The sequence below is a fragment of the Panthera tigris genome, chromosome C1 (assembly GCF_018350195.1).
Source record: "Panthera tigris isolate Pti1 chromosome C1, P.tigris_Pti1_mat1.1, whole genome shotgun sequence".
NCBI classification, from domain to species: domain Eukaryota; kingdom Metazoa; phylum Chordata; class Mammalia; order Carnivora; family Felidae; genus Panthera; species Panthera tigris.
In genome coordinates this window covers 80,078,702-80,193,708 of record NC_056667.1, presented here as the reverse complement: position 1 = coordinate 80,193,708, position 115,007 = coordinate 80,078,702, and the positions used below count along the sequence as shown (strand labels likewise).

Sequence of the window (115,007 nt, the reverse complement as noted above, 5' to 3'; positions counted from 1 at the left end):
AAAATTAAAATCCAGTTCCTCAATTGTACTAACCACATTTCAAGTGCTCAGTAGGTGCATGTAGATAGTGGACAACATGGACGTAAAACCTTTCCATGAAAGCAGAAAGTTCTATTGCGCAGGTCTGACCTATACTCCCTCCCTAGGTGATCTCACTCATTCCCATGGCTTTCAGCACCATGTTTATGCTGAGTTCTAAATTTATACCTCTAGCTCTGACCCAAGCTTCAGATTTGTACATGAAACTACCTATTTGACATAACCACTTGGATGCCTAACAGGTTATTCAAAGTAACATCCAAACCAGAACACTTCATTTTCATCCTCTCCTCCCCTTTCTCTACCCACAAAAGCTTGTTTCTCTTCCTGTCTATCTATTCTTAGCAAATGACACCATCCAACCAGTTTTGAGGTGAAAACTCTAGAAGCCATCTTGATCCCCAATATCTAATCCATCAACAAGTCTTAATGACTCTATCCATAAAATATATCTCAAATCTATCCTCTTCTATTTCCGCTGTCATCTTTCTAATCTAAGTTTCTTGTCTGGGCTATTGTCCTGTCCTATTCATATGAGATCCTCTGTAACTAAATCTAGCACATAGCAGGTTCTGAGTATTCAGTATAATCCTACTGAATAGTGCAAAATAATCCTAACTTTTAAAATATTCATGAATTATAGATATTTGCCAAAGAAACTTAAGAAAATAGAGTTAAGAAGATAATAAAAATCACTTCCCACAGACTTTACTTAAAATTAGTTATGGCTCAAAATTATTATTCATTTCGTCAATTATTAATACATTTTTCGTGCTTTCACAGCATACAATTTACTTTCATCTATCTGTAATTTGCATTGTCAGTGCAACTTACCTGCCCAAGAGAAATTTTAGTTACTGCCTCTTGCCACTAAGCCTTGCCTTTCCTGATTAATCCAGGACAGCTCCTTGACCTTGTGATTATCTATACATTTTGTGCCTGTCACAGCCCAATAGACATTGATTTTGCTCAGGAGTTCCCAACTTTGTTCCTGTCCCTGCCTGCCACCTAGCTCCTCTCTGCATTCCTCAGCTTTCTTGTCAGGAACACTGAACAGTTTGACCCTAGCCTTAATTCAGAATAACTCAACCAATAACTCTAAACAATGTCTGCTACTCTACCTCCATTCGCTCCATTTATTGGCAGCCCCTAAATGCTTGATCATCTCCATTCATTCCAGCTGCATGCCAATGTGGTCAAGCTGATATTTCCTACAGATACAGGTAACTACACAAGTGAGGAGATGGGGTAAAGGAGAATGCATGGATGTCTTCTGAGACCTGCAGTCTAGTAATTATTAATATGCTTGACATCTACGTTGCCTGTGTCGGGTTACAAAGCTGTCTGGGACACAACAGTCTCACAGCAATCCAAACACTATTATTTGCCTAACCAACAATCATCTCTCCTCTACCCTCTTCCAACTTCTTCTCTCCAAGAGAATGACCATTGTGTTCAGTACCCACCCTCCATCAAATAGCCAGATACAACAGGTAACTGTACGCCATCCTCCACCCGACCCCAGCCAGCTCTGAGGTGTCATTCCTTTTATGAATAATCAAGTGATATAAACACGGCCAGACAGAGTGAAAGAAAGTCTGCTGTGAGGGGTTCCAGAAAAGGTTTCCTCGCCCTTAAAAAAGAGACCCAATGACAAGATAACCTCTTTTTTTTTTTTGGCTCCAGAGATTTCCCCATCTGGATGTAATTTCTAAGACCTTAACATCTTCTTTTAAGTATGAGGGGAGAGTCTTAGGTTGAAACGCTTGTTGGGAATAGTAGAGTGGGCAGATGAAAGAAAACTATATCCTTTGTAATATACTTAAGTTGTTTTTTATACCGTGCCAGAGGTCCTACCTCTGGACTTTGAACTATGTATTTATAAGCCCAAGGGATTCTGAATTCATCAAAATTTGATGCACTGAATTCTAAGCCCACAATTATTACTAGCTGAGAAATCTTAGGCAAACTATTTAACTTTTTTTAATGTTTATTTATTAATTTACTTTGAGAGAGAGAAAGCACGAGTTGGGGAGGGGAAGAGAGAGAGGGAGAGAGAGAATCCCAAGAGCACAGAGCCTGACGCAGGTCTCAATGTCAGGAATCATGAGATCATGACCTGAGCCGAAATCAAAAGCAAGACACTTGGCCGACTGAGCCACCCACGTGCCCCAAACTATTTAATTGTTATAGAATGCGCGTCTTTATCTGTAAAGAGGGAAATAATAATCACTTTTTGGTCTTATTGTAAGGATGTAGGGTTAAGACGATTTGATGGAAGACTGAATATTCCGTGCTGTGAGGTCCATTAGCCAGAAAATGATGCTTTCACATCCCTAAATGTTTTCCACACTTGCCTAAGGGAAATTGACACACTGGTTAAATAACCTGATCCCAGGCCTCTCTTAAAAGACTGCATTTTAGAAGACACATTCTAGGGGCACCTGAGCGGCTCAGTTGGTTGAGTGTCTGACTTCAGCTCAGATCATGATCTCATGGTTGACGAGTTCAAGCCCCACATGAGGCTCTGTGCTGAGAGTTCAGAGCCTGGAGCCTGCTTCAGATTCTGTGTCTCCCTCTCTCTCTGCCCCTTCTCTGCTCATGCTCCATCTCCCTCTGTCTCAAAAATAACTAAACATTAAAAGACACATTTTAGGGGTGCCTGAGTGGCTCAGTTGGTTATGCATCCGACTCTTGATTTTGGCTCACGTTATGATCTCATGGTTCCTATGATCGAGTGCCGACAGCACGGAAGCTGCTAAGGATTCTCTCTCTCTGCCCTTCCCCCATTTGCTCATTTGCTCTCGCTCTCAAAATAAGTAAATAAACATTTTTTAAAAATTTTTAAAAAGGGAAGACACATGCTAGGCTCTAGGCAAATGTGATAATCGAGCAAGTCTGAGCTTAGCAAAGGAATACACAATGTAACACTCCTATGAAGCAGGAGTTAGGATTTCTGGTTTCTAAACCTAGATTTGCCACTATTTCACTTGAGCAGTCTGTTTCATCTTTCAGGACCTGTTTATCTGTACACTTGTCCTATCTAACCTATAGGTCTGTACTGGACTGAAGGCAAATTACACTTGGGGTGAAGGGACTTCTGTAATCTCCATATTTTTATATTGCTGCCATGTGGATTAAATAGACAACAAAAATGAGCAAAATTGGAGCTGGGGGAAGTTTTGGCTTTGTAGTAACTGAATACTAATTGTAGGACGCTGCCTTCTCTATTCTGCTACCTTGAGCCACTGAGCTTCCACTCCTCTCAGGACCATGGCATAACTGGAGGTGATCACCCTCTGCCACTCTGATCACACTGAGATCTGAGAAAATGCCTAGAAAAAGTTAAATACACGAGTGTTCGGAAAGAGATTCAGATGAGGGCCCTCAATTCAACTTTTTGTACCAAGGTACCTTTTATAGGCAAGCACAGTAATGTCTGCATGTGCAACAGAAACATTTTCCTTGGCAGAGAGAGAGAGAGAGAGAGAGAGAGAGCAAGGAAGACAAAAAAAAAAAAAAAAAAAAAAAAAGAGGAAGAAGGAAAGGGGAGAGGAGAGAAAAGAGAAGAAAAAAAGGCTGTATGTGCTATTGGCCTCAGGTGGAATTCAGAGTTAGTGGCGCTGGAACACCTCCTAACTTGGGAGCTCTGGGGCCTTTAGGGCGCACAGGCGGCCTGACTTCGTCACGGGGGGAAATCACACTTTTGCGCTTTACTTGCCGAATTTCACTTTGTGCTTGGACGGCAGCAGCGCAGAATCCGGGAGGCAAGCCATCAAAGTCCTCGGGGCTGGGGCTTCCGCGTCTCGCCCCGAACTCCTCCCAGCGTAGACAAGCCCCGCCCATCAAGAGGGTCGCCACGCCCCGGTTGAGTCTCCACAGCGCCCGTACTTGTTGAACTTTGACCTTGTCTCAGAGGCCGCACGGGTGGGGGCTGTACGCATGTGTCGTAGCTACGCATGGTTAGCGTCCTTATTCTAGCCGCGGCGGGAGCTGCGGTGGCCGTGCTTCTTCTGGCCCTGCGGCTGTGGGTAGTGCTCCATTCTCGGGTCCTTGTGCCCCGTCAGTCTCTCAGTCTCTTGGTGGTGGCTGGGTCCGGTAAGTAGTGGGGCGTGGGTCGGTGACTACAAACCCCAGAGTGCACCGCGACGCTCTTCTCTGGTCTCCTTAGCACTTTTGGAGCATTGCATGCTGCAGTTTGTAGTTTCCCTGCGTTACCGGAACCGGTCAGCCCAGCCAGGGCGAAATGCTGGTTTGCTGACGCGGCCCAGGCATCTTTTAATGACAAATGAGTAACTTACGCTTGTCTATAATTGAGCTTCCCTGTAGCGTATATTTTTCTAACAAATTATTATATTACTATATTATGTATATTGAACGGAGGGGACGCAGCAGCTTTATGATGCCAGCTTGCAATTTTCCTGAGCAGTAAAAGCTGTTTTGCGTTGTTAATCTAGGCATGTTGTGTTTAGTTTAGAAATCACGAACACTGCATGATAAATGAAGCAAAGTGAATTGCCACATTTATAAATACACAAAATCCATGAGGATAGAAACAACTATCTCCTGACCATAGAACAATACACGTTTCAGAATATTGTGTCACAGTATGAACAACAAGCTGTCCTATCGGGTAATACAGTCAAAACAGAGATTACCAGCTCTGTAGGCGCTTACAATTTGATGGTCTAGTTCTGACAGAGACACATATATTGTGTATATTTAGAAATGCTAGGAGATTGCATCCAGACACAATAATAATTTTAGTATGAGCAAATGTTGTAAACTTATGTTCAAGTATAATTCATTACTTTATTCACTTAATCATGTGGAGATTTAGGAGAGACCAGGCATTATGCTAAACTCTGGAAATAACAGAACTAATACTACTACTTACAGTGGAGTAGTGACTGTGTCCCAAGCAGTGTGAAAGGTGCAAGGGTACGGCAGTGAAGGGAATGGAGATTAGATAAAACTAAAACAAAAAAACAAAAAAGGTAATTGCTGTAATCTGGGACGTACAGACTGCTATGGAAGTCTTCAGGAAGGGCACCGCTTTATCTGAATGTGAGACCGGAAAATTCTGGGAAGAAGTGCTGTCTAAACTGAGACTTGAAAGATGACCAGGAAAGGGGAGCTGGGGCTTTGAGAACTGGAAGGGTGTCAAAAGAAGTTGATAGCACTTGTAAGGGCTGGCGGTGGGAGGGCACTGTTGCTTTGAGTTCAACATGGAGAGGTAAACGAGGCACAGATCCTTAAGAGCATTGTAAACCATGCTCTATAAAGCTATTGGCACTACTCCACTGCTTCCTTCCATGTAGGGGTTAGGAACACAGGTTCTAGATTGACATAATCCTGGGGTGGAGTCACATCTTTGCCACTTACTGACTTGGTGATCTTGGGCAAATTATTTAACCTCACTGAGCCTTCTGTTTCCACCTTAAAAAATATGGGATGAGAAGAGGTGAAGAGAGATTAAGTATGGAAGTATTAGAAGGGTTTAGCAAAGTGCTTGGCATATAATAAGCATTTAAAAAAAAATTTAGAGAGAGAGCAAGTGTGCATGTCAGGGCAGGGCAGAGGGAGAAGGAGAATCTCAAGCAGCCTCCATGCTCAGCGCAGGGCCCAAATCAGAGCTCAATCTCAGGACTGTGAGATCATGACCTGAGCCCAAATCAAGAGTCAGATGCTTAACCGACTGAGCCACCTAGGCACCCCATTTAGTAAATGGTGACTGTTGTTAATCCTGGTAGCAAAGGATCTTTTAAAACACTTTTGAGTGGAGAGTGACCCAATTAAATCTAAGCTTTTACGTAGATCATTCAGCCTGCATTGTCAAGGGAATGTTTTGACAAAGATTGAAGTAGGGAGACAAGTAGGAACATTTTGAATAATTCAGATGACAAATGGTGACAGCCTAACTAGGGTGATGGGTTTGGGGATGGAGAGAAGTATATGCATTTAAATAAGATTTAGGAGATAAAAAAATCACAGATCTTGTGGTTTGAAAGTAGGAAGTAAGGAAAGGAAAGGTTCAGGAATGATGTCCAGGTGTCTGTCTTGAATGAATGGATGTTACAGCCATTCATTTGACAGTATTAGATTTGGTGGACTGAGAACCAGAATTAAGACTGATAATTACTCTGGCAAATGCTCCTTGTCATTCAAACCATTCAGGGTAGGGAGAGGTCAAGGCCCTCAAAGAATCATCCAAGTCAAAGAAAGACTTATATTCAGATGAACAGTTTAACACTACATGCCCAAAATGTTGGAGGAGGGGGAAGGCATTTTCAGTGTTTACCTTGACTACCAAAAAAGTAGTCTTTAGATACCATAAAACGATATTAATCAACCACTTACATTCAAAGAACATCAATCGAAATTACTACTTTTCCTTGAAACAACATATGATCTCCAAATTTTAGATTTAATATCAAATGCTCATCTACCCATTCATCGATAATAGGAGTGCCTACTGTTTTCTAAGCACTGGAGATACAGTAGTAATAAAATGAACAGAAGTCCCTGCCGTCATGTCATGGTTGAGCAAGGGTAGGGGGAGACAAAAACAAAAGAAATAAATAGATTTCATATTAAATTATATGGTGATAAATACTAGGGGGTAGGGAGGGGGATTGCGTTTTAGAATTGTAAGGGAAAGCCTCCTTGGGGGAATGACAGGATGTCCAACAGCAGGGAGGCCACAGTGGCTGGAGTAGACTTAAAACTGGGTAGAAGCAGATGAGGCCCATAAGGTAACAAATTAAGGGGTTAGATTACAAGATGACTTTTATTCCATGTGAGAAGGGAAGCCACAGGAGGGTTTTGAGCAGAGGTAAATCATTTTATCAACTCTTTCTAATAGGGTCACAGTGGATGCTGTGTTGAGAATAGATGGACGTAGACACTTGAATAGACAAATGGAGCTGGGGGAGCAGACCAGGAAGCTATGGTCATAATCAATGTGAGTAATATGGCTTGGAGCTGGGTAGGAGCAAAGGAGATGGAGAGAAGAGATTGGGTTCTGGGTGTATTTTTTTAAATACAATTTATTGTCAAATTGGCTGACATACAACACCCAGTGCTCATCCCAACGAGTGCCCTCCTCAATGCCCGTCACTCATTTTCCCCTCTCTCCCACCCCCGTGTCCACCCTCAGTTTGTTCTCTGTATTTCAGAGTCTCTTGTGGTTTGCCTTCCTCCCTCTCTGTAACTATTTTCTCCCCTTCCCTTCCCCCATGGCCTTCTGTTAAGTTTCTTAAGATCCACATATGAGTGAAAACATATGATACCTGTCCTTCTCTGACTTATTTCACTCAGCATAATACCTTCTAGTGTCATCCACATTGCTGCAAATGGCCAGATTTCATTCTTTCTCATTGCCAGGTAGTATTCCATTATATATATAAACCACATCTTCTTTATCCATTCGTCAATTGATGGACATTTGGGCTCTTTCCATAATTTGGCTATTGTTGAAAGTGCTGCTATAAACATTGGAGTACATGTGCCCCTATGCATCAGCACTCCTGTACCCTTTGGGTAAATTCCTAGTAGTGCTATTGCTGGGTCACAGGGTAGATCTATTTTTAATTTTTTTGAGGAACCTCCACACTGTTTTCCAGAGTGGCCTCACCAGTTTGCATTCCCACCAACACTGCAAGGGGGTTCCCGTTTCTCCACATCCTTACCAGCATCTGTAGTTTCCTGATTTGTTCATTTTAGCCATTCTGACCAGTGTGAGCTGGTATCTCAGTGTGGCTTTGATTTTTATTTCCCTGATGATGAGTGACATTGAGCATTATGTAAGGTAGAACTGAGAAGATTTTGTTCCCAAAGAATATATCTTAATAAAAGAGTAAAATGGAAGACAAGACCCATCATTGTAATGACTTCAGTTGGTGGCAAGGTTAAATCTTCAAAGAATGTATTCAGTAAGTGTTTCCTTTTAAGAAAAGAAAAGACTGTTAAAGCAGGTATAATGAAGTTTTAATTGCAGTGGAAAATGTGGAAATTATCCTTTTTATCCTTAATTGGTCCAGCTGTGAAAGCAAGTACCTACTTTGCAAACCACCACACTTTCTCAAGGCTAAAAACAAAAATACAAAAATGAGCATAAATCAGATGTGTAAATTACATGCCCCAGACACAAAGATGGGTGACAAGTTACAAAGCTAAAGTATGATTCTAATTCCTGAAACTCACACATAATCTATGCCAATTTTATTTCTACATCTAGTCCCTTCTGCAATGTAGAGAGTAATCCTTCCCTTTCTACTATAATAAAATATGTGTATGGGGAGAAACCACATGCTTAATTTGTTCTATATGTTCACTGTTTCACTATCGAAAGCACTTTCTTGCAACAGTAGCAGTGGAGGAGAGTTTAGTAGGTGGGGGGAACAGTGTGACCAGAGACAAGGAGGAGATAACAAGATGAATAGAGAGAATGTTAAGGACATCAACCTGGCTGAGGCTGAGAGATTGTGAAATGAAACTAAATGGGTATGATAGGGCTCGTTGAGAAGGAGTTTGATTGCTTTGCTTAAAAATGCTGCATAGTTAATGCGATAGATTGATGTGCTTTTGTGGTTTTTTTTCCATGAAGGAAACCTCAATGTACACAGTCGATTTTTGAATTCATGGTTTTGAAATTAAAGCATTAAAATGTTGGAGATTGTACAGTTTCAAACTTTGAACCATTGTTTGGTGAAACTGGTAAATATTTGATGGCCTGCAGTGTGCTGAGACTTCTCTTAGGAGCTGGGGTTACAGTGATGAACAAAAGTCTTCCTTAAGAATCCCCGAGCCCTGCGGGTCAGTGCTCATGCCCCCCTGACATTACTTCGCAGCCCAGAAACCTTCAGTGACAGTTTTTCCATTTTTCAACCTACTTTCCTGATCTGCTTTCACTCTCGTCCTTCTTCCCAGTATTTCCCCCATTCCTTGAGCCCACATCTCAGATTTTGCCATCTCATGTCCTAATAATCCCACCCAGTGGCCTCCCTACTGCTCTGTGTCCATTAGCTTCGGCTTCAGCTTTATCAGGGATCTCCCCTACTCTTACAAGGTTGTTTTCATAACCATTTGCTTGCCTCCCCTCTGCCCTCATTTAAATTTTTTATGCTGTCTTGCATCACTCTTTACATGTCTGTGTGCATTCTTTCCCCTCGTACCAGGCTTCTTGGTAACAGGAATTGTGTCTTCTACTTCTTTGTGCCTCCTTAGCACCTACTGCTAGTGCCAATTTTATTGTTTTACTTTTATTATCCTCTTCCCCCATATAAAAGTAGTATTTATACAAGGGCATCGATTATTGTTTCCAGATGTTGCTTTTGTCTTTTGAGGAATACATAAAACATACCATTAGTATAGCAGAGCCAAATGGATATGTCCGTTGGGCATTTCTTTTTTCTTTTCAGTGTTTATTTCAATTCCAGTTAGTTAACACAGCGTAATATCAGTTTCAGGTGTAAAGTACAATGCACATTCAACACTTCCAGTGCTCATCCAGTGCTCATCACAACAAGTACACTGCTTAATCCCCATCACCTAATTAATTCATCCCCCCACCTGCCTCCCCTCTAATAACCACATTGTGGCATTTTTAATTTTTAAAAAAATTTTTTAAATTTATTTTTGAAAGAGAGAGAGAGACACAGAGAGACAGAGTGCAAGCAGGGGAGGGGTAGAGAGAAGGGGAGACACAGAATCTGAAGTAGGCTCCAGGCTCTGAGCTGTCAACACAGAGCCCGATGCGGGGCTGGAACCCATGAACGGGGAGATCATGACCTGAGCCAAAGTCAGACGCTTAACTAACTGAGCCACCCAGGTGCCCCCACATTGTGGGATTTTTAATCTTAGGCCTTTCAATATTTTTTCCAGGTGGGCACACCACTGAGATCCTGAGGCTGCTTGAGCACCTGTCCAATGCTTACTCTCCCAGACATTATATCATTGCTGATACTGATGAAATGAGTGCCCATAAAATAAATTCTTTTGAACGAAATCGAGCTGATAGAGACCCCAGTACTATGGTAAGTGATCATTTCTATTTCTAAGAAAGTTAAAAGTCATATATTGAGTTTAATTATCTCTAGAAACAATCTTGTGGCACCTCAGTGCCCTGCCCTTACAGGGCAGTCAAATGTTTATTGCTGATGAAATGTATTTCCTCTACTACCGAAAGATAAGACTTCCTTTAAAGTGTATCTTCGAGTGGTAGCTTAATTTGTTACATTCTTTTTTATTCTTGTAAAGGAAGGAAATTATTTTTCAGTTAAGTCCAACTGTGAAAATTGTTTTATTTAAACTTACATAAGACATCCAGTTGATGTGCTTATTGGCTCTTCACTAAAAGTTCTTTATCAAGGTCCTGCATTTCTCGATGATTTATCTATGACAACTTCTTTGTCTTCAAATTGTCTTTGTATCTGCCTTTATAATTACTTCTGTACCTCTCGCTGCTCGCTTTAGCATTTTAGTGAGAATTTGGGGTAAAAGAACCCATGTGAAACTGTGCTTTATCATGAAGGGAACCGGAGCTAGTGCTTGTGTAGATTGTCTCCATCCATCCCTCCTCTGGTGCCTTCCCAGCCATGGGGTGGCAGCAGGTGGGTCAGGAGTGGAAGCTGACCCCGCTCAGGCCCCTCAAAGTGTTTCACTGGGCATTTTGGACTTGGGGACCCAGAAAATGGAGACAGTCTTTCTTTGGGGGCAAACTCTGTGAAAGCTAAGACTTGGGAGCTGCTGGCAGTCATGTTTTCATGTGGTGGGTAAAGACAGACTACAGTTGGAGAAAAGAAGGAAATTAATGCACAGGAAGAATAAAATAAGAAACCAGATGGTGAGTCCTGCCTTTAGTAACTCCAGACGCCCAGCTGCATCTGCATGGGAAAATCAGGATCCACTAATATCACCCCTCTGTCACTCCCCCTCAATTCCCTCTCTCACCTCCCCACCCCACTCCACTCCATTCCCAGGCCTTTTAAACTCCAGTTGAGTTTTAGTCACTTGTAAACATGATCCCTAACTAAAACACTATGGAAATGTGTTCTTGGAGAGTCCATGTCAAACAACATTAGAATCTGCCTGCCGTGAATTGAGCCCTAACAAAATGTATGGTATGTTTTTTCTATGTGGGAGATGAGCCAAATGCTTCATTTCTGTTTTAGGCATCAATGCTGTATTTGTTTCTTGTGGTCTGCTATAACAGAGTACCATATTCTGAGTGTTCAGGCTACAAGTCTGCAGTCAAGGAGTCTGCTGGGCCGTGTTCTCTCTGAAGGGGAGAGAATCTTCCTCACTTCTCATGGTTGCCAGCAGTCCTTGGTGTTCCTTGGCTTGTAGCAGCATCATTTTAATCTCTGCCTCCATTGTCACAGGGCCATTTCTGTGTCTCTGTCTTCACATTCCCTTCTCATAAAGACACCAGTCATTGGATGTATGGCCCACCCCAATTCGCTATGACCTCATCTTAACTTGATCCATCTACAAGACCTGTTTCCAAATAAGGTCACGTTGACAGATCCCAGCTGGACAGGAATTTGAGGGGGGACACTACTCATCCCTGTGTGCTAGTTATTGGCCCTCTTAATAATGTGTGAGACAGATAACGATATCCTTATTTCACAAATGAGAAAATTGAGACCGAGAAGTATAAGTAAGGTCCTGCTTAATACGTGTCGCTTACTTAAACGTGTCTTCTCTGAAACTTTTTCTTCATAGGCCTCTTTTGTGTACTCTTTTCCAACCCAAAAAACTAAGTTAGAAAAGAATGCTTCAGGGTTTATTCGCGGCATCAGAGACTTAAAAATGTCATTGAATCATAGTGTATGTTAGAATTGGTAGAGAATTTGGAGAATATGATGGTGATTTTTTGCACAAGAGGAATATAGTATTATGTTACAGCAGTGATAAAGTTTACTTAAAAATATAAAATTTAAAAAATTACAAATTCTTGTTTTCAACATAAGGAACAGGTAGCTTTTTACTCAATTATTAGCGTATATATTATTTTCTTCTTTCTAAAGTTGCATCCAATCGGAGGCTCCAGTTTTAATTCAGTATATATACTGAATATTTCCCTCCAGGTCCATCAGCATATGGATTGTTTATTTGCTGAATTTCATGGTTTAATGAAACATTTGGAACGTTGTTGTCGACACTTTAGAGCCCAATAAGTTGGGTGTCATTCACTTTATTTATTTTTTAATTGAAGTCTAGTTGGCACACAGTGTTAACGTTAGTTTCAGGTGTAAACATAGTGATTTGATAACTCTACATGTTATGCTGTGCTCACCACAAGTATAGCTACCATCTGTCACCATGCAAAACTGTCACAGTACCACTGACTCTATTCCCTATGCTGCGCCTTTCATCCCTGTGACTTACTCATTCCATAACTGGAAGCCTGTACTTCCCATTCTCCTTCATGCATTTTGCCCATTCCCTCGCCCTTTCACCTCTGGCAGCCACCAGTTTGTTCTCTGTTTATATGGGTCTGTTTCTGCTTTGTTTCTTTTGCTTTTTAGATTCCATTCTAAGTGAAATCGTATGGCACTTGTCTCTCTCTGTCTGACTTATTTTACTTAACATAATATCATCTAGGTCCAAACAAGATTTGATTCACCTTAATACAAAAGCCAAAGATTTTGAATTTTTAAGTGCCGTTATTTTTTCTTACTATCAAAGTGGTACCACCACTGTAGGACTAAGCATTTCTGTTAGACTACTTCCTTCCATCAGTTAATTTACTGCTGGGGCAATGTAAGTCTCCTTAGAAAAGAAATACTGTCTCATTCCTAAAAGGTTTTATACTTATGAATCTGAAGCTGGGAAGAGTTTCTGCAAAAATGCAGAGGAGAGCCACTGAGGGTGATAGCATGAACATGCCTGTTGTCCTTTCTGCTGGCCACCCCATGTGCCACACTTAGAGGAGAGGGCAGGTGGAGAGACACCTTCCCACCAAGACTTGATAAGGGGAGGAATCCACTTCCTCTTCTCTTGTTTTCACTACAGATTAAGGGGGGGATATACCTGCAACCCCCACCTCCCCCACAGACAGCTATCCATTGTGTATCTTCCATGGGGCTCACAAGACTGGGAAGAGGGAGTCTTGGTGACGAAATCAGTAGTGATCAATACATTTGCTGGCAGAGCCCTTATTAGCCAAGAATACTGAACAGTCTAGATCTGCACTGTCTAGTACAGTAGTTGTGAGTACTGGCTCAGCACCATTTACTGAATGCTCCTTTTTTCACTAATGTGCAGTGCTACCCCTGTTATATCAAGTTTCTGCGTATGTATAGATCTGTGTATGAGTTTTCTTCTTTGTTAACAGGTTTGTCTGCTGCTAATATCAAGCTCCCATAGTCTTACTCTTCAGGAGCATTTTAGGTGTTCTTTCTTTTTCACATGAGTTTTTGAGTTAGCTTTGGCAAGTTCACAAAGAAACATACTAAAAGTTTTGTATGAATTGAATTGAATCCATGCATCAGTTTGAAGAGAACTTAAATCTACGTGATGGTATCTTCCTGTCCCAGGACATCATCCATCTCTCCATTATTTAGGTTTCCTTTAATGCTTTTCAGTAACGTTTTTAATTTTCGTCACAAGAGTTTTGCATATTTTTTGTTGTTTTTATTTCTACGTACCTTGTATTGTGTCCTTATCATTGTAAGTGATATACCTTTTAATGATCTTTCCTGTGTTTCAGTATATAGAAATATAATTGATTGGAGTATAGTGATCTTGTAAGAACCACCTTGCTACACTCTAATTAATTCCAATAATTTGTACACTTTTATGTTATCAAGATATCATATTATGTTATGTACACTTTTATGTTATCAAAATAATATCATCTGCAAATAGTAACAATTGTGATTCTTTCTAATCTTTACACCTTTTCTTTCTTTTTCTCATTTTGTTGTCAGACTCTCCAGAACAATAACTAATAGAAGCAATGTACTGGTCATCCTTATATTCTTTCTGATTTTAAAAATTTTCCAAGAGTTTACTTTTAAATCATATTTAGTTGATTTTTATCAAATGTCTTTTCTTCGTCTCAGATAATCATATTGTTTTTCCCATTTTATCTGTTTTCATGGGCAGTTACATGGTATAAACTATTGTGGTATTCTTGGAATAAACCCAGTTTGTTCATAGCGAGTTATATTTTAACACATTGCTGGATTTTGTTTACAAATATATTTGTAGGGTTTTTTCATTAATGTTCATGAATAGGATTCCCCTGTACTTGTCCTTTCTTGTGCTGTTCCTAAGTATCAAGGTTAAACTAATCTCATTATGTGAGTATACAGCTTTTTGTTCTGTGAAGAAATTTGGGTAAATATCAGTTGCTCTTTTTTTTTTTTTTTTTTTTTTTTGAACAGAGTCAATCTTTTATATATTTGCTTATTTTAAGTGAGCAAAGATCTTTTTTTTTTAATGTTTTTATTTATTTTTGAGACAGAGACAGAGCATGAGTGGGGAGGGGGCAGAGAGAGAGGGAGACACAGAATCTGAAGCAGGCTCCAGGCTCTGAGCTGTCAGCACAGAGCCCGACACGGGGCTCGAACTCACAGACTGTAAGATCGTGACCTGAGCTGAAGTCGGATGCTTAACCAACTGAGCCACCCAGGCGCCCCGAGTAAAGATCTTTATAGCATTGAACAAAAAAGAAATTCAGTTCTTTACTAGAATGGCACTACAAACTCATTTTTGCATCATAATAATCAAAGCGCAGTTGCTTTTTAAATTTTGTAGAACTTGTCTATAAAAATACCTAGCCCTGATGTGTTGTTTTTGTTGTAGCTATAGACTCTTCAGACTTTCTGTTTGTTCTTAAGACAATGTTGCTAAGATATTTTTCTAGGAATATGTCCATTTTTTATGAGTTTACAAATGTGTTAACATAATTATTTTCATAATATTCTCCTGCCACTTTTGTAATCTGTGCTACAGTGTTCACATGGTATATCTTTATCCATCTCTTTATTTTTACTTTTTGATATGTTGTGTTTTAGGTGTGTCTTTTATAAAAGACATATAACACTTTTTAAAAGTAAAAGACAATGATTTTTGGTTTTGAAGTAGCTTGTTTGGTACCTGTACATTTATTGTGATTATTAATGTATTAAATTTATTTCTACTATTTTATTTGATTCTTTCTACTTACCGAAAGATTTTTGACTCTTTTCATCCTCCCTTCCTATCTTCTGTTTGGATTAATTAGCTTTCTTTATATTCCCTTTTTTCCTTCCCCTAGAATGGAAATTATTCTATTCTCCCAAGACATTATTCTTAAATGTCTACATGGATACCTAACTCAAAGTCAAAAACTGAATATCTCCATCCTCCTCCTGAAAAACAAGGCTTTTAGAATTAAAACAAATTTTTTTTAATGTTTATTTTTGAGAGAGAGAGAGAGAGAGAGAGAGAGACAGAGTGTGAGCGGGGGAGTTGCAGAGAGAGAGAGAGGGAGACACAGAATCCAAAGCAGACCCCAGGCTCTGAGCTGTCAGCACAGAGCCTGACGTGGGTCTCGAACTCACAGATAGCAAGATCATGACCTGAGCCGAAATCAGACGCTTAACTGACTGAGGCGCCCCTAGAATGTTTTAAGTGTGAGCACCCCTTCCCATCTTACATACTATTGTTTAGTGTTTTGGTTCTACCTTGTTTTTATACCGCCCAAATTACTTATTACTATTATTTTATACAGTCAGTGCTTATTTAGATTTATATAGCATTTTCTTTGCTTATTCTTTCTACGCCTTCCTTTTGGATCAAATGTCTTTTTTCCAGAGTATGTCTTTTATTAGTTCTTTCAATGGAAGGTCTGTTAAGTGATTTATTCTTTCCGTGTTTTTTGTTTTCCTGAGAATATGTTTTGGTTTTGATCTTCCTTTGATTGCATACTGCATTTGGAATTCTAGGTTGAATTTTTTCCTTCATAAATATATATTTAGCATTCATTCATTTATTTAACAGATTCTTATTGAACACCTACTGCGTGCTAGTGATATAGTAGTAAATAAAACATGCAAGAATCTCTGCCCTCATGGTGGCTGCATTCCAATGGGGAAACAATAAACAAGATAATCAAGTAAAATTTGTAATGTGTTAGTGATAAATGCTAAGGAGAAAAATAAAGCAAGGCAAAGAAATAGGGAATATTGGGGGGTTAAAGGGAGGTTGCAATTTTAGGTTAGAGTGGCCATGAAAGGTGGCATTTGAACAAAGACCTGAGGGAGGTGAAGTATAAAGCCATCTGGGGAAAGAGAATTCTTGGAGAAAACAATAACTGCAAAGAAGATCTTGAGGTGGGGTTATGCCTGGCATGTTCTTGAAATAACGAAGAGGTCAAATTGGCCAAAGCAAAGTAAGTGAGGAAGAGCTGAACAGATTATGAGCCCATAGACATCAAGGTGGGCATGTTGGGATCAGATTGTTTTAAGGCCATGTTGTCTGTTTTTAGTCTTAGAAGTTTTTTCCCTGTGTGTGAAATGGGGAGCAATTGGGAAGCTTTAGGTAGAGGAGCGATGTGATCTTTTAATTTTATTTTTATTGTTATTATTTTTACTTTTTCTTTAATTGAAGTGTAGTTGACACACAATGTTACATTACTTTCAGGTGTACAGCATAGTTATTTGACAAGGTTGTATGTTATGCTGCATTCACCACAAGTGTAGCTGCCATCTGTTACAATAAAACGTTTTTATAGTACTATTGACTATATTCCCTGTACTGTACCTTTTATTCCAGTGACTTATTCATTCCATAACTGAAAGCCTGTATCTCCCACTGGCTTTCACCTATTTTGCCCATCCTCCCAGCTGTGTTCCCTCCCTCTGGCAACCGTCAGTTTGTTCTCTGTTTATTGGTCTGTTTCTGTTTTTGTTTATTCGTTTGTTTTTAGATTCCACATGTAAGGGAAATCATAGCCCCACACACCAGGGCTAGGTATTTTTATAGACAAGTTCTACAAAATTTAATTTTTTTTTAACGTTTATTTATTTTTGAGACAGAGAGAGACAGAGAATGAACGGGGGAGGGTTAGAGAGAGGGAGACACAGAATCTGAAACAGGCTCCAGGCTCTGAGCTGTCAGCACAGAGCCCGACGCGGGGCTCGAACTCACGGACTGTGAGATCATGACCTGAGCCAAAGTCGGCCGCTTAACCGACTGAGCCACCCAGGCGCCCCATGTTCTACAAAATTTAAAAAGCAACCGCACTTTGGGGTGCCTGGGTGGCTCAGTCGGTTGAGTGTCCGACTTCATCTCGGGTCATGATCTCACGGTCTGTGAGTTCGAGCCCCGCGTCAGGCTCTGTGCTGACAGCTCGGAGCCTAGAGCCTGCTTCGGATTCTGTGTCTCCCTCTCTCTCTGCCCCTCCGCCGCTCATGCTCTGTCTCTCTCTCTGTCAAAAATAAATAAACATTAAAATTAAAAAAAAAAAGCAACTGTTCTTTGATTATTATGATGCAAAAGGGAGTTTGTAGTGCCATTCTAGTAAAGAACTGAATTTCCTTTTTGTCCAATGCTATAAAGATCTTTGCTCACTTAAAATTAAACAAATATATAAAAGATTGACTCTCTTCAAAAAAAAGAAAAAGAAAAAGAAACTCATTTCACTTAGCATAATACTCTCTAGGTCCGTGCATGTTGCCACAAATGGCAAGATCTCCTCCTTTTTATAGTTGATAATCCATGTGTATAAATCTTCTTTACCCATTAATCTGTCAGTGGACACTGGGTTACTTCCATATCTTGGTTATTGTAAATAATGCTGCGATAAACATAGGGGTGCATATATCTTTTTGAATTAGTGTTTTTGTTTTCTTTGGGCAAATTCCCAAGAGTGGAATCATTGAATCATATGGTATTTCTATTTATAATATTTTGAGGAATCGTCATATAGTTTTCCACAGTTGCTGCGCCAATTTACATTCCCACCAACAGTGCACAAGAGTTCCCTTTTCTCCACATCTTCACCAACCATTGTTATTCCTTACCTTTTTGATTCAAGGCATTCTGACAGGGATAAGGAGATATTTCATTGTGGCTTTGATTTGCATTTCTCTGATAATTAGTGATGTTGAACATCTTTTCATGTATATATTGGCTATCTGCATGTCTTATTTGGAAAAACGTCTGTTCAGGTCTTTTGTCCATTTTTAATCAGGTTATTTGTTTTTTTGGTGTTGAGTTGTATAAGCTCTTTATATATGTGGAATATTAACCTTCCATTGAATATATCATTTACATATATCTTCTCCCATTCATTTGGTTGCCTTTTGTTTTGTTGATGGTTTCCTTTGCTGTGCAAAAACTTGTTATTTTTATGTAATCCCAATATTTTATTTTTGCTTTCGTTTCCCTTGCCTTAGGAAGCATATCTAGAAAAATGTTTCTATGGCAGATATCCAAGAAATTATTGCCGGTGCTTTATTCTAGGAGTATTATGGTTTCCTGTCTCACCTTTAATTCATTTTAAGTTTTTTGGTTTTGTTTTTTTTTTTTTTTAAGGTATGGTGTTAGAAAGTGGTCTAGTTTCGTTGTTTTGCATATAGCTGTTCAATTTTTCCAGCACCATTTTCCAGCACCTCACTGTATATTCTTTCCTCCCTTGTCAATAGATTAACTGACCGTATAAGCATAAGTTTATTTCTGGATTCTCTATTCCATTACATTAATCTATGAGTCTGTTTTTGTGCCAGTAGCATACTTTTTTTATACTATAGCTTTGTAGTATATCTTGAAATCTGAAACGGTGATGTTTCCAGCTTTGTTCTTCTTTCTCAAGATTGCTTTGACTGTTCAGGGTCTTCTGTGGTTTCGTACAAATTTTAGGATCATTTGTTACAGTTCTGTCAACAGTGCCTGGTATTTTGATAGGAGTTGCAGTGAATGTATAGATTACTTTGAATGTTATTCCAATCCATGATTGTGGCATGTCTTTCCATTTGTTTGTGTTGTCTTCAGTTTATTTTATCAGTGTTTTATAATTTTCAGAGATCAGATCTTTCACCTGTTTGGCTAAGTTTATTCATAGGCATTTTATTTCCTTTGGTGCAGTTGTAAATGAATTGTTTTCTTAATTTCTCTTTCTACTACTTTGTTAAGTGTATAGGAATGCAACCAATCTCTGTATATTAATTCTATCCCCTGCAACTTTACTGAATCCAATTATTATGATAGTTTTTTGGTGGAGTCTATAAAGTCTTCTATGCATATAGTATCATGTCATCTGTAAATAATGACAGTTTAACTTCTTTCTGACCAATTTGTATGCCTTTTATTTCTTTTTCTTGTCTGATTGCTGTGACTAGGTCTTCCAGTACTATGTTACAAGAAGTGGTAAGAGTGGATATGCTTGTCTTGCTCCTGATATAAGGGGAAAAGCTCTCAGTCTTTTACCATTGAGTATGGTGTCAGCTGTGTGTTTTCATATATGGCCTTTATTATATTGAGATATGTTTTCTCTAACCTCACTTTGTTGAGAGTTTTTATCACGAATGGATGTTGAATTTTGTCAAATGCTTTCTCTGCATCTGAAATGATCATGATTTTTATCCTTCATTTTGTTTGATATAGTGTATTACATTGATTGATTTGTGAATATTGAACCATTCTTGCACCCCTGGAATAAATCCCACTTGGTGGTGGTGAATAATCCTTTTAACATGTTGAGTGTGGTTTGCTGATATTTTGTTGAGGATTTTCGCATCTATGTTCATCAGGGATATTGGCTTGTGGGTTTTTTATTTTCTTGTGGTGTCTTTGTCTGGTTTTGGTATCAGGGTAATGCTGGCCTTATAGAATGTATGTGAAAGCTTTCCTTCCTCTTCTATATTTTGGAATAGTTTAAGAGGAATTCTGTATATCTGTCTGGTCCTGGACTTTTGCTTTGGGGGAGTTTTTTGGATTACTGACTTAATTTTGTTACTAGTAATCATTCTGTTCAGATCTTGTCCTGATTCAATTTTGGAAGATTATCTTTTTTTAAGAATTTAACCATTTCTTCTAGGTTGTCTAATTTGTTGGTATATAATTTTTCAGAGAAGTCTCTTACAATCCTTTATATTTCTGTGGTGTTGGTTGTTATTTCTCTTTCATTTCTGATTTATTTACTTGGGTCCTTTCTCTTTTTTTTCTTGATGAGTCTGGCTACAATTTTATCAATTTGGCTTATCTTTGCCAAGAACCAGCTCTTGGTTTCATTGATCTTTTCTATTGCTTTTTTAAAGTCTCTGTTTCACTTATGTCCACTCAGATCTTTATTATTTCCTACCTTTTTATTAACTTTGGGTTTTGTTTGTTTTTTTTTCTAATTCCTTTAGGTGTAAGGTTTGCTTGCTTGAGATTTTTCTTGTTTCTTGTGGTAGGCCTGTATTGCTATGAGTTTTTCTCACAGAGCTGCTTTTGCTGTGTCCCAAAGATTTCTGGACCATTATGTTTCCAGTTTCATTTGTCTCCATGTATTGATTCATTTATTTCTTTGATTTCTTTGTTGACTCATTGGTGGTTTGTAGCATGTTGTTTAGGCGCCCCTGATTTATATTTTAGTAGGATCATTTTGGCTGCTGACTAAACTAAAGAGGAGAAGGGCAGAAGCAAGGAAAGGAGTTTGGAGGCCTTAGCAGCGATCCTGTGAGAGAGCAGTGTGGTGTGGACAAGAATGGCAAAAATGGATGTGATGCGAAGTGGTCAGATTCTGGATGAATTTTGAAGGTAGAGATAAATTTTGTCTATAGGCAGATACGATGTGTGTGGGTGTGGGAAAGAGATGAGTAGAGGATGACATCTAGATTATTGGCCCAAGCTATCAGAAAAAAGCAAAGAGGATTACATGAGGGAGCAGGAGGACCAAGTGTGCTATGTCTTTAAGTATACATGCAAAGATGTTGACTATGCAGTTTGATCTGTGAACGCAAAGTTCAGGAGAGAGCTCCGGTCTGACTGAATGTGAATTTTGGACTCTTCGGTGTTTACATGATGGTACTTAAAAGAAGAAACTGAATGAGATCACCAAGGGATTGAGTATAGTTAGAAATTAGTGGAAGACTAAGAACTGAGCCCCAGGGTACTCTAACTTTCAAATATAGGAAGCTGTTATTATCATACAAGTATCAGCTCTCCGTTTGTTGTTCCTTTGTGGCCTCTCCCCCCAAACACACAGGACAGGGGTCCTCAGAACCCAACCCAGGGTCACTGGCATAGTTATGTCTTCCTCCCAGGCCTCTGTGTCAAAGGCTGCCTCTCCTTTCTCATTTTTTTCTTATGTCTGGCAGGTAGGGATTTCCCTTCTTTCTACTTCAGATAAAACCATATTTTGTTACATTTATTATAGCATTTTAATCTGCTTACAGAAGGAGGGTTTTCAGGTTAGTTTATATTGCCGTCTTGCCAGAACCAAAGCCACATTAATTTTCTAATCAAAGTTGGAGTTTTATTGCGTTCTCTGTGTTGATGTCTGCTCTGGACTGTTTGTATAAATAGCAACCCCCGCTCACTCAATTTGCCTTTTTTTTTTTTTCCTGATATAACTGTACCAACTGCAATTTCCTAGCTACAGATAATATTCTTGTGGTTAAAGACTTTGACTCTCCCTTTATAGCTTGATTTTCAGCCTTTTTAAGTGAAGCAGAAAATCTGCACCATTTGAAAGCATTAACAGTAATTGCACTCTGTGCCTGGGCAAGGTGTCTCATTCACATCGCTCAGAGCTCTTTAGGAATAAAAGTGCATCGATTCACACTTGGTTCTGGTGAGAAGCCAAAGCCCACATTTGCAACACAAGACTGCTCTTCCAAAAACAGATAGACCTTCCTTCTCAGATATCAGGAGATACAGATTACCAGTTGGTAATCATCCAGCAAATTTTTAAGCTAAATTTTAAATTAATGTAATTTTGCTAATGAAATGGTAGGGATGACCTATTTTTGTTGCAGAAACTTCATTCAAATTTCTCCTGATTCCTTTGATTGAGTGTAATTTTTAAAATGGTATTTAAAATCTTAAGGCGTGCAATTCACTGTATTTATAATTACACAGGAGTAAAGAGAAATAATTACTTGTGGTGTACTTTTTTTTTAAAAAAAATTTTTTTTTCAACGTTTTTTATTTATTTTTGGGACAGAGAGAGACAGAGCATGAACGGGGGAGGGGCAGAGAGAGAGGGAGACACAGAATCAGAAACAGGCTCCAGGCTCCGAGCCATCAGCCCAGAGCCTGACGCGGGGCTCGAACTCACAGACCGCGAGATCGTGACCTGGCTGAAGTCGGACGCTTAACCAACTGCGCCACCCAGGCGCCCCTTGTGGTGTACTTTTTAACTCTACTCGTAGCTTATGTTTCTCTGCATGGTTGGCATTTAAAGAGAAACGGGGTTTCCTTGGGAGAAACATCTCAATCCTACTGGAATGAAGCAACTGAGATTAGAAAGATGAGCAAAAGCTAAGCCAAAACAAACAAGGAAACAAATGTTTAGCTGTGAAATGACTTCTATGAAAAAAATATCTCAAAAAGCCTTCTAAAGGAAATGTAATTTCCACTGGGATTAGTTCTAAAGTAAAGTGTAGCTAAAGTAATATCTTTCAGAAAGATTGGATGGTAACTTTCCCAAGTAGAACCTATTACTAGAGCTGTGTTATATGAAGGGAGGTGAAAAATCAAACCAGAGCTTTCCTCCTGGAGAGCAACAGTGTCCCCACACTGGCCTTTGTTTCACCAGGGATGCCCACCCCTGGGAGATGTGGAAGGAAACGAGGCTCAGGGCATTGCACGGTGGATTTTGGTTCATCCTTCCGTTTGCTTCTATGTCTGAGCCTTATCTATTAACTGCCTTTCTTGACAACCATTACTCAGAGCAACTTCTATTAGAGCATGAGTTAGCCCTTTTAGATCATATCATTAAAGAAAAAAGCTCAGCAACACTTGAATAAAACATTTTCAAAACTACATGTAAAAATTACAGAGTAGGCATTTTTCTTACATAAAATAACAGAAGGTGCTGAAAACTGATTTGAAGCCAGCTTTACTTTGGGGTCATTTAACAAGATTTCCCACTGCTCTATAAATAAGCTTATACTGTTTTACCAAGAAAGATTATTTGTTCATTTATTCAAAAAATATTAAATGAGTGCCCATTCAGTATAAGACACTATACTTATGTGTATATTTCAGCAAATCCTTATTAAATTTGCCCCACAATCAACCGAGGCAGGATTGTAAGTGATTATTTTCTGTTTCTTTACTCTTTTCTCTCCAAATTTTCTTTCCTATAGTTTTCTTTTTTTTTAATGTTTATTTATTTTTGAGACAGAGAGAAGGGGGAGAGAGTGCGAGCGGGGGAGGGGCAGAGAGAGAGGGAGACACACAATCCACAATCTGATGTAGGCTCCAGGCTCTGAGCTGTCAGCACAGAGCCTGATGCAGGGCTCGAGCTCACCAATGGTGAGATAATGACCTGAGCCGAAGTCGGATGCTTAACCCACTGAGCCACCCAGGCACCGCCTCCCCCCCATTTTTTAATTTCTTAATTTAAAAACTTTGGATGGTAAAGAACTTCTTTACTTAACTTTATGTAAAATAAAAAGTAGGAGCTCCCTGTTCCTGCCCCAGTCCCACTCTCTAGAAATAAACACTGCAAGCTCGAGTTATACCTGCTGGTATGACTTTTTCCCTCTTGTACATTTACTCTAAGAAAATACTATGAATTACATGCACACATACACACATAACTATATAAATGGGTTGGGGGCAGGGGATGGCTAGTTCATAAATCAAACCTATCTATTGTTTTCAGTGTTTTTGCATTTAACTCTATACCTTGATGGCTGTCCATGTTGGTACATATAGGTCTACCTTACACTTTTTAATGATTGCATAGTGGTTTGTAGTATTGATGTACCATTTCCCTGTTGCAGTTTTCAGCAGTTTTTCAAGTTTTCACTGAATACTGCAGTAAACATTTTTGTACTTACACACACAAGTATTCTTTTAACTTTCCAAATTGTCTTTAGTATGTAAATGTGGGTTTCTATAGTATTCTAAATGTGGGTTTTACCTTGATTAGGGAAAAAGTTAACAAAAAAGCCCAAATTAAGTAACTTGCTGACATTGAAGGGCACGTCAACCCTTTCGCACTTCGCATTCTGCTAGGTTGTTGATTGAACTCTTGTTTTAGAGTAAATGTAATAAACATATTAAAGAGTATAAATATCATGTGGGGCAGAGACAAATAGAAGAGATATCCCAAACAGTTGTTGTTCTGGTCACTAAGTAAAACCTGTTATGCCCTCTATTCATATTCATAGATATTAAATATGACAGGAATAAATACAGAAACGGGTTTCTGATGTTTAATCTTTTACAAAGATGTTCACTTTTCCAGGTCCCTTGGTTGGCTCAGTAGGTACAGCATGCGACTCTTGATCTCGGGGTTGTGGGTTTGAGCCCCAATTTGGGTGTAGAGATTACTTAAAATCTTTTTTTTAAGGAAAGATTTTCAGTTTTACCAAATTCATAATGCAATAGTAGTCAGAATTCTAATGTTTTCCTTCTTTTTTTAAACTTTGTTTATTCAACAATAAATATTTGCTTTCCATTGACCAGGCATTATTATAGGCATTTGGGATACACCCATGAACAAAACATACCAAAAAAATTCCTGCCATCATGGAGCTTACTGAACGTGAGCTGGATCAGAAAGACAGTAACACTGGACATAGTAAATAAAAAAATCTTAAAGCTTGTTAGAAGGCGGTCAGTGCTGTGGGAAGATTGCACAGGGGTAGTGGGATTGGGAATTCTGACAGGGAAGAAAAAAATTGCAGTTGCTTGTAGGTCCTTAAAGACGATGGGGATGTCTGGGAAAAAAGTGTTTTGGGCAGAAGGGATAGTCTCTGGAAAAGCCATAGAGTGGGGCATTCCTGGATGTTGGGGAAACAGCAGAGAATCCTGGTAGCTGGAGAGAAGTCAGAGGAGGGAGGCTCTAGAGAGGAGATGGGAGGGGTTGGTGCAGGGGCCAGAGGATATAGGGCCTCATCAGCCACCGTAAGGACTCCCTGTCTTACTTTGAGGGAAATGGGGAGCGGTTTTAAACAGATAACTCTGTACGGATAGGCTAAGGGCAAAGGATGAAAGCAAGGAGACCACTGAGGAGGCGGTTGAATCAGTGCACAAAAAACGTGGTGTGGCTTGCACCAAAAGGGGTAGGAATGGGGGAAATGGTTGGACTCTGGATATTTTTTTAAAAATAGAGTTAATAGAATTTCCTGACAGATTGGATATGAAGAAAAGAGAGAAATGTGGAGAAAAGAGAGAAATCAAGCAGAACTACAAAGCTTTGGGTCTGAGCAATTTTAAGAATGAAGTTGTCATCACTGACCTGGGGAACTCTGTAGGTGGAGCGTCCCTGAGTGTCAGTGTCTTTGTAAACAACATTTCGCACCACCTAAAAGAGTCAACAGCCTCTGCCTTGAGGAACTTACAGGCACCCTGGGAGTCAGAGGGACTGCACGGCCCCTCCTTGCAGTGATTCAAAACCATTTCCTGAGTCCTGCGCCCTTGCGCTCTGTCCCTTTTTTTCTCTTTCCTCTCCCTCTCTCCCAACCGAAAAGGTCCTTCAGGCTTTAGAAATGGTCCCCAAGAGCCCTTCCAGGTGTTGAAAAACTTGCATCGTTGTACTGTGCGGCCTCCTCAGCCGTGTCACTGTTATCCCCTCCTGCTCCCACCAGGTGGCAGTGCACTGCTGAACATGGAGTGGTGGCACCCTGCATTACCGCTCCTTGGAGGCCAGAGGGCCGATCTTCAGAATGGCTGCCAGAGGGGACATTTCTAGTATATGTTACAGACTAATCCGTGTGGGGAGGGTGACGAGAAGCGATCTCATTTCTTGTTTAGAAACATAGATCCTTGCTAAGGATAATTTTCCTCTCCTGACTTGAGAAGGCTTTATATGGCTTGAGAGCAGTGTTTCCACCTGGAGAGTATTTTTATTTAAAGATTTGATTCACCAAGCACCTTGCTGAGGCTGCAGTACTGGCATTTGTGTAATAGACGCTTCTTTGTTTGAGATGGGCAGAACAGCTCCTAGAAGTTGCGGCTTCCCCAAGGTAAAATCCTTCTTGAAAATCGAAAGTGGATGTTTGTTGATTAGCTTCTATGTGCAAAATTTGGACCAAGTTTTACAAAGAACTCAAATAAGGAAAGGAAGTGCCCTTTTGCCTCAAATGTTTTGTGCAGTTGGAGAGGCGTAAGCACAAATACTGGCAACCTTCAGAATTAATTAACAAGTGAAGTGTCATTGGGTAGTGCTAGTTAATTAATCAAAGTACCACTGAGCAGTGCTACCTCTGGAGGCCGGAGTACAAATTGGGGCTGAAACGAGGCCTCTTGGTTGAAATCTGCCTATAGACCAGGTAGACCCTCTACCCTATCATGGTAGAAAACCCAACATTTACCCCTGGAGAGGTTGAACTAAAAAGGTTTTGGCTCTGGGAACACCCAACCATATTTTGGATAGACACTGCCCTGTGAACAGAAGATGTAAGGAGAGTGAACAGCTGACTACTCCTTGTCCCCCCAATACGCGCCCCTTAGATCTCCTTTCCAATAAGCTCCCAGAATGCTGCATTTATTTCCCCCAGGCACAAGATTGAAGATTAGCTTTCGGAAAACTGATTTGCTCAGGAGAATAGAAGTATAGATTCTGATATTTAGGATTTCCCCCAGTGAAATGGCTATTTCACTATGACTATTTTTATCTTCCCCTTGACAACCCTACCCAGGGCATAGAGCTTCGAGTCTGCCTTTTAATGCCTCATTCTTTAGTATGAACCAGGGTTTCCAAGCCTCGACACTATGGACATTTGAGGTCAGGTAAATCGTGTGAGGAGGCATTGTGGGATGTTAATTAAGCAGCATCTCTGGCCTCCACCACTAGATGCCAGTAGAATCCCTGCCTTCCTAGCCCCTCACCACCCCCCCCCCCACCCTGCCCCCGCCAGTCTTGAAGACCAGACCTTGCTTCAATGTCCCTGGGGGAGAAATCCACCCCCATCCTGAGAATCACTGGCTTGAACCGACATCCACAGTTACAGACATTGGAGGGAAGCCTCAACATAAGAAAAAGCAAAACTATTTGAGGAAGCAACTTTGAGAAAAGGAATCAGAGGAAAGGGCAAATCATGAGCCAGGGCATAGGGGAAGGGCTTAAAGGAAAACAGTATCTTCGGGGAAATGAAAGGACATTGTGTCTTTAAATAAAGAATGATATCCATTTTTTTTAAAAAAACTCATATAGCTAGAAAGGTCCTTGCCTATTAAAATTTTGATGTAGGAATAAAAAAAATGAAAATATTGGAAGATCATGTTGAAGGATTCTGGTATAAAGCGGAACAAAAAGATAAAACCAACAGAGAAAAGATAATAAAATTAGATAATCAAACTGGATGTTGGAAGGCTACTATCCAGAAAGAATAAGAACACAGGCAGGTGTCATTAAAAAAAAAAAAATCACCCAAGAAAAATGCCTACATCTAAAGGATGTGACCTTCAAACTAAAGGAGTATCCCCAGCCCAGTAAAACTATAGTCACAGAAGATATATCATCATGCAATTTCAGAACTAATGATAAAATTTCCAAAAAGCAAAGGAAAATGAGTCACGTTTGGAGTCCAAGTGGCATTCAGAATAATGATTAGAGCAATCCTCACACCAGTTCCCATACGACGTTTCATAGAGGATGTGCTTCACCAAAACAAGGAGGACCTAAGAAGGAGGAAGACTGTGGTCCTGGAATCTAGGTTCCAGCCCAGAAGAGAAATGAAGGAAATTTTCAGGATGGCAGTGAAGGGAGTTTCCATATGAAGACCACCACATACAGCAGGCCTAGAGAACAACTGGTTGGGAGTTGGAAGTTGAGCAGGGGGACAGAGAACTCCAAAAAGGATGCTTCCAAGAAGCCAGTAACGATGATGAATTACCTCAGGTGTCTAACCAAACTGAGAGTCTCATAGGAAACTTCAAAACCGTGCGTGTGTGCACACATGCATACATACAAATATATGTGTGTGTGTGTGTGTGTGTGTGTGTGTGTACATATATTTATTTATATAGCTTTGATTAAAAAAAAAAAAAGTAAGTGCTTTGAATACAGGGGAAGGAGAGATCTCAGGGCTAGGAAATTGGAAAACACAGGACACATTTGGACAAATGGTGGGTGTTTTTGAACCATGACAGGAGATTGGGAAAGAAGTTGGTGAAATTAAAAGATAAAAAATTATTTCAGTTTTAGAAACCTGAGGTCATCTTAGAATGCTTTCAGTTACAGAAAGGATTTAAGTGACCCAATATTTTTTTAAGTTTGTGCAGAGGGTAGAGGGATCATCTCTTGGTTGTGAATAATGGTTGATGTTTGCTTTTGTCTTTGAACATTTTTCTGTATTTTCTAAGTTACAATTAGAAAACAATTAAAGTTATGTTTTGAAACAAACTAAGAAGTGGTAAAAGCACCTGTGGAAATAGTAATCTATGCATAGGAAATATTTATTTTCTAAATAACCCAAACACATATCATAAGGACCAGTCTTTTGGGACGGGTATACTTGTATCTTGGAAACACATTACTTTTCTGCTACTTTAATAAATAGAAATATTTTGGTTTGTATCTTTTATTCTACGTATGTGTATAACTCAGTGGCAATTTGGTGGTTGCAGGATTTATCAAGCATGGCCTCTGAAATTAACATGGCGTGCTTCCATTCAACAACACCTACTATTTTCCACAAGGTGGGGTGCTAACTTCACAGAGTGGGCTGAAGTTGGCTATAACTTACTGAAACTTCTAAATCTAAGGCATCTGCTCATTCTCTTTCACAATTCCCAAGCAATCCTGAAAGAAATACTTTTGTAAATTATATAGTTGCAATCGTGGGTTTCGTTTCAGTTTGTGAATTCTGTTAAACTCGTGGCATTCATTTTTAGAGTGTGATTAGTCTATATAAACACTTTTCCTCTTTATAGTGGATCTTGACTGCATTCAATTATAGGTATAAAGAATACGTCTAATTTGGTGAAGGCCATTATAAATGAGTGAAATACCAAACTAAAATGTTGGTAGTTTATTGCAAACAGAGATCCTGGTGTGGCTGTTTCAGTGAATAGATGAGTATTTTCAAAACGCTGTTATCAGGTAGATGTATACATGGTTCTGAAGTATTTTAAATAGCTGAGTCTCTTAAATTCTTTCCTAAATCTTAATTATCCCATTCTCCATCTCTACAACAAAGGCAAGTCAGATTTCTCTGCATCAGATTCTGAATTGATGGAATTGAAGAAACTATGAATAACATTGCAGTTGTTGGACTTTCTAATCACGTGTCCAGAATGCCTGTGCCAGTTTAATATATGTGGGGTTCTTACAACATGCAGAGCCAGTAGCAGTGTAGAATACAGTGCTGCTACTTCTCCATTTTGAAGTGAATTAGAGACATTCTAATAACCGATGTTTACATGTAAACATTTACATAAAGCATATTTTTTTAATGTATACTTATATTATGGTCCCGAGCATACAGTAACTTGTCATCGTAGTTGTCATAAAATCAGGATGTGGCCTCTTTCCCTTTGTCCTTCCTTTTGCATAAACGAAGGTTCTTTCGTGCCTTTTAGCCATTAGGCACCAGGAAGTAATTATGGAGCTGGTAGTTAGAATCATGCCAGGCATAACATAATTCCAAGCCACGCAACTAATGAGGTTGACTATTGTACTTTCAGTTTCAGGATTGACCAAAGGGCAGATCATGGTCGGGAAGTGAAAGTGGTGAGTGCAGAGGCATGTCTACTTGTCTGTCAAGGACCTGATAGATGCTCAGTTCATGGCAGCTGATGAGGAAGTGCCACCGAGTGACCTGTGGGTGGAGGAGCCATGGGTTCCAGACTGGGTCCTGCTGATAACCAGGGGAGGTAGCTTCTCCAGACCTCATTCTCTTACTGTGAAGTAGAGGCCTGGACGAGATCAGGGGGTCCTCAGAAAGCCACCGTGATCCCCACAACTGGCTCTCAAGCCTGACTTACGAAAGACAAATGAGGCTGCTGCTCCAGTAGGGCCCTCTGGTGCCTGCCTAGAACCTGCATTTCTGAGCGCTCCCTTTTCCTGGATTCCTAGGTTATCTTATTCTGTGTACCTCCCAGGTCAACCCATTGCCCCATTTTAGGTACAAACCATCTGCCCCATTTCAACCTAAAAATTATCTGTAATATCTTCTAACATTGATATATTTTATACTTACTGTTTTACTGACTCATAAAATTATGCTGAAAACCAGACCATAATGAATAATGATATGCTCTCAGCCTGTTTCCCCTTTCACCATTCACCCCACCTAAAAACCTGAGAGTCACCCCAAACTCTCCAGCCTCCCTAAGTCCCTCCTTCCCACCATTGGCCCTCTCCATTCCTTCATCTCAGTGCTGCAAGTATCCTTTAGGCCTTGGACATCGTTCTCCTGATACATTTCAGGGATCTGATTCTGGGGGAGCCCCACCCCTTCTGCCAGAGTAGTGGTTCCTGAATGCAGATGTGGTCACATTGCTCTCATCATCCTCCAAGGATTCCTCATTGCCTTTAGCTTCATGTACATTCTCCTCAGCATGGCTTTGAAGGCCCTGCCTCCCTAGCTCCATTTTCTGCTGTTCTCTCCTGTGCTCCTTGTATACCAAACAGTTCCCCCCAAATTTCATGCAATTTCATGTGTCACTGCTCTGAACATGTCTGGAAGACCCTTTTTCCCCCTCTGCTATGCCTGGTAAATTTCACATCCTGCCAAGAAGTGAGATCAAGTATCTCTTCCATAAAGCCCGATTTAGCTTCTCAAAGTATAGTGCATCATTTCTTACTTGGTGCTAACATTATATTTAATACTTATATCTCCTTTTGTATTACGCTCTTTGATTGCAATTGCTAGTTTTTCTGTGTTGCTCTGCTACTCTCTACTGAATTCCTTATGAATGCCTTCCTCACCGTTGTGTTTCTAGCCCCGTTCCTGTCACCTGGTAGGTATTTAATGAATGAAATGAAAAACACAGCACTGCAATTTAGTGTTCATCTATGATATTGATATATTTTCTTTTGTAAAAAAGGGAAATAGTCTTACATTTATTTATTTATTTATTTATTTATTTTAAATGTTTATTTATTTTTTAGAGAGAAACAGAGTGTGAACAGGGGAGGGGCAGAGAGCAAGAGAGACACAGAATCTGAAGCAGGTTCCAGGCTCTGAGCTGTTAGCACAGAGCCCAATGCAGGGCTTGAACTCACGAACTGTGAGATCGGATGAATCATGAGCCGATGATGAATCATGAATCATGAGCCAAAGTTGGATGCTTAACTGACTGAGCCACCCAGGCGCCCCCCCCCCTTTTTTTTAATTTTTTAAACATTCATATCATTTTAAAGCTAAAAGGAAGGGTGTTTAAGTTGCAAGTGACATAAAACTAAACTCAAAATTGGCTTGAACACTAAGGGGAATTTGTTTACTTGCAAAGGGGAAAAATTCAGTCTTATTTCTGGGTGAGACTTGGTCCAGGTGCCCAGCAGTTTCACTAGCGATGGTCAATGGCTGTCTGCTCTATCTTCTGCAGCGTCACCTCCATCAGGCTCCCCACAGTGCTGGCTCCAGCAGCTATGCTGTCCCCTCAGGGTGGCAAAACCCAGTAGTACCTCCTGGCTTTCTATCTTTGCACTAGCCTGTGCAGGGAAAAAGGTCTCTTACAACGTGTAGAAGATAGAGAGAGAGAAACTTCTTTTTCCCAGAAACTCCAGCAAATTCCTAATGTCTCCAGTCTCATGGTCTTCAGCTGAGTTATAGCCCTGTCTTTCAGCCAGTCATTGTGGCCAGGCATGAGGGTTATTCCCATGTTGCTTAAGCCATTCCAGGCCTCCTCATGGTACTAGAGGTTTGGAAGTGAAGGAGACAGGGGCTAACATCCCACCAAAACTGTGCCTGAGAGTGTGAGAGGAGTGAGTTACCCAAAAGAAAATTGGTTATTGTTGGCAAAAGAAGGGGGCAGTAAGAGGCTGAGAAGAGGACAACTAAATATTCATTACAAAGGACATTAAAAATTTGCATGGCCAGAGTCCCATAATTGTTTTAAGAACCAATGACTTTTTTATTTCCCTGCTGCCCTGACCTCCAGGAGTGGAATGCTTCTAAAGGTAAAGTGAGGAGTGGCTTGAAAGCCATGGGACAAGCAGGGAGCATCAGCCTTGCTTGTCTTTGACGGGTTAGACTTGAGGGCCAGTTGTAGAATCATGGTGGCTAGTTGAGGATCCTGATCTTGCAAGGCCTCCTTATGAAAGACTGAGGTCTAGAGAAGTTGACTTACCCAAGGTGACAGAACTGGTTATCAGCAAGACCCAGTCTGGGACCCTTGGCCCCTTCGCTCCTTCATCAGCTACCATGAAGTGAGCACCTACCAAGTACTTAAAGGACATGCACATAAGGACATTTTTGTGTGTACAGTGAATTATGGTCATCTTGATTTCAGAATGATAGAAACATCCAACATAGTTTTCTTCTAGTATGTACATTATACTTTGCATTATTAAGAAAACAGTTATAAAAGAAAGCTGAAACCCTTTTTGGTTGAATGAAATTTTACCGTTTTAGTTTTGTCTTGTTTCCAAGATTCTGCAACAGTGTGGCATTCATTAAATAATAAACATATTGTACATTTCAATGTGTGGTAACAGCAGAGAATGACTTCATAGACCACTTAATCTGCTCTGTTGTGGTTTATGATGCCATCTGGATTCCTTGGTGGAATTATTTCCATCTAAATCACTATAAACTTCTATTTAGGTTGTCACAGATCTAAAGCCAGATATGTTTGTGGGTTTTAGCAGTGATGTAATTCTGGAAGATACTTTGAAAGTTACAAGTTGTCATATACTATTAGCATTTAACTGAGTGTTTCACATAATTTCAGACAAACTAGAGACTGAGGGAAAAAAATCCATTTCTCTACTTTATTATTATTATTTTTTTTTTAGTAAACATTCTCCCTTTCTTGGCTGTCTTGCCACTCTATGTCTAGTTAGGCGTCAGTCAAGCTTGTGTAGGAAACACTGGGAGGCTCTGTGGGTATACATACAATACTATAGCACATGGCCTCTGCCTCTTCTTAATTAGGACGTTTAGATAGATGGATGAAAAGGAGGTTTCACTAACTAGTATGTGTCTTTTTCTAAGATATGGTGCAGAGAGAATAAGGGAGAGAGAGAATCTCACTTCTTTGTCTTTTATATTACTGCCAGTTGCGTGAAAGAGACCGAATCATGTTGCAAGAAATGCACACACTGCAGGATATACACATAGAACTGCACAGAAAGAAAGGACTCAGGGGGTGCCTGGGTCAGTTAAGCATCCGATTCTGGATTTTGGCCCAGATCATGATCTAGCAGTTTGTGAGATCATGCCCCACACTGGGCTCTGAGCTTGACAGTGCTTGAAGACTGTTTGGGATTCTCTCTCTCCGTCTCTGTCTGCCCCTCCCCTGCTCACGTTCTCTCTCTGTCTCTCTCTCTCTCAAAATAAATAAACATTAAAAAAAAAAAAAAAAAAGGACTCAAGTAGAATATACTTTCTATGTAACCCAGTTGGCTACCAGGCAGGAGCAATAGCAAAACAACAGGACTTGCTAAGGTTCAACAAAAACTCTGAGGATTTCTGAGTCCCTGTATTTTTACTCTGTTTTTTTGTTTGTTTGTTTGTTTCCTTGGGGTTTTTTTGTTTGTTTTTACCAAAAAGGCTTGGAGGCTGGGAAGGACACCTTGGTAACAGTGGTAGTTGGGGCTGGTATGCCAAACCTACAGCACAGAACAGGGTATGAAGGAGAAGGTGACCGGAGGCCGCAGGGAGCTCAGTCCCCACAGAGCCAGGGAAGCAGGCAAGCTCTGTGGGTTGGAGGCTGTAGATATAGAGGGTAGGTGAGTTGAAGAACAGAGAAGGAAAAGAAAATGGGTCAGAATGGGTAGCTGGCTATATATAGAAGCAACAGAAGGCAGAGAACACGGCTCCATGGGAAATTGGTTCAGCTCATTTATGTATTCCTCAGAACTGAGGTGCAGAGATCAAAGAAGGGCCTTTAGAAGGGTGAGTCAGGAGCATATTTCAGGACACATGGAAGACCTGTTCTACCACTTGCTGGCGGTGTCACCTTGGGAGAATTCAGATTTCTCATCCGTGAAGTGGAGAGGTTGGATTAGTTGGTCTCTTACAATCCTGAGATGTTACAAGGTAAAGAGTCAGCATCCTATCCAGCATAGACCACAGACTGAACTTCTAGAAACTATAGTGACAGTCATTTATCTGTTCAGCAGGTATTGACTGAGCACCCATGATGTATGAAACACCGTTCTGCACAGTGGGGTTACACAGTGAGCAAGATGAAATCCTTTCCTCTCATGGAGCTTGTGTTCTGAAGAGAGAGGCAGACACCAGTCAAACACACAAACAAACAAGTTAATTGGAAGTATGAGTAATTGCTGTGAAGATGGCAAAATAAGACAGTGTGGTGGAAGGTGACCGTGTATCGGGGGAGGGGCATGTGGGGAGCCTGCCTCCTCTCTGAGGAGGTAATGTTCAAGCAAGACCTGGATTGATCCAATCTAGGGAGCACGGTAGACCACTCAGAATGAATCGAAAAGGCCCTCAGGAAGGAATGTATTTGACGTATTCACACAACAGAAAGAAGGCTGATGTGGTTGGTGAGTGAACAAGGAATCATTAGAGAGATAAGGCAGCCCAGGTTACACAGGACCTCAGAGACAGTTGTCAGAAATTTGGATTTTATCCCAAGTGCATTGGTAAGCCTTTGGAGGGTTTTAAGCAGGAGAATGAAAGGAAAGATCTGCTATACATTATAATCTCTGGTGATTCTGTAGAGAATAAAGTGTAGGGGAGCCAGAGGAGAGTTAGAGATGAGTTGAGAGGTTATTGTAGTCATGGTGAGAGATGGTCATAGTTTGGACCAAGAATAGCAGGGATGTTGGGAATAAGTAGCTAGATATGGAATGTGTGTAGAGGTTTTAGAAGAAGGAGCCACAGGAGCAGGTGCCCCACCCTCCATCCCTGCCAATGCCAATGTATATTTTCATGATCTTCATATATAACCAGGAAATTTATTTATGATATATTCTGCCATTCGTTTGTCGATTCCTGGCTTGGGAATGCGGAATAGCATGTTTTGGTGGCAAATATGATAGTACTTTTGAGTCATTATAGAAAGGCCTAGTGAATAGAGGAACACTAAAGTATGCATTTCATGGCCCCAGTGGAATGGATTCAGAGCCAGTTTAACATCCAACAGTGTCTTTCAAAGGAATTACTTTTCTTGGGTCCAGGATCCAGGGAAGACTGACCCTGCTTGGGTTGTGTGGCCTCTCCTAAACTAAATATTGGGTCTAGGGGTGAGGGGTAGGGGTGGTAAAATGATGGATGAGGCTTCCTTTGTGTCCTGCATCCCATTAGTAGGACATAAAAGAGGGTTAGGGACATTTCCCTCAAGGCAAAGGTACAGACTAACAAAAATAGTTATGTCTGTGAAGATGCCTTCATTTGGATTTCTCCAGATGCCCCAATCCCTGAGAATGTCTGGCCAAAGGTCATAGCCAGGCCTGAACTGTAGCTCTCTGAAACTCCATCCCATTCTTTTGTCTTCAAAGGAACTTTTGTTAAAACCAAAATACAACCTTTCTATTAATAATTTTTCCTTGTTGACTTCTTCATGTATTTGATTATTTTATATGTAAAAAAAAAAAAAAAAAAAAAACCTCTCAAGATTTTTCCATGGCCTGACCCTTAGTATTTCCTTTAGGCAATATGGGACATCAAATACCCTAGCACCAGTTTCTGTGTGTCAAGCATAGTTAATCTGAGAGCCCTGTTCTTACCAAAATGGCCCAGGTTCCCATCCACTTCAATACACACCCGTGTAGAAGGCATAATACCGAAACTGAAGGCATAGAATTTTTCTAGTGTCAGGTGCAGAATGGGTTGCTGTTCTTGTCTAGCCTAACAGGCTCCCTTCCCTTATATGCTCAGACCTCAAAGCTTTGGGGACACTCTTCTCTCATGGATCTGTTTTCTAGGGAGAGGACCCACAAAGGTTGAGACATTTCTTGAGGCCCTTGTGAGTGGTCAGTTTCATAGAGAGCAGTCTAGGCTCTCTACCTGGGACACATTGTTAGGGAAGAGGGCATTGGTCTTTGGTTCATTCTCATTCTCCCTCCTGTTTCCCCAAGCCCTTAGAACTTGGTGCCTCCTGGCTCTGGCTCTTTATAAACTTCCAGTCCCCCGCTTTGCTCAGGTTTTTTCTCTAGCCCCAAGAATTCCATTCATTTTAATCTGTTTACTGAGTGGCCCCTACAAATAAGGCCCTAAAGGTGCACTCTGAAATCACTATCTTTGTGCCCTTTTATATCGTCCGTCTAAATACACCTCAGCTAGGTGACAAGAAGATTGGATTAATATCTATTAACATGCAATAAATAACATTGAATCACTCATTCAATAAATACTGAGCATCAATTGTAAACCAGGTACTCTTCACAAGCACTGAGATTGCAGTGATTAAATTTCCTGGCATCCTCAGGTAAGTTATATTCTAATGGGGCAGACAGGTAGTAAATAAATAAGTATATAGTATGCCAGTAGAGTGGCATGGGTGACTCATTTGGTTAAGCACCCGACTCTTGATTTTGGCTCAGGTCATGATCTCATGGTTCATGAGATGGAGCCCTGTGTCAGGCTCCATGCTGATAGTGGAGCCTGCTTAAGATTCTCTCTCCTCCTCCCTGCCCCTCCCCCCCCCAAAAAAAAGCCCAAAATACAAAAATAAAAACGTAGAGCAAGCCTGTCGATGGGGGAAGGAAGAGTACGGGTACACGTGGGGTGGGGGTATCTTAGAAAGGTTAGTCGGGAAGGTGTGTCTAAGGAGAACTGACCTGCTGTATTGGGGGAATGGGTGGTGAGAGACTTGGATTTAGAGAGAAATCTTTTGGGTAGGATTTCCAATTATCTGAACTTCTTATCAAAAAAATGATAATGTAGGCAAGATTTGGATGGGATCTGGAGCTGGAGGGCCTCTCCAGTATAGAGCTGTGGACTCTGTGGACTGTCCTGTCCCTGCCAGGCAGGGTCATGGTTCTGATCCCTTGTCTAGCTCCTCATCACTGCCCTTCCCCGAGTTCATCATCACCTGACTGTTTTCCTGTTTATCTCATTGACAGAACTTTCAGCTTGGCTTTCTTCCCAGCTACCACTTACACTCTTATCCTTAATGGTAATGCAGATTCTCCCATCATGTTGCCTCCTGCTGTTCTGAATAAATTTCTTTCCCTGTGACTTGGAAGAACCTACTCATTGTCCTGCCCTGTGGGTCACTATATAGTTTATCATTTCAACTGGGACATTTCTGAGAGCAGAAGGGGCACTGTTAATAATTATACTGGGATTCTCCTCTGCAAACTGGGTGATTGGCCACTGTAGGTGTGTGATCATTGGCCCAGTTAGCTCCAGCCACAAGTGGAACTGGGACTCCGCTCCTCAGCCTGGCATCTTATCTGGAGGCTGAGGTCAGGCTTCTTGCATGCACGTCCAGAAGCAGAGGCCATCACGCTGACTAGCCTTGTTTTTCACCCTCAGGCCTGTTTTCTAGTTTCCGTCTTGGAAGTCCCTCAGTCTCCACCCCAGAACATCCCACTACTAGTTTCTGTTCCTCCTCTGAGAATGGACAAGACTTCCTAAACCCATCTTCTCTGCTTCTTCAAGCTGCTTCCTGGGATGAGATGTAGTCTCTTCTTCCATGTCCTAGTCTGAGACTGCCGTCTTCAGACCCAGACAGACGCCCTTGAAAAACCCCTCCCTGCCAGGCCTGTGTGTTTGCCCCTCTGGAGCGCAGATGGAATCTGAGGAGTTGGGCTACTAGAGCCTTAGTCAAACTGCTTCCAGCCCCTCAAGACACTAAAAATATCCAGAAATATTGCGCATTGCTTCTTTATAAAGTTATATGCTTGCAGCTTTAAGAGATTCAAGGGACATTATAAACACCCATGCATTTTTGAAGAAATTTTTTTTTTTTCAACGTTTTTTATTTATTTTTGGGACAGAGAGAGACAGAGCATGAACGGGGGAGGGGCAGAGAGAGAGGGAGACACAGAATCGGAAACAGGCTCCAGGCTCCGAGCCATCAGCCCGGAGCCCGACGCGGGGCTCGAACTCACGGACCGCGAGATGGTGACCTGGCTGAAGTCGGACGCTTAACCGACTGCGCCACCCAGGCGCCCCGAAGAAATTTTTATAGATACGGAGATCAGGCCTCAAAACTGGGAAGTAACATCCAAAAAACCTTTAGAATGAGACCCTACTGGGTTATTTTTGCTGTAATAATAGCAATGACATCTTATTGGATTCAAATGTGTTTTGCAGTACAAGTTCCACAATCCCATATCTAAATTACCAAAAAGTTCTGAAAACTGGGGGATGGAGGGGATCTGAAGTTTGTCACACCTTTGGCAGCAAAACCTGATTTGAATTGGCCTAAGGCTTATAGTCTTTATTTATCCTTGTTAGTGTGAATATTCATGTTTTGCTGCAGAGATATTAATATGTTTGGTTACTTCCCCCAAACTTCCAAGGATGCCCCATAATACCTGTTAAAAATACTTCTGACCCAAAAGCTTTCTGTTAAGGGATTTTGGCTCATAGTACTGTTTTGCCAGTTATGTGTTTTCCAATTAATAATCATAAATTAGGCAAGCACAGACCTCAAAGAAAATACCTCACAGGTTTGTCCCCGCTTGGTTATTTACTGCTCCCTGTTTGCTCTGTAGTTTGGGAACTATTCGGTATTATTTTCTAGTTCAACATTTAGTACTTTAATCCTTTGGAAGGAAAAACAATGTTGGTTTAATAAATGATGAATAAATAGAAATAGTGAATAATATATTGAATCCAGATCTCTCCTTCTCCACTGGTGTAACATGAAAGGAGGAGGAAATAGTCTTCACAGTCACATGTGAAACAAAGTAGTCACATGTGCAGTACATTTGCATTTTATGCAGTATATATAAGAACTATACTCATGCCTTCCTGGAGTATGAGGAAGGCTCATACTGGAGGCTCAACAAAAGCCTCCAGACACAATTTCATATCTTTTTCTAAACACACAATCTCAGGACCAATAATTGTATGTCTTCCACTAGTTTAGGAAAAGACTTTTCTATTTTCTCAAGGAGTATATTGTACCTCTAAGCCAATAGGGGGATGGGGAGAAGAGTGTATTAAATACTTAGTCCTTTACTGTCTGACTTAACCTGTGTGGTAGCCAAGCTCCAAGAAACCCCCAGGGTTTCAAGCCCCCTGTGTAGTCTCTTTCATATTAAATAGGGTTGACCTTTGTAACCAGTAGGACTTTGTGCAAATGACAAAGTGTGACTTCTGAGGTTAGGTCATAAAAGACATTGTGGTGTCTGCGTTTCCCTCTCTCGAATCACTTGCTTTTGGAAAGCTAGTTGCTGTGTAATGAGAATACCCAAGTAGCCCTATGGAAAAGTCCATGTAGCAAAGAAGTAAGATCTTCTGCTAAAAACCAGCACTAAATTGCCAGCCATGTGAGTGAGCCCCTTAGAAGTGGATCCTCCAGCCCCAGTCAAGCTGTCAGATGACTGCAGCCCCAGCCAACAACTTGACTTCAATTTCATGAGAGATTCCAAACCATAATAACCCTGCTAAACCGCTTCTGGATTCCTGACCCCCCAGAAAGTTAGAAACAAAAATATTTGTTGTTTCAAGCTACTGGGTTTGGAAGTAATCTGTTACATAGCAAAAGATAACAAGTATACCAAGAACTTTGATTCAAGGCGAAATGTTCATTTCTTTTATTATGAAAGTAATAATACATGCTTGTTGCAAATTTTAAGTGTGGACATACATGACCTGGAAAATAAAAATATCCCCTCTTTGCAGTTTATGGTGAATAGTTCCAGATTTTCTCTGAGCAGATACTAATATGTGTATATCTGTGTATACCAACACACATGTGTTGTGATTTGTTAATACACCCTGGACTGTATTAAACATACTGTCCTGCCACTTGCATATTCTTTTTAACAATTTAGCTTGGCACATCTTCCATGTAAGCTCATATAAATCTGTCATTTGTTAATTTATCTTCATATATTTTGTTGTGTGAACATCTCCATTTCCTATTGGAGGATATTTGGGCTGTCCCTGATTTCCACAAATACAATGCATGATACAGTGAATAAGCATGTAGGTGAATCTGTGGGATATATTTCTGGAAACAGAAATGTGGATCAAAAGTAGACACACTTAAAATTCTGAGAGATATTTTTGGATTGCCCTCACAAAAAGCTGTAAGCAAAAGTTGTACCAGGGAATGTAAGTGTCTATTTCCCAGCACCCTCAAAAAACACTGGGTAACCATGGTCTTTGACAATTGGGTAAGTAAAAAATGACTTATTGCTTTCTTTTATGTTTAATTATTAACCATCGTTTTGTGTTTATTGGCTGTTTGAGTTTCTTCTGTTTGGGATTCTCTGTCCATCTCCTTTGGCCATCTTGGTATTAGATTATTTGCCTTACATGTTGGTTTGTAAGAACAATTTGTGTATCAGCATGTTAACCTCTTTGCCTAAAACATATTTTGTAGAAAATTTATCCCAACTTATTGTCAACACCAACTTTAACATTTTTAATCATATTTAGGAACTTTTCTGTCATAACCTGATGATGTGTGTCATATAAAGCATGGAAAGGGCTTTGTAACTTAATTTACAAGTAGTTAGAATGAAAATTTTAAACAAAGCATGACCTGTGTCTACAAGCATTAACTGTTGCTGTGTTTACCTTGGTTATCAATGGCCCGGTTGACTTGGATTGTTACTATTTTCCTTCTAGTTTCCCGAATACTTTATTCACCGCATTCCCAGAAGCCGTGAGGTTCAGCAGTCCTGGCTGTCCACAATGCTCACCACTTTGTACTCTATGTGGCTCTCCTTTCCCCTGACTCACCGAGTGAAGCCAGATTTGGTATGTATGACCATCACTAAGGAGAGGGACAGTCAGTCTCCTGTGGGTCCTTCATTAGTAATGGAACATAGTGTTTTCTTACACAGCTACCCTTTATCAGTATGCCAGATTCTATACTGGACCTTTTTATGATCATATGCTAAAATTTATCATGCAATGCGCTTTGCTGAAAGAGGTGAGAAATTTGTCTTCCCTTTCTAGCTGTAACTTAAACTCTAAATTTGCCCTCTTCTCCCCCCTCCTCTTGTGATAAGCCCTAACAGAGCAGTGTCTTTAACCAATTTGTCTTCCTACTCACCTATGGTTCCTGAGCCAACATCATGTGCTTATCAGCCAGAGGAGAGCCAATTTTTTATTCCTTTTCAGTACTCTTCTTGTTTTTTGTCAAGACTGTGTTACCAGATATGGAATGCAGTGGGCAGAATGTTACACACACCCAAGTTTTTATAGGAGAATAATACAGAAAATAGAAATCTAATAACGTAATTACTGCGCTGTGTTCAAGCTTACTTTCCTTATCATCTTAAGTTCTCTGTGGTCTTTAGGATGAAGTTCTGTTATTAAATTCTAAATGCATTTTAGTAGACCATGGAGAGTGGTGGATATGTTATAGGAGTGTACACAGTTCTTAAATAACACTTTCTTTCCTATTTTAAGACAGAATCCATTCATCAGCCATATCCTGAAAGGAAGCTCTTCACTTGCCCTCCACATACACAAGTTCTGGTCTAGTGGGTATTATTCTCATGAGTAGTTGGAACAGAAATGTGTAGCTTGACTTTGAACGATCTCTGAGTTTGGTCATTGCCTTTCATCAGCTGAACTGCGGTTCAAGTCCCTTCTTTGGATGAGAATTTTAAAATCTGAATTTTCTGCATGAGTAGTTTAGATTGTTTTTAAGAGATACAGCTTACAAACAGTGAGATGCACAGATCTTGTGTATAGTCTGACTGTGTCCTTCTCAAGATAGAGGACATCTCTATCACCCCAGAAAGTTTTCTCCTGCTTCTTCCCAGTCATTCCCTGGCCCTGAGCAACCACTTTCTGATTTTTATCACCATAGATTACTTTTGCTTATATTTATTTTTAAATTTTAGACAGAGTGAGTTTATTTCACAGTCTCCAGCCACATTTTCAGTGTGTAGAATTTAGATATTTCCCTACAAAAATTATTACTGCCCAGAAAAGTTTATTTATTTCTAAAATTCAAAAGGCAGAATGGAAGGGAGAAAAAGGTCTTGATATTTTAAGCAGGAAATCTGGTGTTTATATTTACTAGATCACTAGAGGCGTGGCCACCATCACTGGCAGCAGCTAGCTTGAGTGTGGTTTAGGACTCCAAAGGGTTAAGGCTCAGAAGGAAGTAGTGACATGATGGATGATGGCTGTCATAGACACAGAGGAGCTCTGGTGACTGCCTGGCCCGGCATTTGATACCCTTGTAGTGAGAAGAGTAACCCGTGGGGCATTAGGACACTTGGTCCCAGGCCACTTTGGCTTTCATTTCATTTTCGTCAGTTCCCTTCTGGGCCTCATTCTTTACCTTAAAATGAAAGAATATATTAGATATCCTCTCAGTTTCCTTCTGACTTAGTCTAAAATTTTATGAATGCTATAAATTTGCTTGTAAAAGAATGGAAGGAAAAAACTATTATGACGTTTCTAAAGGAATAAGAGTGAAAAGGGGTCGGGGGATGTGAAGTACTTATTTCCATTCTTAGCTGAGTTAGTGAAAATCATTTCAAACCTGAGCGTTACCCGATCAGCTGTTCCCATACAGTTGGCTTCACGAGATGAATTTGCACTTAATGTATTTCCCTTCACTTTACAGAGAAAAGTTAAGGGTCGAGGCCTTTTTTACAACATGCAGATCTCTCTGCATTCATCCTTGACTTTCTTATGACTTTTGTCACAAAGCACTATTCCTTTTTTACTTCTTTAAAAAAAAAGTGAAAGAAAAACCCACTCTTAGAAGGGACAGCAGCATCATACCTTAAATCACTGGAGTTGCCTGAATGGCCAGGTGCCTGTCTGCTCTACTTTAACTGTGTGCACCTGAGTGTACTGCTCCATTCAACTGTCTCTGTACCTCACTTTGCCATCTATAAAATATAAACACAGACACTTCCCTTGTTGTTCCAGAATGAGTGTGGAATAATAGAACATTTTAATGTTTTTTAAATGGAAATTCCGTCTGGAACATAATAGGTAATGTTTATTGAGCAATTATATATGCCAGATGTGGTACTAAGTGATTGCCATACAAGATAGGTGGTACTGTTATTCTCGTTTAATGGCTGAGGAAACTGAGGCACTAAGCCGCAGGAGGTTATATGGCACCTTTATATTAAAAATCTGGGTCAAGGAGCATCAATAATAGCAAAAATGAGATTTCATCAAATGAACTGAGATCTCTGGTCCTTTCAGTCACTTATTCTTTTCTGTTTATCTTTGTTATCTTGGAAGCAGCAAATAGAGTTAGCCAAATTTGGAATGCTGTATTATATGTTTGATTTGTAGATGAGTCTATCCCGAAAGTGGTAGTTTTTAAAAGTATGCAGCAAGTGCCTGCTGTGTGCTACTTTTCCAGTTGGTTATCTAATAGACATCTGAAACTTTCTTAGTCCAGCATAGTAGATATTTCCTCTTCTTTCCCCGTTTTAGTAAATTTGCTCGAGTCAGATCCCCAGGAGACATCTTTGATTCTTCTTTCCCACACCCTACTTCCCGTGTTCAGTAGCAAGTCCTGCCAGCCATGTCTTTGAAATTTATCACCCATCTGTCTATTTCAGTCCATCTTGACTGCCTCCATGCTGTCCGCCCCCCCCCACTGCATAGTCTCCTAACTTGTCTGCCTGTGGAAGGAAGTTCATGATCCCCCGCAATTTTTCTTTACCATTTAACAACCAATGTAATTTTTTTAATGTAAACTAGATTCTGTTACTTCATGCTTAAAATCCTCCAGTGGTGCTCTTAGAATAGAGTTTAAACTTAGGATAGCCTGCATGCTCCAGCCCTGACCTGCTTCTTTGACCTTTTCTCCTCTCTTCCCTTAGTTTACTATGTGCCAGCCACACCTGCCTTTTTTTTTTTAAACAAACCCAACTGATTCCTATCTCAGAGCCTTTGTACTTGCTGTTCCCTGTACTTGAGACTCTTTACTCCTGACCTAAACATGACCGGCTCCATTTTGTTCTGAGCTCAAGTATCATCTCCTTACAAAGGCCTGACTACTAGTACTTCTCCTTATTCCTCTGTCGCATTGTTATGCTTTATTGTCTTCATAGTATTAGTCCCAATAAAAATTATCCTTTTTATTATCCTTTATTGTCATTCCATAAGAAACTGTGACTGCCTTGTCCACTGTTGGAAAACGATACCTGGCCCATGGTAGCCTCTCAGTACATATCTTTGATAAATGTTCCACTCACTGTGCTAGTTACTGAGGGTGCAAACATGAGTGAGACATGGGCCCTGGCCTCAAAAAGGTTACACTCTAATGGAGGAGACAAATGGGAAAATAATTATAATTCAATATACCAAGTTCCTTAATGGTAGCAAGTAAAAATTGCCATGGGAATATGTCAGTGGTTGGTTCATTCACAAATATTTGTTGAGGACCTACTCTGTGCCAGGATTTATACTGTGTGCAAGAGATTATAAAAGTTAGCACAGTAGAGCAGTCTTGCCTATAGCTAGATGGTTGTAGTGTGATACATCCTCTCTGGGAAGTGGGGTAAGGCTTCTGAGTAGAGATGACATTTAAGCAAAGGTGGGTAAGAGAGAATACAAAACTGTCATTTAAGAAGAGTCAAGATTAGGGGCACTTGGGTGGCTCAGTCAGTTAAGCAGTCCAACTTTGGCTCAGGTCATGATTTCACGGTTTGTGAGTTCAAGCCCTGCATCAGGCTCACTGCTGTCAGCACAGAGCCCACTTTGGATCCTCTGTCCCCTTCCTCTCTGTATCTCCCCTGCTCTCTCTCTCTCTGTCTCAAAAATAAATTAAAAAAAAAAAGAGTGAAGATTAATAAGTCAGCTAGGTAAGAGAGTCACATAATGTACATAAAGTCGAAATCTTTAGACTAAACCTTTATTAATTGAAATTTTACATATAATATTTTATTGTTATTAGAAACTATTAGGACCTGGAACTTAACTCAGTACAAGTAATAAGTAGTCATTTTTAAAAGGCTAAATATCATAGGTACTTTTAAGATGGTATATTGGGCTTTTTTCTTTAAAATCCCCACAAACAGGGACGCCTGGGTGGCTTAGTCAGCTAAGCATCCAACTCTTGGTTTTGGCTCAGGTCATGATCTCATGGTTTGTGAGTTTGAGCCCCATGTTGGGCTCCATGCTGACAGTGCAAAGCCTGCTTGGGATTCTCTGCCCCCTCTCTCTGCTTCTCTCCTCTTTGTGCTCAATTGCTCACTCTCTCTCTCAAAATAAATAAACTTAAAAAAATTTAAAATCCCCACAGACTTTTTTCATTGAAACCTAATAGTTAAAGGAAATAACCACTTAACCATTTTATTATCATTTTGATTCATCAGAATGGATCCACCTAAAAGTCGTATTTTTAAAATCTTTTAGAAAAATAACATTGAGCTATTCTGATTTGTCTGGCACTCTTCTAAGTACTTTACATACATTAACTCACTTAATTTTCCTGACAGTCTTCTCACATAATACTCATTATATTCATTCCATAGATGAGGAGCCCAAAGTTCAGAGAGGTGTAAGTAACCAAGGTCGCAAAACTAGTCAGTGTAACTTAACTCTAGTTCTCTTTATAAATGTATCGGATTCTGCCAGAATTAGCTAACTTGCTCAATTCAAAACTAGTATTTTATTTTTAACATCTGTATTGCAGTAGGCACTGAAAGGGGTTACTAGAATAGAGCCTATGTCCTTGAGAAGCTTTTATTTAGTTAGCTTCAAGAAAAATAGAGTAAAGAAATGATAGGTAGACATGCAATAGAGAGTAATTCTGTTGGCAAAAAACGAAATCAGAAATTATTCTTCCATTTCTGCAGCAACAGCTTGTTCTGCTACTCAAGATTCTTTTTAAAAAGCATTTGAACACATCATTTTTTTAGCTTTTTAAAAAATTTGAAACAATTATCACAAGAAGTTGCAGAAATAATACATAGATGTTCCTATATTCTTCACCCAGCTTTCCTTAAAGGTGACATCATATATAACTGTAGTACAGTGTCAAAGCCAGAAGATTTGTATTAGTATGATACTGTGCTGTTAACCAGACTACAGACCTTACTCAGTTTTCACTGTTTTTCTATATGTATTCGTGTGCAGTTGTATGTGTGCATATGTATAGTTCTATGCTATTTTAATCGTGTATTTGTGTAACCACCATGAAAATCAAGATACAAAACTGTTCCATCACTGCAAAGGAGCTTCCCTGTGCTCCCCCCATCCCTGTCTCCTGGCAGCCACTAATTAGTTTTACCTCTATACAGTTTGTCATTTCAAAATGTTCTGGAGAAGGTTAAGATGTCAGAAGTGTAGGGCAACCCTAAGCTTGCCTCCTGCCTCAAGCACAGCTAGAGAAATATCAAATCATTCTGAACACACAAGAAATCGATCAGATGTCTTGGAGAACAAAGCTGCACATCTACAAGCAGAAAAAATGACCCGTGGAAGGGAGGAAATGCTGAGAGTTGATTTGGGGAGAAAAGAGCCACGATTGCAGCAGTGGGGAAGGAGCCCTGATCACAGAGAGAGGAGCGAGAGAGAACAAGAGAGTAAGAGTGGGAAAAAAAGGGTGAAAACATTCACAGGGGACTGCACAAAAAAATTTTTCCCCAAAACCATTGACTGGAAAAAGGAGAGGATTTCTTTTTTTTTTTCTTTTTTTTTTTTTAATATATGAAATTTATTGTCAAATTGGTTTCCATCCAACACCCAGTGCTCATCCCAAAAGATGCCCTCTTCAATACCCATCACCTATCCTCCTCTCCCTCCCACCCCCCATCAACCCTCAGTTTGTTCTCAGTTTTTAAGAGTCTCTTATGCTTTGTCTCAAGGAGAGGATTTCAATACCGCTAGTTTTTTATAAACAGCAGAGTGCAGTGTCTGAAGTTTTGGAGGTCAAGAGCATTACCAGGATTGCGCATGGCTGTGCTTAGTGGGGGACGAGGCAGGAGCCCCAGGAGTGGGCAGTGCAGTCTGAGGATTCCCTGTGGTTCACGGGGAGAAGTGGTTCCCCTGCTTGAAGAGCATTTGGTAGAGGTGATACAGCAGCTCCATAGGCAAGGGATCCTGCGGGCACCATTGAGGTACCCCATTCACCAGCATAGGAACAAAGATGCTAGCTGAGGACAGCAACCCTGGTGCTGGCTATGTATTACAATTTACCATAAACTCTGAACCTCTGTGCAGTCATGTAACTATTTTCTGGGACAAGCCAGCGTCCAACACAGCGCAGTGAGACCCTCCCCCAGAGGATCAGCATGGGTCTCTGCCACAAGGGTCTCTGATGTGTGGGGTTTGAAACCTAGCTGTGCCTAAGATAAAACACAGGTGTTCTGTGCTGTCTGGCAGGCAGACAGCTCAAAGACAGGGACCCCCTGGAGAGGCAATTGTTTGTCTGTGAGGGCTTCCTGAGGAGTGGTGGGCATGAGCTCCCTGTTCCAGAGAGGAGAGAGCAGGGTGGAACCATTTTTACCCCTTGCCCACCAGCAGTGACCGACCTCATTGAGAGAAAAAGAGTGCCACCAAATGAAGACCTGAGCAACTTACACCTAGCCCTGCCCCCACTGTACCCTACAGGTGTATTTCCACTAGAGTAAGTCCACCTGAGAATCAGAGCAGTAGACCCCTCTCTCAGACCAGCATAACCCCCTTGCACGCACCAAGTCTACTGATCATAGAGTGCTGCAAAGCTTCAGCTCTGGGGGAAACAGGATCTAGCTTCCTTTGGGTTTGTTTGTTTTGGTTTTGTTTTTTTGGTTTTTTTTTATACAGAAAGAGCAGTTTCTTTACTTTTTGAATTATTTTTAAGTTTTTATATATATTTTTTTTCTATCAAGCTTCTCTTAACAATCAACCCAAAACACATCTAGGACCTTCCTTCCTTCCTTCCTTCCTTCCTTCCTTCCTTCCTTCCTTCCTTCATTTTTCACCTCCAAAATGACAAGATGGAAGAATCCAACCCAAAAAAACAGGAAGAAATGTTGGCCAGGGATTTAATCAATACAGATATAATAAGACATCTGAACTAGAATTTAAAACAACAGTTATAAAGATACTAGCTGGGCTTGACAAAAGTATAAAAGACATTAGAGAATCCTTACAGCAGAGATAAAAGAACTAAAATCTAGTCAGGCCGAAATTAAAAATGCTATAACCAAGATGCGAATCCAAATGTATGCCATAAAAACAAGGATAGATGAAGCAGAGGAACAAATCACTGATAAAGAAGATAAAATTATGGAAAATAATGAAGCTGAAAGGAAGAGAGAAGCAAAACTAATGAATCACAAAAGTAGATTTATGGAACTCAATGACTTATTAAAATGTAATAACATTTATATCATAGGAGACTTAGAAGATGAAGAGAGAGAAAGGAGCAGAAGGTGTATTTGAGCAAATTATAGCTAAAAGTTACCTAATTTAGGGGAGAACACAGACATCAAAATCCAAGGTGAACAGAGAGCTCTCATTAAATTCAACAAAAGCCAGCCATTACCAAGGCATATCATACTCAAATTCACAAAATACACAGACAAGGAAAGAATCCTGAAAGCAGCAAGGGAAAAAAGTCCTTAACCTACAAGGGAAGACAAAGCAGGTTCACAGCATATTTGTCCACAGAAACTTGGCAGGCCATAAGGGAATGACAGGATATATTCAACATGCTGAATGGGAAGAATATGCAGCCAACAATACTTTATCCATCAAGGCTGTCAACCAGAATAGAAGGAGAGATAAAGTGTTTCCCAGACAAACAAAAACTAAAGGAGTTTGTGACCACTAAACTAGCCCCACAAGAAATTTTAAGGGGGACTCTTTTGAGTGGAGGGGGAAAAAAAAAAAAGACCAAAGCAACAAAGAATACAAAGGACCAGAGAACATCACCAGAAACACCAACTCTACAGGTAACACAATGGCACTAAATTCATATCTTTCAATAATCACTCTGAATGTAAATGGACTAATTGCTCCAATCAAAGACATATATAGGGTTTTAGAATGGATAATAAAAACAAGATCCATCTATATGCTGCCTATAAGAGATTCTTTTTAAACCTAAAGACACCTGCAGATTGAAAGTGAAGGGATGGAGAACCATCTATCATACTGATGGACATCAAAAGAAAGCCAGAGCAGCCATACTTATATCAGACAAACTAGATTTTAAAACAAAGACTGTATCAAGAGATGAAGAAGGGCATTATATCAAAATTAAGGGGTCTGTCCACCAAGAAGATCTAAGAGTTGTAAATATTTATACCCCCAACTTGGAAGTACCCATATATATAAATCAATAACAAATACAAACTATCTCATTGATAATAATACAGTAATAGTAGGGAACTTTAATCCCCTGCTTAAGCATTGGGGAGATCATATAAGAGAAAATCAATAAGGAAACAGTAGCTATAACACAGTCTGGATGAACTTAACGTATATTCAGAACATTTCATCCGAAAGCAGCAGAATATACATTCTTTCAAGTGCACACGGAACATTTTCCAGAATAGATCACATACTGGGTCACAAATCAGCCCTCAACAGGTACCAAAAGACTCAGATCATACCATGTATATTTTCATACCATAATGCTATGAAACTTGAAATCAAGCACAAGAAAATATTTGGAAAGATCCAAAATACATGGAGGTAACAGAACATCCTACTAAAAAATGAATGGGTTAACCAGGAAATTAAAGAGGAAATTAAAAAGTACATAGAAGCAAATGAAAATGAAACACAGCAGTCCCAAACCTTTGGGATGCAGCAAAGGCAGTCCTAAGAAGGAAGTATATTGCAATACAGGCCTACCTCAAGAAGCAAGAAAACTCTCAAATACACAACCTAACCTTACACGTAAAGGAGCTAGAAAAGGAACATCAAATAAAGCCAAAAGCCAGTATAAGAATGGACATAATAGAGATTGGAGCAGATATAAATGATATAGAAACAAACAAACCAACAAAACAGTAGAACAGATCAACAAAGTAAGAGCTGGTACTTTGAAAGAACTAATAAAAGTGATAAATTCCTATCTAGACTAATCAAAGAGAAAGGACCCAAATAAAATCATGAACAAAAGAGGAGAGATCACAATGAACACCACAGAAAGGCAAACAATTATAAGAAAATATTATGAAAAATTATATGCCAACACACTGAACAATCTGGAAGAAATTAACAAATTCCTAGGAACATACAAAGTACCAAAACTGAAACAGGAAGAAATAGAAAATTTGAACAGAACCATGACCAACAAAGAAATTGAATCAGTAATAGAAAATCTCCCAACAAACAAAAGTTCAGGGTCAGAAGGCTTCCCAGGGGAATTTACCAGACATTTAAAGAAGAATTAATACCTATTTTTTCAAACCATTCCAAAAAAATAGAAATGGAAGGAAAACTTCCAAACTCATTTTATGAGGCCAACATTACCTTGATTCCAAAAGCAGACAAAGACCTCACTAAAAAGGAGAATTAAAGGTTAGTATTCTTGATGAACAGGGATGCACAACTTCTCAACAAGATACCAGCAAATCGAATTCAACAGTACATTAAAAGAATTATTCACCATGATCAAGCAGGATTAATTGCTGGACTGCAGGGCTGGTTCAGTATTCAGAAACCAATCAATATGACATACCACATTAATAAAAGAAAGAATAAGAACCATATGATCCTGCCAATAGATACAGAAAAAGCATTTGACAAAGTACAGCATCTATTGTTGATTAAAAAAAAAAAAAAACCTCAACAAAGTAGGGGTAGATGGAACATACTTCAATATCATAAAGGCCGTATACAAAGAACCCACAACTACTATCATCCTTATTGGAAAAAAAACTGAGAGCCTTTCCCCTATAGTCAGCAACAAGACAAGGATGTCCACTCTCACTATTACTATTTAACATAGTACTGGAAGTCTTAGCCTCCACAATCAGACAACAAAAAGAAGTAAAAAGCATCCAGATCAGCAAGGAAGAAGTCAAAGTTGGACTATTTGCAGACAACATGATACACTATGTAGAAAACCCAAAACACTCTACAAAAAACTGCTAGCACTAACTCATGAATTCAGCAACCTACAAGATATAAAATCAATGTACAGAAGTCTGTTGTATTTCTATACACCAGCATTGAAGCAGCAGAAAAATCAAAGAATCAGTCCCATGTATAATTGCACTGAAAACCATGATACCTAGGAATAAACCTAACCAAAGATGTAAAAGATCTGTACTCTGAAACTTTATAACACTTATGAAAGAAATTGAAGAGAACACAAAGAAATGGAAAAGCATCCCATGCTCATGGATTAAAAAAACAAGCATTGTTAAAATGTCTATACTACCCAAAGCAATCTATACATTTAATGCAATCCCATCCAAAATAACACGAGCATCTTTCATAGAGCTAGAAGAAACAACCCTAAAATTTGTGTGTAACCTCAAAAGATCCCAAATAGCCAAAGCAATCCTGAAAAAGAAAAACAAAGCTGGAGGCATCACAATGCTGGATTTCAGGCTATATTACAAAACTGTAGTCATCAAGACAGTTTTATGTACTGGCATAAAAAACAGTCTCTTCAACAAACGGTGGGAAAACTGGATAGCAACACACAGAACAATGAAAGTGGACCACTTTCTTACACCATACACAAAAATAAAATCAAAATGGATTAAAGACATAAATGTGTGACAGGAAACCATCCAAATCCTAGAGGAGAACACAGGCAACAACCTCTTTGACCTTGGCCATAGCAATTTTTTACTAGACATGTCACCAGAGACAAAGGAAACAAAAGAAAAAATGAACTATTGGGACTTGATCAAGATAAAAAACCTGCACAGTAAAGGAAACAGTCAACAAAACTAAAAGTCAGCCTTTGGAATGGGAGAAGATATTTGCAAATGACATATGTGATAAAGGGTTACTATCCAAAATATATAAAGAACTTGTAAAACTCAACACCCAAAAAAATAATCCAGTTTAAAAACTGGGCAGAAGACATGAATAGACATTTCTCCAAAGAAGACATCCAGATGGCCAACACTCATGAAAAAATGCTCAACATCAGTCATCATCATGGAAATACAAATAAAAACTATAATGAGATATCACCTCACACCTGTCAGAATGGCTAAAATCAACAACACAAGAAATAGGAGGTGTTGAGGAGGATGTGGAGAAATGGGAACCCTCTTGCATTATTGCTGCATTATTGGTAGAAATGCAAACTGGTGCAGTCTCTCTTGAGAACAGTATGGAGGTTCCTCAAAAAGTTAAAAATAGAACTACCTTACAATCCAGCAGTTGCACTACTAGGTATTAACCCAAAGGATACAAAAATACAGACTCGAAGGAGCACATGCACCTGTATGTTTATAGCAGCATTATCAACAATAGCCAAACTGTAGAGAGGAGCCCAAATGTCCATTGACCAATGAATAAAGAAGAGGTGGCATATGTATACAATGGAATATTATTCAGCTATCAAACACAATGAGATCTTGCCATTTGCAATGGTGTGGATGGAGCTAGAGTGTATTATGCTAAACCGAATAAGTCAGAGAAAGACAAATATCATATGATTTCACTCATATGTGGAATTTAAGAAACAAAACAGACGAACATACAGGAAGAATGGAAAAAAGAGAGGGAAATAAGCCATAAGACTCTTAATGATAGAGAACAAACAGGGTTGATGGAGGGAGATGGGTGGGAGATGGGCTAGATGGGAGATGGGTATTAAGGAGGGCACTTTTTGTGATGAGCACTGGGTGTTGTATGTAAATGATGAATCACTGAATTCTACTTCTGAAACCAGTATGGCACAGTATGTTACCTAACTAGAATTTAAATAAAAAATTTTTAATGTTCTGTAAATAGAATCAAAGAGTTGGAAACCTTCTGAGATTGACCTTTTTTTACTGAGTATAATGCCCTTGAGATCTCTTCAGTTTTTTGCATGTATCAGTAATTCCTTTTTATTGATGAATAGAATTCTGTTGTATAGATGTACCACAGTTTGCTTAGCCATTCATGCATTGAAGGACATTTGAATTGTTTTCAGATTTTTGCTGCTATAAATAAAGCTACTGTGAACATTTATGTACAGGTTTTTCTATGGGTGTTAAGTTTTCATTTCTGTAGGTAAATGCCTACAAATGAGATTGCTGGGTCTGATAGAAGATTCCAGTTAAGTTTGGTAAGAAACTGCCAACTATTTTCCATAGTGGCCAAATCACTTTACATCTTACTAGCAATGTATGCGAGATCCAGTTTCTCTCCATTCTCTCCAGCATTTGATGTTATCTCTCTTTCTTAGGTGTGTAGTGATATGCCATCATGATTTTATTTTGTATTTCCTTAGTTGCTAATGATGGTAAGTATCTTTTTGTGTGCTTGTCATAGTATCCCTTCTTCATTGAGGGGTTTCTTGATGTCTTTTTGCCCATTTTCTAACTGAATTGTTTGTTTTACTTTTGGGTTTTGAGAGTTCTTATTCTAGATATGAGGCTTTTGTCCAGTATTATGGTTTACAAATATTTTCTTCCAGGTCATAACTTCTCTTTTCATCTAACAGGTTTTTTCACAGGCAAAATTTTTTATTTTGATGAAATCTAATTTATCAATTGTTTATTTTGGTTGTCACATCTAAGAACTCAGGTGAAGAGTTCTAGATTCCAGGTGGTCCTAGATTCCAAAGACTTCCTCATGTTTTCTTCTAAAAGTTTTATAGTTTTGTTTTACTTTTGAATCCATAGATCATTTTGAAAAATTTTTTTAGTGTTTATTTATTTTTGAGAGAGAGACAGAGTGTGAGTGGGGGAGGGGCGGAGAGTCAGGGAGGCACAGAATCCGAAGCAGGCTCCAGGCTCTGAGCTGTCAGCACAGAGCCAGATGCGGGGCTCAAACCCATGAACCGTGAGATCATGACCTGAGCCAAAGTCAGATGCTTAACTGATGGAGTCACCCGGGTGCCCATGAATCCATAGATCATTTTGAATCAATTTTTTGTGTAAAATATAGTGTTTAGATTAAGCCTCATTTTTCCTATAGATGTCGAGTACAATTTGTTTTAAACCTTCCTGGGGTGCCTGGGTGGCTTAATCAGTTAAGCGTCTGACTCTTGATCTCAGCTCAGGTCATGATCTCATGGTTCATGAGACACAACACTGACATAACACTGACAGCGCAGAACCTGCTTGGGAATCTCTCTCTTCCTCTTTCTCTCTCTGCCCCTTCACCACTTGTGCACACATGCACACTGTCTCTCTCCCTCTCTCTCAAATTAAATGAACATTTAAAAAAAATTTTTTTTTACATTTATTTATTTCTGAGACAGAGACAGAGCATGAGCAGGGGAGGGACAGAGAGAGAGCGAGACACAGAATCCGAAGCAGGCTCCAGGCTCCAAGCCATCAGCACAGAGCCCAACTCGGGGCTCGAACTCACAAACCGTGAGATCATGACCTGAGCCAAAGTCGGTCGCTCAACCGACTGAGCCACCCAGGCGCCCCAATAAACATTTTTTTTTAAACTGTCATTTCTCCATGGAATTGTTTTTGCCTCTTTGTCAAAAATCTGATGGAAATTTTTTTAAAAAATCAGTTTGGTTGGTGTGTTTGTGTTGTCTATTCCTGGATTCTTTGTTTCATTGATCTCTGTGTCTGTCCCTCTGCCAGTTCGCTATTATGAATGCTATAGCTGTATAGGAAGTGTTAACAGCGTGATTTCTCCCACTTTATTCTTTTTCAAAATCGTTTTAGCTATTCCAGTTCCTTTGCCTTTCTATCAGATTTTAGAATAAGCTTGTGTACGTATACAATAAAATTTTGTCAGGATTTTGTTAGGAATTACATTACATGTATAAATCATTTTTTGGGAAATCAGCATTTCTACTATATTGAGTCTTCCAATCCATGGCCATGGATGTGTCTGCACTTATTTAGGTCTTCTTTTATTTCTTTCATTATCATTTTGTAATTTTCAGCATACACACACACAACATACATGCTTTTTTTTTAATTGATATGTTGGTATTTTACTTTTTTTGGAATGATTGTAAATTTTAAATGGTATTGCATTTTTAATTTTGGTTTTGGTATGTTTGTTGCTAACATAGAGAAATACCATGGACCTTTTTTTTTTTAAATCTCATATCCTGTGATCTTGCTGAACTCACTTATTAAATTCTAGGAGTATTTATTTTTTATTTAAAAAAAAACATTTTTTTAATGCCCATTTATTTTTGAGGTGGGGGGAGGGGCAGAGAGAGGGAGACACAGAATCCAAAGCAGGCTCCAGGCTCTGAGCTCTCAGCACAGAGCCCATTGTGGGGCTCAAACTCACGAGCTGTGAGATCATGACCTGGGCCAAAGTTGGACACTTAACCAACTGAGCCACCCAGGCGCCCCTATTTATTCCTATTTTTTTAAACATAATTTGTCAGGTTAGCTAACATATGGTGTATACAGTATGCTCTTGGTTTCAGGAGTAGATTCCCGTGATTCATTGCTTACATACAACACCCAATGTTCATCCCAACAAGTGCCCTCCTCAGTGCCCATCACCCTTTTTCTCCTCCCCTCCGTGCCCCCATCAACCCTCAATTTGTTCTCTGTATTTAAGAGTCTCTTATGACTTGCCTCCCTCTCTGTTTGAAACTATTTTTTTTCCCTTTCCTTCCCCCATGGTCTTCTGTTAAGTTTCTCAACTTCCACATATGCATGAAACAAGTGATGTCTGTCTTTCTCTGACTAACTTATTTCACTTAGCATAATACCCTCCAGTTCCATCCACGTTGTTACAAATGGCAAGATTTCATTTTTTAATTGCCAAGTAGTATTCCATTGTATATATAAGCCACATTTTCTTTATCCATTCATCAGTTGATAGACATTTGGGCTCTTTCCATAATTTGGCTATTATTGATAGCTCTGCTGTAAACATTGGGGTACATGTGCCCCTATGAATCAGCACAAATCCTAGGAGTTTTAAAATAGATTTCCTGGGACTTTCTAGATAATCATGTATTCTGCAAAAAGGGAAAGTTTTATTTTTTCCCTTCCGACCAGTATATCATTTATTTCCTTTTCTTGCCTTATTACACTGACTAGTACTTCTAGTACTATATTGAATAAGCATGTATCTTTCTCTTGTTCCAAATTTTAGGGCAGTGCATTCAGTCTTTCACCACTAAGGATGATGTCAGCTGTGGGTTTTTTATAGTTGCTCTTTGTCAAGTTGGGAAAGTTTCCATTATGTATTAGTTAGCATTCTCCAGAAAAACTGAACCAGAGCCAATAAGATAGGATATTACTCAGGCTTTTTGTTCTAGTCAGGTCTTCAATTGATTGGATGAGGACCATCCACATTAGTAGGGAGAACAATCTGCTTTACTCATTCTACCAATTCAGTTATTAATTTCACCCCAAAATACCCTCACAGACATACCCAGCATGAAGTTTGACCAAATGTCTGGGCACCCCATTGCCAAACTTGACACATAATATTAATCATCACAACTTCTGTTCATGATTTGCTGCAAATGAAAAAAAAATAATATCATTAATGACACAATGAGTTTTGTCACTTTTTTTTTTTTTTTTTTTTTTTTTTTTTTGAGAGAGCAGGACAGAGAGGCAGAAGGAAAGAGAGAGTTTTAATCACTGTGGAGCCTGATGCAGGGCTCAGTCCCCCGACCCTGAGATAATGACCTGAGCCAAAACCAAGAGTTGGATGCTTAACCTACTGAACCAGCCAGGTGCCCCTTCTCATTTATTTTTGTTGCATCAGTTAATACATGGGATCATGGGATCTTTCTTTAGCCTATTAATATGGTGCATTACATTGATTGATTTTCAGATATTGAAACATACTTTCATTCCTGGAATAAATCTCACCTGATCATGGTATATAATTCTTTTTTTTTTTTTTTTTTTTTTTTTTTTATTTATTTTTGGGACAGAGAGAGACAGAGCATGAACGGGAGAGGGGCAGAGAGAGAGGGAGACACAGAATCGGAAACAGGCTCCAGGCTCCGAGCCATCAGCCCAGAGCCTGACGCGGGGCTCGAACTCACGGACCGCGAGATCGTGACCTGGCTGAAGTCGGACGCTTAACCGACTGCGCCACCCAGGCGCCCCTATAATTCTTTTTATATATACATGGATTTGATTTGCCAGTAACTTGTTGAGAATTTTTATGATGATAGTTGTGAGGGATGTTGGTCTTTAGCTTTGTGTTTTGAACTGCGTTTGTCTGCTTTTGGTCATGAAATTATATTGGCCTTATAAAATGATTAGGAAGTGTTTCACCCTCTTTGTTTCCTGGAAGAGATTGTTTAGAATTGATGTTAATTTTCCTTTAATGTTTGGTAAAATACCCCAGTTAAGCCATCGGGCCCTGAAGATTTCTTTTTCAGAAGCTTTTTAGCAGTCATAAGAATATTCAGATTATGTCTCATTTTGGGTGAATTTTGGTAGTTTGTGATTTTCAAGGAATTGTTCCATTTCATCTGTATTATCACATTCACATGCATAGAGTTGTTTGTGTTATTTCCTTATTGTCCTTTTGTTGTCTTGTTGTTGTTGTTTTTACAGCTTTAGGATCTGTAATTATACCCTCTGTTTCTTGATATTGGCAAAGTCTGTCTTCCCTTTTTTCTCTTTTTATGTTTGTCAGTCTTGACAATAGTGATCTTTGTAAAGAATCAGCTTTTTGTTTCATTTCTTTTCTCTGTTCTTTATTATTTTTTTTCTCCTGTTTGCTTTAGGATAATTTTGCTCTTCATTTTGGGGGGATTGTTTTCTGTTTTTTAAGTAGGCTCCATGCACAGCACGGAGCCCAACATGGGGCTTAAGCCCAGAACCCTGAGATCAAGACCTGAACTGAGATTAAGAGTCAGACACTTACCCGACTGAACCACCCAGGTATCACTTTTTTTGGTTTCTTAAGGTAGAAGCTTAGGTTATTGATTTAGGACCTTTCCTCTTTTCTAATGTAAGCATTTAGTGCCACAGATTTCTCTTTCAGCACTGCTTTAGCTTCATCCTGCTAATGTAGATATGTTGCATTTTTATTTGGTTCTGAGTATTTTTTTATGTCTTTTGAGACTTCCTCTTTGACCGATGGATTATTTAGAGTGCTTTGCTTAATTTTTGACTATTTAGAGTTTTTTTTCCTATTACACTTCTGTTACTGATTTCACGTTTGATTCCATTGTGATCAGGAAACATGCTTTGGGTTTTTTTTGTTTTTTTTTTTAATTTTTTACATTTCTTCATTTTTGAGAGACAGAGAGAGACAGAGCACAAGCGGAGGAGGGGCAGAGAGAGAGAGGGAGACATAGAATCTGAAGCAGGCTCCAGGCTCCGAGCTAGAGCCCGACGCAGGGCTCGAACTCACAAACTGCGAGATCATGACCTGAGCCGAAGTCAGACGCTCAACCGACTGAGCCACCCAGGCGCCCCTCATGCTTTGTTTTTAAATATGTGGAGGTCTGTTTTATGAGCCAGGATACAATCTATCTTGGTGAATATTCCACGGGTGCTTGAAAAGAATGTGTATTCTGCTGTTGTGTGGAGTGTTCTGGAATTTCCTGTTAAATGGCGTTGGTGGACAGTGTTGTTGAGTTCTTCTGTGTCTTTGCTGATGTTTTATTTAACAGGTCTACTGATAGCCACAAGAGACATGGAACACGTTTTTGTTAGCCCTTCTAAAACCATGGCTAAAATAGTCCCTTTGATCTTGGCCCTTCATAATCTGTTCTAAGCCCTTTCCCCCCTAGTGTAATAGACATGTTGATATCACAGTAATATGAATTTTCAGTATTCCTTGTAGTTCATTGTTTCCATCTTAAAACCCAAATATTTCTTCACTATTGTGTCTTCTTTAGTTTCTCCTGAAGGTAGGCCTCTTTGAGTCAGTCTTTGAGTGAGTAGACTGATCTCCTACTCTCTTGAAAACATACTCCTGAGGAAAAATTAGTTTGTTTCAAGGAGAAGAAGAGAAAGTTGAATTTGTGAGGTTGCTAATCATTAAACTACAGTAAAAGGACTGCTTATGTTGGGGGGAAAATCTGTACAGTTCTTTAGGGCAAGGGCTGTGTGTTTTTGTGTTTCCCATGGTCCCTTCCTAGAAAAGTGCCTTCCACATATTTGTGGAATGACTTCAAAATAAATGAATGAATACTGGATGATGTGAGTCATCACAAAAACAAAGACGCCCACTCCCTAAACTGGTACTCTTCTCAGGCTTTATTGAGAGTTTGGAAAACCAGAAGGGTTTCCCAAGTCTGCAGTGTTTGATTACTGGCTTCATTCCAGCCTGGCTATTGTTAAATGAAATATGCAAAGAAAGCACTCTGCATACAAAAATGAAACCTGATTTAATTTTTAAATCAAGTAAACAATAAATTTCAGATTCTACATGTATAACAAATTGGAAAGAATTGGTCCATTTCAGCCTAATACTCTGCCTCTTTGCCTGAAGCTGAAGCTGGTTTAATTCACCATGACAAATTTAGATGTATTTATTACATGTACGATCATGCTTTGTATGAAAGAAGGCCATTATTTTACTTAGTTAGTTTTTCCCATGTTCCATACCCAGTTGGAGGAGTGAAATTTCTAAGTTCAGTAGCAAGTTGATGACATGGAGAGTGGGTTATTGTCCATATCATGATTTTTTTTTTCATTAGATAGTTTCTGTGGTGAGCCACAAACTGTAATTACCACTGTTTGCATAGTATATAAAAATTTTATTGGCCTGTTGATTGACATGTGTTTGAAACATTAAGAAGTCAATTAACTTCTTGTTGATAAGCCAGAATCCTTACAGTAAATTTCTTTTCCCGCTGGATTGCTGTTAGTTTCATTCTCTTTGTATAATGACCTTCATCTGGTATTATATTTTTTGGTGATCAAAAACCTTTATAACGTGTTCAAAGGAAACTTAGCTAGACAAAGAAAGGGTCAGCTGACCCAAGATGCCTATCTATAAATGGAGTAAAGTGAGAATAAGACTTTTCCAGCCAAGTCAAATAAGAAGCGATTAGACCACAATTGTCTACGATTAATGAAATCATACTTGGGAGACATTTGTTTAAATTCATTCAGTTCCTGTACCTCTGTTAACCAGTCCTCTGTACCACCTTAAAGTGATGCCAGTGTTCCTTTTTCCCAGCTTGTGTTTCTCCTCAGTACACGCATTGTAAACTTCACAACTTTCATAAAGGTATGGAAGAACAAACTGAGTATCGTGATACGTGCATTTAGCAAGTCTGACGATGGTCAGAGTCCACTGTGAGAAGTGATTTTATGTGAAAATCCTCCCACGTATCTGGTTTCTTATGACTGACAGACTGCCTTTCCCAGCTGCATGGTGAAATTACCAGCTGTGCCACTGACACATTGGCTGGGTGACAACCCGTAGCTGCTTCCATCCACAAATGAGGTATTTAATTTAAACGTTATGACTTCTGTTTCACATTTTGAGTGACCTCAGAACAAAATCTGGGTCAAAATTAGGCTGTATATCATCAGAGATTGCTTTGAGTTGTTTTTCTTTTTCTTCATTTTGGGGGACTCTCCAAAGCTTGAAAATGATTTTTCTTTCCTTTCTAAATTGATCCTTTTTCCACTTGGCAAACGTGACGTTTTTCCTCTCTGCAGAAGCCAGCGTGGCTTTGCCTACCGGTTTTCTCTCCCGTTTCACTCTGCCTGCGTCACTCTCTGACTTGTCACTGTGCCAGTCCATCACAGGCACTTGTGAGCTCCGGGGCCTGGTGGGGCCTCTTCCTTTCAGGGTGAAAGCTAGCATGTTTTCCTAAGGATAACAATGTGGCTACAGTGAAAACAAAAATGAACGCCGAAGGAAAAGGAATTCAGTGGCGAGAGGATGAGAAAGGGAAGCGCGATGAAAACAAAGCTGTTTCCAAAGAAAGGGCTCACGTGTGGTCAGAGGCAGGGAACTGGGAGAGCTCTGGCCTTGCGGGAGAGAATGGTGGGAGGCACTGGTTGGCTAAGCGAGAACAGAGGGTGGTGGGATGAAGAGAAAGAAAATCTTTGAAACAATCTTCAGTTAAATATGTGATTCCTAGAATCAGTCTTAGTTTCACAGCCTCTGAAAGGCCTTCTTTAAAGTTTCAAATGAATGGGGATACCTCTATTTTTATAGCATCTGAAAATCAATAAACGCCCGTTTTAGCTTAGCATTTTAAAAACCTCCATCTGGTGTGAGGGAAAAAGGATAAGAAGGGAACGCAGAAAACACAAATAATTGAGTATGGGATGGGAGCGGTCCTAGTCAAGTGCCCTCATTAAAGATTTGGAGATGTCTAGAACCAGAGCTCCTATGGAAGCAGGCTGGAGAGTTGAGAAATTAAATGCAGTCTCTGAACTTGAGGAAAGGTGGGATGTGTTACTCATCTTGGCAATCCCAGCACCTGTTAAAGAGAAGTTGGGGAGGGAAGGATATAGGAAGGAAAGAGTCAAAGCACTGCATAACTGCTCCTTGGTTAACTTTTGCCCCCACTAAATTAATCCCTGGAATTCATCTAAGGATTTTTTGATAACATTTAAATATTGCCTTTGTCAAAGAAAGCAAAAGGAAGTGGCAAGTTTCACATTCATCTTAAGCAGAATACTGTTGTTTTACTTTATTTTCTTCATTGAGGTGAAATTCACACAGCATAAAATTAACCATTTTAAAGTGTACGATTCAGTGGCAGTGAGTACATGCACAGTGTTGTACAGCCACCGCCTGTATTAGGCTCCAAGTGTCCTGGAACAACTTAGGGCTTTACCTTATTTTAAAAAATACATAGATACAGATATATAGATGTCCATGTATAGATATGTGTGTATATCGATAGAGATTTATCTAGATATATATCTATAGAGATAGAGATACACACACACACACACACACACACACACACACACACACCCTAAGTATACATGCATACAGTGTATACATGCAAACACTAGTCAGTGTTTTGTAACAGTCTCTGAGGACTAAATGCCATCTTCTTCATAGTCTGTCTTTTGGATTTCTTATTTCCCTCCCCACAAGTCATTGGGTGAAACCATACCTTTTTAGGCTAGCATTTCCTCTTTGGTAGCTGCTTTTTGGTGATTTTTCTCCTGGTCTCCTGGTATAATCCTTATTTTTTGTAGCATGAATACAGTGAAGCTTCCTGGTCATGAATTTCTTTTTCTAGTGTTAGACATGTATGAAGTTAAATCAGCTGTGGAAAAGTTACTACTTCTCTACATGGAGTATGGGTGTTAAGATTCTCTTACACCAGGGCAGCATTTTATTAGATGTCAGCCACATGCTTCTCACCTTCCATGGAGCCATTTCCACAGGGTCAAAAGGACAAACTCTGATTTTCTCTAAGGCACATTGGCAAATAATTATAAAAATATTCTTCAAAAAGACTTTCCAGTCAGTGTTGATAACTATGATTATCCTTGGTTTACTAAGGGGAACGAGTAAACACCTTGCAAATTTCAAACACTATTGTGGCTTACACAAAAAGATACTTTAGCATTCTTGTTTAAAGGAGTGGAAGGGTTGGATTAGAAATAGGCCAGAGAACTTGAGCTGGTATTGCACACTCTTAAAAACAGTAGGAAGTCGGGTGCCTGGGTGGCTCAATTGGTTAAGCATCCGACCTTGATCAGGTCATGATCTCACAGTTCGTGAGTTTGAGCCCCACATTGGGCACTGTCAGTGCAGGGCCTACTTGGGATTCTGTCTCTCCTTCTCTCTGTCCCTTCCCTGCTTGCACTTTCTTTCTCTCTCTCTCAAAACAAATTAATAAACTTAACAAACAGCAAGAAGTTCCTTGCTGAGAAGACCTTTGAATTATAGGAAGAACATGTGGATCATTCCTTTTGAGAAGTGTGAATACTAGGTTTATAAGTTTCATATGTCATGATGTCACAAATTCCATATTCTATCATAAAGAATGAAATCTGTGGCAGGATCAGCTGTAGAGTTGCAAAGGGCAGCAAATTCCATTTGTTACCAGAATACCGTTTTGCATTCTTGGTCTTCCTGATCTCACCTTTAAGCCATTTATACAGATCTTTCACAAAGCAATTTTTTACAAGTGTTTATAGCTGACAGTTTGTGAAAACACATTTGCTCTTATGGGCTAAATAATTGCTTTTCTCTAAAGACAGGTGTCACATGCTCAGATCAATTGTGTCCACATCTTCAAAGCTCCAGATGCTGTTTTTCTAAAGATTTGCTTACACGATACCGGATTTTGCAGATAAGTCTTGTTAGTGGAGGCAGCACCCGAAGCTCAAGGGACTTGATCTGTTGCTGTTTTTATTATTCCTAAGCCAACTGTCCTGTTTCAGCTTTTCAAGGAGCTGTGATTCACCTGTGTGCAGTCACATGGGGAGAAAAAAGTTCCTCACTGTTCACTGCCAAAGGAGGCCAGAAGTGGGGCAGGGTGGGGGCTGGGAGTCTGTGGAGGTGTGGATTTCCCTTCTCTCTCTGGGAACTGGGTGAGGCTTCTGTGTGGCACACTTCCAATCTTCGGGTCATAGGAGAATTCCCCCTTTTTATTTTACAGTCTTCATGAAAAATTCCCCCTGAGTATTTGCTTCACATTTTTTCTTTAAATTTCCATAGTATTGTTTGCTCTGGTTTGCATCCATGTGCTATATCTTAGTTGTGGTACGGGAGAAAAAGTGCCATACTGGGAATCAGGAGGTTTGGGTTTTACTATCAGCTTTGTCGATAATTAGGTGTGTGACTTGAAACTAATCATCTGGCCTCTCTGAGCTTAGTTTCTCCTCCCTATCAAATGGGAATGATAAAAGGCCACAGTCGAAGAAGCACAAATGTCAGATCCACTTGCTTTTAAACAGGCCACTCTCTCTGCTGAGAAGGTGATTGCCTACCACTCAAAACTGCTAACTCCTCACCTCCTGCTGGAATGACTTCATGCTCCTTGAACGTACTGGACCTCATAGTGTCATAGATAGAGTGGAAGCCCAAAATGTGTTCTTGAAATTGTGATGGTGACTTAGCTCTTAGATTCTTTCTGGGGTTCCTCACGGTTTATTCAAGGAACACCTGTCACTCACATACATGCATTCAAAAGCTTGGTTATGCGCCTGCCGTCTTGCCTATCCAATAGCCTTCTCTCTTGTGTCTCTTTTCATGCTTTGACCATTCTTTCTTTCTGCCTCTCTCTCATTCACACCTCTGACCTCCCAGAGGGATCCACGTTGAAGCCCCAGTTTTCATCTTCCCCTTGACATCCTCTCCTACCTTACTTTCTTTACAAAGACCCTGGGGTTTAGCCTGTTAACCTCCAATCTTGGTCAGCTGCCTTGATCAGTTTCTGCTACAGAAATTATACTGTTACCTCAGGTCTATTGAGAATTAGAACTTAGTTTTAATTTTTAACAGTTCTGTCCCTTTTTTCTGTCCCTGAACCCAGCGCACTCACCTTTGTTTGAAAGGTTTTGTTGCTGTTGGCTGTAGGAAGCAGATAGGTGTTGACAAAAACTCGAAGCATTATGAGATAGATGTGTAACAGCTTATGGGTCACTGATGGACTTCATCCAGATGTGAATTGGATAAGGTTTTTCCCAGTGCCTACTCTTCGTCTACTTCAGTAAGCTCTTTTTTTTTCATTTCTAAGATAAGCACTCCTCAGGCCTCCTGACTCTTCTTTTTTATCAGCTAATTCTAAAGCAGACTGATGCTCTTTGGGCCACATACAGATACAGACATGTTTTGTCTTATTCATATAGTTGGTCAGTAGTTGGACCATGTAGTTGATCAGCGTATTTCACATTGCACAAAACCCACATTTCTGGCTCTTTTTGAAAAATTGGAAGGGCACGTGACCGCAGTGCAAAAATTAGCCAGAGCTCACTAGTGACTTCCCCATGCAGGATATGTGGTCTGTGTGGTCTCTTACCTCTATTTCACTTATGTGTGGGCTCCCTGAGTGGACCGTGTTGCTTTCTAGCCTTCACACTCTGTCTTGAGGACCATAAAGGGTGGTAGCAGTATAAAGGGGTGACTGGTAGGTCTCATACACATCATGAAGGACTAGATGCAGGTCATGTTAGTGAGGGCAGTAGGCTTATTATGCATAGTATCAAGACAAATCTGCTGTCCCTGAACCCTTCCTCTTTAGAGTCCTAGAGCCTGTGACGGAAGAGTTAATACTTGTAAGATTGCTTATTATTATTATCTTGGTGGATTTCTAGATACAAAGATCAATGTGTTTCTTCATATTTCCCTTCTTTTTGTTAGAATAGTCACAGTAAGTTATTCCCTGGTGGGGATACTTGTACACATAGAATCATAAACTTATACAGTTAATACCTTAGCAATGATTTAATCTCACACTCTCTTTTTAAAGCTTAGATAATAGAGTTAAGAGGGGGGATTCCTTGTCCAGAGTCTTAGGACTAATAGCAAAGCATGAATAAGAAAAACCAGTTCTTCTCACTCCCAGCTCCAGGTTCAGCTCTAGGCTACACTACAAATGAAACATAGATTTCTCTCCTCTCTAAGGGTAACCAAGTATATATATTCTTTACATGGAAAAGAGGAAATGGGCTTGGGCCACACACATACTGGGGTTCAGAATCTAGGTCTGCCATTCTGATATTTAGGCAAGCTTAAGTGACCTGTTTAATGTCCATAAACTTCCTTTTCTTCATCTTTACAACAGGGACCATAACACCTACTTCACAGTCTTATGTGAACAAAACTAGTATGTACATAAGGGTCCTCCGTGATAATTCCTAGGTCCTCCTCCGCCCCCTTGGTCACTAGGTTAAATGTTTTCTTCCAAAAACCGAGAGGCTAACAAGGAGTTAATTTTTTTTTTTTTTTAACTTAAGCCAAGGAATGTCTGCACAGTGCCCAGCTTGGATGATGTGGTATGCCTAACTGTTTTCATGTTGATTTTCATGCCACAGTGAGCCCCTTCAGGCATGAAAACAACCAAGGATTATTTGCTTCTCTGTTCTTTCTTTTTTGGCTCTCTTGTTGTATTTTCATCACAGTCTCCAGCCCTTCCAAAAGCAGTCTGTCAGGATTTACCAGTGAATCTCAGCTTTCTTCTGCTGGGCCACCATTCAAGGACATCTTTCTGAATCAAGGAGGAGCTCATCAACATGACCGATTCTCAGTTACATAATTCATTCCCTCATTTCTGGAAGCTTCTTCTGAGCTTTGCCTTATGCTGTCATTCTATCCAGATCTGTCCCTTCTGTGAACTCCTCTTGAACTTATAAGTTAGCATGTAATTGTTTTCTAGTCATCTTAACCTCCGTTAATTTTCTCCTTCCCTAGATTAGATTGTGAGCACTTCAAGGTTCAAAAACTAAGTCTTCTGGGTTTGTCGTTATCCCCTACGGAGTTTAGTGATGTGTCAGGTGCTTAGAGAGGTCTTTCATTAATAACTCACATGGAGGGAACTGGAACACACTGTGATAGAAATTAGCCACTCCTGATCTCAGCTCCCACCAAAGCACTGTCTTCCTTCTTGGTCGGTCAGCTAAATATCTCCGCTTCTACTACCCCCCTTTTGTCCCTCTTGATTCCACTGAGAAGTGAATTGTGATCCACTGCTTCCTGGGACATCTTTATTACTGGGACTCTCTCCGTCCCCACTAGCCAGGTGTGCCGTGTCCTCCTACTTACCAAAAAGCATGGGATCTTGGACCTCACCTCTCCTCAGAGTGCCACGGCAAGTTTAAAATGGCTGAGCTCTCTTCATATTGAAAAGGGTTAGGAAACATAACCAAGCCTTAGGAACTCAGGTCTTCCTTTATTGCCATTCTGCCAAAATGCTGCTTGATTCTTAAGGAAAATGTTATTCATTGAATTATTTTTTATTTTTGAAAAGGACCTGCAACTATCAATGTAGACTTGTTTTCTTTTTCTTTTTTCTTTTTTTTTTTTAATGCTTATTTATTTATTTTGAGAGAGTGTGAGAGAGAGAATTCCAAGCAGGTTCTGCTCTGTGAGGGCTCAGTCTCACAAACTATGAGATCACGACCTGAGCCAACATTAAGACTTGGACACTTAAACAACTGAGCTACCCAGGCACCCTGATGTAGAATTGCTTTCTGATGCCATTGTTAAGACCTAGGTATCAGAGCAAGATTTTACTGATTATAATCTGAACGTCTATCCTTTGAAGTTCTTTATTTCTGAATTACTATTTTATAAGCTTGCTATTATTTACAGCAGGTTATAATTATTTGCAAATAAATTATTCACAAATGTGTTACTATTTTTCATCAAATAACTGCTGTGAGCTGGGCACTGTGGATGACCGAGATGACAATGAGACATGGAGGGCATTTATGCTCAGAGGGGTATAGAATGTAGGAGGCAGGCATGGCCCCAAGAGCAAGGCTAGGAAGGAGGGATCATGCGGACTAGGGACTGAACTGGCTGACTTCGTCAGGGTTCTAGACAGAAACATCATTGCGATTATTCGGAGGTGTTTTAAATCCCAAGCCCTCTTTTGGAGGTGAGAGCGGGTTTATGAGCCATTATCCCATTTTTCCCGACTGCACAAACTACATAGTGAAGAATATGGCATGAGGCTTCAGCATGTCTGTCAGAATAGTTCCAGAAGGCAGGAGCAGCAAATGTACTTCAAAGAACTAGAACAAATAGCCATTTAAGACAGTTTTTAAATCCATAGCAGATCGGGCACTACAAGAAGAAGCCTGTTTCCCAGCCAAACAGTGAACAATCCTAAAAGTCCAGGCTCCCTGGACTTTGGGGAGTAATTAGAACTTGTTCAGTAATCAGCCAATTTGGATTTCTGAGAATGATTTTAAACACAAAAAGATAAAAGTTGGGTAAAGTAAACTAACCATTGCTTCATAATTGAATCGCATAATTCAATTAGAGAATCATAAAGTTAGAAATGCTGGAGGGTCTTTTATTTGGTTTTTGGGTTTTGGGGGTTTTTTTAAGGAAAAGTTATTTAAAAGCAGTGCTATTAAAATAAAAATAACTCCTGGCTAAAAATACATGCTAAAACATTTATCTCACTAGGGACCTGAAAACAGTTGAGTGTCCAAGTTGGAGTCTAGCCCTCATTAGACCAATAAATTGGTTTTGGAACTCTGAAGTAATTATTTGATTTCTTTTGTCTACATAGCCAGTTCAGATTTGGGGTATTGTTTGCTTTAGTTGTTGGCAAAACACTGTAAACATCCAGGTTCTGGTTGCTGTGTTTTTATTATAAAGCACAGGAAAATTACTTCCATCAGAAGAAATGAAGGGTTAGGATAAATTGTGAATAAACAATAGGTTTTGGTCAAGTTCCGATACAGGCTGCTTTTGATCCTGCACTGGAAAAATGAGACAATTCTATATTTACACATAAAGCAACCCTGATATCTGTAATAAAAGGGGAAGATTCTTCTGGATTGTTTTGTTTTGTTTTGTTTTCTTGTTTAATCAACAGGGTAGACACAAGAAAGGGTTGAACGGCATCTTACCAGATTATACTTTTTCCTGTGATATCATTTTTGATCTTTAAGTTTCCTCCCAGCATGGGGCGCCTGGGTGGCTCAGTCGGTTAAGCGGCTTCAGCTCAGGTCATGATCTCGCGGTCCGTGAGTTCGAGCCCCGCGTAGGGCTCTGTGCTGACTGCTCAGAGCCTGGAGCCTGTTTCAGATTCTGTGTCTCCCTCTCTCTCTGACCCTACCCCGTTCATGCTCTGTCTCTCTGTCTCAAAAATAAATAAACGTTAAAAAAAATAAATAAATAAGTTTCCTCCCAGCTTTAAGAGTCTTTGATTCTTGATTCTAAAATGATGTACTAGGAAAGTCCACCAAAGCAGGGCTATTTGGAACAGGCCCAGTTGGCTCTGAAGCATAGATGTTCTCAAGAGGGGAAGCCAGTATGTGAAGATGTGGTATGTGACTAACTTGTAGAATATTGTCTGATTAGAGGTACCTCAGAACTTTCCCTAACTCTACTAACACACCCTTGGGGACCACCATATCTGGCATTTGTATGTCTTAGTAACCAATATGGAGAACTAATTATTAACTTAATGAGCAGCAAAACCTTACTGAGCTCTACTACAACAACATGGTAGCTTACTCTAATAAGAGAAAATGACTGTAAGATAGTTCATAAAAGTTTAGTTCCAACTCCACTTCTGATTGAGTTGGATGTTATTAATTCCCTAAACTAGAGATTTGGGATTACAGTGACATTCACCAAAAGATCTAAATCATGTTTACATGAAAGTTCATATGATAAAACAATAATTAAATGAAGTTTGGTTAAATGTTTTCATTATTTTTACTTTCTATCACTTTGACTCATTAAAAGTGACGACTGAAGCAATAGTCAAATTTAGTTTGTGAATTTCAATAATAAGGAATGGTAAAGAATCTTAATCCTGTTTTATATGGAAGTAATTAGGGTATTTAGGTTTCTAGGCTAATTCAGATGCCCCCACCATCCCTCATTCTTTTCTGAGTTGGCTTTCTGATCATAGTGTGGCCAGATCAACACAAAGTATTCTAAATATATGGTCAGAACAATTCCTCTGACTTTATTCAATTTCATTGTTTATACAATGAAGAACTTTGCTTGTTTTTATTTCTGCTAGGCCTGGTTGGAATTGGAATTCTATCTTCCAAATTTGTACAACCTTTCACTAAATGTGGAATGATATTCTGATATTTTTTTTTGCCTTCCAGTCAACAATAAATTTCTTTTCTTTGTAGAACTTAGGAATAGCAAAAAGAACTAACTCATCCTTGTGGTATTTTCTAATCCATAATACACAAATAGATAATCACATGGCTAATAGAAGTGTTAGTATACTCGTTTGTTTCTCTCACTTTTTAAATTTATTTTTTAGAGAAATTTTAAGTTTACAGAAAAATTCAGCAGGAGGCACAGAAATTTCCCATATGCCCTCTGCCACTGTATACGCATAGCCTCTTCCATTGTCAGCATCCCGCACCAGAGTGGTACATTTATTACAACCGATGAACCTACACTGGCACATCATTATCACCCACAGTCCATAGTTAACACTATCTTTCACTCTTGGTGTTGTATATTCTGTAGGTGTTGACAAATGTATAATGGCATGTATTTAGCATTGCAATTTCATACAAGATAGTTTTACTGCCTTAAACATCTTTTGTGCTCTGCTTATTTATACTTCTTATGGGTGTGTACCCATTCTTATGGGTATTTTGTTGTTTTAGTTTGCATTTCCATAATGACATATGATGTGGAGCATCTTGTCATATGCTGGTTTGCCATCTGTCTATCTTCTTTGATGAAGTACCTGTTAAGATCTTTGGTCCATTTCTTAATTGGGTTGCTCATTTTCTTACTGTTAAGTTTTAAAACTTTTTTTTTTTTTTGGTATATTTTGGGTACCAGTCCTTTACTAGACGCATCTTTATAAATATTTTCTCCCAGTCTGTGGCTTGTTCTTTCATTCTCTTGACAATGTCTTTTGAAGGAGAGAAATTTTTTATTTTATTGAAGGCCAGCATATCAATTATTTTTCTCATGGATCATGCCTTTGGTGTTATCTCTGAAAACAAGGTCATCTAGATTTTCTCCTATGTTATCTTCTAGGAATTTCATAGTTTTGCATTTTACATTTAGGTCTGTAATACATTTTGAGTTAGTTTTTGTGAAAGGTGTAGGGTCTGTGTCGAAGTTCTTTTTTGCACGTGGATATCCAGTTGTTGAAAAGGCTGTCTTTGCTCCATTGTGTTGCCTTTGCTCTTTTGTCAAATGTCAATTAATCGTATTCTGGCTCTCTGTTCTATTCTTTTTTTTTTTTTATGTTTATTTTTTAGAGAGAGAGACACACACACAGAGCGTTAGCGGGGGAGGGTCAGAGAGAGGGAGACACAGAATCCGAAGCAGGCTCCAGGCTCTGAGCTGTCAGCACAGAGCCCAACGTGGAGCTCGAACCCACGAACCATGAGATCATGACCTGAGCTGAAGTTGGCTGCCCAACTGACTGAGCCACCCAGGCACCCCTCTCTGTTCTATTCTTTTAATCTATGTAGCTCTTCTTTCACCAATACCACACTGTCTTGATTGTGTAGCTTTATAGTTAGTCTTGCAGTTGAATAGTGTTAGTCCTCCAACTTTGTTCTTCTTCAGTGTTGTGTTGGCTAGTCTCTGTCTTTTGCCTCTCTATTCAAACTTTAAAATCAGTTTGTTGAAATCCATAAGATAACTTGCTGAGATTTTGAGTGGGATTACTTTGAATCTGTAGATCAAATTGAGAAGAACTGACATCTTGACAATATTGAGTTTTCCTATACACAAACGTAGAGTATCTCTCTATTTATTTAGTTCTTTGATTTTTTTCATCTGAGTTTCATAGTTTTCTTCATATAGACAGATCTGAACATATTTTGTTAGATTTTTACCTAAGTATTTCATTGTTTAGGGTGCTAATGTAAATGGTAATATGTTTTTAACTTCTAAAGTCAGTGTTTAGTAGGAAAGTGATTAACTTTTTATGTATTAACCTTACATTCTATAACCTTGCTATAATCACTTACTCTGGGAATTTTTTGGTCAGTTCTTTCAGATATTCTACATAGATGATCATGCCATCTACAAACAAAGACAATTTTATTCCTTCCTTCTTAATCAGTACATCTTTTATTTCTTTATCTTATTACGTTGGCTAGGACTTCTAGTACAATGTTGAAATAGAGTGATGAAAGGGGACATCCCTGCTTTGTTCCTAGTCTTAGTGGGAAAGCTTCTCACCATTAAGTATGTTAGCTGTAGGTTTTCTAGAAATATTCTTTATCAAATTGAGGAAGTTTTCATCTCTTCCTACTTTACTAAGAGCTTTTATCACAAATGGGTATTGGATTTTGTCAAATGCTTTTTCTCCATCTATTGATATTATCATGTGATATTTCTTCTTTAGCCTGTTGATGTGATACATTACATCAGTTGATTTTCGAATGTTGAAACCACCTTACATACATGGGATAAATCCCACTCGATTATGGTATATGATTATTTTTAGACATTGTTGGATTTGATTTGCTAATATTTTTATTGAGGATTTTTGCATCTATCTTCATGAGAGATACTGGTCTGTAGTTTTCTTTTCCTGTAATGTTGTAGTCTGGTTTTAGTATTAGGGTAATTATGGTGTCCTAGAATAAGTTAGGAAGTATTCCTTCTATTTCTGTCCTCTGACAGAGATTGTGGAAAATTAGTATAATTTCTTTAAAATATGGTATACTTCAGGGACATCTGGGTGTCTCAGTTAAGTGTCCAACTCTTGATTTCGGCTCAGATCATGATCTCAGGGTCATGGGATCGAGCCCCACATTGGGCTCTGCTCTGAGTGTGGAGCCTGCTTAAGAGTCTCTCTCTCTCTCTCTCTCTCTCTCTCTCTCTCTATCACTTGCGCTCGCTCTCTCTTTTATTAAAAAAAAAAGTGTACTTCATAAATTTGCATGTCACCCTTACACAAGGGCCATGCTAATCTCTGTATCATTCCAATTCTGGCATATGTGCTTTCAAAGCAAGTACTTTCTCCTTCAAGAAAAAAAAAATGTGTTTTCAACATTGAAAATGTTCTGAGTTTATAAGTACTGCTTTCTACAATCTCTTTTGGCTTTTTTGGGTACAAATTCACTGTGTCTATCAATGATAAAGATGGCTGGATTTCAACTTTATACTTTAGCGAATGGAAGATATTGAATGTCATACTACAGTATAGACCATGGTAGGATGGTCTGTCTGCTCATAGGAGTAGGGATGGGGAGGATTGAGGACAAGTCTAAGCTGAGTCCTACATTTCTGACTTGGGTAAGTGAGTGAAATGAAGAATTAGCTTTAGATACATGCTGAATTACAGCGGCCTTTGGAAGTGGGGATGTCCAGTAGGCCAGTGGGTGTACTGTAAAAGCTCAGAGAACAATCTGGACTGTAAACATTGATTTGGCAACAGTTGAAAGGGATGGTTAAGAAGATATAAATGTTCGGGGTGCCTGGGTGGCTCAGTCAGTTAAGCATCTGACTTCGGCTCAGGTCATGATCTTGCGGTTTGTGGGTTTGAGCCCCGCATCAGGCTCTGTGCCGACAGCTCAGAGCCTGGAGCCTGTTTCAGATTCTGTGTCTCCTCCTCTCTCTCTGCCCCCCCCCCATGCTTATGCCCTGTCTCTGTCTCTCAATAATAAATAAACGTTAAAAAAATTTTTTTAAAGAAGATATAAATGTTGGGAGAGCCTTCTTCTATAAAGTCTGAGTTAAAAGGGTTGGGAGGATGGATCTAGAAGGAAGAAATGTAAGGCCAAGATGGCAATAGGGTGCAAGAGAAAATTGGTTATGGGAGGCACTAACTATAAAATTACTGTCTTTTCTCCTCTTCGTGAATGTTGAAGCCTCTTTTCAAGGAAGAGACTTACAACTTCAAATTTATTATTGCTATTTCTGATTATTTGGCTTAACAATTGCAGGTGCCCACTGAAGTCCAGAGATTATAATTATTTTTAGCGTTTATTTTGGAATCACTTAAAATGCACACAAAAGTTGCAGAAATGGTAGAGAATTCCTATATATCATTCATCCAGCTTCCACTAGGGTTAGCACCTTATGTAACCATAGTATAGTTATCACAATGACGATATTAACACTGGTATATAGTACTGTTAGCTAACAGTCTTTATTTGGATTTTACTAGTTTTTTCACCATTGTCCTTTTTCTGTTCCAGATCCAATATCAGAGCTCCTTAGTTCCCTGCTTTCTTCAGTCTTTCATTATCTTTCATAACCTTTGCACTTTAGATAGGTACTGATCGATTATTTTGCATACAAAAGAGACCAGTTGTGTGATCACATCCTGGGATTTATTCTTACACAATTTAGGAAAAAAGTTTTAAGTTTTATTAAGACTATATTTCATGTGTGTAAAGATCCTGGTGTTTACATTTTAGCAAGTTGCAGTTATTGTGACTTCTTACTTTTGTGGGGACTTGTAGCTACTTGGAAATTCCTGTTCCTTCTTTTACTACAAGGAAATGATGCATCTTCTGTTCTATTTAATACAGCACTCTTTCTGTCTCCAGTAATGATACGTGAATTATTAGGTGAAGAATAACTTATTGCTTATATAGTTCCTAAGTTAATAAATTTTTACTTCATAAGTCATTTTGAAAAGCTTTATACAGGTTCCTCAAAATGTTAAGCATAGAATTACTGCATGATCCACCCAATTTCACTTCTAGGTATACCCAGGATCATTGAAAGCAGGGACTCAACCAGATACTTGTACCCCAGTGTTCATAGCACAATAGCCAAAAGATGAAAACAACCCAAGTGTCTGTCAACAGATAAGTGGATAATAAAATGTGGTATATACAAATAATGGAGTATTATTTAGCCCTAAAGAGGAATGAAATTCTAATACATGCCACAATGTCGATAAACCTTGAAAATGTGTGCTAAATGACATAAGCCAGACAAAAGGAGAAAATATTGTATAACTTATAATTCTAATGTAATGCAGTCATAATTCTAGTTAATTTGCCTAGAATAGGCAAATTCATAGAGACAGAAAGAATAGCAGTTACCTGGAGCTGGGAAGAGCGGCGGAAAGGTGAATTTTTGACAGAGTTTTCGTTTGGTATGATAAAAAAGTTCTGGAGGTAGTTAGTGGTGATAGTTGCACAGCATTGTAAATATACTTAACACCAATGAACTGTGCACTTAAAAATGGGTAAGAGGGTAAATTTTAGGTTATATATTTTTACCACAGTTTTTAACAAGCCTTAAGCAAACCATAACTTTTCCTGCCCCCCCCCAATTTGTTGGATTATTTTAATCCAATATCTATTTTTTTCATATTTCACAGATTAAAATTTTTTCTGAGGAAACAGTAAAGCTGACATTATAAAAACTGTATTCCATCTATCAGAACTTTGAAAACGTTTTATCTCCAATTTATTTGAATGTGAATAAGATAAATTCTGGTATTGGTATTACCTTGTTGGCTTGGGTTTCATGATGAACATTCATATAAAGTTTAGTCTCTGAATGATGTACTTGCAGAATGTACCCACCTACATTCATCAGCCCTCTTGACATCATGACTCAGATTCTCCAGAAGTAAGGAGTGCAGATATCTGCTTAACTGCAGGGAATCTAGGGACTAGGGACATGGAGATTAGTGAGCTCCAGATTTATGACATGATTTCCTAGCTTGTTCAGTCTTGTGATTGGGAGCCCCATCAGAATAATGTGGAGTAGGGAAAAAGCAGTCCTCAAAAAAAGGAATGCTGGGCAAAACAAAGATAGATGTCTGCCATATCTAAGCATCTGTTACGTGCTAAGCACTGTTCTAAGGGGGTGGGATACATCAGCTAACAGACAGATATCCCTGCTCTCCTGGTTTACCTTCAAGCTGGTCTTGTTCAGCTGCAAAAGCATGTTGGAACTTGGGTGGCCAGTAGAAGTGACATAGAGTGCTTAGACTTCTGAGGCTAATCTGTCCCCTATTCCTTGGTCAGTCATTCGAGGGCATTGAATTCATGGTGCATAGCAAGCTAGTATTTATGCCTCAGTGATGTCTTTGTAGAGGTTCTCTGTGGCTTCCAAAGTTTCAGACCACTGGATGGTGTCACTGTGGTTCAAGTGTCTGTAGCATCAGAATGGGGAGATGAACTGGGACTGTTTCAGCCCCAGGGACAGCCTGTTGTCAGGAGCCAGTGAGGTTACTGCAGGGTTTCAGTCTCAGACCAAAATGAGATGAAAAAATCAGGAGCCTAGGTGAAATTATCCATATGGTGGGGCTCAAGCAGAGGTTCACTGGACACACAGGAATTCAGGGGCGTTCCACACACACATTAGATCCATCCTTAAGGCAGAAATACTAACTCCACTTTATGGACCAACCCCCTAGAAAAGGTGGTGTACCTGCCAGTCTTGGTTAGATTGACTTGGGACGTGGGCAGGGCCCAATCTGTTAAGTCTTCAGATAAGAAATTACTATACAATGGCAGTATGCACATGCTATCAGCAAATAAAAATAATTGTTAGTGTTGGGGCACCTGGGTGGCTCAGTTGGTTAGGCACGTGACTTGATGTTGGCTCAGGTCATGATCTCATGGTTTGTGGGATCGAGCCCTGTGTGAGGCTCAGCACTGACATCACAGAACCTGCTTGGGATTCTCTCTCTCCCTCTCTCTCTGCCGCTCCCCTGCGCATGCACACTCGGACTCTCCCTCCCTCCCTCTCAAAATAAATAAGCATTAAAAAAAAATAATTCTTAGTGTCTTTTAATAAGACCCACATTTTCATTTAATCCTCAAAACAAAAACTATGAATAAAAGACACAGAAATCAGAACTATAGTTGCAGGTTTAGGGGCACCTGGGTGGCTCAGTCAGTTAAGCGTCCAACTTCAGCTCGGGTCATGATCTCACAGTTTGTGAGTTCGAGCCCCGCGTCGGGCTCTGTGTTGACAGCTCAGAGCCTGGAGCCTGCTTCAGATTCCTTGTCTCCCTCTCTTTCTGCCCCTTCCCCACTTATGCTCTGTCTCTCTCTGCCTCTCAAAACTAAATAAATTTTTTTTAAAAAAAAATTCAGATTTAACTTGCTTAAACAAAAAAGAAAAAGTTTTCAATATTGGCAGTACAGTGATGATTAAGATAGGTCCTCCCCTGCTCCCTTCTCCATCCTGATCTCACTGTGTGGGGCGATAACATTTCCCCCTTTTTGGGATATTAGGAAATACAGTTCCATATTTCAGCTCTGGAAACCACATTTAATGCTAGGTACCACACTTTTAAAGGGCCGCTGACAAATGGGAACATGTTCAGAGGAAAATGACCCAGATGGCGAGGGAATATGAAACCAAGTTATAAGAGAAACAGTTGGAGGAAGTAAGGAGATTAGCTTGAAGAAGAGATTAACCAGAGACTATTAAAGAGACCACAGTTTTTAGATTCTGGAAAAGATACTACGTGGGCTAGAGATTTATCATTCTCTACCTACTAGAACTTCCCAGAACAAGGGCCACTGCAGGGGAGAAACAGGAAGAACATCAAAAAGAACTTGATAAAAATCAAAGTCATGCCAAAAGGAATGGTCATCATTGGAGGCATCAGGTCCCAAGCCCCACATCTGTGTAGTTCTTCTAACAGAGGACATCAGTCGGTGCCTGCTCACATTTTCCTTACTCCACAGATCTTTCCAGATCCCCCATGGCCAATAACATCTCTTTCCCTTGTTCTCCCTTTATACTTTTTCCTCTCTGAGGTATTTCCGTGGTTGCCTTGTGTTTTAGTTGCACTTACCTATGTCTGTCTCTCAATAGGGTTCTCAACCTTTTGACATAATGTATCCTTTACCTAACACATATTCCGTAACATGCCCCTTCCTATGCTGAACTGAAATTCATAGTTAATATAACCCTCTCCTGTATCACAGAATTCCGAAAATGCAATGTAATGCCCTAGCTGTAATAAAAAGGAGAAATAAAAAGCAAGCAATTTGTCATCACATTACATGTTTTATAGTATCTCCAGGCATGACCACACCAGGAGATGCAGTCAAGGAGGTAGATGAGAATGTGGAGTCTGCATGATTAGGGCAGCTGCAGTGCAGACCGATGCAATGTATCATACGGTAGCTCGAAAACAGTGGGTTTGCTGCCTGCGTGTAATTCTTTTTTCTCTTTCTTAACTTGTAACTTTTTTCTTTTAAAATATATATAACATAAAATTGGCCATTTTAACCATTTTCAAGTAGACAATTCTGTGGAATTAAGTACATGCATGTTATTGTGCAACTATCACCGCTCTCCATCTCCAGAACTTTTTCAACTCCTCCAATTCTTGATGTAATTTTCTTAAATAGTGAACAGCTAGCTCTTGGGAAACAAAGCAATGTATAGTCTTTGCTCAATTCTCATGGTACTTCTAGTTGGGAAAATTCAATGTGTATATGAAACTTGCAAAAAAAATTTTTTTTGTCCTTCTATGTGAAAGACGATTAGGGTATGAGCTCAAATACTTATCACCTATATGGACATCCAGTGGGATATAAGATAGTGCTTTGTTTTATTAAACAAATATCCCAGATATTTGTCCCAAATATCACAGAATGTCTGTATCTGTGGCACTTGTCTGCTAAGCACAAGTAGTATCACCACCACCCCCAGGTTACCATCACAACCAGAAATTATCCCATTAGTTGCCCGACACATTGCCACCATTAAGAATAAGACCACATGGTACGTAAACTCCGGGAAGGCAAGACCCAGTTTTGTTCTCTTGTGGCCTCCTTAGTACTTGGTACAAAAGGCGCTCAGTGTTTGTAAAGTTGCAGTAGAGCAGATACCCAGGTATCCCTCAAGTGTCTGTAACTCAGCTTTTCTAAAACTGAACTGAAGTGTCCTCTTCCTCTTCTCTACCCCCACTCCCAACCTGTCTTACCTCCATCGTTGTCAGTCTTTGCAGCAGTCTAAAACGCTAGCCACTATAGATTCCTCTCCCTCCCTGTGCACATCCAGCCAGTTGCCAGATCATTTTGCTTCTGCCCTTCCTAACTCTGGTGGCCTCTATTTCCCCCACTCCAGCCTCCCTCTATGTCTCCACTCGGCCTCTTGTAATCTCCTTGTTTCCCATTCCCATACTTGCCCCGTCAAATACACGGTGAACTCTGGAGCCTCCACACACATGCCAAGCCCTCCATGCTTTGGGAGCGTAGCTTCCTATGCCTGAAACAATGTTACCTTTTTCACCTAGAAAAACTCTACGTCCTCTGTCAAGACCTGCCTTCAATGTCTCCTCAGCTCTCAGACCTGAGACAGAATCTGTGTCTCTGTTTGTATCTTGTTGTGGCTTTCTTGCATTAAACTTTATTTGTCCACATGCCTGTGGTCTCTGCCAGACTGAGAGTTCCTGGGGCAGAAGCTAAGTGCTCAGGCTTGGGAGACAGTGGCTAGAGTTTGAATGCCACCTGATTTAGCAGTCCTGTGGTCTTGGGCAAAGTCGTTAATCTCTTGAAGCCCCAGTTTTCTTATCTGTAAAATGGGGATAATGTAACGCTTATAAAGTGTTTAAAATAAAGCTTGAAATGTTAACCATTATCATGGGCTTTGTGTCTGCCCAGCACCCCAAAATAAGCATCGTAGAGAAATTGCTTATCAGCCATTTTGAATGAAAGAAAGAAAGAATTGCTACTATTGTCGAATTTGAGATTTTATTAGTCACAAAAGCAGATGTTCTATTTGGCAGTTATAGCCAATTTTGTCATCAATAAAGTTAACCTTGGAAAAAAATATTTTTAAGTGATCTATTTTCCTAACCTCTTTAGATGCATTAAAAAGTATTCATTCTGAAACAGTAATGTGAAAACTCCTGGGCTTGTAAAGTCCATATCTGCTGTGGAAAAACTATATGCCTACAAACTCCCGTGTTTTAGACCTTTGGCTTATGTCTTCCGAAATGTGAAGTGCAGGGAACGTCCACTTCCTCATACTAATCTGGAACAGTAAAGAACAGCCAGCACCACTGGTTTGGTGAGCTGAACTCAGTAACTGCCCTGCGGCTGTCTCACCTTCAGTTAAAAATACATAGTCGTATTCAGCTTATGGCTCAATTGTTTCCTTGCTTTAAGAAGACTTTCTTTTCTCTGTCTCAAGTCCTGCTTGCAGTCTAAAGCTAAATCCTAAATTTTAAAAACTTCCTTAGCTAATACTCTGCTAAATGTTTAAAGCCTGACATTTAATCTCCGAGAACTGAAGCTCTCTGATTTCACTGTTTGCAGCTAGTAAATGTCACTCTAAACATTGTTGCTTTCACTCACACTTAAGCGCTTTCATCTGTAGTGGGTGCAGCGTGTCAGAGAATTCTTTGTGTGCCACTCCAGCCAGGGGAAAAAAAGACTCAGCCCGGCCTTTAAACGGAGCAAAAAAAACTGCTTGGAAGGCAAAGACGACCCTGTTTTTATATGGTGTTTGTGAACACACAATCCTGAATTCTACCAGATACTCTTAAAAAGCAACTATATTAGCTCAGCCTGAACAGGGTCCCCGCTGAGATCATACATGGTTGCCAGCCAGACAGCTCCCCACTCTTTTGTGACTGGAGGGGGACGGGAAGGTAGGGGAAAGGGGTAGGGGATGCTGTCATTAATTTCACTTTTGCCTGCAGGAGGAATCTTGTCATCTTCTGGCTCCCCAAACTATTTTCAACCTGGGTGTTTTATTTCTTAGTTCCTGAAGGCTACTGGCACACAGATTAGCTCTCACTTTTCATCATCTTGACATGAAATGGAAAATCAGTTTGTGGCTATTTTCATAGCCTGTGATTTACTCCTGTTCTTGTATCCATCTCCCCTTCGTGTTCTTTGTTTGGACATAGTTTTATCTCCTGTGTCTGTGGCCTTTTGTTCTGCTGGGATTTTCATGATCCTTCTTCCTTCGCCTGCCTCCTCCCCGTTCCCGCAAACCCCCAGAGCCCTGTTGGGCCTTCATTCTCTCTTGGTCCCCAGTTCCTTGCCCTGCCCCTTTTTTGCACTTGCTGCTTCTTGCCCGGCTGCCTGTCTCTCCCGTCCCTGTCTGTTCCACACACTGCTCTACTTCTCCGTGTCTTCTAGGTCCATCTCATGTACCTACAGGGCTCCCTCAGCAGTGGCCCACGATACAGCTGAGAACAAGCAGACATGCTGAACCCACCCGTAACCACTCTTGTAGACGAATGGATTACCCGCCAAATTGTTAGGCATACATGTGTTTTTACGGCAGCGGATGCCAGGGCTTCCAGTTTCCTGGCCGCCATGCAGAAGCATGAATTGGAACGTGGAAATAGAACATTCGATGAGAAGCACTAAAGTGGAATTTTAAGGAACCATGGGCTTTTCTGTCAGACATAGATTGAAGTTTCTGTTCTTTTGCTTATTAGCTTTGTGGCTTTGGGCAAATTCATTCATTCATTTAACAGATACTTATTGAGCACCTATGATGTGCCTTGTTTAGTTTTTAGGGAGCCAGTTAATAGCCCTCTGTCTTCCCCTTTTATGTTCATAACCAATTGAGAAATAAGACCTAGAGAGGAAAATATTAGCTTTATCGAGTGATGAAAGCCAGATTGGAGGGTGTGGCTTTGATGTGCAGCCACCCTAGGTTTACTAATCTTCTCCCCTGAATTAGACTGCAGGCCTGCCTCTCTTCTCTACCCAGCACACAAGCCAGTGTAGAGGGTGGGTGTGGAAGAAGGGCTAGCGGGAAGAGAGTGGAAAGGCCCATGGGCTTGGCAGGGCTGAGCATTCTTAGTCTGTTCTCCTAAACTCACTGCTCAGGCAAGCCTGGCAGTCCTCCTCCCCAGGGAAGGGTTGAGTGAGAAGGCTGAGAAAAAGGCACTTTACTCTCCCATCCAGGGAAACAGGAGGGGTGAGTTTTCCCTCTTAATTGTAAGCATTACACTTAATCAGTGATTGCCATAGTAAGCAAAATTAATATTGCTGCTGTGTTTCTTCACCTGTAGAATACAGACAATCATACCTATCTCTTACTGTGGCTGTGGGGACTAGAATGACATGAGATACTGTTTACAAAGAATATGAGTCCCTGTAAACTGTCCTGCTTTGGTCAGGACCAGCCTGAAGTACAAATGGTCATTCAGGAATCTGATACGTCTTTGTTGCCCTCTCTCTCTTCTCTTTCTGAGCCCTAATTTGGTCATTTCTCCCCTCCTCATCCCCGTTAAAAAAAAAAAAATAGGAAGTGGGAATACCGGTCCTAAAGTTTTGATTTCCAATACACACACTGGCCAAATCTTTTCTAATCCTGGCTTATGTGTTTTAGAAAAACTCATTAATTTGGACAAAGAAAGCATTTAGAACAATTAAGTCTACTTTAGAACTACAAAACCGGTTGTACCTGAAGGGTCACTAAAGTACAATATGTAGTCACAAACAGGTATTATTATTTGTGAAATATATGTCTTGATTCCTCACATTTATTGTTATTATATTAACTTCAATGATACTCGTGTGTTTCTCTTTTACCATAGAAAATAACTGAGGTGAGCCTTGAAACCACAATGATGAAGCTAAGGAGTTTTGGGAAAGATCTTTCAGGGCATTTGGACTTTATGTTCAGCAGGAACATAAAGCAGGAGTCTGTTGACGATAACTGACAACACGATCAGGTTTGTATTTTAGGAAGAAGTCATGCAGCAGCACTTGGAGAGTGGAGTGGAGGAGCAGGAGGAAGCGAGCCCGGGAAAACAGGTGGGAGGCTCTGAGTGAGTCAGGTGACAGGCTCACCTCAGGTAGTGGAGATCAAGGGCAGGGCCACATTGAAGAGGGTTTAGGAACAGAATTGGCAGGGTTTGGGTGAGAGGGGGAAAGAGAGTTGTATCAGATAAAAAGACTGTTTTTTAAAATTACAGGATTTCAAATGGTAGTCCTGCCAGAGGCCCTTTCCCAGCAGGATTAGAAGGTTAAAATGGGGAATCCAGCCTAGGAAGACAGTTGGAGCCAAAAGAAAGATGGAGTTGGCCAATAAAAGGGGTGGACCACTCCCCCAGGAGGGAGCTGGAGAAGGAACCCCCTGCCCAGCCAGAGCTGCAGGGTCTGGCATAACACAGTGATTGCCTGCACTGACTGCAAAGAGAGAAGAGGAGAAAGGAAGGCAGAAAAAGAAGTCACTCTGTTAGGGACATTTGGGGGCCACATGCTTTCGAGAATGTGAGGATGTTATAAACTCTCCTCGCTCTTGCATAATTATGTCTACCCAGTTTTGTTTTGTTTTGTTTTTTTTCAAACACAGATCTAGCAAAAGTACTTCATTAGATACGTTGCTAGATGTTATTTGTATTGTGGACTGTATCTTTATCTCTGGGGTTTTTTTAATTGGATTCTTCTTTTGCCTTAAATTGCCTGGGTTAGAAAGAATTCAGTCCCTCGACAGGCTCTCTCCTTGTAGTCTGTTTTTATAGGATGCTACAAGAACTCTTAGATTTTAAAAACAAAGATCTAAAAACTGTGAATAAGAAAAGATCAGTGAATATTCTTGCAAAGTGGAAGGGGAAGGAGAGGGGAATGATTTTATAGCTTTAGAACAGTCCATGATGTTCTTCTCACCTTTTATATCTATATATTGTCTAAAGGATTTTCTTGATTGAACATAGTACTCTGGTCCCTCGTAGCAGAGCATTATTGGCATATCAGTGGTGAACATATGCTTTAAATTTTAGAAGTGATTATATAAGGCAGTGAAAAACTATTTCCTCTGTTGAAAGACTAAAACTTTTCTGTTCATTTCATAGTTTTTAAAGACACTCAGTATTGGAGTGGATAGTTTTTAACTAATGACATGTTACAAAGCTTTTGTTCTTATTTATAGAAGCAGTGTACAAAGCTTTGTTGTTGTTGTTGTTGTTGTTGTTTGAGGTATTTTGTGATGCTAAACTGCCCAGCACCACTAGAGATCCAATAGTGAATCAGCAATTTCTGCCAGCTCCCCCTGAGACTTTTTTTAATGTTTATTTATTTTGACACAGAGAGAAATATGTCACGTGCGCATACGTGAGCAAGTGAGGGGGGGATAGAGACAGAATCCCAAGCAGGCTCCGTGCTGTCGGCACAGAGCCCTATGCAGGGCTTGATCCCACAAACCATGAAATCATGACCTGAGCCGAAACCAAGAGTAGGACTTTACCAACTGAGCCACCCAGGCGCCCCACCCCTCAAAGACTTTTTCTGTGCACCCATTTTGTGCAAAGTACATGATAGGAGCTGAATACAGTACCGTGTTTATGGATTATAGACTCCCTGGTGGTTCACTCATCTTCCCAGGCCCCTGTGCCAAGAAAAATGCCAGGCATCATTCCAATTCCATATACATGTTAATTCACTTAATCCTTAGAACGACCCTATGAGTTAGTTACCTGCCGTTTTCTTTTTGTTTTTTGTGGTTTTTTTTTAGCCCCATTCTGTGGCTAAGAAAATAGGGGCATAAGGAAAAAAATTGACTTGCCCAAAGTTTGATGACTACTAAATGGCTGAGATAGGATTCAAACCGAAATAGTCTGAAACTGCAGCATCCATACTGTAATCATTACACTGTGCTTCCCATTCTGCTCAGGCCATAACTGTTGAATTCGTGAAGAAATTTCTTAATAAAGTCATAACAGGTTGAGAAGCCCAGAGTGATTGGCTGGTGGTAAGCTATTAGAACTGCAACGTGGGTTTTAACACACTTGATTATAATTCACATCAAATTTAAACTTCGCGTCTGTCAGGTGTGTGAGTGAGTGCCTTGCTCCAGCTCTTCTCCAGAATTCCCCTTGCCAACATTTCCCCCAACCAAAAGTACCCCGGTTTTGTCTTTGGACCCAGCTCCTTGTTTCAAAGACTCAAGCCGCAAGGAGCTGGCAGGCGAGGCTGAATGGGCTGACAGTCAGTGGGGGCAGGAGTCAGGAATGACAATGTGGCTTGAAAGGCTGCATGGCACTCACTCTCCCTGGAAACGCTCTGTCAGACTCAGGAAGTGTGATTTAATCCTGGTGGAGATAATTCTATTTCATACCCTAGAGTGGATTTCTAACAGAATTTTATTTTCAGTCTCGCCCTGGGAAGCTTTACCAGTAAATAATTTGGAGGGTATTATATTTGCCCTGGTAGCTGAACTACACAAAATAGGGGTTTGTTCTTCTGCCAGCCTACGTCCTGTTCCCTTAAAAGGCTCTTCAGAGGGGACCTGAGAACCTGCTGCCCCGACAGAAGATGCCTGGACCGTGGCCCAGCAGTGCCCTCCGCAGGGTTTGGGGGAGGAGGGAAGACTGTAATGAAATCAAAAGAGCCACTGTTGATCTTGAAAGAACATCAGCCGTACCGATGACACAAGATTCTTTTCCCCCGTCAGCTCTGAGACCCATCTTTTGGTATTTGTTGTGAGGCAACCCTAGGCAGAGAGACTAAGGGAAAAAAAATAGCAAATATGCATAAGGGACTTGCTGAGTTCTAAGTGCTTTGTAGGCCTTACCCCACTTAGTCCTTATGTCGAAAGCACTGCTTGAATCCCCCTTTTATAGATGATGAAACTGAGGCACAGAGAGGTGAAATAGTTCCCACCAGTTCACACAGGTAGGAAGTGGCAGAGCCAGGATTCACTCCCAGGCAGTGTGGCTCCAGAATCCATGCTCTCACCTCGAGTCATGCCCTTTCCTTGGACTGTCAACTGCTCGGAGACACCATCTTGTTCGCAATTAGACAGAAACTATTGTTTCAAAAAACAGGGGCTCCATATTTGAATTAGAAAACCCAGAGGTTTGGTATTCTCTCCAGAGTGGTTGAGAATCTCTTCTTTAACAAGATTTGGCTTTGGGTCAGGCAGGATATTTCTCAGATTACCTGCTAGATTAAAACCTGTCACCCCTGCCCTTGAGATGACTCTGGCACAGCCCCGCTACTGAGGTCCCGCTTGTCCAGCGGGTCCTCCTTCCCAACAACCCAGGTTGTTATGCCCAAAGGCAAGCAGCAAACCATTCCCCACATCTGCACAGATGCTCTTTTAGCCCAGGTGAAATGGGGCCCCTTGGCAGCTAAGATGACTTTGAGTGACAGAAGAGATGCTGCCTGGCCACCTGCTACCTCCCTATTTAATGTCCCTTTCTGTCCTCAGGTGCCTTCTCTGTCTCCTGTCCTTACTCTCAGAATGCTGTTAACTAATCCTTTGTAAAGCATTAACTGATAATTAAGGAGCTAACTTCAAGTCCTTTGAGATAGGTCTCCTCCCTATCTTAGGCTACTTGATTTTGAAGAGTCTAGCCAACAGAGTTCTGGCAGTTCTCTCTGCTAGTAGGAAGCTCGGACTCACTAAAAAACTCCTCCAGATGAGTTCAGCTGCACTCCTGCCCCCAAAGTGGTCTTGCAGGATGAGAGAGAGGATGGCCTTTGATGGATCACAGGTAGCCACATCTCCTTCTCCCTTAGTACACACAGACCCCTTTTGCAGGAATAAATGTAGATGGGGTGCCAACCCCTTCTTATAGTATAGAACAGAGGTTTACAAGCTATAGCTTGCACCAGAATCACATGGGAGCTTGTTTAAAATGCATATTCCAGGATTCTGGACCCAGAGATTCTGCTTTAGAAAGAATAAATTTTGGGCAAGTGCCCCTGGGTGAATGTGATATGGAGGCCTGAGAAATACTAGCATAGAGTCATCTCTCTACTTGCTGGTTTATTTTTTTAAATATAATTTATTGTCACATTGGCTTACATACAACACCAGTGCTCATCCCAACAAGTGCCCTCCTCAATGGCCATCACCCGTTTTCCCCTCTCCCCTACCCCCATCCACCCTCAGTTTCTTCTCTGTATTTAAGAGTCCCTTGTGGTTTGCCTCCCTCCCTCTCTGTTTGTAACTATTTTTTCCCCTTCCCTTCCCCCATGGTCTTCTGTTAAGTTTCTCAAGATCCACATATGAGTGAAAACATATATCTGTCCTTCTCTGACTGACTTATTTCACTCAGCATAATACCTTCCAGTTCCATCCATATTGCTGCAAATGGCATGATTTCATTCTTTCTCATTGCCAAGTAGTATTCCATCGTATATATAAATCACATCTTCTTTATCCATTCATCAGCTGATGATGGACATTTAGGCTCTTTCCATAGTTTAGCTATTGTTGAAAGTGCTGCTATAAACATTGGGGTACACGTGCCCCTATGCATCAGCACTCCTGTATCCCTTGGATAAATTCCTCATAGTGCTATTGCCAGGTCATAGGGGTAGTTCTATTTTTAACTTTTTGAGGAACCTCCACACTGTTTTCCAGAGTGGCTGCACCAGTTTGCATTCCCACCAGCAGTGCAAGAGGGTTCCCATTTCTCCACATCCTCACCAGCATCTGTAGTTTCCTGAGTTGTTCATTTTAGCCACTCTGACCAGCATGAGGTGGTATCTCAGTGTGGCTTTGATTTGTATTTCCTTGACGATAAGTGACATTGAATATCTTTTCATGTGTCTGTTGGCCATCTGGATGTCTTCTTTGGAAAAGTATGTATTCATGTCTTCTGCCCATTTCTTCACTGGATTATTTGTTTTTCGGGTGTTGAGTTTGGTAAGTTCTTTATAGATTTTGGATACTAACCCTTTATCCGATAGGTCATTTGCAAATATCTTTTCTCATTCTGTCGGTTGCCTTTTAGTTTTGTTGATTGTTTCCTTTGCAGTGCAGAAGTTTTTAATCTTGATGAGGTCCCAGTAGTTCAGTTTTGCTTTTAGTTCCCTTGCCTTTGGAGATGTGTCGAGCAAGGAATTGCTGTGGCTGAGGTCAAAGAGGTTGTTGCCTGCTCTTTCCTCTAGGTTTTTGATGGTTTCCTGTCTCACGTTTAGGTCTTTCATCCATTTTGACGTTTATTTTTGTGTATGGTGTAAGTGATCTGGTTTCATTCTTCTGTATGTTGCTGTCCAGTTCTCCCAGCACCATTTGCTAAAGAGACTGTCTTTTTTCCTCTACTTTCTGGTTTAAAGGGGTCCTCTCTGAATGGAACTGGGATAAACTCATTGCTTCTCTCAGCCCCTGCTAAGGTACTTGTCTTCTGAGTCTATAATACGAGAAAGTCATTAGTGCAGTGAAACATACTTATTAACAAAACTCAGCTAAAGATTCAAGTCAATGAAAACCTCAAAAAACACCCTGATTTTGATAAATGTGTGATGGACAATGAAAGGAAAATAACTTTTGAATACCTGAAAACAGAGTGAAGCACATGTTCTTTGGAAAACCTTGACAGCTTATTCAAGATGTAGAGTCCAGGCTTGGCTACAGAGTACCGTGTTTAACCACAACAAAGTACAACTACTTAATGCATCTAAGTTTGTTGAATATTATCATTTTGCCTCTGTTTCATTGTCTTAGTGTCTCTCTCTCTTTTACACACACACAAACACACACACACGCACGAACACACAAGGAGAATATCGGAAACAAGTGCTTTTATGTATCCTTTTGACTCAGAATTAAAGAACCAGATAATCCCCTATAAAAATTCATAAACATTTCTTTATACATAGGTTAAAGATATTGCGGGTTTAGTTCCAGGCCACAGCAGTAAAGCAAATACCACAATAAAGCAAGTCAAATGAATTTTGTTGGTTTCCCAGTGCATATAAAAGTTCTGTTTACACTCTACTAATATTCTGCTAAGTGTGTGATAGCATTATATCTAAAAAACAAACAGTACAAATGCCTTTATTTAAATATACTTTATTGTCAGGGCGCCTGGGTGGTTCAGTTGGTTGAGCATCCAACTTCGGCTCAGGTCATGATCTTGCGGTTTATGAGTTCAAACCCAACATCGGCCCTCTGCTGGTAGCGTGGAGCCTTCTTGGTATCCTCTGTTCCTCTCTCTCTCTGCCCCTCCTCCACGCTTTCTCTCTTTCTCTCTCTCTCTCTCTCTCTCTCTCTCTCTCTCTCTGAAAAACAAGCATTTAAAAAAATGAATACACTTTATTGCTAAAAGATGCTACGTCATCAGAGCTCTTAGTGAGTTGTAATTTTTTTGCTGGTGGGGGGTTTTGCTTTGATGTTTCCTGCTGCTCACTGATCAGGGTGATAGCTGTGGAGGCAATTTCTTAAAACAAGACAACAATGAAGTTTGACACATTGATTGAATCTTCTTTTCATGAATGATTTTTCTGCAGCATATGAGGCTGTTTGCAAGCATTTTACCCACAGTAGAACTTCTTTTAATGTTGGAATCAATCCTCTCAAATCCTGACACTGCTTTATCATGTAAGTTGATGCCATATTCTCAATCCTTTGCTGTCATTTCAACAGTCTTCACAGCATCTTCACCAGGAGTAGATTTCATCTCAAGAAACCACCGTCTATGCTCATTCATAAACAATTCCTCATCCGTGAAAGTTTTATCATGATTACAGCCATTCACTCACATGTTCAGGCTCCACTTCCCATTCTAGTTCTCTTGCTATTTCTACCACACCTGCTGTTACTTCTCTCACTGAAGTCCTGAGCCCCTCCAAGCCATCCACGAGGGTGGGAATCAACTTCTTCCAAACTCCAAATCATGTTGACAATTTGACCACGAATCATGAATGTTCTTAATGTCATCTAGAATGGTGAATCCTTTCCAGAAGGTTTTTAATGGACTTTGCCCAGGTCTACCAGAGGAACCATATATCTATATCTTTATGTGTTGTGTTAGGCATGAAACAACATTAATCTTGTTCTACATCTTCCAGGCTCTTGGGTGGAGTGAGTAGTAACTCAATGTCCGTGAGTAGTAATATTTTGAAAAGAATCTTTTTTCTGAGCAGGAATTCTCAACAGTGGGCTTAAAATATTCAGTAAATTATGTTATGAACAGATGTGCTGTAATCCACGCTTTGTGGTTCCATTTCTAGAGCACAAGCAGAGTGGGTTTAGCAAAATTCTTAAGAGGCCTAGGGCTTTCAGAATGATAAGTGAGCAGGGTGCCTGGGCGGCTCATCAGTGAAGTATCTGACTCTTGATTTCAGCTCAGGTCGTGATCTCATGGTTCATGAGCTCAAGCCCCACGTTTGGCTCTGTGCTGACAGTGCTGAGCCTACTTGGGATTCTGTCTCTCTCCCTCTCTCTCTGCCTCTTCTCCACTTGTGCACTCTCTCTCTTTCTTTCTCTCTCTCTCAAAATAAATAAGTAAACACTAAAAAACATATTTAAAAAAAAAAATAGTGCGCATTGGCTTCAGCTTAAAGTCACCAGCTGGATCAGCTCCTAGAGAGTCCTCCTGTCCTTTGAAGCTTTGAAGCCCGGTATTTGAAGCCAGGTATCTCTAGCAGTGAAAGTCTTAGATGGCATCTTCATCCAATAGAAGGATGCTTTGTCTACATTGAAAATCTCATATAGTGGAGCCCCCTTCATGACTTGACTTAGGTAGGTCTTCTGGATACCCTGCTGCAGCTTCTACATCAGCACTTGCTGCATTACCTTGCACTTTTATTTACTGAAATGGCTTCTTCCCTTAAATCCCTTGAAACAACTCCTGCTAGAATTAATTGCTTCTCTCATTTCCTACCAGTGTTCCTATTTTAGGAAAGAGTCATTAGTGTCGCCTTCAGCCTTCTTAGAATCGAAGAGAGTTGGGGTCTGGCTCTGGATCCGGCCTTGCATTAAGAGAATGTTGTGGCTGGTTTGATCTTCTATCCAGACCACTAAAACTTTATTCATATCAGCAATAGGATTGTTTTGCTTTCTTATCATTGGTGTGTTCCCTGGAGTAGCACCTTTAATTTCCTTCAAGAACTTTTCCGTTGCATTCACAACTTGGCTAACTGTTCGGCAACTTTTGGCCTATCTCGGCTTTCATCGTGCCTTCCTCACTAAGTTTAGGTCATTTATAGCTTTTGATTTAAAGTGAGAGACATGTGCCTCTTCCTGTCACTTGAACACTTGGAGGCTCTGGTAGGGTTATTAATTGGCCTAATTTCAACACATTGTGTCTCAGGGAACCAGAGAGGCCCGAGGAGAGGGAGAGAGATGAGGGGAACCGCTGGTTGGTGGAGCAGTCAGAACATAACACATTTATCAGTCACATTTGCTGTTTTATATGGGTACAGTTTGCGGCACCTTACAACAATTACAATAGTAACATCAAATATCATTTGTCACAGATTGCCATAATAAATCTAATAATAATGAAAACATTTGAAATAGTGCAAGAATTACCACGATGTGACCCGGAGACCTGAAGTGAGCAAATGCTGTTGCAAAAACAGCACTGTTGGACTTGGCTTGACGCAGGGCTGCCACAGACCTTCAGTTTGTTAAAAACAAAAGCAAAAACAAAAACCACTGTATCTGCGGAACATAATAAAGCAAAGTGCAGTAAAACAAGATATGCCTGTAGTGCAAAAATAATCTGTGCATAAATTATCTAAGGAGAACTGCTGACTAGATCATGAAGACTATCACTTATCTAGTTAAGAGAGGGCCTTGACAGAAGTCAGGAATTATATAACTGCTCTGATCAAGCCAGTTCTTCCTGTTTAGAAAGGGTACTCCCTTTTCTTATAAAAATGTTAACCATTTTTTTCTATTTAATCTGCTGAAAGCCTTTCCTAATCCATCCGAGTCCAGTGCCATGTTCTGGTCTGCCACTTATGTCTCTATTAAAGCTATAAAATATTAGTAACAGTTGTCAGAATTTCACCTTCAGTTAAACTCCCTGAGTCCTGTCTGCCCTGGAGCCCTCCTTGCCTTTAAGCCTACTTCCAGCTAATGTCAGATCTGGTTAACAGGTGCAGGGCAGAGCCAGACCGGGATGGTGGACAGGAGAGACTCGTCTTCTAGAAGTTGGGTTGGAGTCTTCAGCTGTATGATCTTACATAGGTCATTTCATTTCTCTGTGCTTTAGTTTTCTTGTCCAGAACATGAGAGCAACAGCATCCACTCCAGAGAACAATTGTGAGGTTTAAGTGAGGTAATTATGCAAAATGTCACACAGGTCCCGTGCCTGGCAATAGTAGGTGCCTGTAAAGGTCGAGGTCTTGCCCTTCTTTCTCAGGCAATAGGGATAGGATTGAGCTAAATGACTCCCAGAGGCCGCATCTAGCGCTCCATCTGCTTCTGGGAGAGCAAGTGAGTATAGGGTGCAGGGAAAACAAAGGAAAAAATACTGACCTACTACGATTCAAAGATCTCTGTGAAATCATTTCAGACCATGGAAAATACAGTGAAAACAAACAAACACCAAGAAGGCAGGAAATGAACGTCACCTTGACCGTTTGGTCCTGAGAACCGGAAAACTAAAAAATTCAGTTTCCTCAGCTGCTTCCAGGAAGGGTTAGGAGAACAATGTTTGATTAGCCTGACAATGATCTTTAATATTGATGCAGAGCAAGCATGGCTTAACCAGACCAAAAAAAAAAATTTAAGTGTTAATTTTACATACGTATTTACTTTTTCATGATGGAAGATCAGGGCAAGGAAATGAAACGCCAACCCAGTGTGTCCCCAACAAGCTCTGAGTTCCTTCGCCTACTCTGCACTCAGAGTGGGAGGATTGGCCGTCAACATGTATAGAGTGCCCAGCTTTGTGGAGCCTTGGTCTGTACTATCCTGCTAACACGTACTGAAACTACAGTTGACCATCCCTGAGTTATGGAGGGGACACTGGAGCCCAATGTCTGCATGTCTCTGCTCCCTGTTTACCTGCCACCCCTGTTGCTGAACCCAAACCTGACAAATCAGGAAGGTCGCCAGAAGGTTGGGAGTCTAGTTTCCCATGCAAGGATAAAATAGCCATCTCCTGTTTTGAAATGAACAAGATGAGGCTTATTCATCACGTTATCAGGCTTGCTGACCGTGTTGCAGCCGCCAACTTTCACGGCCATTTGGCCACAGGCTGAGAGATACACTACTGGGGCTCCGCAGGCCCAAAGCAGGGATGCTCAAGAATCCTTCAGTTGTCTACTGTCTGTGGAAATCCGGAAAATACCACTGCTGGTAATCAGGCTCCTTCCATCATTTTCTTGCACCGGCGTCACTTGTAGGGGAGCAGGCAGGGCAAAAAAAACATGACTGGAAGGTAAAGACAAAATGGATGGTTGGGTTACTCTTCTGAGGTGTCCTCTGACGGATAAGATGAATCGCGCCAGGTCAGCACTATGCCTGTGACAGAGTGAAGGAAGAGCCTTGTGAACACTCTCAAGTGTTTGAAAAATGCCATAATTACACTCCTTGACTTTTGGGTGGATCATAATAATAACTGCCACTTATTGAATTTTTAAAATGGGCCAAGCACTACATCCGATGCTTTTATACGTATTAGCTTATTTAATCTCCACAGTAACACTATTAAGTAGATGCCGTTTTCCTCATGTTCTGGTTTGTTTCTGGTTAATGACTCTTCCCCACCCCTCACATTCTCTCCCTACCTACTACAAGCTCCCAAGAAGAAGAATGCATTAAAGCTTATTATCTGCCTCCCCACGGCACCATCAGGCCAGTGTCATCTGGCCCTGTGTGTCTTTGTTTCCAGTATTTACCACGAGAAGCCAAACCCCGAAGATAGAGTTTCACCTGGACATAACAGCTCTGTGAGATTATGATCTGTCTCAAGCTCCTGCCCCTCCCTAACCCCCCAAACCCTTTCATTAGCCCTCAGTAACTTACAGTCAGTCCACAAAATCTGCCTCTTCTTTCCTGCCTCTTGCTCTGGTGTCTCTTTTCCTCAGAAGACCACACCACTTCATCACATATTTGCTTACAAGTCACCTCCTCCCAGCTCTTACTTGACCTCCGTATCTCCTCTTTCCTTAGCCTGCTCTGTGTTGTATGTTCACACATGCATCTGTTATTGTCTGTCTACCCACTGCAACGTACACTTTGTGAAGTCAGGGACTTTTGTTCATCAGTACATTCCTAATACCCAGAATAGTACCTGGCATGTTATCTTTGCTCAATAAATACTTCTTGAATGAAGTAATCCATAAGTGAGGAAACTGAGCCTGGAATGGATAAGCAGTTTGTCCCTGGTCACACTGCTGTGAAACAGCCAACCCATGTCTGTGTGATCGTAAATCCCTGGCCCATAAGCACCATGTTGTCCAGCCTCTTGATGGATTGTGTGAATGCAACATAAACAAGAATATTCTGACTGAACTGGAGTAATCAGTGTCAATATAGGGAACTTAACTGGAGAAGATCCTACAGGATGAAAACTTACTGTTGTTTTTTTATTGCAATGTGCGATATTGTGATTTAGAAGAAAAGCATGTTTATGGCCATTCAGATGACCCAAAATATATTTCTCGTATATATTTGGTCTTAATCCACAGTTCCTGACTCAAAGCTCCTCTAAAACTGTTAGAATTTCCTAAGTAATGAGAGCAGTAAAGGTTTTATTTGGAGAGCCCTTAAGATGGGGGCTGGTTGCCAGCGTAGCCAACCGTGTGATTAGAGGGTTAGCACTTTAAGTGCCAACCCCCCTCCCAACCTTCAGGGAGGGGAGAGAGGCTGGAGGTACATTCAGTCACCAGTGGCCAATGATTTAGTCAATCATGACTGTGTAAGGAAGCCTCCACAAAAACCCGAGAAGACAGGGTTCAGAGAGCTTCTAGGTTAGTGAACACAAGGTGATTTGGGGAGAATGGCAAGTTCCAAGAGGGCATGGAAGCTCCACGTGCCCATAACTTGCCCTGTGTATCTCCTCATCTGGCTGTTGATTCATATCCCTTAACATCCTTTGTAATAAATCAGTAATCTAGCGAGTAAATGTCTTTTTCTGGGTTCTGTGAGCTATTCTAGCAAATTAATTGAACTCAAGCAAGGGATTGTGGGAACCTCTGATTTAGAGCCATTTAGGCAGAAGTACCAATAACAGCATGGGCTTGCGGTATCCTGAGTTCGAGCAGGTAGCTGGAGCCTCCAGTTTGTAGCCTGTCAGCCAGAAGCACAGGTACCATCCTGGGTGTGTGACTGGTATCTGAAGTGAAGGGTGGATTTATAGGACTGAGCCCTTTACCTTTGGAATCTGATTCTGTCTCTGTGTAGGTAGTGTCAGAATTGAGTCAAATTGTAAGACACCCGGCTGGTATCTAGATCACTGTTGGTGTGGGGAAGCCTACACACACACACACACACACACACACACACACACACACACACACGTTGGAATTTGGTCCAGGAACCTCATTTACATTAGGAACAGTTTTTTTGAGTTGTCACCAAGCAAAGTACAAGTAATTGATAATTTGAGGAGCCAGCAATAAAATCAGTATCCTTACAACATGAGCACATTAGACTAGATAAAAAGCAATTTATTAAATTTACCTTTTTTTAAAAATTTTTTTTAATGTTTATTTACTTTTGAGACAGAGAGAGATAGAGCATGAATGGGGGAGGGTCAGAGAGAGGGAGACACAGAATCCGAAACAGGCTCCAGGCTCTGAGCTGTCAGCACAGAGCCCGACGTGGGGCTCGAACTCACAGACCGCAAGATCAGGACCTGAGCCGAAGTCGGCCGCTCAACCGACTGAGCCACCCAGGCGCCCCTAAATTTACCTTTTTAAAAGAAGATGAAAGCAAGATCATGACCTGAGTCGAAGTCGGACGCTTAGCCGACTAAGCCACCCAGGTGCCCCAGGAATGATTTTTTAATGGCAAAGAAGGAGAAATTAAAGATAGTGTAAAGGATGTCAATTTTTAATTGAAATACTGTTCATACATTTGTTGTATCAGTTTTAGGCATACATCGTAGTCATTCCATATGTCTATAAATTAAGTTGTACTTAACCACAAGTGTAGCTATCATGTGAAAGCACACAACAGTATTACTAAAGGATTGACTCTAGTCCATTGGCTGTACCTTGTATCCCTAGGACTTACTCATTCCGTAGCTGGAAGCCGGTATCTCTCTCTCAAAGGTGTCAATTCTTTATCTAACCTAAGTATTTTGGTGGTAAACACAATTACCTCTTGTTCAGCATGTGTAAATTGGCAGTCTGTTTTTCTGTGAACACTGCTTAAAGCATCATTACAAATGATGTCATTACATTAATAAGTTCGGTTTCATTCTTCACTCACAAAAAAACAGAAGATGAAAGCTATACCTGTGTCAAGAGAAGCTAGGAAGTATCCAGGTAGACTATTGCATGTTCATGCTGCAAAGCAGCGAATGCCTATGTAGCACATGGAATGGAAGCAGTGATGGAATTGGAAAAGTAAACCTCAGAATGCGACATACACAATGATGACAACTCTGAAAATTCTGTGTGTTAGCAGTGGAATTGTAAGAGACCTTAAGTTCATAAATAGCTGTTGATTCTAGTGTTTAGGATTCATTTGGTTATTTCACATTATTTTTGATATTTAGATGTTTCTGTTTAACTGTTAATACTCAGATGATCAAATATCCATAAAAAAGAAGAAATGCAATGTACCACATTGTGAGCCAAGGAATACGTCATCCCATCTGCTACTCATCCTTTTCCTTTCTGCCGTCCACTTCCACTGGTCGTGGACACTCAGCACTGCCTTTCCTCGGGCTTCACCCGAGCTTTCTGGTCCCCTGACTAACCTCTACATGTTACAGACCACCTGCTCTCCAACTGCATTTTCTTCCTCCCTCCCTTGATTATTCACAGATGCTTCTCCCTCCAGTTTTCAGAGCTGTTTCCTCACTGCTCTTGCCCTCCTCCTCTGTGGCTGAGGTCTTTCACCTCCCCTTCCCATTCTGGAGTACTTGCTCACCTGGCCCTTCCTGTGGCATTGCCCTCATCCATGTCTCACTGTGTCTGCTCCCTGTGCTTCAATGCTCTTAGCCCTGCCAGCGCAAATGTTGTTTCTGCCCTGACATGATCCATTCCTCGTCTGACTCTGCATTTGCTATTCTGTGTCTTTGTTCTTCCCATACCAGTACAGATTCTTGGTAAATACACTCTGGCTGGGGCACCTGGGTGGCTAAGTCGGTTAAGCATCTGAAACTTGGTTTTGGCTCAGGTCATGATTTCACAGTTCAGGGGTTCGAGCCCCACATCAGGCTCTGCACTGATGGTGCAGAGCCTGCTTGGGATTTTCTGTCTCCTCTCTTTCTGCCTCTCTCTCTGTCAAAATAAATAAACTTAAAAAAAATTTTTTTTGAATCCACTCTGGCTAATTGAAATAGGAAAAGAATTTAGTGAAAGGCTATTGAAAGCTAAAATTATGTGATTTATAAGAAATATATTATTTGGTCATTTGAATGAATGAATGAAATGAATATATTTCTCATATGTATTTAGTCTTGGTCCAAGATTTCCAGCTCAAGGCTCCTAAAACCCTTGGAATTTCCTGTGATAGGGCAATGAATGAGTCTTGTGTTACAGTAACGAAGGTGACTTTCGAGTCCTAGTTGCCAGGAGGACCAACCCTGTGATTAGAAGGTTGGAACTTTCAAGTTCCCCCCAAACCCCATCTAGGGGGAGGGAAGAAGGTCTGGAGGTTGAATCAGCCAATGGCCAGTGACTTAGTCATGACTATATAGTAAAGTCCCCATAAACACCCAAAAGGACTGGGTTCAGAGAACTTCTGGGTTGGTGGACACTTGGAGATTGGGGACAGTGGTGTGCTATACCTCCCCCTTCCTCTGACTATTCACGTCCTTTAATAAATTGGTAAACATAAATGTTTCCCTGAGTTCTGTGAGCTGCTCTAGGAAATTAAAAGAACCTACCGAGGAAGTCATTCTAACTTCCAGGCTATAGCCTGTCAATCAGAAATACAGGTTTAATAGCCTGGGGCTTGTGACTGATGTCTGAAGTAGGGAGTGAGGAGCATTCTCATAGGACTGGTCCTTAAACTTGTGGATGCTGGTACTATCCCCAGATAACGTCAAAATTGAGTTAAATTCTCAGTCATGCTGCTGATATCTGAGAATTGCTTGGTACTGTGTGTAGGGACACCATCCACACTCCTCCCCCCTACACACACACACACACACACACACACACACACACACACTTTGGAATTGGGTCTGGGAACCTTAAAAGAAGAGCTCTCAGAATTACTGAGAAAGCCAGTGAGGTTGGACTAGAAAACATGGAGGGACAAGATGGGAGCAGAACAGTTAGGGCCATGGCCAAAATTCCATGGCCACAGACCTGGTTTGGGAAGACACTTCTGCCACTGCTACTGGAGAGCGAACACTGTACCTGCCACTGCGAGTACTGGACAGGAGTCTCTTCACTGGCACCTTTGTCACAGAAACCGTTTCTTCTCCAGAGTTGCTTTTCTACACCCCTGGCTCTTGGTCAGATCTAGGCAGAAACATCTGGCCAAGTCACTGGCCTGTCCACGAGCTGCTGAGGGGACCTAGAAAGGAGTCTCACTTAGGCCATGAGAGCTGGGCTCTGCTTGCTGCCACAGTTCATACGGTAAGAAATTGCTCAAACAGATTCTAGCCAGGAACAAAACCCAAAACACCACATGGCCCATTCCCAATTCATGACAGTTGTTTTAATAAACTTTCTGCAACTTCCTTAAGTCCTTGAAGCTGTTTCTTCTAACCTCTCCCTCAGCAAGAACTCTGGAACATAGTTCAATCCAAAATTAAAACATTAGGGGTCACAGATATCTATACAAAGACATCAAACAGCATGATTTAGAACAGAAAGAAAAGGACTCAATCTAAATTTCTAACAGGGAAGAGTTAATTGAATTATGAGCTAGCCATAGAATTAAATATAGGCAGTCATTAAAAATCATGGAATTTAAAAAAATTTTTATAACACACAAAACTATAGCTAACCAGAATTCTACAATATTTATATATAAGCTCTCACAATTATGTATGTGCATATGTGATCCTGTTTTCTAGTAAAATATAAATGTTTATATAAAGACATTCACTGAAAGAGAATATACCAAAATTTAACAGATTGATGAGATTGGAAAGGTTACTTTTTTTCTTTATGCTTTTTGTGGTTTACACAATGAGCTGAAAATTATTAGCATTTAAAAGAAAATCCACTGGGAGCAAACTTCCAGTGGCATCATTCTTATCCTTTGTCGTGTTCTCAAAATATACAATTTTTCCCAAACCAACCTCAAAAATACTCAGAATTCTAACTCTTTTCTCCTGGTGTTGAAAGAATTCACTCTTTTCTGTAGAGTAAGTTCCTCCCTCACCACCAGTTCCACTGATCTTTCTGTTCACATATAGATCATTCATTCCATTCTATAAACCTTTTCCCCAGCCTGCTTCACTCACCCAGCTCCTCCTGGAGCTCTCTTCCCCTTTGGGCTCACTCTTCTCCTGCCCTGTATTTTAGCCCAAAGATTCACTGGAATAGCTATCCCTGAGGTGTCCATTACTCTTCTCTTGGCCAAATCTGATGATCTCTATCTTTGTAGCTTTCTTGGCTATAAGAAACATTGATTCGTTATCTTTGACACACTTTGGGTCATAGGCTAAGTCAGGTGACCTTGTGGGTTTCTTATTTTTCTAAAATAAGAAGATGCGCTCTTAAGCACTTTATCTGACTTTGCTTCCTGTTAAGCCTTATATCTATGACGTTTTTCTCCCTGTGTCTCCGGACTATTCCTCCACCTCAGTGTTTGCTCCCTCCCGCATCTTCCCCATTTACCTGTCTACAAAGTGAAACCAGTATCCTAATAAACAGGACTGTTGATTTTGAAACCTGTGACCTCCACAGAGACTACCTGCTTAAGCCAGCTCAGCTTTGACAGTGGCCTCTAGTTCTCCAGCTTTATCCATGACCCTGGAAGCTCTGCAGAACCTTCCCTGCAGCTCTGTCCCTGCCGTTCACGAGCTGTCTCCAGCCTCCACCTCCACCAGCAAGAAGCTGTTTGAAAGCCTAGCTTTCAGGCAGGTACCTCAGAGTCAGACTCTGCTTTTCTGCCCATTCCCTGCACTTGCAGCCCTAGTTGGGCTCCCCATCTGGCTTTTAATCTCTCCTTCACGTGCCCCCTGTTGGATCGCTCTCAGCTTCATGGTTTCTTACCTTCAAAACAATCCAGACCCCAAAGGTCTTGGCCCACATTGTGTGTATGGAGTTCCCACTAGGCCATAAGTTGAGTTCAGACTCCCCAAATTAACTATATTTCTTCATACATGCCAGTGTTATGTTTCAGCCAACAGGACTTGGGCCTGTGGTGACCCACATCTACAGAGCAACAATCCTTTTGTAACCATTGATCCTTGATCCAGCTCATCTACCCTCATGACTTTATATTAGCCCTGACCTCTTTCTGTTTTCTTGACCTATAACTTGTATTATCCTTAGTACATCTCTTGGATTTTCTGCTCTCAGAGAAAGTTTATTTATTGGCTCGTTAATTCATCTAGCAGGCACATATTGAACACTTAACAGTTGGCACTACAACTAGTCAGAGGCTAGTCAGGGAGTTAGACAAAATCAAGGGCTACGTCAATTAGTACACTTTTTATTACTAGTGACAGAAGTCCCGATTCATGCTGTCTTAAGTAAAAATGGAATGTATTCCCTCACATACCTGGCAAGTCTAGAGATAGATCTGGTTTCCTTCAGGCACAGCTGGATTCATGGATCATAAATGCTACCTTTGGGACCTGGCCTGTCTTCATCTCTCAGTTCTGTTCTCTTCTGCTTTGTGATGGCTTCATTCTCAGGGTAGCAAGAGAAGTGTTAACAGTGCCAGGCCTACATCCTCCAAGGTTTTCGTATAGCAGAAAAGTCACTGCTCTCTCAGCAGCCCCAACAAATGTCCCGCTCCATCTTGTGGTTTTCTCACTGGATTAGGTGCTCTTCCCTGAACAAGTGACTTCTGTCAGGGGAATTTGATGCCAGGACTGGTCAGACTGGAGTCATATGTCCTCTCCTTATAGTTGGTTATGGAGTCTACCCAAGCACTTAAGTTGAGAGAGAGAGAGAGAAATACAGTACAATGGTTCCCTGAAGAAAAGGCAAGTGGATGTGGGATGATTTTCTAAAAACCTGTCAGTTACAGATGAATGGATAAAGAAGGTGTGGTTTATATATACAATGGAATACTACTTGGCAATGAGAAAGAATGAAATCTGGCCATTTGCAGCACCGTGATGGAACTGGAGGGTATTATGCTAAGTGAAATAAGTCAAGCAGAGAAAGACAGATACCATATGTTTTCACTCATATGTAGATCCTGAGAAACTTAACAGAAGACAATGGGGGAGGGGAAGAGAGGAAAAAAAGTTACAGAGAGAGAAGGAGGCAAACCTTAAGAGACTCTTAAATACTGAGAACAAACTGAGGGTTGATGGGAGATGGGGGAGAGGGGAAAGTGGGTGATGGGCATTGAGGAGGGCACCTGTTGGGATGAGCACTGAGTGTTGTATGGAAACCAACTTGACAATAAATTATATTTAATATAAAAAAAGCTGTCAGTTACAGCTTTTATGTTTATGCTAAGTGTGTATGATAGAGTTACAAATGGAGTTGAGTGTAGCAAATGGAGCATTCCACTCTATATACAATGGGCAAAAGATTCCCCACCCCTCCTTTACCCCTTCACTCCTTTGAGCAAAATTTAGTGAGTGCCTTTTGTTGTTCCAGGTGTAGAACATAGATGGTCCTAGAAGTTGCCCATAAGGAGCTTACAAAGTAGAAAGGAGGAAAGACAATAAAAGCAATGCCCCCATATTTCTTGAGAATGTCCATTTTAATAGAAATATGAAGAGTATTTCTGTGTTTTTTTAAAAAGACAAGATCAACCATTATATCGTTTAACATCTTTTTTACTTAAAATTCTGTTTTGTTCAATGCTTGGAATAAGTCTTTCTGATATGCTTCATTAAACAGTGGAAACTCCACAGTCCACAATTTTTTAATTGTCTTGCCTAGGCTTCTGTAAAATGCAGGATCAAAACCTGTGCTTAATTAAAAGTAGCTTTCCTTCGCCAAAGTTTTCCTCAAGATGAATTTGCCATTTTTAAAAATTTTTTTTAATGTTTATTTATTTCTGAGACAGAGAGACAGAGCATGAGTGGGGGAGGGGCAGAGAGAGAGGGAGACACAGAATCCAAAGTAGGCTCCAGGCTCCGAGCTGTCAGCACAGAGCCTGATGCGGGGCTCGAACTCACAGACTGCAAGTTCATGACCTGAGCCGAAGTCGGACGCTTAACCAACTGAGCCACCCAGGTGCCCCATGCCATTTTTTTTTAAATACTTGATTTATGGTTTTGTGGTTTTATCGTATCGAGGACTTTGATAGTAAGGTGCCTCAAAATAGAAATAGAGGACAGAGATAAACAAATGAATACCTTTAATTTCCACTTTTAGCTTAACAATCTCTATTTCTGATCTGTAGCAGGTTGTTAATGCATCTCCCACCAATGGCCAGTCATTTCCCTGCCTGTATACAGACATTTCCATCAGAACATTCACAGTTTGTATGTTCAGGTAGTGAAACGAACACACATGGATATGTACATTTGTTTCAAAGGCAACGAACATGAAAATATTTTTGTGACATTGAAGACCCAACAAGCAATCTTTACATTATTTTTTAGCTGTAGGTTTTATTTTGTTCAGTTCCATGTAAAAAAGATTGAGAAATGCAACACAAATAAGCCAAGGATCAGGGAATACATTAATGCAGTGGTTCTCAACTAGAGACATTTGGCAATGCCTGGAGACATTCTTAATTGTCTTGCCTACTGGAATCTTGTGGGTAGAGGCCAGGGGTGCTGTTAAACATCCTACAATGTGCAGGACAGGCCACCACAATGAAAAATTATCCTGTCCAAAATGTCAGTAATGCCACTGTTGAGAAACCTTGCATCAATAGGATTTTTAGAATTCTGAACTCTGAAAGGATTCAGAACAATCTTGTAATTTAGGCATAAGACAAAACTAGAGGCGAATTAGAGTCATAGAATTAGAAGAATCCTGGAGCTGACAGGGAAAGTCATTGAGTCCACTCTCCCTGTACATATGGTAACCGAGTCCCAGGTAAAAAGTGACTGAAGCAATAGACGTCCTCCACTCCTAAACATGCGATCAGGCAACTTACCAAATCTCTCTGTGCCTCAGTTTCCTATTCTGCAAAAAGGGACAATAAAACTTGCCTCAAATGATTGCTGTGAGGAGTAATTAAAATAATGTGTGTGGACTGTTTAGTACAGTACCTGGCCACAGTGAGTTGTTGATAAAGAGTGGCAGTGAGAGCCTAGGTGGTGATTCTCGTTACTGTCCCAACAGTGAAGAGACAGTAATTGAACCCTGTTCAGTTCAACACTGTTGAACAGGGTTGTACCCTGTTCCCGACTCTCAGTCCCATGTTCTTTCTATTACAGTGTCTTCAGGGTCTGTGAAGAAAAAGTTATAAGGGCAACTCAATAGGGATCAAAGAAGATTGGTCTGGAGAGCAGCTTAGTAGCTGGTAATTTAAGAAAAACTAAACAAAAACTCTTCATAAAGACAGGGGGTAGGTAGGTAGCCACTTTAAGGAAGGCATAAAAAAGATTGGTTCCCACCTGAAACAGGCTACCTTCTCTCTTCCCAAAGTCCTGTGGATGGTGTGTCAGGTGGGCTTGCCTCCAGGAAGGGCGGAGCCTAGATCAGATAACTTATCAAACCCTGAGAGCCCTGACCGAGTCTTACAGCCCTGGCAGAATGTCCGTCCAGTCCATCGTCTATCAGGACAGTCTCTGAAATGCCGAGATGGTCAGACAGTATATCTGGAGACCCTTTCAACTCTAAGATTCTCTGATGTCTGATAAGTTTTGTGGACTATGTGCTGGAAAGATCATGTGACATTGTAGATAATGCCCAGCAGGCACGTGTAGACAGCCACAAATCTCCTGTTTTTTGATTTGTGGAGTAAAAAAAAAAAAAAAATGCTTTATTAGGCTTTGCTAAGTAAATACGGGCACATGATTACAATGTTGTGCAAAACAATTTTTCTCAGAAAATAATAATAAATTATCTTACCGACAATTCCATGAAATAGGCTTCCTCTCATTTTCTTAAAAGTCTTCTAAAAAGTCTTTGCAGTTGCTCTAGGAGTTGGATTTCTGTTTCTCTTGTTACTTTTGCCAAATAACAATTGTTATTTCTAAATTGTTTTTAACCGGTGGCTTTTTATAAAAATTAGCAAAATTCAAAAGCATCAAAATCCCTGGACCACAAACACAGATTAAATTCTCGTGAGGGGAAAAAAAACCTCATTCATTTAGTAGCCTTCTCTCAAATATCCCATTTGTTGGCCTGGACTCCTAAAATGGTTATATATACCCCACAAAAATACCCTACATAGTCATTTAAAGACATTTTCTTCTACATCTTACATGTCAATGCTCCAACCGTTATAAAGATTATTTTAGAAAATCAACAAGAACAAGTTAGTACGTGAGAAAATAGTGACTCATAGCTGACTTTAACTGTCTTCTGTGTATTTGTGTGACCCGCAAGCAATTGGAGAAGAGCAACACAACACAGTGGATCCTGGCTGAGCATCAGGCACTGTGCTAGACACCCTCTGGTAGCAGAGAAGTTAAGTTGTTTGCCTGGAGCCACTGGCCCAGAGAAGTTAAGTTGTTTGCCTCGAGCCACACAGCTGGTAAGCAGGAGAGCCAACACGGAGCCCTGTCTACTCCTATGTGCATGGGGTTTGCTGCACACTAGATCTTGATAAGGAATAATTCAAGGCTTAGGATAATAAAAAGTCTCCTCTAAGATGTGACTGTTTTTAACTTTAAATGCCTCATTTAGATTAGTATTCTGTATGCTAATTTGACCTTCAACTTTTTTTTTTTTTTAAGGTGTTGTGTAATGGACCAGGAACGTGTGTTCCTGTCTGCGTATCTGCCCTTCTCCTTGGGATACTAGGAATAAAGAAAGTGATCATTGTCTATGTTGAAAGCATCTGCCGAGTAGAACATTTATCCCTGTCCGGAAAGATTCTGTTTCACCTCTCCGATTACTTCATTGTTCAGTGGCCGGCTCTTAAGGAGAAGTATCCCAAGTCTGTGTACCTCGGGCGAATTGTCTGACAAATGACAACTTTCTTCTCTAGAATTTTGCAGTCAAACATATTTATCACAATTGGGGGAGAGAAAAACTACATGTTTATTATAAAGGTTTCTGAAGGTCCTGAGAATTATTGGTGGTGAGGAGTAAAAAATGTGTAACTCAGTAAAGAAACTGAGGGTGCTCTTATAAAACAAACGTTTATAAATCATTAAGTATTTATGCTTCTGTGCACCAAATTTCTTTTCTTTTCTGTTACTACCTGCAAGTTATCTGTTGACTTGACTTAGTAATATTATTCCTACAACTAAATATAGAATTAGTATGATTAGTAACATTTCCTGTTCTGCAGCTCTTTGTTTTGTTTTGTTTTGTTTACAATATTCTGCATTGTAGCAGAGAAAGATATTTCTTAGTTTTTGTTCAGCTACAACAGGCTTTATTTCCTGTATGGAAGCAGTAAAGTCCCTAGTGAATCCTTTCAGTATAAAGGAAGCAGTTATATTAAATGGGCTTCATGACAATTTGCATTCCACAGGCTTCCAGAACCGTGAGCATACACCAGTATCTTTTTTTATTCTTTGGTTTTGCTTTGTGAGTAGTTGCCCTGAATCCAGAATATCTTTTGAAATGTCTTGTTTAATTGTTAAAATAAATTAAAAGGTGACTACTGTCATAGTAATAAAAACATGATTCTGTGTTTCCGGAATCCAAACTCAAAACATTTTTTTCCTTTACATTTTGTATTTGTTTATGTTAAGTTTATTTATCTATTTAGAATGTGTGTGCAAGCACATGACTAGGGTAGGGGCGGGGTGGGGGTAGAGAATGAGAGAATCCAAAGCAAGCTCTATGCCGTCATCCCAGAGCCCAGTAAGGGTTTTGAACTCACGAACTGTGAGATCATGACCGTAGCCGAAATCAAGAGTCGGACACTAAACTGAACCACCCAACCCCTGAAACTCAAAACCATTTTTACAGATGTTCAAGTGGAGGGGTGCCTGGGTGGCTCAGTTGGTTAAGCGTCTTACTTCGGCCCAGGTCATGATCTCATGGTCTGTGAGTTCGAGCCCCATGTTGGGCTCTTTGCTGACAGCTCAGAGCCTGGAGCCTGCTTTGGATTCTGTGTCTCCCTCTCTCTCTGCCCCTCCCCCACTTGTGCTCTGTCTCTATCAAAAATAAATAAATGTAAAAAAAAAAAATTTTTTTTTTAAATGTTCAATTGGGACCCCTGGGTGGCTCACTTAGTTAAGCGTCTGACTCTTGATCTCAGCTCAGGTCTTAATTTCAGGGTTGTGAGTTCAAGCCCCACATTGGGCTACATGCTGGGCATAGAGCCTACTTTAAAAAAAAAAAAATGCTTTAGTAAATTCACATTGTCATGGCTGTAACTGTCCCTAGCATTTTGGGATGTTTAGGCTTGGCAGAGTATATTTAAAAAAATTTTTTTTATTTAACGTTTATTTATTATTGAGAGACACGGAGACACAGAGCATGAGCAGGGGAGGGGTCGAGAGATGGAGAGACACAGAATCTGAAGCAGGCTCCAGGCTCTGAGCTGTTGCAGAGCCCGACATGGGGCTCAAACTCACAAACCGCAAATCCATGACCTGAGCTGAAGTCGGACGCTTAACCGACTAAGCCACCCAGGCACCCCTTGGCAGAGTAGTTTTACTAAGCATTTAGGTAAGTTCTCGCTGGCCAGGTATTCTTCTAAGCACTTGTCAAATATTAACTCATTTAATCCTAATAACAACTCAATGAGGTAGGGACTATTACTATCCCCCTTTTACAGGTGACTTGTCTAAAATCACATGACCTTGGGGTGCCTGGGTGGCGCAGTCGGTTAAGCGTCTGACTTCAGCCAGGTCACGATCTCGCGGTCCGTGAGTTCGAGCCCCGCGTCAGGCTCTGGGCTGATGGCTCGGAGCCTGGAGCCTGTTTCCGATTCTGTGTCTCCCTCTCTCTCTGCCCCTCCCCCGTTCATGCTCTGTCTCTCTCTGTCCCAAAAATAAATAAAAAACGTTGAAAAAAAAAAAAAATTTAAAATCACATGACCAGAGGGGCACCTGGGTGGCTCTGTCGGTTGGGTGTCCGACTTCGGCTCAGGTCATGATCTCGCGGTCCGTGAGTTCGAGCCCCGCGTCGGGCTCTGTGCTGACAGCTCAGAGCCTGGAGCCTGCTTCGGATTCTGTGTCTCCCTCTCTCTGACCCTCCCCCATTCATGCTCTGTCTCTCTCTGTCTCAAAAATGAATCAACGTTAAAAAAAATAAAATAAAATAAAGTAAAATCACATGACCAGATTCAAGCCTAGGGCAGCCTAGCTTGAGAGCAAAGCCAGTTTCATGGGCATGTGGCCTGTGCAGCCACATAGGGACCCACACTCAGGAGGGCCCTGCACTTGGGTTAGTACTCTGCTGTCACTCTCAAATTTCTTAATACATATGGGACAAAGGGCCCACGTTTTATTTTGCACTGGACACCACCAATTATTTAGTTGGTCCTGCTTGAGAATCTGTGACAACACGCAGCGCAGAGCCTGGCCTGGTGGCTCCTCAGCGAACAGACATTCCATTCCCCCTTCTCCAAGCTCTCGCCTTTAACAAGGCAACAGACAGTGAGAAGAGCTCTTGTAGTGTTTGAGTTTTTATTTTTCCCTTCTAAATCTGCTCAATGAAGAGATCACTGTCAGTGAAAATAACTAGAGACTGACTGTCAGAGTACCTGAGATGCCGTGAAATTAAAATGCTGAGGCTGATTCAGCCTTTATTGTTCTCTCGGAACATCTCTGGCTAAAGTAGGAGCGTCTGTCGTCAGGACATTTTCCTAGGTGTTTGGCTGAGAAAACTCTCAGAATAAGGATGGTATTTTGCCACAGGTCAGCCTAGTGATAGTTCATTGTGTGCCTTGATTTTAATCATCAAATCTCAGGTGCTGTCCCTGCTTCCATTGATGGAAAGGCCTAGAATGTCAGATGAAATAAGCCTCTACTTTTCTAGACAGAAAGTGATCTTTTTAGGGATAATAGCATGTATATTTCTTCACCTTTCAATTTTTTTTCTGCACTTTGTTTAAGTGGCACTAGGTAAATAAGTGAAATTGGACCGTGTTCAGGTCAGTTAATGCCTGTCAGTGTGCCGGTGCAGCTTCCCCCGGGTCCCCACAGGTAATCCTGCCACAGAGAATCCCGTCAGGCCATGGAGAGTTGTAGAAAAGATGCCATAAGTTTTTCCAGCAATGTATGTCCCAGATGTTTTGCAGAGCCTTAACCTAGACCGTGGTTAGCCTGGAATGTCAGAGAAAGAATCTCGTGTGTGTGTGTTATCACTAAAAATTTAGGAAAATCTTCCTGGGTTCTGACTACTGTGCACACATTCAGAGTGAGGTTGGCTCAGCTCCAGATTATTTGGTAAACGAATACATGGTCTGGTGTGTGTTGTGTTGGTGTTATGGCTAACTCAGGTCCTCAAGGTCACATTTGCAAAGGGGGCTGGTTTGAGATGATAGTGGGGGCACAGCTTCCTTGCTGTGTCTTTCTGTGACATTAAAAAACAGTGCTGTAGTCTCGACTCAAACTGAGGATCAGGAACTAGCTTGTCTTTTCTGATTTCTCTTGAAACACTCTGGAATGTACCTCTTACTGGAAGAGACTGTTCATGAAAAATTAATTGCATCAGTCTTTAAATGAGAGACAAGGAAACCACACATCCTGCCCACACCTACTTCCCTGGAAGATTTTTATCTACAGTTCAGTTGTCCTAAAGGGTCTCAGCAGTTTGCCAGGGCAGAAAGTCTGACTGTTTCAAATAGGACATCCAAAAGTCATCACAGGAAGCTTTAGCCAGGAACTTAGAGTGCTGTGAAACCGTGTCAACAAGAGGAATGTTGTGCCATTTTAGACTGAAGAGCAAGACTGCTAAGAAGGAGATGACCCTCGCTTTCCCTCATAAAAGCAACTTAAAACATGGTGTTTATTTGGCCTTCCAAAGATAGATTCAAACTGAGAAATGTACTACCCCCTTACTGTGCAGTTCCTTAGATTGAATCAGTGCTTTATTTCTTCTGAAAAGCCCCATCTCACCAAAAGGAGTTTGACAGCAATGTATTAAGCCTCTTTTATCCACAATAAGAACATCTTTGTGAGTGTTAAAGAATATTGTCCTCGTCCATACAGTTCCTTATTTGGGGCCACGTGGAGTTTCTTCCCCGTGATTTTCAGCTCTGTCCAGCAGTGAGCAGACACCCAGATTTTCTTGTCTGCCCTGAACTTTCTTCTGTTCAGCCTGTCACTCTAGCACTCTAAAGACAAATTATCTACACTTACATTCTTGCTCCCAACTCACTTTATTTTTTTTAACGTTTATTTATTTTGAGAGAGAGCGTGTGTGTGTGCATGTGGGAGTATGAGCGGGGGAGGGGCAGAGAGAGGGAGAGAGAGAATCCCAAGCAGATTCTGCACTGTGTGCAGAGCCCGAGGTGGGGCTCAATCTCATGACATGATCTGAGCCAGAACCAGCTGAGCCACCCAGGTGCCCCTTGCTGCCAGCTCACTTTCAACGTGGATTAGATATAGCTCTCCCTTTTCCCTCCAGAGTGGTTAACAGATCCTAGCCTCCACCCTATCTCTCAAGCAACAAACTTTGGAATCATTTTTGTTTTCTACTCTCTTTCCTTAATCTATATGTAACTGGTTGCCCTCCCCCCCGCCCACCGCTTTCTATTAATGTCCCCAGAATTTTCCCTTGTCTTTCTGTCCTCTTAGCTCCTTGTCATCTGAATTCACCTATTTAATCTGCCTTTGGACTAGTTCACATCCACCCTTTCCTCTTCAGTCCCATGGTCACAACCTAAGCTAACTCTTCAACATAAATTCCTCATTTTATTAGCACATTTGTTGAGGAACTGAGGCATAGAGAGATTAAATATCTTATCCAAGATTTTATAACTAGAAAGTTGCAGAGCTGGGATTTGAACCAAGGCACTCTAGCTCCAGCCAAACTTACCTTAACAGCTAGGTTAGGTTTAAAAAAAAAAAAAAATTGCTAGGAGTGCCTGGGTGGCTCAGTCAGTTAAGCCATCTGACTCTTGATTTCAACTCAGGTCATGATTTCACAGAAGGTTTGTGAGTTTGAGTCCTGCATCACGCTCTGCACTGAGAGTGTGGAGCCCGCCTGGGTTTCTCTCTCTCTCTCTCTCTCTCTCTCTCTCTCTCTGCCCGTCCCCCACTCACACCCACATGCCCTCTCAAAATAAATAAACTTAAAAATAATAATAAAAAGGCTAGAAAGGAAAGGAATAGGGTGCTGTGATGGAGGAGAAGGTATTGGGTGCTCTAGCAAGGGATATCGGGGCAGGCCTCTCTAAGAAGCACATTTTAGCTGAGATCTGAAGGATAAGCCTTGAATACTTGTCCTCCTTCCACTTCCCCTCCCAATTTACTCCCCACAAATTTTTCCCCACCTCCCACAGCCTTGTTTTAGCAACTTGTTCTCTAAACACCTCTGTGACATAGCCACCCATGCCGAAGATTAGCCCTGAGCTACATACCATCATATTGCAATACCTTGCACTTAGAAACGTGCTCCACTCTTGGTCACACCTGCCACAGTTTTGAACAAAATGTAGGCACTGACCAAACATAAATTCTCATACCTACAGACTTGGTCTAGACCTACTTAGTACAGCTCTTCTAGACCAGTATTCTCAAACTTTTTGGTCTCAGGACATCATTACACCCTTGAAAACTATTAAAGACCCCAACAAACTTTTGTTTATGGGGGATATATTTGTCACCATTTACTGCATTAGAAATTAAGACAGGGAAACTTTTTAAACACAAGAATACACAAGGACACATTCTGTTAGCCACCAGAGCAATGATATCCTCACACATCATGTAGCATCTAGAAAACTAAAATCAGGAGAGAATGAGCAGGAAAAAGGAAAATGACATCTTTGTATTATTATGAAAATAGTTTTGACCTCACAGGCCCCTGAAAAGGTCTTGAGGACCCCCTGGGGGTCTCTGGGCTACATTTTAAGAACGGTTGCTCTACACAATGGCACATCAATAACTTCTATCTCCTCTACCAGCCTTTAGTCAATGATCCATCTCTGTTACTAGTTTTTTTTTTTTTAAGTATTTTTTTTAATGTTTATTATTTTGAGAGAGAGACAGAATGCAAGTGGGGGAGGGAGGGACAGAGAGAGAGGGAGACAGAATCTAAAGCAGGCTCCAGGCTCTGGCGCAGAGCCCGATGCGGGGCTCAAACCCATGAACCACGAGATCATGACCTGAGCCGAAGTCGGACATTTAACCAGCTGAGCTACCCAGGCACCCCAGTGTACTAGTTTTCTATTGCTGTGTAACAAATTGCCTTGTATTTAGCGGCTTAAAACAACACCCATTATCCCACTGTTCTGCAGGTTAGAAATCCAGGCAGGGCATAACTGCTTCTCTGCTCAGGGTCTCACGAGGCTTTAGTCAAGGAGATAGGTGGGCAGAGTTCTGATCTGGAGCTCTGGACCTTCTTCCAAGCTCGTTCAGGTTGCTGCTAGCAGAGTTCATTTCCTAGCAGTTGTAGGACTCATGGTGACCTGTTCCGTAAAGACCAGAGAGAGAGTCTGTATTGCTGCTGGTCTCTTTTGAGGACTCACGTGACTGGGTCAGGCACACATAGGATAATCTCCCGTGTAATTAACTCTAAATTAACTGCTGAGGGACCACAATTACATCTGTAGAGACCTTTTGCCATGTGAATGAAACATAATCAAGGAAGTGATATCTCATGATATTATTCATAGATCCCGCCCATACTTGGGGATTATAAGGGTGTAGATGCCATGGTCTGGAATTTTGGAGGCCATGTGAGAATTCTGCCAACCACAGCCTGCCAGAGGTTTTTTGTTTTGTTTTGGGAGGAAAAAATGTTTTTCAAACCTGTCACTTAAACTACTTAATTCCTACCTTAGTATCCATGTTTTCTCTCTTTTTTTTTTAATGCAGGAAATGCATGTCTTCCAAACTGCATCACTTTTCTAGCAATTTATTTGTGCCTTGGTTTGTTTTGCCATCAAATAGGCATAATGATGGTCCCTGCTTACAGACTTGTGTGCAGCAAACTAAGGTGGTACGTGTGCTGCCTTTACCACAGAGCCTGGCACACAAGAAGCCCTCAATAACTCCACGTAACAAGGTGACTTCCATGGTACGTAAGTGGCCTGAAGGAAGGGTGTCCTTAAACAAAGTGTAACCACCATTTCCCACTCTCTAGGATGGCTATTAAAAACGTTTTAAGCAGAAAATAACAAGGATCGCCAAGGATGTGGAGAAATTGAAACCCTCGTATGTTGCTGGTGGGGATATAGGATGGTTCAGCAGCTGTGGAAAACAGTTTAGGCATTCCTTAAAAACTTAAACATAGGGGCACCTGGGTGGCTCAGTCAGTTGGGCGTCCAACTTCGGCTCAGGTCACGATCTCACAGTCCGTTGAGTTTGAGCCCTGCGTCGGGCTCTGTGCTCACAGCTCAGAGCCTGGGGCCTGCTTCAGATTCTGTGTCTCCCTCTCTCTCTCTCTGCCCTCCCCTGCTCATGCTCTGTCTCTCTCTGTCTCAAAAATGAATAAAAACATTTTTAAAAAAGTTAAAAAAAGTTAAACATAAAGTTGCTGTATGACCCAGCAGTTCTACACCCAGGTATATACCGCCAGGGAATTGAAAATATACATTCACACAAAAACTTGTACACAGATGTTCATATTGGCATTACGTAATAGGAAAAAAGCAGAAACAACCCAAAGGTGCCCTGAGCAACGACAGATTAACAAAATGTGGTATGTCCATACAAGGGAATATTACTTGGTCACAAAAAGGAGTGAAATACTAATACATAACCTGCTACAACATGGATAAATGAACCATGAAAACATGCTCAGTGAAAGAAGCAGCCACAAAAGGCCACATATCCTACCACTCCCTTTAGATGAAATGTCCAAAGTAGACAAATCCACATACGGAAAGCAAATTCATTGTTGGGGGCTGTGGAAGAGAGCAGTGGAGGTAACTCCTAATGGATATGGGATTTCTTTTTAGGGTCATGAAAATGTTCCAGAAGTAGATAGTGGTTATGGTTGTACACCTCTGTGACTATACCAAAAAGTACTGAATCATATGCACATTTTAAGTGGGTGAATTTTATGGTATGTGAATTATTTCTCAAAAAACATTATTTTTCAATCAATAGTCAAGGAATCTATCCATATATATAGATATTTGTGGGTGTGTATGCAGATAAAAAAAGACCAAACAGAAAAGTAAGCACAGCAGCCAGGAAGCTGCTACAGGGAGTGTTTTTGTTTATTGTGATTCCAGCTCTGCCCACGGCCAGAGACTAAACAAAGACTGAAGGTGCTGGAGACAAAGCATGGCTTTGGGGAAAAGCTGAGTAAGGACTGGACGAAATAGCATAGTGAGGGGGCCCAGAGGAAGAAGATGGTCTCAGCATGAAATAACTCCTTCCCCAATCTCCTCACTAAAGACACCCCATTATACAGCCTCACAACCAGCCAAGAGGCAAGATGACTGAGTAATTGTGTTGTCAAAGTCAGCCATCCACGTGTTCTTCTGCAGTATGACCTTGACCTCCCCGTCAAGAGGTAGAGTCCAGTGGCGCTCCCTTTGAATCTAAACTGGCCTGAGTGATTTGTTCAGCCACTAGAATGCAGCAAGAGTAGGAAGTGATGTTCTGACTTGGTCTTGAAATGCTTGCCCTCTGGATGCTCCACCTTGGGATGTCCTCTCGGTATCCAGCCATCATGCTCCGAGAAGCCCAAGGCACACGCAGAGACCACGTGGGAGTGTCCCGGTTCCCAGTCACCTCCAAGTACAGACTTGGAGCCATCTTGATCCAAAGTACTAGACGTGTGAGGAGAGAAGCCTCCAGATGATTCCAGCCCACCATTTTCGTCACTCCATGACTCTCTAGTCCTCCCAGCTGAGGCTTAAACACTGGAAGAGAGAAGAGGCCCCTCTGTGCCCTGTGAATTTCTGACCCACAGAGTCCATGTACGAGATGAACTGGTTGCTGTTTTCTGCCACTAAATTTTGAAGGATTTGTTACAAAGCAAGAGGTAATTGGAACAATAACCTCTCAGAAGGAGCCAGTCCTTCCAAAGTTTGGTTACTTTGGCTTAATATTAGGAGAGGAAACGATTTCTTGCCCCCAAGGCAAAGGGAAGAAAATGTATTTCTACACCATGGATAGGAAAAGGCTTTTTTTCAAAACCCTTGCTCCTTGGCCTGCATGTAGCAGTGAAACAGAAACCAATGAATTCTTTTAAATCTTTTAACCATATGCAGATGAATAAGCAAATGGTTGGACTTGGTTCCTAATCTCTTTTCCTTCCCTGAATACCTTTTTTTTCCACTCTAATAAACTTTAGCATTTAAACAGAAGTCATGTGTCACATATATGACGATTAACAGCAAGAATGTAGAAAACGAGATAGTTGCTGAGCACAAAAACTTAATTAATAGCCAAGCCATTCAACCGAAAATAAGAACAGTGTTTCTGGCAGGGAAATGTGAAATCTTTTTTCTAACTTGGTATTCTTCCCCCCACCCCCACCCCCCACCCCTGAGTCTTTTTAGGGAAATGATTTAAAATTCAGTGGCTACACAGATAACTTTTTTTTAAGTTTTCAGTTGAACCCTAGTGATTGAAGCGCAATAATCTTTCGAAGGCATTGACTAGGGCCACCCTCCCTCCCCAGGGGACCCAGGGATTTGCAAAAGCCCAGAATATGCAAACTGAGACTTGTGCAGGAACCAAATGGAAGGAAAGCTGAACAGCAGCAGGGGGGATGAAGGAGTCTGGAACTGAGACTGTCTTTTCTCTGAAAAAAAGGGAAAAGCAGTTTCATTCTTCAAATAAAAGGGAAAGAAAACAAGACTTTTATGGTAATACCATATACAGAGTTGGCAGAAATTCGGCAAGGAATAAAAAGTATCCAAAATGGTCCCTTATTCAGTTCCCACCAGGCAACCCAATGAAAAGAGGCTCCATTTTCAAGTTGATAAGCCTGAATTCTCTGGATGTGTAACCGTGCAAGG

General features: G+C 40.6%; 1 protein-coding gene and 1 non-coding gene across 3 annotated transcripts; one reads left to right on the top strand and one right to left on the bottom strand.

Annotated features, from left to right (window-relative positions):
- The first annotated feature begins 3,930 nt into the window (after positions 1-3,930).
- On the top strand, positions 3,931-105,618 carry ALG14 (ALG14 UDP-N-acetylglucosaminyltransferase subunit). 2 transcript variants are annotated; one of them, XM_042997958.1, is made up of 5 exons: positions 3,931-4,137; positions 9,925-10,076; positions 41,037-41,168; positions 82,459-82,596; positions 104,689-104,766. In XM_042997958.1, the coding sequence occupies exons 1-4, from the start codon at positions 3,999-4,001 to the stop codon at positions 82,582-82,584; spliced, it is 549 nt and encodes a 182-aa protein (XP_042853892.1). In that variant the 5' UTR covers positions 3,931-3,998; the 3' UTR covers positions 82,585-82,596; positions 104,689-104,766. The 2 variants fall into 2 exon arrangements, with proteins under 2 accessions (XP_042853892.1, XP_042853891.1); XM_042997957.1 differs by lacking the exon at positions 82,459-82,596 and having other exon boundaries at positions 3,939-4,137; positions 104,689-105,618.
- On the bottom strand, positions 72,868-72,971 carry LOC122241667. The gene has a single exon (XR_006221906.1). It is a non-coding gene; the product is annotated as a U6 spliceosomal RNA (small nuclear RNA).
- Positions 105,619-115,007: the final 9,389 nt, after the last annotated feature.

Coding starts and splice junctions, on each gene's coding strand:
- ALG14 (XM_042997957.1), top strand. CDS start 3,999: ATGGTTAGCGTCCTTATTCTAGCCGCGGCGGGAGCTGCGGTGGCCGTG. Junction 4,138..9,924: donor CTTGGTGGTGGCTGGGTCCG/GTAAGTAGTGGG, acceptor TATTTTTTCCAG/GTGGGCACACCACTGAGATC. Junction 10,077..41,036: donor ATAGAGACCCCAGTACTATG/GTAAGTGATCAT, acceptor TTTTCCTTCTAG/TTTCCCGAATACTTTATTCA.